Source organism: Pituophis catenifer, unplaced genomic scaffold (assembly GCF_029215685.1).
Source record: "Pituophis catenifer annectens isolate HBS135680 unplaced genomic scaffold, rPitCat1.0.hap2 SCAF_1, whole genome shotgun sequence".
In the NCBI taxonomy this organism is placed as follows: domain Eukaryota; kingdom Metazoa; phylum Chordata; class Lepidosauria; order Squamata; family Colubridae; genus Pituophis; species Pituophis catenifer.
The window spans coordinates 177,548,498-177,692,676 of record NW_027256881.1 but is presented as its reverse complement, the minus strand read 5'-3'; the positions used below and the strand labels follow the sequence as shown (position 1 = coordinate 177,692,676).

General features: G+C 38.8%; 3 protein-coding genes and 2 non-coding genes across 6 annotated transcripts; 3 read left to right on the top strand and 2 right to left on the bottom strand.

Annotated features, from left to right (window-relative positions):
• Positions 1 to 38,527: 38,527 nt before the first annotated feature.
• INO80D (INO80 complex subunit D) lies at positions 38,528 to 75,124 on the bottom strand. The gene is made up of 11 exons (XM_070956799.1): positions 75,054 to 75,124; positions 63,143 to 63,238; positions 62,813 to 63,059; positions 56,118 to 56,869; positions 55,716 to 55,824; positions 50,063 to 50,287; positions 48,071 to 48,174; positions 44,863 to 44,996; positions 43,410 to 43,627; positions 41,817 to 41,974; positions 38,528 to 40,357 (listed from the first exon to the last, which is right to left on the bottom strand). The coding sequence occupies exons 3-11, from the start codon at positions 63,028 to 63,030 to the stop codon at positions 39,186 to 39,188; spliced, it is 3,090 nt and encodes a 1,029-aa protein (XP_070812900.1). The 5' UTR covers positions 63,031 to 63,059; positions 63,143 to 63,238; positions 75,054 to 75,124; the 3' UTR covers positions 38,528 to 39,185.
• A 10,111-nt stretch (positions 75,125 to 85,235) lies between these two features.
• NDUFS1 (NADH:ubiquinone oxidoreductase core subunit S1) lies at positions 85,236 to 131,269 on the bottom strand. Of its 2 annotated transcripts, none has more exons than XM_070933218.1 (19): positions 131,127 to 131,269; positions 120,394 to 120,486; positions 112,211 to 112,302; positions 106,771 to 106,878; positions 105,689 to 105,765; positions 105,331 to 105,412; positions 105,109 to 105,239; positions 103,180 to 103,369; positions 102,441 to 102,571; positions 99,420 to 99,534; positions 98,556 to 98,701; positions 97,827 to 97,955; positions 96,925 to 97,054; positions 96,640 to 96,800; positions 91,764 to 91,918; positions 88,724 to 88,899; positions 86,296 to 86,434; positions 85,870 to 85,938; positions 85,236 to 85,565 (listed from the first exon to the last, which is right to left on the bottom strand). In XM_070933218.1, the coding sequence occupies exons 2-19, from the start codon at positions 120,455 to 120,457 to the stop codon at positions 85,474 to 85,476; spliced, it is 2,187 nt and encodes a 728-aa protein (XP_070789319.1). In that variant the 5' UTR covers positions 120,458 to 120,486; positions 131,127 to 131,269; the 3' UTR covers positions 85,236 to 85,473. The 2 variants fall into 2 exon arrangements, with proteins under 2 accessions (XP_070789319.1, XP_070789318.1); XM_070933217.1 differs by having other exon boundaries at positions 120,394 to 120,461.
• Positions 131,270 to 131,390: 121 nt separating this feature from the next.
• Positions 131,391 to 139,226, top strand: EEF1B2 (eukaryotic translation elongation factor 1 beta 2). Its single transcript, XM_070933216.1, has 6 exons — positions 131,391 to 131,567; positions 132,673 to 132,795; positions 134,260 to 134,383; positions 136,820 to 136,886; positions 137,679 to 137,804; positions 139,033 to 139,226. The coding sequence occupies exons 1-6, from the start codon at positions 131,488 to 131,490 to the stop codon at positions 139,185 to 139,187; spliced, it is 675 nt and encodes a 224-aa protein (XP_070789317.1). The 5' UTR covers positions 131,391 to 131,487; the 3' UTR covers positions 139,188 to 139,226.
• LOC139309211 (small nucleolar RNA SNORD51) lies at positions 136,676 to 136,751 on the top strand. Its single transcript, XR_011599856.1, has one exon. It is a non-coding gene; the product is annotated as a small nucleolar RNA SNORD51 (small nucleolar RNA).
• On the top strand, positions 137,242 to 137,375 carry LOC139309146 (small nucleolar RNA SNORA41). Its single transcript, XR_011599804.1, has one exon. It is a non-coding gene; the product is annotated as a small nucleolar RNA SNORA41 (small nucleolar RNA).
• Positions 139,227 to 144,179: the final 4,953 nt, after the last annotated feature.

Genomic DNA, 144,179 nt, shown 5'->3' with positions numbered 1-144,179 from the left:
TGTTCTTTCTATAAAAATAACTCCTGAAACTTGTTACTTCTGAAAGGAAGAACAAGATGTATTTTGAACTTTCCAAACCTCTGTTATAGAAATCGCCGCATCTAATTTAAACTTCTATCCTCCACCATCCTTGATGTCAGTGTTCCAACAATAAGTTAATTGCCAAGGAGATTATTCTGCCAAAGTTCATACCTATGCTGTATCAATTGGCAAGGAGCATTCTGTGTCAAAGTACTTCATTTGAAACATATCTATCTGGGCTGCTCCCTTGCAGGCTCTGCGAGAGGGTGTTGATTGAGAACAACCTCTCATGCTCATTTCATATCCTCACTTGAGATAGCAGAGGAAAGGAAAGGTTCTGGACAGTTTTATAGGCTTAACTTATAGATGTTTTAAAGAATTCTAAAGTTCAACTTATTGACTTGCTGGAATACTTTTTCTTTGTACTGTAATGCAGAACTAAACAATCTGAGTCTTGAGCTCCAGGGAGATAAGAACATTTCTGAGATTATTACTTTCCTCAAAGCTCTCCTGATCATGTAGAAATCACTCTTGCATTAGAAATTATTTGTCTGCTTCTCTTCATTGAAAAAATGGTTGGCTCAAGTTATTTCAAACACACAATTTTTAGGAGTTACCTAAAAAACTTGAGGAAATATCCAAGGCCTGATTTTATATATTCACCAGCACTGAACAACCAGCTGTCTTACCATGAATCCCTTCAGCCCAGTTCATCTCACTGAAACCAGAAGCTTCACTGGAGAAGTTTACTTGAGCTAGAAGACCTTGTACCTTCAAAGCAACTTGACTGTAAAAATAGAATTCCTTGGTTGAAAGAGATAGATTTAAAATCTCACTTTTAGGTTGTTCTCTATGCAACTCATTCTTGTGATCTATGACTTTTATTAAAGCAAAATCCAGGACCCCAGTAATGGATGTGCATTTCCCATAGTCAGACAGGCAGTTTAATTAAATCATTTTGTTTGTAACTTGGTTTGGTATTTGTATAAAACCTGGGTCTGGGGAAAAATGTGAATTGTTCCTTATTTTCTCCTGAAACCATCTACTCTAAAGCACTCAAGGGCACACACTTGTTTCCAGGTTCCAATCATAAGTTATCAGCATCCACAGAAAGCTTATTTTGATTGTTTGTTTGTTTGCCCCTCTCTGTGAGTGGTATAGTTAAAAATACAAAACAATATAACAAAACCAAAAACTAACAAGAGTCATTAAAAAATTAAACAATAAAAATTATTGGAACCATTAAGAATAATGTGGGGGAGAGTACAATCAGTCTCAATAACAATATAGCTATTTTATAACCTCCATGCCATCACTACCAGATCCCAAGGCCAAGTGACCAAACCATGTTTTCAGACCCTTCTGGAAGGTCATCAAGATTGGGGCCAATCTGACTTCAGGGGAAGTGATGTTCCAAAAGGCAGGTGCCACAGCAGAAAGGACGCTCCTCCTGGGTCCATTAATTCCTTTCTGGATGGGATTCACAACATGTCCATCCTGATGGATTGGTAAATGTGATTGAGAAGAGATGGTCCCTCAAATAGCCTCACCCATGCAATATAGGCTTTATAGGTCATTACCAGCACCTTGAACATCACTTCTGTGTCTTCATATTTCTGCAGGATCCAATCTGGGTCAGTCACTGGGACCAGAGGTTTTGTCTTCTAAGCTTTCAGACTCATGCTGGAGCCCATATTTAGGGAACTTCTCTCTAGCAGAGTGTGTCTTCATATTTCTATACGTACTCTACTCCTTTGGGTAGAATATGTGAAAGGCTGAAGTAAATATTCTAAAGAGGGAACACAAAATAATTATTGCATGGTGTGGTACTCCAATATCTCTGCCCATGTGCCTATAACCTGCAACATCTATTCCAATTATCTTTGTTTCAATTAAAGCAACTCTTGTTTAATCTTTTTTATTCTGCTAGTGCCATCCTTATTCATGTAGCCACCAATACTGTATATGGTCTAGTGCCAAATATATACATATATATATATATATATATATATATATATATATATATATATATTATATATAATCTTTTTCTTGAGGAAAAAAAGTGGCATTTTTAAAAAGTTCAATACTCTTTTCCTCTATTTTCTTTTCCTTTTTTTCTATAGTGGATGGGAAGGCAGAAGACAAGGTGGTTTAGGATTTTTACAAATATTGATTTTAGGTGTCTTCATAAAAAGCACTGGGAATTTATTTTATTTTTTATTTTATTAGATTTATATACCACCCTACTCCTGAAGGACTCAGGGCGGTGAACAGCCAAAAAGTTAAAACACACAGATTATAAAATTTAAAACAGTATAAAGACGTATTAAACAATTTGGCCCGAGATGAATTAAAACATCCCCATATTTAAAAACAGATTTAAAATTACTCATATACCGTTTAAAAGGGAAAGTTAGGCCAAGCCAGCCTGTTGGAATAAAAGGTCTTGAGGGCGCGGCGGAAAGTGCGTAAATCCGGGATCCTCCGTATCTCCGGGGGGAGCTCATTCCAGATAACAGGTGCCCCCACAGAGAAGGCTCTCCCCCTGGGGGCCACCAGCCGACACTGTTTGGCCGACGGCACCTTGAGGAGCCCCTCTCTGTGAGTGCGTACTGGCCGGTGAGCAGCTATTGGTGGCAGCAGGCGGTCCTGTAAGTATCCAGGTCCTAAGCCATGGAGTGCTCTAAAGGTGGTAACCAGAACCTTGAAGCGCACCCGGAAGACCACCGGGAGCCAGTGCAGCTTGCACAGGAGAGGTGTTACATGGGAACGCCACGTCGCTCCCGTAACCACCCGCGCGGCTGCACTCTGCACTAGTTGGAGCCTCCGGGTGCTCCTCAAGGGGAGCCCCATGTAGAGAGCATTGCAGTAGTCCAGGCAGGAAGTGACGAGGGCATGAGTGACCATGCGTAAGGAGTCCCGATCCAGAAAGGGACGCAACTGGCGAATCAGGCGGACCTGATGAAAAATCCTCCCGGTCACAGCTGTCAAGTGATCTTCTAAAGAGAGCCATGAGTCCAGGAGGACAACCAAGTTGCGAGCCCTCTCCGTGGGGGCCAATGACTCGCCCCCAATAGTCAGTGATGGCGCCAACTGACTATATCGAGACGCCGGAAACCACAGCCACTCGGTCTTGGATGGGTTGAGCCTGAGCCTGTTTCTCCCCATCCAGATCCACACGGCCTTCAGGCACCGGGACATCACTTCAAGGGCATTGTTGGGGTGGTCCGGGGTGGAGATGTACAGCTGGGTATCATCAGCATACTGATGGTACTTCACCCCAAAACCACGGATGATCTCGCCCAGCGGCTTCACATAAATGTTGAACAGAAGGGGTGAGAGGACCGACCCCTGTGGCACCCCACATATAAGGTGCCTCGGGGTCGACCTCTGCCCCCCCCACCAACACAGACTATGACCGTCAGAGAGAAAGGAGGAGAACCACTGTAACACGGTGCTCCCCACCCCCAACTCCTCCAACTGGTGCAGCAAGATACCATGGTCGATGGTATAAAAAGCCGCTGAGAGGACCAAAACAGAGGAGCAACCCCTGTCCCAAGCCATCCAGAGATCATCAACCAACGCGACCAATGCCGTTTCCGTGCTGTGCCCAGGCCAATTTAATGCTAAAGTGATTTACCAGTGAGTAAAACTCCACAAATCATTTAATGCCTGCAAAGTTATTCATCAGATTATATAACTATTTTTATTACTTTAGTAGACTTAAGGAGTATTACTTTGGTATAGTGGCTGGAAACCAAGAGATTGTGAGTTCTAGCCCCACCTTAGGCAGGAAGTCAGCTGGGTGACCTTGGACCAATCACTTTCTCTCAGCTCTAGGAAGGAAGAATGGCAAATTAATTCTGAAAAACCTTGCTAAGAAAACTGCAGGTACTTGTTCAGGCACTCCCCAAGAGTCAACATTGACTTGAAGACACAAAACAAAAAAACCCTGAAATACTGAACTGACGGAACTGGATTTACACAGGCATCTCTTCCTGGTGAAGCCAGCCCTTGCTGTAACAATAGGAAAAGCAATCAGCAAAGGGCTGCATTGTCCTGATGCTCTTGGTGCTCCCCTTATTCCTCACTAACAGCATTTTGGAGTATGGAAAAGAGCAGGATAAGGGTGCTTAAATTATGACTTGGGGCCAAGACAAGTCCAGTGTCATGGAGACTTCATTTAGTGTAAAAACAAAAAAACAAAACAAAAAAACCGGAGCATAAATGGATTTCCCCGCGTCCCCCCCCCCCTTCTGTTCAATTATGTCTGATTCTCAGAGACTGCCTGGACAAGTCCCTGCAGTTTTCTTGGCAAGGTTTTTCAGAAATGGTTTGCCCTTGACTGCTTCCCAGTGCTGAGAGAGTGACTCGCCCAAGATCACCTAGCCAGCTTTGTGTTAAAGGCCAAAGCAGAACTTGTGATCTTCCAATTTCTAGTCTGATGCCTTAACCACTACACCAAATTGTCTTTCAAATAAATGAAGTTCATAAAAAAAATTAAAAATGGTTCCCAAGCTATTCAGTGACAGTATCAATAGCTAAGGAAGGCTTATCAAGTTTAGGCATTTATCTAAATATGGGAGACTTTTAACTGGATTGGCAAACAGAGCTTAATGTCCTGTATGTGTCTCCTAGATTTGGTATTTTACCATGTTGAAGCATAGGCTCCAAGGTAGTAAGGACCCACCCACCCCTCCTCCGGGAGTGAAAGGACACAGGGAGAAGACTGTCCCCCCCATCCCCATCCCCATCCCCATCCCCATCCTAAGGTTAGGCTTTGAGAGATTAAAAGGAGTATGAATATATTGTAGCTGTTCTTCTCCATCTGAATTGCATCTCAGTCCCAAGGTGCTAGTTTCAGCCTATAAAGGTTTGCACAAATTGGGAATTTAGTACCTAAAGGATTGCCACCTCATATATAGATCTCCTTGAACTCTGAGATCAATAGAGACTTGGATTTTTTTTTATTGCTCTTCCTTGAAAAAGCTCAGAAGTTGTGTTTTAATATTTGCAGCATTTTAATTCAGTTAGCATATAAAAAGCAGAGACATCACCCTGCCAACAAAAGTGTGTATAGTCAAGGCTATGGTTTTCCCAGTTGCAATGTATGGCTGTGAAAGTTGGACCATAAGGAAGTCTGAGCGCCAAAGAATTGAGGCCTTTGAACTATGGTGCTGGAGAAGACTCTTGCGAGTCTTGGACTGCAAGGCGATCAAACCGGTCAGTCCTAGAGGAGATCAACCCTGACTGCTCTTTAGAAGGCCAGATCCTGAAGATGAAATTCAAATACTTTGGCCACCTAATGAGAAGGAAGGACTTACTGGAGAAGAGCCTAATGCTGGGAAAGATTGAGGGCAAAAGAAGTAGGGGACGACGGAGAATGAGGTGGCTGGATGGAGTCACTGAAGCAGTTGGCGTGAGCTTAAATGGACTCCAGAGGATGGTAGAGGAAAGGAAAGCCTGGAGGAATGTTGTCCATGGGATCGCGATGGTCGGACACGACTTCGCAACTAACGACAATTCAGTTTTTGAAGTGGAGATATTTTAGACTCCCACTGAACTAGGAGCCATATTTTTAATTTTAGGTTTCTGTTCTTGCCCTTTTTTTATTGGTTGATATGATTACAGTGGTTAATGCTAATGCTTGCTTAATTGTATTCTTTATATTTACATTTAGGCATGCCAATGTAACAGACAATAATATCATAGTTGAGAGTTACTTTGTGCTTATTTTCCTTCAGCAACAGAGTAAATATTAATAGAAATGTTAATGTTTTTCATAAGGAGCAATCAAATAGCACAAAGAATAGTCACGTGACAACAGAAGGTAGAAGGTGAAGAGATTATATATGACCATGTATTCATAGGGCACTTCTGAACCAACTCTTCCAGTACTTGTAACTCATAAAAAAGATAATGAGGCTTCTAATGGCTGACCTATTTGCTCATACCAATGAGACTTGAATATAAGATCTAATAACATCCTAAAGAGTTCTTCAAAATTATACGAGGATTGCTAACAACGACTGAATATATCTAATGAGTTCAATAATTTATCATTTGATGATGTGTATGTAGATAACTTGATTACAGGTTTCACTGCAAATCCTGACACTGATTACTAATTAGAGAGTTCACAGATAGAAGCCTTCGAAGAACTCTTGTCTTTTTCTTAATTCATGGATGCAATTAATATAATTATCTATGGAGCATGGGGCTAGAGCCTTTATTACTCTCTACACTGATGATGCAGGGCAAATAATGCCCTTGTACAAGAGAACTGATTCAGAGGGGCAAATGGCAGATGAACCTACTTTTTACAGAGTTGTCTTTCTCCTCCAGTTTCAGCTTTCCTCAACCTGGTGTCCTCCAGATGTTTTAAACTTCACTTGCCAGAATTCCAGGAATTGTCATCCAAGTCATCTGGAAGGAACTGGGAGTGGGTGGGGTGGGGAACTGGCCTGTATTGGGATTGACCAATGGCAGCAAGGCCTTGTGCTAAGTAAGATCTTCTGTACTACTACTACTTAACCTGTATGTTTCCTGGGGGCTGGATCTGGATTGATTGTATACATGCATAGCCAGTGGCAATGATTCTTTATTTTTTTGCAGAGTCCCTCTACAGGTACTACAGGCCCCATATTCCCATGAAACTGATTTGCCTGCAAACATTCAGGCATCAAATCTACGCTAGGTATTAGAAACCAAGTTTGAAAAGCTTTCCATGACTGTGTTAGTGTTAACACAGTGTGGCCGCTAAGAGACAGGATGGTGACTCTCTGCTTACAACTCTTTTCTTTTCTGTACCACTCCCGTAATCAACTTCATGCTGCTTGCCACAGAAGAATGTATGGAGAATTATTCTGATAATGCAGCTGGAGAAAACAGCAGCTGCTAACATAAATTACCTTCTTGTATGTTATTCTAACAGTGAGAATAGTCTTAGTCATACTTGTTTTCCACAGTTAAGATTTAGTATACCAAATACATTTAAAAATATACCAAAGCAGATGCTTTCTTATACTTTTGTTTTCAGAGTTATTCCTCTGATCATCTCTGGAAGAATGCTTCAAATTCTGACCACTAATACAGTCTAGGAAATTATTCTAGAGTTCTGTAAGATTCTGTGCTTTATTATAAATGGTAGTATACCAAATTCATTTTCTTTTTCATTTATGAATGTGTTCAGGTTGGTCAAAGTCATGTCAAGTTCTTCTTGATCTAATACAATACTGCATTCTACAATATAATCAATTGCCCATTTTTTTAAAGGAAGGGGAAAAGATCAGAATGATACAATCTTACTTTACTTTATTGCAAATGAATGATACAATCATCTGACATAAACACAAAGAAGATAAAAATACTGCTGATGGGAAAAGCTTTTTTTTAGAACACAGATAAATGGTTAGTTATCTGCGATAGAGAAGTGCAACTAGGAGTATCACCAAATTCTAGGAGACAGTGTTAAATTCATAAAAAAATTGCCCTAGTCATGCTTAATAATTGCCATATCTGCAATGAAAATCTCCCTACGTTGATAAACATGACAACATTTAAATGGTATGGTAGTTTGATTAATGAGGACTTCATGGGATGTTGATTCTGGATCCCAAAACATCTTAAAGCCAGGTTAAAGCAATTAAAAGCAAGCAAACAAAAATATATAGAGTTGATAGCAAATATGCTATGTTAGCTGCCAATACAGAAGGAATCCATATAAAGATAAACACTTTTGAGTTCCACCGACAGTAATAAAACTAAAATATTTCCTCTAGTTCTCTGCTGACTAGATCATGGCTTGACAGCCAAAGTAACCTTACAGAAGACTTATTAGGGCAGTGTCTAATGATCTAGAGTGACCTTTCATTTCACCATGGGCTATATAATGTAAGTATTTTATTTCTACTCTGCAGCTATTTATTATGCTCTCTATTATGCCTGGTATTTAGTTAACTTTGGACAATTCCCTGTCAGATGTTAGCTATTTGCATATTGTGATTGATATAGCTTGTCTGACATGTTTGTCAGTTTACTGTTTACCCTGTCTATTCTAACATAAATCAGGCAGACATAAACTATCCCATCACTCCCTAAACATTTCTTAGCCCAGTAGTGGACTAGCAGGTTTAGATATAATTGAGACCTATTCAGAAAAGAATTGTAATTATGAATTATGAATTATGAAAAGAATTATGCATGCATAACAAGCAATGTGGAATGATTGGCCCATAAATACTCTAAAATTATCAAGAGGCATCCCCAGTGAGCATAGACAAATTACCTCCGGTTAAACTTGATATTAAGAAGTGTGCCCAGGGATATGAAGTATTACCACCACCATCCCCCCAAAAAAAACCCACATTCAGATCTGACACATCCTTATCCTAGAGAATTTAAAATCCAAAATAAGCATAAGAAACTGGGGGAATAGGTGACTGAAATAGAGTTGTTTGGGAAGAATGTACAATTGTGTTATGCATCTATTAACTGAAATGTAGGGAGACAATGTTATTGTTTAAAAGATTTCTTGGAAGGAAATAAAGTAGACAGAGGAATGATCATATCAACGTACTCTCATAGGCAGTTCCAGGTGTAGAGAGGTGCAGAGGAAAGACTGTGGAATAATTTCAGGAAACAGAAGACCTTTAAGAAGATGAGGGCAATGTCTGAGCAAAGATCACAAGAAGGGAAGTTGCAGTGTTAAGTAAAATAGCATTATGGAGGGTGCTAAAAATAAGAGTGAAAATCTTGCATCTGATCAAAGAATTAAAAGGACACCTAGGATTTAGGGGAAGCATGACATGGTCAGAGTAATGTGATTTCCATAGAATTGTACCGCAGAAGCTTTTTTATAGGCACAAACTCACGTGGTTCAGCTGAAAAGTCTTGTAAATGTCTGCAACTGAAGTATTTGATTATTTGTCATCAAATCATAGTTGATTCTTAGTGACCATATAGATTTTCTCTGTGATGATCTGCCTCTTACTTCTAATCCATTGCTATTGTAACTGAGTCCATCCATCTTGCTGCCTGTGGTCCTTTTCTTCTCTTTCTTTCCATTTTCTCCAATAATAGAGCCTTCTCCAGAGAGCTAGGCCTTTGCATAACTAAAATTAGTGCTGCAAAATTTTTACCCTTTCTTTCATTTCACCTCTATAGTGGATTTTTAATACTACTGGGAAATTGAACCTTCCATCAAAAACACTGACACTGAAATCGCTACAACTTTCCAACCTCCCCCATTTTGCCAGGAAAAAAAAAAAAAGCAGAGGAAGCTAAGGCTGTCTTAGTAAAAGATAAAAAGATAAGGGCATACATAGAATTTATGTCAGTTTAGCATTCAGTCAAGACCTCTAGCACCTATTACTATGGGAAAATGCATTTTAAACTTCTTGTGACTTTGTGGTATAGTCCTAGCTTTCAAAAACAATGAAAGCAATGGGACGAAAAACTATCTCAGATAACTTCTAGATTTCCTTCAGATTAGGGCAAAAGCTTAGAGCAAAAGCACTATTAAAATGAATACAGTCATTTTACCATAACTAATTTGAATCCCATTGATTTGTAAGGATGGCTGCCTCTGGCTTTAACACCATATAAGTGTCTCTCTGATAATTACATTGTTCAGTGGCTCAGCATATGAACCACATGTAAACGATACTGCATCTACCCCCCAAACATCTCCAGGTACAAGATCTCACAGAAATAAAATACATTGGCCTGAAACCTGGGAAATGCATTTATTGTACTAATTTGTATTTCTTCCTCACTTATCTCTTATGTTTCATGGTAAATGACAGAAATATAGTGATCCGAAACAAGGTCACAGTTTTAATTAACGGGTTTCCTTTCCCCTCAGAAGTAAGTTTTGTACGTTCTGAGGGATTTACGCTTATTGGTGTGTAAATTAGAGTGCATCTCAAAAATTATATTTTCCAATGTAACATCCATCCTACCAAATCTTGAGCCAAACTCTGAGCATAACCCTATTGGCTGTGGATTCCAAGGATTGTCATCCAATAGATCAGAAAGACCAGAAAGTGTGGATGGCTGATCTTAGTCACCTTTTATCACACTGTATATGCATTCAATCCAGTGCATGACACCAGCAACATTCCTGCAGATATTGCCTATTTCACTGTACTTCAACACTGGTGATAACTGGAGATTTAAGGGCAAAAAACAGCTACAAATATATAAACACGTTTTGGAAAATATATTTGAAGACTAAATCAAATCTTTTATTCTGTAAATTAAAGCCATCAGATTAGGAGGTTTTGTGGAAATAGAGAAAAGTCTATTTCCTAACAAGATAAGTGGAAAGAAATGTGTGTGTCTGCTTTTGGGAAATTGCAAAGTGTTTTTGCTGGACAGGCATCATTTGAGCAGAGGAAATGCCTGTTCTCCAGGAAAAGGAAGTGTGTGTATGTGTGTGTGTGGTTCAAAATGACAGGTACAAAAACTGGCAAAAGTGCAACAACATATTCAAGTAATGTGGGTATGGAATCTCTAAAGTGATTATGTTCTTAGGGAAACTGACTGTGCTCTTCATCAAATTATGTTTTATGGTTTTACTACTTTCAATGTTTTCAATGCTTTTTATTACTATTTTTAAAAAAATATTTGTTGTGCTGTTCTTTTGTTTGTTTCAAAAGAATCATATATATGAGATGGGTTAGGGTGCAGTGATGAAAAGCAAAAATGCTGCATTTTAAGATATAATTAATTAATTAAAGATATATTTCAGAAAAATATTTCAGTGGATCAGGACAAACACACGTCTTCTTCTCCAAATAAAAGAATGGGAATCCAATGACTTTTCCTCTATTTTCTTAGAAGATTGAAGAAGGGTCAAAAGTAGGTGGCAGCCCAGTGTACAGGGGGGTGGGGTGGGGTTGTCTATCTCACTTACCAACTGTGGATGGGCAATGCTTCAGTGGCTGTACTCAGAGGCTTGAACAATCACTGTCACTCTCAGCTTGCCTCTCTCCCAGTGCAGAGGCAGCCTGCAATCATGCTTTCCTGCTTCAAAATGGGTGCTTTCTAATTTGCATCAGCAGAAGCCAACTGTGCAGTTTTCTGCTTTCCTTTAATTTGATCCAGGCAACATTTGCACTCCTATTGATTACTGTATGGAGCTGACAGCCCTGGTTATAAATTCTGGACCCCTCCTGCCAACTCAGAGGCTGTTGCTGGTCTGATATGATTACAGCATCCTGCATTCAATAGTTAGTATCGTACTGTGTGGAGCTGCTCTCCATAACCATTTTCAAGATGCCTGCATCTGAGAGGAAGATGCTCACATAAAGTATGAACCCTGCTGTTCTTTGCAATGCAGTTCTCAAGCATGATGTGGGCTCCTTCTCTGGCACCAATAAGTGTCACATTGAGGCATTCGTTCATTGATTCATATCTGCGTGTGCGATCAATGGTTTATCAATGGTGTACCAATGGCTAGGACAAGCTCAGAGGACTAGTGTACCCCTGGACCTCCACCACTAGACCAGTGAAACTGGACTTCTGCCTTCTTTTCTTTTCTAAGTGAAACTGCTAGTTTTCCTTTCTAACCCAAAAGAGGAGGGGGGAGAAAAAGAGAGAGAGAGAAACCTCAAAGTCCACTCCATGGGAAGGAAAGGGGCAGGCAATTTCCTTCGGAATGGGAAAATTTGCCACAGTCAGCTCGGCATGGCCAGCTTACCACTGCCAGCTTGCCACCGCCAAGTCACCTCTGCCAATTTGCCACAGGACAACTTCACAGGGCCATGGGCTGCTGGAGGGAAAGCCAGGCGGCGGACAAGTGAGTGGGTAAGCAGAGCACAGAGCAGTGGTGGCGGCCAGGGCTTTGCATTTTCACAGAGCTCCAAGCTGAGGAGGCTGGGGATGGTGGCAGTGGGCAGAGTGGGCAGCTGGGAGGTGGCAGCTGGAGGCATCTCATTTTTACACACCCCGCTGCTGCTGCCACCACTACTGCCACAGCTCCAAAGGCCAGAACAGTGGCAGTGGGGTGTGTGTGTGTGAAAATGAGACACCCTGGGCTGCCACCTTCCCACCACCTGTCCTGCCCATTGCTGCTGCTGCCTTCCCTGGCCTCTTCACTCAGCACTGCTGCTGGTGGCAGCAGTGGCAGGGTGTGTGTGAAAATAGGAAGGCCCCAGCTGCCGCTGTTGAAGTGGTTCGGGAATAATGAGAGGCACAACCAAGCAAGTGACAACAGCTCTTTAATTTACAGTGAGACTTCAGCAAAAACTCAGAGGCTGCAGCCCTCCTTATATACAATCCTGGAGGGACTGTCAGCCAATCAGAAACATAGGCAGGTTTGAAACTCCCACTTAAAAGTATCAATACATAACACCCCTCCCTTCCCAGAAGGCACTAACATTCAAGTATTTACATAAGTACACACAAAATCTCGCAGGTGCCCAGGCCGAGTTCTCGTCCTAGTTGACCTGCGCAGTTCAGTGTTTGGTGGGGCGTCGAGCTGGTCGGAGGGACTTTCTGTCTCTCCCGGCTCCGCCAATGGAACCTCCTGGATTTTGTCCGGGGCGTGGTTATCCCCGGTTGGGAGTGGCGACTCGCTGGGGCAGCGCTGGAACCAGGGCTTGTCAGCTAAGTATTCCCGCGAACCCGGGCTTGAGTTAGCTGTTTTGGGAAAGTTGTTATAGTTAGGCTCGGAGATGTCTAAATTGATGTCTGCTTCACCGACTACCCTTTTTCTCAGTTGGTCTATGTGGCGCTTCCAGAGTCTGTCTACCCCTATGTCTACCGTATAAGATTTCGGGCCTGTTATGCCCACTATGGTTCCTGCAACCCATAGAGGTCCGCTGGCATAGTTGCGAGCGAACACCGGGGACCCAACCTGAAACTGTCTTAGTCCAGAGGTCTCTCCCTTGAAATTCTCGTGCGAGTAGTTAGGGTGAAGCCTATCTAACATGCACCGAAGCTTCCTGCCCATGAGGAGCTCTGCTGGGCTTCTCCCTGTGGCTGTGCATGGTGTGGCATGCTGGACAGCTAAGAATTGGTCTATCCTGGCCTGCCAGTCCCCGTTATCTAGTCTGGATAGGGCCTCTTTGGCCGTTCTTACAAAACGTTCGGCCAATCCGTTAGAAGCCGGATGGAACGGGGCCGATAGGGCATGGCGGATGCCCAGTCCGGCCAAGTAACCCTCGAACAGGGTTGCTGTGAATTGAGGGCCGTTGTCAGATACTAGAGCATCCGGTAGGCCATGTGTGGCAAATAGCTTGCGAAGGGCTTTAATAACTGCCTCGGCTGTGGTAGAGGGCATTAGAATTATTTCGAGCCATTTCGAAAAGGCATCTACTACAATTAAAAATGTTTGACCATGGAAGGGGCCAGCGAAATCAGTATGGATCCTCCCCCATGGCCCTTTTGGTTTCTCCCACTCTCGGATGGGCGCTACCGGGGAATCGGGGCGAGACTCCTGGCAGGGTCTGCACTTCCCCACCCACTCGGAGATAACTTGGTCCATGTTGGGCCACCATACATAACTGCGGGCTAAACTTTTCATTCTGACAATGCCCGGATGCCCTTCGTGCAGCAATTCTAAGACCCTTGTTCGTAGTTTCGTTGGCACTACCACCCTGTCACCCCACAACAAACAACCACCCTGCGTAAACAGTTCGTTTCGTTTGTTTACAAAACCTTGGTAGTCCCCCCCGTCCACCTTGACCGGCCACCCTTTCAGCACCCACCCCATCACAGTGCGAATGATCGGGTCCCTGGCTGAGGCTTTTGCCACTTCGGCAGAGGAAATAGGTCCCAAGGTTAATGTGTCCAGTAGAAGGACGGAGGCCTCTGGTGTTGGATTGGTCAGTAAGTCAGGTAGGGGGCAGCGGCTGAGGGCATCCGCGTGACCCAGGGTCCATCCGGGTCGATGTACAAGCTGATATGAATAGGCCAAAAGAAAAATAGCCCATCTAGTCAAACGTGGGGAAAGAGCAGCGGGGTTGGGCCTGTCGCCTGCCAAAAGTCCTAGCAAGGGCCGGTGATCAGTCACAAGTTCGAATTGCCGGCCATAGAGGTATTCGTGGAACTTTTTAACCCCCGCAATTGCAGCCAGAGCCTCTCTGTCCAATTGACTATAGTTCCGCTCTGCGCTTGACAGAGTGCGAGAGTAAAACGCAATGGGCGCCTCTAGGCCGTTCGGCAGTCTATGGCCTAGGACGGCACCAACTCCTACGGGGGAGGCGTCACAAACCAATACAAGCGGTAGCGCTGCGTTGTATTGGATTAGGAAACTGTCTTCCGATAGAAGTCTCTTTACTGCCTCAAAAGCGGCTGCTTGTGGTTTCCCCCAGACCCATGGTACATTCTTCCCCAATAGCTTGTGTAGGGGATCTGCGACGGTAGCCTTGTCTTTCAGGAACATTGAGTAAAAATTGAGCAGTCCAAGAAAGGCTTGGAGCTCTGCTTTGGTCTTGGGGGCAGGTGCGCTCTTAATAGCTCTCACCTTGCTTTCGGTAGGGTGGATGCCTGTGCCGTCCACCCTGTACCCCAAAAATTCAACGGAGGGGACTGCTATCATATACTTGTTTTTTTTTAATTTGAGTCCCGCTTCCCTGAATCTGAACAGGACGTTTCTAACTCTGTCCCCTAGTTGTTGTTCGTCCTGAGCGCTGACTAGGATGTCATCGAAATATGGCACCACCCCGGGAAGCCCTTGCAACAGGCGCTCCATGGTGCTTTGAAATAGGCCGGGTGCTACGCTCACCCCGAACTGGAGCCTGGTGCATTTAAATGCACCCCTATGGGTTACTATTGTCTGTGCCTCAGCCGTGGCATCGTCGACAGGAAGTTGTTGATAGGCCTGGGCCAGGTCTAGTTTGGCGAAAATTTTTCCGGGCCCCAGGGAGTGTAGTAGATGATGCACGATCGGCACCGGATAGGCGCTCGGCTGCAAAGCCTTGTTGATCGTGCACTTGTAGTCGGCGCAAATTCTAATTGAGCCATCCGACTTAACTGGGGTCACTATAGGGGTTTCCCATTTTGCGTGGTCAATGGGTACCAAGATCCCTTGTTTAATTAATTTGTCCAGTTCCGCATCGATCTTTGGTTTCAATGCAAAGGGCACCCGTCTCGCCTTGAGTCTTATTTGGGCTACGTTGGGGTCTAGATTAAGAGAGATAGGGGTCCCCACATACTTGCCCAACGTGTCCCCGAAAACGTCCTGGAACTCGGTCAGGAGACTGTCTTTTAACGATGACTTGAGCCTCTGGTGGACGCTGGTGAAGCCCATGCCGAGGGCTCGGAACCACCCCATGCCGAGAAGGCTGGGAAGCTGCTTCGTGACGATGGTCAGTGGCAGGTCTCTTTCGTAGTCTCCGTAGGTGACTCGGAACATGCCCACGCCCTCGAGGGGGACTCGGTTCCCCTGGTAGTCTAGGATGCGCAGTCTCTGTTTGGAGAGCTGGTCCTTCCGGAATGATGGCAGGAGGGTCTTTAGGGTCGCCCATGACATTATGGAGAGAGCTGATCCGGTGTCGATCTCCATCGAGCATGGCTTGCCATTGATTTCGACCACCGTGCTGACTTTGTCCTCAATTTCCACGCTGGCCTGGTCTATGTGAATGCTGCGGCCATCTCGAGGTTCAAATTCGCGCCGTTTTTTCGCGCCGCCTTCTCTCGTTGGCTGTTTCTGGCGCGTTGATTCTGGTTGGCTGCGGCGCTCACGTGGTTGGTGTTTTCTGGGCAGAATGGCTCTACAGACTCGCGCCAAGTGCCCTTTTTTCTCGCAACGCCTGCAGATAGCCTCCCTGTATTTGCAGGACAGTCTATCATGGTGCCCTCCACAGCTGGGGCAGCTTCGCCGCGGGCTGCCTGTGTCTTTTCTCTGGTGCTCCGTTCGGAAGACGTCCTCATCTGACTCGGACTCCGAGCTGGATCCAGCGTCTTCTCTGTGCACCGGGGCAGACTTGGGGTTGTCTTTGCTGGTCAGCGGACGCTGCAGCGTTTCTGCGGCTTTTGTGGAGGCTTCATGAGCCCTGGCCTCGTCTAGGGCTCCAGCAAGCGTCAAGTCGGGCTTGGCAAGCAGGCGCCGTTGCAGCCTAATGTCCCGAACACCACAGATAAGTTGCTCAAGCAACGCATCGTCCAAGTCTCTATAGTCGCAATGGGTTGCGGCTTTTCTCAGGCTGGCCATGTATGCGCTGACCGGTTCTCCCTCTTGCTGAACGCGCTGTCTGAGTTGGTATCGCTGCACGAACTTGGAGGGCACGGGAGCATAGTGAGCCCGGAGCGTGGCCATCAGGGTGTCCCAGGAGACGGTCTGGACCGGTGTTGGCTCACACAGTGACTCTGCCATCTCGAACATGTCCGGTCCGCAGTGGCTTAGGAAGAGGGCCCTCTTCCGATTAGCGGAGAGCCCTTGCATGTCGCTGGCTTCGAGCGAGCATTCGAACCTCGTTAGGTACGAGACCCATTTTTCGCGGGTCGGATCAAAAGGCTTGGGCGGAACGTAGGCAGACATATTCGGTATGCCTCCTGTAGTTCGCCTCGTCGCCTAGCTGAAGCTCGTGGTCTCACTGGTTCGCTTCTTGTGACCTCAATCCCACCTTCGTCGCCAATGAAGTGGTTCGGGAATAACGAGAGGCACAACCAAGCAAGTGACAACAGCTCTTTAATTTACAGTGAGACTTCAGCAAAAACTCAGAGACTGCAGCCCTCCTTATATACAATCCTGGAGGGACTGTCAGCCAATCAGAAACATAGGCAGGTTTGAAACTCCCGCTTAAAAGTATCAATACATAACAGCTGTTGCTCTGTTCTCTCTGCCCACCGGCTCGCTCACCTGCCACTCAGTTCTCCCTCTGGCTGCCCATGGCAAGTTGCCCCCACGGTGAGTTGGCCATGTGCAACTTGGCAGCATTGAGTTGGTGACTTGGTAGCAGTGAGTTGGTTGCAGTAAGTTGTTCTAGAGCCAATTGCCTTTTCCCTACTTTTTCTGTGGGCACCCCTACTCCCCCCACCCACCAAATAATCTGATAGGCTTTCCTCTCTTAGACTTCCAGAAGGCCATCTGGCTTTATTATTGTTGCCTCGATATAACAATAGTAGAATAATGCCTTAAAGCACTTTATTATTATTATTTCTTCTGTTTACACATGTCTGATTCTCAGAGACCTCCTGGACAGGTCCTGCAGTTTTCTTGGCAACATTTCAGAAGCGGGTTGTCATTGCCTCCTTCTTAGACTTGACAGAGAGTAGTTGACCCAACATCACCCAGCTGACTTTATGCCTAAAGTGGGACTAGAATTCACGGTGTCCCTGTTTCTAGTCTGGTGCCTTATCCACTAGACTAAACTCGCTCTCAAAAATCACTTTATATCAGTGTGGAATAGCTAGAGACTTACTTTTCTGTTTAAAAATATGAAAGCAAATAGGATGTAAGAAATTAAACATTGTTATAAAGTTTTTTTTGAAATGCCCAAAAATGGATATATGATTAAAGAAGATAGTTTTCACAAAATTTACATATAAGGGAAAAATATGAACTTTTCCTTACTCACTTTTCTAAAATGTATGCCTTCTTCCTTAAGAAAGATAGCTTTTCAAGGCACCTGAAACTTCTGTTTATACCCAGTTAGATTTGTTTAATTCTGCATGTTAGAAAGAAATTGAAAATTATTTCAACAGGTAGCATCTTTATCTAAGAATGACCTTCATTAATATACATGAGAGTTCTCTGTTAATAAAAACTGGAACACATTGCTTCATGCAATAATTGTATATTACTTTATGCCAGCTTCTCTCAGTAATGCCAGCAGCAGAAACTAAACTGAGAAGAGCAGGATTTGACCCCTAGCCAACAGCAAAACACAGTTCCCAGATCTTTCTCAGCCTTTGATAACATTGCCAAGAAAAACACAGTTCAGGCATGTGAATTTGGACTAGTTTGTGTTTTCCTCTGGTTTGAAGCAGAACTAATTTCAGATGGGCTTTGTTTACATGATCAAGGATAGTACGGTTATTTCAGAAAGAGGGGTGGTCTTGTTTGTCTTAGGTCCTTTGGAGGATACTTGTATTCTCTGATGAAATGCTACACTCTGCCTAACCTTACCTGATCCTGGAGCAAATAACCAGTTGAAAACTAAAGGCCAGCTAGTTAACCTAGAAGCATCAATTCCTTGTTTTCCTAAAATGAAAAGATTTAGGCAGGCAACTAATGTGACCAATTGTTAAAACAATTCTAACAACCCAATCAACAATAAAGCTTTTGAAAATCAAGGCATAATTTCCACAAATAACTGAATAAGTAGGACTCCAACAGAAACAAGGTTTTGGTTGGAAGAATTGGGAGCTTCCTGATGAAGAATTCACTTTGGCAGAAGGCAGAAACAAGGAGGAAGATTAGATGGGACAGTGAATACCAGGAGCTGAGATTTTGTGAAGCTAATAAGAAGATAGATAGAGAGTAGCTTGGAGGAAGGGAGCAGTCTTGTAACACTGCCAAAACAAGGGCCAAAATAACAATCTGAGAGAGAGTTGGTTAACCTAGCCTAAAAGGAATTCTTGAGTGATGGAAACAGAGTATTTGCTGAGAGCTGGCAGAACAAAAAAAACCTGTGTAAAAATTGAGACTGAAAGTGAAAGCGAGTTAAAGCAGCTGAAGTGGTTTTAAAAGCACTTAAGGTAGGGAGTAGTCATGAATATTAGAAGAGACTATATAATTCTTTGATTTAGTACACAAAGCCATTAGAAGCTTCCTTAAAGATTCTGTAAACCAGGCAGTAAGTTCAAAAGAAAGATCTGAGTGTAGATAGTAGAGAAGGTTGATACGAGTAGGAAATATTTAGGTTTAAGGCTTTTGTTAGTGAAACTGGTCTTCTTGTGTACCTGTTAACTAATAAATAAAACCCTGCAGTGCTGAAAACTGTTCCTACTTGTCCTGCTTGTATTTGTTCCATACAAAAGCAAATCTGTAACTCTGTGTTTCCTCTCCCCATTCCCCTTCCAGCTTTTTTTCAAGGTCTTGACTGTAGCAAGTGTTCCATCTTTGCAACCCAACCACCAGAACAATGGAGATGTCACCAAGATGATCTGAGATGAGTCAGGATGAATTCCATTACTGGGGTGGTGGGATTGTGGGAATAGAAATGCAAGACAAAAGAATTCAGTTTAGGAAAAACCTAATCAAGATTCAGAAATGAGAAGTTATTATTAAAACCAGTTTGGAATGTAAACAAGCCTATAAACAATTATTCTGGAGTAACCTAGATGCTAGGCCAAAACCAAATAAGTCACATTATACCTTGTGTGCTGGGTGAGGCCTTAAACCATGGCTTATGGATTAGTTTGATGCGTAAATAGCCAACCATTATTCATTGAACAAACTGTGGTGAAATAAGAAAATATGATCACAGAAATGTTTTTTATAAAGCAGATCCAATATAGCTCCTGAAGAAAAAAGGAAACAAGGATGAGCTTTCTAAGTGAACAAGGTTGTAACTCATCCCAGTGCCTCCCTCTCAGTTTACTGGAAAGTCAATAGCTTTCAGCTGATTGAGCTCTGCATCTAATCAGACTGTCAGTGATTGTACTTTGGCTTGATCAGACCACCTATACCTTTATCTTCCATTTTGTCTTTCAACACTCCCAGGTGACTGTCATGCTTTTGGTGGTTAGTGGTGCCACACACATGAAAAATAGCAAATCTTCATTGATTTCCAGAAGGAGACCCTTTTAGTTTACCCATCTAATTGTCTTTCACTGGTCAGTTTAGAAGAAAAGCAGCCCTCTCGCTATTTCAAGTCAAGTGATGCTTCTGATTCATAGCGCTCTGCTGAACTAGCAGGACCCTTTATTAACACACCAACAGCACTGGCATGCAAACATGAACTGAGGAGGCTAGAGTTTAGTTCTCTCAAAAGAGGAACGTGTGAATTTATGAAATGGAAGCGGGCAGACATACACACATACATAGATATAGCCTCACATCATACACCACAGACATCCTAAAAAGCAAATGAAGCATTCATGAAATCTCAGAGTCAGATTTATGAGTTCTTATTGCCACCCTATCATGCATGGTTCCCTGGAATAATTGCCATTTCACTGCTACTTTTATGTCACTGGCATGTTTCAGTTGTTAACTGTATTGATCATCACTAAAAGATCTTCAGCCAGTTAAATGCAGTGTTTAGCTTTTAATTAGAAATGTGGATAAAGATTTAATAAAGAACAAGAAATATCTAGCCTGTGCTTGATTAGTTTCTACAATAATTCCTTGGCTGGAACAAGATGTTCTTTAACTTTGGGGGGGGAGGAGGGAGTATTTATATTTGTGTGTATGTATTTTATTTATTGTATTTATTTATTGGTTTGATTTATATGCCGCCCTTCTCCGGAGACTCAGGGCGGCTTACAATACGTTAAGCAATAGCCTTCAAACTTTTGTATATACCTGCTTAGTAGGGCTTTTGGGCCCCCCCAAGCGGTGTTCTTTATATTTTAATATGCTTATTGATTTGTTGGCTAGCCAGGATTATGTGCAAGATGGGTTATTGTATAAATCTTTGATTTTCTGTATGCTATCCTATCAACAAAAATCGAAAAGCCAAAAATCCCCATGTGTGCTTTACTTGTTTGCTTTCATTCCCTTCCTCGTTTATTTCAATAAAGAGAGCGAGGTTGCCACTCTGAAGAACTTTGGCCCAAAGTTGAATTTTCCTTCCATTTCAACATTGCTGTGTATGTGTATTAGCAGTTCAGGAAACTGAGGCATTTTCTTTCCAAATGCAATAGCCTTTTTTGCATGCAGGGAAACTGCGGCAGAAGTATAATTTATGTATTTTGAGGGTCCTTTGCAAACCCCCATTTGTTTATTTAATACATTGCTTCTTATGCAGATGAATCTTGAAGCAGTCTCTGTACTATAAATGCATAATAACAAATAAACAATTCAACATAAACAATATAAAAACATATTACTAAAATGGAGAGAAAGAACCAAAGAAAAAGCTTATTCATTAAACATTCATTTGGGGAGGAATCTACAAAAATGTAAGTGGAATCATCCTGAATCTGACATAATTAAGGTGACCAGACGTCCCGCTTTTGGCGGGACAGTCCCGCTTTTGAACAATTTGTCCTGCGTCCCGCGGCATTTTAAAAAAGTCCCGATTTTTGGAACAAATGCACGGCGCAGTGGTGGGTTACTCCCAGCTGCCTCCTGAGTCCCAGCTGATGGCTAGAGGGAAAAAAACTGTTTAAACTCTTGCTGTGGGGCTTCAAAGGGCCGCCCTACAGCTGATCAGTGTTAAAAGAAAACAAATGAGTAGACCGATGCCTGCAAAAATAGAAAAAACAGCCCCTTAAAGCTTCAGCATAGGTTAATTAGCACAAGTTGATTGCATCGGCTTCCCGACTCTCAGCTGATTTGCTCTCAGCTGTTTTGCTCAGGGCTCTGTAGTTGCTAGCTGCAGAGTGCTGGAGAATTTTTCCCCCTGGTTATGCTGAAAAAGTGAAAATGAAAGTAAAGCAGGGTCTGCTGCAACATGGCAAAATGAGGCAGAGAGAGATTTCTTTTTCTTTTTCCTCACCAAAAAAGATAGGTGCAAAACTGCAAACAATGGGAAATTTAGGGCAAAAGAGGAGAGTTCAAGTTTTTAAAACACAAAAGAAAAAAAGCTCTATTTAACTAGGGAATTGTAATAATTGAGATACTATTAATTGTATATTGTGTTGAAAGCAGAAATGGTTAAGTTGTGGTTTGGAGGAATGTATGGGAGAAATTATCTGGTTTATTATTATTGGTAAATATAATTAATTGATTTGTAAGAAATTAGATTGTATGGAAATAATTGGAATATTCATGTTCATATTGATTAATATACAAAAAAGATAGTTATATAACTAATTGATTTATATTAAAATGTTGAATTTGTATTAAACAACTGTATTACATAATTACATAATTAACCAATGTGAGGATGGATATAAAAATAGATGACAATGGGAAGGGGTATAATATAGAATAGAAGGGAAAAATTGAATTTGATTAAGATTAGAGATGAGGATGAAGGGTAATATTGGGTTTTTTTAAAAATAGATGAGGAATAAATATGGCAAAAAGGAAATATAGAAATTGTAAATTTAATTGAAATGACTAAACACTGTTTAAATTTGTGAACCAGATAAATATTCTGTTCAAAGAAAATACATTGTATGTTTGTATGTGTGTTTCTAATTATTGCTATTTATTCATATTTGTTCTCTTTTATTCTTTAAAGTTTAACAATTCATTCTTTATCTTAATATCTTTATATTTGTTTGGGGTTGGCTTTCTTCTCTTTCATCTTTTTTTTTGTACAGCAATCTTTCTCCTCAAACCTACCACCTCTCTCTTTTCCTTCCTTCTTACTTTCTCTTCCCCCCCTCTTCTTCTCCTCCCTACTTCCTCTTCCTTTCTCCTTCTCCTCCTCTCTTCCTCCCTCTCTTACCCTCACTCCTACTCTAAATTTCCTTCCCTTCCTTCATCCCTCTCTATTGCTGTATCCTTTTATGCATATGGACTATTCAGAGGGCTGAAAAAGTTATTTTTGACTGGTCCTCGCACTTTTGACCAGTCCTTGAACTTACGACTGTCCTCACATTTTATGTTTTTGCCCTATCTTGTCACCATGGTGAAGAGAAGCAGTTGTGAAATGAGTGACATGGTTGTTAAGAATGCTACAATGGGCATAAATGATGACCAGTCATAAGTGCGAAGACTGGTCAAAAGTGCGAGGACCTGTCAGAAATCACTTTTTTCAGCCCTCTGGGTAGTCCTTTTGTGCATATTGGCTACTCAGAGGGCTGAAAAAGTTATTTTTGACTGGTCCTCGCACTTTTGACAAGTCCTCAAACTTATGACTGTCCTCACATTTTATGTTTTTTGCCCTATCTTATCACCATGGTGAAGAGAAGCAGTTGTGAAATGAGTGACATGGTTGTTAAGAATGCTGCACGGGCATAAATGTGAGGATGGTCATAAGTGTGAGGACCAGTCAAAAGTGCGAGGACCTGTCAGAAATGACTTTTTTCTATACACATAGCCATGGCCACCCAGTCACATGACCAGCTAGCCACACCCACCCAGTCACATGACCTCCAAGCCACGCCCACAAAATGGTGGGTGTCCCGCTTTACCAATGTTAAAATCTGGTCACCTTAGACATAATACTTCTAAAAAAGTTCAACTTTGGGAATTTTAGCTTTTCATATTCTCCATTTTGGGAAGCTATTTGATTAGCAGTCTTTATCCCCTGGATATATGCCATCAAAAGCATAATCACTGTACATGTTTTCAGAACAGAAATTACGTATGCAACCAAACATGAACACCTAAATATAATTGGATAAAATAAACGAATGACTATGTTTTGTCAAAAGGACAAATAAGTCAAGGTGAGCTGAAAGTTCTAATACTTTCAAACACATCTTTACCTCTCCTCAATTAATGGGCAAAAATCTGTCCTAAGCTAATGTATTTAACATTGTTTAAATTTATCATACAGACACATGCTTACTTTTTTAAAAATGCAGAAGCTTGGAAGTAATGAAATTAAAGCTTACAGAGTCTGACTTGCCTGATCATCCTGGGGCATCTGCTTGAAGAGCCTGTATCCGTGATGCAGCATCACGCTTGATTCTCTGGTGTATTTGTGGTGAGCTATTAAAGAAAACTGTGTGGCAGAAAACTGCCTAAACATTAGGAAAACATGTGAAAGAAAGTACTGGGGAAACTGAGGAGTAATAACACACACACACACACACACACACACATATATATATATATATGCCAAGACACTTCCAATTTTACGTGGGAGAAGACCCGAATAACCAAAGACCTACATACAAACACCCGCGAAAACCCCAGAAACTAGTGAATTGTGATTTCACTGAACTAGGGCTGCATAATATCTTGGTTTACGTAGGTAGAATCTGGCTAAAGAGAAATACACATAAAACCTACGAAAAAGAAAGAAAAAGATAGATAGATAGATAGATAGATAGATAAAAACCCTCAGGATAAATCTTGATAAACACAGGATTTTATCTTTTCAAAGTTGTTGAGGTTGAAGTGGTGGCAGCCCTGCATTGTTTCAAGGGACAAAGAGGTGTCAGCTAGCCATGGCAGCAGGAACACTGCTGGAAGGAGGGGAAGTGCAGAAAGTTGCTAAGCTGTAAAGAAAAGCTCACAGCTACTGGCAAGCACATTGCTTGTGTCAATAACTTGAATGTACTGCCATTTAAAATTGGGCAAGGATGCTGGACTCTGGTTTGCTCCCACTCTGGTAACATGAAGAGCCTTGGTGGCGCAGCAGACTAAAGCACTGTTAAGTAACACCAGCTGCCTGCAATTATTGCAAGTTCAAATTTCACCAGGCTCAAGGTTGACTCAGCCTTCCATCCTTTTGAGGTAGGTAAAATGAGGACCCGGTTTGTGGGGACAATAAGCTGACTTTGTATAAAAAAGAACACCGCTTAGGGGGGAGCTGAAAGCCCTACTAAGCAGGTATATACAAAAGTATGAAGGCTATTGCTTAACGCATTGTAAGCCACCCTGAGTCTCTGGAGAAGGGCGGCATATAAATCAGACCAATAAATAAATAAATAAATAAATAAATAAATAAATAAATAAATAAATAAATAAATAAATAAATAAATAAATAAATCTATTGCACAGTTGTTGTTATAACACAGTTTCATGTGTTTCAGTTTCTTTGGATGAAATTTTTTATTTGTGGTTTTATTTTGGCTCCTTCTTTTTCATCATTAAACAATTCCAAAGTGGGAGACCATTTATGGCTCACTGTTACAGTCCGACAGTGTTAATTATAATTAAAACAAGTATTTTTTTTAAAAAACAATTCAAACCTTAAGTAAAACTATTAAAACTTGAAACCATAGTACCAGACCAAACCGGATCAGAACTACATTGTCTGTTTAACTGAAAAGGCCCAGCTGTACGCTGTATTTTAGACCAGTGCTGGAAGGTTAAATGGCTTGGTGCCAGCTACATTGGAAGAGGGATGGATGACTGTATCGAGAGTGGCCTCCTGTGAGTTGCCACACATCAAGTTGCAGGACCTTCAAGACAGCATCTCCACTGTATCTCAATTGATCAACAGGTACATCAGGCAACATGCATTTTCTTTAGGTTTCCAGATCCCACACCTATATAGGATTTTGAACATGTTTACAAGGGTCTAAAACTTTAACCAGTGACAAACCAGCAACAGGTGCCTGCAAAAGAAGTCCATTTCTGGTTACCCACACCTTTTACAACAACAAACCTACAATAGCTACAACTTTAATGACTACCTTCTCCCCACAACACATAGCACAAATGGATCTCTGTCCCCTCTCTACACACAAACCTGGATAGTTACAGAAACAAATGTGTTTTTTAGGGCATTCCTGATCTTCTTGGATTTTTAATGGAACTTTTTTGGCACAGAATCTCTTTTTCTAATCTTGGCCAAAGCCCAAGGGATCTGCTTTTGATTTATTATCAAGAAATCGGGCTGAAATATTACATTATTTTTCCAAACTTCCTGTATTGGTTCAGAACAAAGTGCAGAATTACAATGTATTTGTATACCATAAAGTTACTTTACTATTTCTTATTTTCACAGAATTTGGATTTTGGTGCAAAATAAAAAATAATTTTTCCAGCAAGAATATGTTTGCTGCTTACTGGCAGTCTTGTGTATGGAAGATGATAAATCTCTCCTATTTATTTAATAAATGCTAGTCAAAGCCCAAGGATGTCAATTCAGCATCTTTTCAAAAACTACAAATTCAGCAATAATATTAATAAAACTGGAGATACTTCCTGTCTGGCAAGAAATGGGATGATTACAGGCTAAGAGCTTAAATCACAGAAACAGCATTAGCATCCCTATTCAAGAGATGACAGCTGAAAGTACCATTTTCCTTCTCATGCTGCCAACTCTGCTGCAGTGTGATTTCATTAGAAATTCCTTACTGCAGGACTGTTTTCTCCGCCCTCTCCCATTTTGCAGAGAATGCAGTACCTTCCCATAACCCACCTAATTCATATCACGAAGCTGCTGAAGTTGCATCAGTACATTGCACGTGTACTTATTTAGCCTCAGGAGAATATAGATCTGAATCCAGAATCTCACTGTTCAGACAGCATTAATGTCATTCGATGATCATTTCTGATAATCCAAAATCAGTTTCTTGTATATAACAAGCTCTGTCATGGCTGCCATTCTGCTAAGCTATGCATTGCAAGCTATCAGCCTGACATCAATAACTGGGAGAGGGAGCAGTGGAGATAGGGTGACAGAGAGAGAACTCAAGAGGAAATAAAACCAAGCAGCACCATCCTGTGGGAAATGCCAGCAGTCTCAAGGTAACACCAAAAGAATGCGGAGCTGGTGAACACAGGAAGACAGGGACTGTTTTCCAAATAATTTGTTAACATCTGACTGGACATTGACTGATAACCTGGGGGGCTGGCCAGGAGAAAGGGAAAGTTAATTGTATCTTTTGCAAGCAAGAAACTCAGATCCAGCTTTCCCTCTTCTATAACCACCTTGGCTTTAATAAAGTATACTTTTGGCTAATCATGGGCCAGGAGTCTTTCTTTCCTAACTGACCAGGTTGGGATGGCTGACAAGCTCGGTCTGAAAGCTTTGAAGATAAGAGGTATATTGGAAATGCAGCTGACACCCCCAGGAGTCCAGCTTGACTCAAGGGAATCTTTCACTTCAGTTCTAATCCTGGTAATCATAATAGCAATATATATCCAATATATCACTTCCTGCAAAGAGGAGGTGAGATGACAAAATGATGGGCAGATTGCAAGAAAATATACAGAATAAAGAGGTCACCTTAGCAGTCATTACATTTTTCAGATGGAGGTTCTCCAGATGGCTGGTACAAGCAAAGACCTCTCTTTGGATCCAATTGCTTCTAGACCTGGCTACTAACCATCAGAAGCCTTGCTGTGGATTGATCACAGCCATGCTATGCTGTCTGAGTGAGATGTTGACATTCGGGCTAATCAATAAACAGAATATGTCCATTTATTGAAACAAAGTTATTAAAGTTCTAAATGAAATGGTAAAGATTAATTTCTTTTCACATCACAGAAAATTAATGGGCCAGTTTTTCAGCAAGTCCCAAACGTACAGCAAATGAACAACCTGAAGTCATTATTTTGCATAAATAAGCTTTTAGGAAACGTTTTCAGCTCACTTAGACAAGATGGGCAGTGTAGAGATTTGATAAAATAAAATAAAATAAAATAAAATAAAATAAAATAAAATAAAATAAAATAAATAAAATAAAATAAAATAAAATAAAATAAAATAAAATAAAATAAAATAAAATAAAATAAAATAAAATAATAAAATAAAATAAAATAAAATAAAATAAAATAAAATAAAATAAAATAAAATAAAATAAAATAAAATAAAATAAAATAAAATAAAATAAAATAAAACAAGTTTCCCTTTAGTGATCACACTCTAGAAGTGGTCAGGCTTTGGTTAAAAAAAAGACAGGGCCAAGCATTGCTTTCTATAGTTTATCCATAGTTATTTTCACTTCTCCTAATCCTCCCTTTCTCATAGCTGGATGGAGCATTTCCCTATCGTATCTTCTGCCTTGGATCTTCACACTGCTCTCAGTTGGTGTGACTCCCTCAGGAGTCCAGCTTGACTCAAGGGAGTCTTTCACTTCACTTCTTATCCTGGTAATCATAATGGCAATAGACTTATATACCAGTTTATAGTGTTCCATAACACTCTCTAAGCAGTTTACAGAGTAAGCACATTGTCCCCAACAATCTGGATTCTCATTTTACCAACCTTGGAAGGATGGAAGGCTAAATCAACCTTGAGCCAGTCAGGATTGAACTGGCAGTGGGCAGAGTTAGACTGCAGTTCTGCATTCTAACCACTGAGCCACAAAATTACCTTTAAAGGTAATATTAAAGTAATATGAAAAAGTTAAGGTCAGGCAGGGAAATTCTTCAGTTTTAGAAGATGGTGGTTCCTCTGATCTTACAGCATATCTATTTGGTCATAAAATAAATTTAGAAATAGCCACTCTTCTTTCAAAATAAAGTTGATAATATATAAAAATTAAACTGTTGCTACACTCTCCAAAGTACTTTCTAAGTGATCCCTTTTCCTAGGGTCTTATGTGATGAAGGAGGTAATAAAAAGGGTAGGTGGAAACATTTCAGTTAACTCCGTGTCTGAAATGTTTGAAAGAACCATCTGGAATAAAAAGGTCTCCTACATCCATATAAATCTTTCCAAATTAAGTTCCACAAAAGTGCAAGGTTCATTCCACTTTTGTGTAAATCCAGGTTACCCCTCCCTTAAGATCTAGGCAGAATTTAGTTTGGGAAGGACCAGTTTAAAACTTCAGTTTGGCACTAGGACCAGGAACATGGAAAAAATATGAATCTGCTAAACTAAAAGTTAATAAGATATGATAGAAATGAAACTGCAGTATGCTGTGATATATAAAAAACAGTACTGTTGTACTGTTATTTATTTCTAAATCATATAGAAAAAGAGAATTTAGCCTCATGCTTATTTTTATGCATCAAATTTAAATAATGCCCATCTTATCCACAGCTCATTACTTTATCTCCATCCCCAACTTCTGAAATAGGAATCAACAGAATATATAAATATTTCTATTATTTGTTCATATAGGCTTATTTATCTTGCTAAAAATATATTTAGTATTATCATAGTTTATTACATATGCTTCTTGCTTTGAGTAATCTCTTACGAGCTGTCATAGTTAATCAGTCTTGCATTATGAAATGCTTGTTTAAGTACATAAAATTTACCTATTTGTTGTTAAGATCTTCTCTTGACAGCCAGAAATCTGCCTTTTGAAAGCGACAAAAAATTATGTTCTCAAAATTAGATAAATAGCTTTAGACAATATCATAATTTATGTAGGCTGTTTTGTATGCACAATATGCACACACCATGTGTTGCAATATAGAACAATATACTCCAGATGATCATGTTATCCTAATTAAATAAACCAAAGCTTCTTCACAGCAAGATTTATTAATACATCCAAAAGAAAGGGAAAAATCATTTTCTCACACTATATACAGATAATACATACAGTGTTTTATACACATATTACATTTTTTACACAAGAATATACATAAAAATGTAAACTTCTCTATACAAAAAAACCTTAACCCAATTAAACAAGGACTAGATAACAAAAGGTGACCCCTCTTACAATTTTTGAGTCTTTTTAAAAAAACATAATACAATACATTCATTAAGAATATGAGGAAAATGTGGGCCTTTTGATTTAAAGGGAAACTACAAGTATCACTCTCACCTCCGTGTAAGATGTTGCCTCGAAATTTTCCAGCAGTAAATGTGTGAAAATGTGGTTTTCTCTATGCATGCTGGAACATACTGGGATACAATTAAATGTTCTTGATTGTCCCTACCCATGTTTATCATGAGATTGGATGTCGTAGTGGTTTTCTTGTCTATATCAGCTTTCCTCACATCCCCTTTAAGATTCTAAGTTTTAGTTGTTAAAAAAGATTTCCTTTGTTTTAAGACAATGTACTTGAAAGTAAAATGCAACCAGAGTGCTGAGATGGGAACAACATCTGAATGAAACCTCTGAATTCTTGCCACTGTGCAATTGCTCAGAACGTCACAAATTAACACGAGCAAGTTGTACTTTCCACAATGCCTGATTAAGCTTGGATTTCTCACTGCAGCCTCTTCTGTGTTTTACAAATAATTCTCACAAATTCTGTGTTATGAAGCAGATCTACTTTGCCTTTAAAAGGACACAAAATACCCACTTAGGCTTGAAACAGAATGTACATTATGACTGTTTTTGACTGGCATTCAATCCATTTGATAGTTTCCTCTTTTCCAACTTTGTCTAGTATCTGGATTTGCTCAACCTACACATATTTTAAACTCAGATTCTTAAATCCTCACCTCTCCACATTATGTACCTGAATGCAGTAATTCAGTTCAGACACCAACAAAGAGTTACATAAATGATATGTATTAAAAAATTCTCTTCCCAGCCCCCACCCTCCCCAATAAGTAACAAAAGTTTGAGAAATTATTTTGAAAACAGTAATTCCCAGTGAAGAATTTTCTCAATGAATAAAAAGACGGTTCATTATGATAGAACAATGAGGCAATATTGTTTTTTTCCTGCAGAGGCATCAAAATATGTACCTCCTCCTCCATGACACCAGTGGTATCAAATGCACAGTGATGGAAGCATGGTGATTGTAGGGAAGTGGTTTACAGAAAATGCAAACCTTTACAATTTTAAATTAAAAATAAGATTAAAAGGAAAAGGCAATACATTACAATCATCAGGATCCCACACTTAAGAAGAGGCACCTTCCCTATCTGATATAGGGCACCATTTAATAAACGGATCTCTTTTTGCTAAAAGATAATTTCAAATGGCTTTTGAGTATTATAAATATTTTTCTTTCATTTATGACATATAACTGCAAAGTGCAGCTTAAGTATACCAGAGGGGACAGCAGTTTGCGAAATGTCAAAACTGAACCAAAATTCATATAATGGTCTACACTCTATTTCACATTCATGAATGCAGAGTGGAATGAGAAAATATAATATATATATATATATATATATATATTGCATACATATCTATATCTATATCTATTTACTTATGCCCTGAAATAGTGTGTTATGTACATACACAACCATATACAGAAATATTTAGCCCTACAAATACCAATTCTTGAATTGTTCATGGATATTGAGGATATTATACTTTCCTGTCAGGGAAACAAATTGATTTCATCATTTATTATTATTGTTAAAATGGGGACATTTTGGATTCTGAAGACCAAACAACATACTGAGCTTAACTTTCAACAGAGTTTCTATATTACTGAAGTATCTAATTCTGCTAAGATTCCTAGGCTCAAAATTAACTCAGATCTGAAAGAATAGGGATTATGAGAGAACACACACCAAATATTTCTTCATGTAGCAAGATAACTAGCAGTGCTCTAAAAGTTTTCATTCCTCAAATCTCCTCCCCTATCTATGGAAAATTAACCTATTTCAGCAATCAGATGACACCCTCATTATGTAGCTGATTGTGTGCACTGAAGTCAACCAAGTGCAGGCTTGCCTTTGGGTCATGTAAGCAAACCTTTGGCTGAGTACAGATCCATTCTTCTATGAAAAATGGATCTTTTTCAAAACAATTTTAATAGCAATTAAACTCCATGAAATATCAACTTTTCAGATTTTCTGAGAATCAGAAGTTTGGGAATTTTAAGAACTAGGAATGTAAAGATAAAACACAGATGTCACATGTGGAAATGAACATGATAAAAAACAAATCAAGAGTTTCTGTTTTAGTATAATAAACAAGAAAGGAATTCAGAGTAAGTAACTGTCCACCAAATAATCTGTTTAAAGAAGCTAGGGATGACCATCAAGGAATGGTTAGCTCTGACTGTAGGAGCTCTGCTCCAGCCAAGAAAGGTTTGAACAAACTCTTGCAAATTATTAAGTAACAAAAAAGAGGTCCATTCTGACAAAATAATAAAAGAAAATTACTGTAGTTAAAAGTCCTCAAGTGAGAGAAAATGGGCCAAAATCATACTGTAGAAGACTTTTTTTACTAGAAACAAAAGCCAACATGCTAGAGGAATCTATGTTAACAAAAAAATATAACAAATAGCAAACTAAATCATCGAAACCTCTCAGATGTAATGACAATTTTACCTTCTCACACATATTTTTTCCCCCAAACATGTACTCAATTAATATATTTTGTATGTCTGCCCTAGATGTATACTTAGCATATGGATACAAATAAGCACATATTTTTAGATGGAAAAACTCACATTGTTACGTGTTGTACAAAGGGCAATTCCACATTCAGCAAAGTGCTGCCACGTCTGATATATCTCTCTCTGTACACATATACACATAAGTCTATTCTTTTCCATAAATAAATTTACTGTGGTACTTCCCATTTTCATTACTAATAGGAAGCAAAGACTATTAGCAACCCACAATTTCCCCTTCACACTGCATGCATATGTACAAAGAATGATTTCCCTAAAACATACTTGGGAAAAAAACAGTGAGGAAAATCAGCCAATTCTCTCTGTGTGTATAATATAAAAGTTGATTTATAAAATCTATTTTGAAATGCAAGCTTTTCTTCAAAAACAGTATGATGGAGATATGTGCAACAAAATAAATTAGGGTGGAAAGGTTTAATGTAAATGACATGGTTTTTATAGCAACACAACACAACACAACACACAGCATTGAAGGCAGAGCTCCTTTGAATTTGGGTATTGCCGTTCATATATCATCCACATGAGAAAGGAAATGAAACAAAAATATTTGGGATTGGTCTCTTATCTACTCTGAAAGACTGGCGCAGATGCCCTGCTAACCAAAATAAGCAACACTTGAAAATGCACTGCTTCTCCCAACAACTTTTCCACATTGCAGAGCAAGAAACCCTCTCCAAATTCCTTTGTACTGCCATCCCAATTAGAGGAATCCCCAAAGAAGTAATCGATTGTGGTTGTGAGGTTTACAATCTCCAAATGGAGGTTGGGGACCAAAGAAGTTTGTAACTAGTAGGTCCTGCAGGCAAGAGGTTATGGTGGAGACAGTGATTTGGCTTGACCCACTCTTGAACTTTTAATAACACAAAGGAATGCTTAGCTTCTTTCAGAGTTTTTCTGCTGTGTTCATCTCCCTTCACTTTCTGTTACTACCCTGACTCTTGAGAAGTAAAAACCTTAGACATTTGGTAAAAGCAAATTGCCAACAATAAATTTTGTAAATATGATTTTTAATGTTTTCTGAGGGGTTGCAGACTGAAATGTCTATTCTCCTTCTTCTTTCCTCACAGCTGTCCTTGTCGGGAAGGGAAGGGGTTTGTGCAATGCTATAATTTCACTTGATGCTCTAACTCAGCTGCTACCTGTGGTTATAAGGCTAATGAAAAGTGTCCTTAAATCAGAACCTGAATTGAGGCTTAAAATAAGTTCAGATTTTATTCAGGAGGAAAATCTAGATAAGCTGTAGTTGTGGTCAATATTGGTGCTTAGTCAAAATAAAGGGGGGGGAGGTAGGTAATATTCTAAAGGAAGGAGAGTCAGAATTAAAATTGCACTGAGCCAAGTGAGAACAGAGCCATTCCTTTCAAAATACAAAGTGAACAGTAGCTAAAATAATTATCAGAGTGGCCATCTTTGGGAGTAAAAAGCTGTATTATTTCTATATAAAAGCCACCAAACAAGATTTTCAAGCACCCGATCCCCTTCACAAGTACAGTATATTGATGTGAAAAGCTAATATGAAGATAAGAAGCCACATTGCATATGTAAAGTAACAAACTAAGTATATTGTTCCAAAATCAGAGGCAGAAAATATTAAAACTGTTCTAAATTTTGCGAAGCTGATTCCCACATTCAGTGTTCCTATCATATGTAGAATACCATAAACTCTCCTTAATCAGGATCCCATTAATGTATTATCTGTTTATTTATATTAAAAGGCTATCTTGGAAATACAGCATTTTCTGTCATTTTAACAGGGCTCAGTACAATTGGATTCTGAAAACAGAAAATAAACGAGAAAACATGACAGTAGAGTTAGCCTTGAAACAAGCCAGAAACCCCATATGCTTATTTGCACAATGGAGAGCATAAAATGAACTTCAACCTAGCAATCGTATTTCCACAATACCCTCTATCATCTCCATTAGTGACCATTTTTTTCCTAGAAACAACATAAAATTGGTGACTCCCATACTATAGAAACCTTCATATATCATATGTACAATTCCCTCAATAGGTATTTATACATATGGTTGTGTGTGTTCTGTGTATGTTGTATCATAAATGCACACAAGATATATGGGTTCTATTTATAAGTCACAATGGGGATTCCTTTGAGATGAAGATAAAAAGAAAGACATTCTCAGACAAGACACTGTGGGTTCTTGAACTGATGTGTTTCCATTTGAACATCCAACCTGCAGAGCAAACTGGAATGTATTTCACGATTTTAAGCTGCAAAACGTCTGATTTTTTTTTTACACTGTAACTAAAACAACTTATCATTAGAGTTACAGAGATTATTGCAGAAAAAATCAGAGTGCCAAAGGGACAAGAAGAAGAATGTTTGGCAATACAAGATAACACTTTCACTTCATGTTTTATATTTTTATTTCTATATTTATACCTGTAAGATAGCACAGAATAATTGTACACCTTGTCACAGCAAACATCCAGTGTAAAAAGATGTTTCATTGGAGGGGCGGGGGATGTAGTTTTTTTAATGCATATAATTTTATAGCTAAAACACCTTTGTAGCATAATTCATTACAGTCAATAACTTTTAGTATAAATAATTTATGAGGTGATGTTAAAGCATAAATTAATATACCTTTTACTTTTTAAAAAAAACAACAACCCAAAACCTGCACTAGATATTCTGAATCCCCTTGTCATGACAAAGAGGAAAAGCTTAAGCTGAGCACAGCAGAGGAAAAGATTGTGTATGTTGGACTTCAGCACCATTTCTAGAGAATGATGCACATGCGCACACGCGCACACATACACGCTAACACACAGAGAAACACACACCTCTCTTTATGAGCTGCAAAAATAAACATGGCTTTTTCCTTCTAGTGCTCATACTTGGATGATATTCTGTATTTCTGCAAAATTTACTTGCTTAAAAATACTTTACCTTCTCTTATTTCTGTATGGAGTCCCTGAGACATGCCCCAAACTGGTTAGTAATCAGCATCACCATTCACAGAAACTGGTCCACAATCAACTCCATTCTCTCAAGAGAAACAGATATTTCAGTAGACAACCTAATTGTCCACTTCTTCAAGCTAGATGCATTCCCTGGTTTCTTTCTTTTTGCAAGTCAAGGGTTGTTTCAAGATAACTCAGCCCAGTCTATGGCACAAAGCAGTTGTGCACTTTTCTGGCAAGACAGATTTGGGAATATTACCATCCTATACATTTAATAATGGACACTGGTCCTAGAAGGTAAAGACACACATTAGTTGTTCAAGTTCAACATACAAATCCAGTTCATATGTTTAGAGTGTGAAAAGGTGTATATACATATCGGCTTGCACATTTAATGAGTTACGAGTATAACAGAATTATTTTTTTCATTCTTTTTTTTTTTTTTAAGCCCTGAGTGTTTTTCTCTCTCACACACACACACATTTCAGGTCAAACTGGATACTACATATGGGGTCCATAAATCTCAGATTCCCTACAGTTGGGGGAAAAAATCTTTCTACCTGCTGCCCTCCAGTGGCAATTCTGAGGAGGCTACAATACTTTCTTTTGCTTTTCTAGAAATCCTATCACTTGGAGACAACTTGAAAGCTAAGTGGCACACAACCAGAACAGCAGCGGGAAGAAAGAAGGGAAGAAAGGCACCATTTATACAGATCAATTTGCCACAGAAATAAATTAAGATGTTTTTTAGTCACAAGCCTTGTTTTAGCTTTTTCCAACATCGATGTACAAAAACTGTATGATTTGTTTATCAGATAAGAACTGATTGTTAAGGAGAAAAACATTTTAGAATTTTCTCATGAGCATCATAATTCAGAGAAAGCATTACTTTCAAGCTATTTTCTTAACATGCCAAAAAAAAAAAAAAAAAAGGCAAACTTGGTCCCTTCTCTTCAAGGGCCATTTCTACTTGTCAGGGAAATGCCATTTAAAGAATAGTACTCTGTCATATTATCTGCCTTGACCACACATGAAATATATTCTGATTATGACACATATCATATAACTGGATGCTAGTTCAGGCCCCTTAACAGAAAAACAAAAGGAATTCACGAAAACATGAAATGTACAAAATAAAACAAAACCTGTGAATGAAACTTCCCAAGAAGTTTCAATTGGGAACTGCAGTCTACAGTGCAACATGAAAAAATTATATTTGGTTGAAATACATTTGAAGACTTTGACTGTCCTGAACTGTAGGGTTTTTTTGGCTGGAGGGAAGGGAGTTTCAAAAGGCAATAAACAACAGCAAGGATTAAGAATAACAAACAGTGATAAGGAGAAACAAAAGCTGTTGCTGAATCCATTGTTATCAACAATGATAATTTCTTCAGGAATCAGAAACCCTAGTTTGAATTTCTGTTTTTAATTTACACTAAGACAGCCTTGCTTATAACCTGCCCAAATATTCAGACTTCTCCCCTTATTGGGTTTAATCTTCCCATTAGACCATGGCTGATCATGGGTGGGGTGAGGTGGAGTGGGGTGGGGGAGATAAGCCTCCTCCCTTGTTCCCACCTCCCACTTGCAGGTTCCCAAGACACCTTGGGAAACTTCCTTTTCCCCTTTGGGTCTATTGTACTTTTATTTATTTATTTTAACTCTGCTTAATAGAAGCAGGTTCACCATCAACAAGTAACCTTTGTTGCGGAAGAAGTTGTGGATATTCAAAAATGGAAACAAAACGGACTGGATTCATCCTTGCCCATAAACTAGAAAATAATAGAAACACAAACCTTGTGTGTGTGAGGAAAGGTGGGATCATTCATTTCTAACATAATAGGTAATACAATTGACCCAGCACAGCCCCTCGGTTATATTCAGAACAGTGACATCAGGGTCCCAGAACAGTGTTAGTTAGCTTTGTTTATTAAAGGCAGTGAGGATGGTAAGGAAAGACTTCAATGGGCCAATTTCCACTGACCACATTATGGCCTTGGATGCTGCTCTCCCTTGACTTTGAAAAGCAGCTTTTCAGAAGATGATGTGGGAGGAAAGGTGTGCTGGATACCCCCTTCATTGGATCCTGGCAATCTTGCTACATTTTCAGATATGGGGAAGAAGGCAACCAACCGGCATTGATCAGCATTTTATCATACCCCCAAATAAGAGGAAATAATTTCAGTTCTTCAGATTTTGTGAAAAGTAGGTAAGAAGGGGAAATAAACTTTGTTCACAAAAAGACAAGGCTTGGAGGGGAGAGATTGCATTCTGACAACTGTGCCTTATGTCCCAATGCACTATGCACTAACATAAGGAAGAGGTAAGGGGGTTTACTTCAGCTCCTTCATAGGACTTAAAAGATTTACATTACAAATATATTTTTATCACACTTAGATGTTTATTATACAAGTCAATTTCAATGCAGGGAAAGAGGGAAGAGTTCACAAAGTTCAAAGCACAAATGTGTTTTCAGCTACGTACTTTTTTTTTCAAGGGCAAACTCCTAACTCCCTGATCTTTTCAGAATAATAAGCAGCACAGCTTTTTTTTTGTTGTTGTTGTTGAAGAAGGCAATAATTCTAATTATCAACAGGCAATTCCTGGAAAACTCTTTCCTCAAAAAGTTTGAGAGCAAAAGGACCTGTGTCAGATTTTGCACATGAGCACCAGTGAAAGTGGATTCCAAATCTGTTGTAGGAAATAGCTGATTCACTCTCAAAGAAAAATCAGAGCTTCTGTTCCTAATCTAAAACCAACATACTAAAGTGTGCTTTCTTTTCAATTTTTTAAAAATATATTATAAAATTAGATGCAATTATGTACAGTTTAAACCTTCGGCCAGAACATATAACAAAAGCTGTTCTTAAGAATGGCATGCCATGTTTCCATGTCCCCCCAATGAAGGTGGGAGGAAACTCCAGATAGAAAGGATTAATTTCCACTGAAAAGAATCTGACTTCATAACGAGTAAAATGCATAATCTAATTTCATGTTTTGAAGAACCAAAATCACAAATAAAAAGTGTTGATGGGGGTGGGGTAGAAGTAGGTATAATGATGAATGTGACTGATAAATAACATTTTATGGAGAAGGCAGCTTTACGCTGATAAACTTCTAACAGTTGGATAGTTGCATGTCTTCAGCATTAAGAGCATGAAACACACAAACAGAATTACCTGACCTTAAAAACAATCCAACATTAGTGGAAAGCAATGATAAAAAGCAAAAGAATGCCTTGTGTAATTTTTTTTAAAAAAAACTTTAGCAGTGTAGAATGTTGGTTCTTTCCCATGCCTGATTTCCCAAAATATACCTACTTGTTTCTAAAATATTATGAAGTACATTAAAGGTCCTCTACTGCTGTAGAAAAATTTTAAGGGAATTTAAATATCCACCATTTCTAATTTATATAGATTTGATGGAAACAAAACAAAACAGAACAAAACAGATCCTGAATATTTGAGTTGGATTATGAAAAGATTGGGGGAAATTATGATGATGTAATACTAGAAAAGTACAATTTTCCTTCTATTTAATAGACTCGAACGAATGAATGAATGAATGAATGAATGAATGAATGAATATATATATATATATATATATATATATATATATATATATATATATATATATATATATATATATATATATATATATATATATTCAATCTTATTAGGAACAGTCACTAGTTTGAGGAGCTTCTTCAAGACAAGAAAGAAAAGAATTGCCATTTATCCATCTATATACTTACACACACAAACACACCTCTAAACTCACAGAAGAGGTCAAGAGCCCACTTGTTAAGATGACAGAATTAACAACTGGATTATGGTCTTGGCTTAATTCTATAGTGCCCAGTTATCAAATTAAAAAGGCTGACTTTCAATCCACCCACACTTTCAAAAATAAAGCAACTTCCTTCTCTTCCCTAGATGCCAATGGGACTGAAAGTCCAATCTGAACCTTAGGAACTTGCATTTGTTTTATTTGAGGTATCATCTCATTTCTGATTCTAAGGTCAATTACATACATCTTCATCTTTCTTTGACTAAAATCAATTGCATCCAGTATCTGTGCTGTATTCCCTAACTGAGTATTAACTGGATAAGTACAGCAACCTGCCAGAAATAAATGAGCACCAATACATAAACAGCACATAGGATAATTAGAGCAGAGCTTAACAGGAAAACCCTGGTCTGTACTGAATCAGGACATTTGCCTCTCTTTTTTGTTTTAAATTTAAAAAAAAAGTCTTTAAAAAGAAGGGGGTGACAAAAACCAGGAAGAGAAAAGTTGGTGGTGGATGCAATGATGGTTACATAAAGTACCCAAGCTGCCTGTCATTCACAGGCAGACAAACTCAGCTGGAGGTGGTGAAGGGAGCTGATGCATTATTGGTACTTGTAGCTGTGGCACCTGTTACTGCAAAGCCAGTTGGAGGAGCTATGGAACTGTGGCTGGGTTGCAGGTCCTTGGGAATGCCACTGTGGGAGCTTAGTTGGTGGCCAAAGGCTGCACTGAACTGTGGGAGCTGCTGCTTAGGAGAAGTGGAGGCCATGAGCTCAGAAGATGCAGCACCCATGCCACTGAAACTGGTCTGTGGTAACCCCGGAAGCACGCTGGAGCTGTTGGGGGTCACGGTGGCGAAGGCAGGCTGGGTGGTCTCTGAGTGCGATGTAGTAGGCGGTGTAGACAGGGAAGTGGAAAGGAGGTGTCCATCTGCACCAAGCAGGTTACTAAATGGAGAAGGGTCACCAAGGTTTACAGGGAGACTCCCCCAGTGAGTTCTGGGATTCACCACCCCACTAAGTGGCACCTCCAGTTGCGATGGGAGCAGATGCTGTGCTATGATGGGCATCTCAGTAGAGAAAGTAGCTGCCAAATTATCGCTAGAATAAGAGGTGGAACTGGGGGACCTTATATGGTCACTGTAAGGTGATGGCACATGCTCACTGTCATAATGGCTTCCATGGGGTGAGGAGTGTGAATGGTCACTGCTGTATTGCTGTCGTGAGGTGATTAGGTCATCTGCCTTGCTTAGCAGCTGGGCAGGGTGTGGCCTCTGGGAGGCATGGCTGCCATCGTGAAGTCCTTGAAACTGTCCCGGGAAGGCTCTCTCCCCAAGCGTACTCTGGCTTATCAGAGTAGCCGAAGTAAGGCCAACGTTGGCTGGGGCAGAGAATTGCCCCTGAATCTGCCCTGCCAGGGGCGTAGATGGGTTGGATAAGGTAGCAGAACGGAGCAAGTTCTCATCAAGATCCAGGCTAGAGAAATTGTCATCATGTACTATGCGCCCATTCAGCAGCTCACCTAGATCTGCATTGACTTCTCGGCTCAAAGATTGAATTCCTGAAGTTTCAGCACCTGGGGAAAACACCCCTATTCCTCTGTCCGATAGTTCCTGAACTGGTACACCGTCTGTTTGAGTGAGCACACCAATAGTACTCAGGCACTCAAGAGAAGTTACGGCCTGCAAGGCCCGTTCCAGTTCCTCTGCCTCTTCAGTGGTAGGGAGGAGGTCTCCATTTTTACCTTCATCAAAACAAAACAAAACAAAACAAAACAAATACAAAATTAGCCTCTCTCTTACATATACCTTGAAACAAGCTGTTAAGATATTTAATGTAGCAGAGATGTCAACCAATTATAGCAGGCAACTCCAAAATCTGTGGTTTGCAAAAGAAGAACCTCCATGATTTACCGAATGAAAATATTCTTTTTGTGTAAATAGGAAGCCAATCCAGATCACAGCGTTGGTAGACAATTTTTTTCCCCAATTCTCCAGTGTATAGCTGAGAGAGAGTGACTGTCCCAAAGCCACCCAGTTGATTTCCATGCCTAGGGGAAGACTAGAACCTGGGTCTTCCAGAGCCTTAACCAGAATATCATACTGTCTTTCACTGTTAACAATAAGGATAGTTAATTTTCAGGATGCAGTATACACAAAACAGTTTTGCCAGATCTACTTAGACTAACATTTTGACATATAAAAGGATAAAAGAGAAAAAACACTTGATTCTCAGTTATTTCAAAAACCATGCAATATCTATACTAATCTCTGATTTACTTATACTATTTATTATCTTTCACTTTTTTCAATAATTATGCATGCAGCTAATATTAAATAAAAATGTATGAAGTCCTTGAATAAAAATTAAGTAAGACAGCAGAACAAAATATATGTAACATTACATTCAATGACATTTTAAAAGAAAATCCAGATTCCAATGTGACACTAAAGTAATAGTTAAGTGAAAATTGTGATGTTGGTGCAAACCTCCTTGGGGAAGTAAGCCATGATTGAAAAAGCCTTTTCACCTACTGGTGCTTGTCACCTTTCTGAAATGGGGGAGATAAAAAGAAGAACTTGGAGAAAGTTCTTATTACCATGGAAAGTACACAGGAGGGGGAAATGTGCTTCAAGGAAGACAGTTTTCTGTAATAGCAAACTTGTAAGATTCACAGAGGACGGTTGCAATTAATTTTTATTCAAAGCTGCATTTTGTTTGTAAGCCTTTTTTAAAACTTAGCCTTCTTTACATTCATAAACTTCAACATTCTTTTGTAAATAACAAAATCAGGAACTGAATCTCAAACCTGGAAACAAATGTAAAAATAAAAAGCCGCATAACATTAATATTGTCAAAATCCCTTTACATATAGTACCTTATTAAAATTCTACATTTTAAAATGGGAAGAAAATATAATATGGTTTTGTGAGGCAGAAAAGACCAGTGTAGTAAAATCGCATCACTTCAAAGCTGATTTCTTTCAGGTAGGGAACAAAACATGTATCTGACATGCAACTTTAGAACAAACCTTGAACCATTTACTTATTCCAATCCCATCTTTCAGCAGTTTCTCCAATATATTTGATTTTGAAATCATGCAACTAGTTCCAAAATGTCAGGTCACCCTTTTATCTTACAACTCAGCTTTGGGTGGCACCTACTGTTAACACTGAAAGTTATGTAAAAACAAAAGAAGATACCTTCAAAGAAATCAAAATCTTGCAAGTCATCAGGCAGTCGTGGTAGGACGTCAGAGAAGTCCTCCTGATTCAATTCCAGGTCATGTGGAATGTCTGTGATTTCATTGGCAATATCATCTGGCAGCTCATCTGTACTCAGCTCAGGTGTGGAGGGACTCCTAAGATACAGGGAAGGTAGTCAAATGGTTTGGTGGAGAACCAGATCCAGTGCTGATCACCCTGCTATGGTGAAACAGTCTATTTCTCTTTTCAAATGTTTTAAACAGTTCCCCCAATACAGTTTAAATCCATGAAGAAAAAAAAGGAACTTATATGGCTACACCAGAATCCTACCATTAGAAATTGCTTTTGACAGGTAAAAAGCCATATCTCTCTTCTTTTTCCCAATAGCGTGCACACTGGGCTGACATCAGAGCTGAAAGCCTGCTAAACTAAAGATTGACACAAAAAAGACCACTGCCTACATTTGTGTCAGAGATTGTAACACTGTCAGCCATTCATATCATTAGACAAGAGGAATTTAAATATAGCCTTAAGAAGCAGCTAGAAATATAGTACGTCTTTAAAAAACAGGGACATGGGACACACCTAACACTCATACCATTTGCAGCATGGGTCCAAATAGCTTTCTTTGATAGACATGGGACCTCTAGTGATCATGTACTGGGATTCTAACTCAGCACATTGTCAGGAGAAGAGAAATTAATACCACTTTTTAAATATCAGCTCCATTCCTGAGATGTAATGCAGTTTGAAGTGCTAGTAGGCAGTATTATTTTAACATCTCCAAGTTAAATGAGGAGGAGAAATCCATAGGAACTGATGAAAAAATAATTATCGTTGAATTTAAGACTATAAGATAAATAGTAGTTTCTATCCAGAAGAAATGTAGAGCATCAAAAATCTCTAGAACAATTGCTTTCAGGACTAGTACATGTCAGTGAACATACTTATTGATTTTGTAACATTTAGGAGTTTGTTATATTATATAGGTTGCAATATTACATCTCAATAAACTGAAGCACTATCAATGTTATTAAGAACCCATAATCAATAACCACATAAACATATGAATGTGTCTTGCTCATATATAATAGCTGCATAACTACAGTTCTGCCTTTTCTAGTACAGAGGATCCTCATTTAACAACTGCAATACGAACCAGCAACTCCAGGACTAAGGGGCACGATCATTAAGTACAATGTCACATGTCTATGCCAACTTAAGACATCAGTTCTATCTGCAGTTGTTAAGCAAACCACCGTGAGTCATTAAGTGTGATGTCATATGACTCTAAGTTGCAACTTCCTGTCAGCTTCCTTATTGACATAGCTTATCAGAAGCCAACTGCGAAGATTGCAAATGGAAACTGTTGTAAATGCGAGCCAGCTGCCAAGTGCCCGAATTGCAATCATGAGACTACAGGCAGGATGCAATGGATGCAGTTTCAAGAACCACTCATAAATCCCATTTTTCAGTACTGTCAAACGATCACTAAACAAGTGGTCAGTAAGTGAGGCCTATCTGTATTCTTAAACAAATAATGTACAGTAAATAAATGTTCTGTATATTTTTTCAGAGCTGGGCACTGACCGTATATGAGCTATCTCCATTGGCAGTGAGATGCTGGTGGGCATAATAAGGTTTCCTTGGGGTACAGCAGGAGGAATTGGCTTTTGGGGGCGCCGTGGCCCTCGTCTTCTCTTTTTCTTGTGTTTTTTGGTAAGCGCCGGGGGCTTTGTTTTTTTCCTGGGTTTCTTCTGCTGCTGGTGTTGAACTTTACGACAGCTGTCTCCTCTCAAGAAGTTATCCTTTCAGAGTGGGAAAGAAGACATTAACAAATATTTTTCTTTTTTCTTTTCCTTGAGATTCCAAGACTATAGTTACATCACAAAATTCAGACAGACTATCTGACAATGTGAAAAACAGCCATGAACCTCATTTTCACCAATAGCAAGGGCAAGAGAACTAACAATACTTAGAGGCCAAAATATTTCCGAATGTAATCATAACAGCATAAATGTTAATTTAAAATAAGTTCTGCAGGTATTTGAAGGCTAGAAAAATAATGATTTTGAAATCATTAGAATGACTCAGAGAGGCTAAAGTTGCAAATAATCAAATTATTTTTCTGTCAAGTGGATTAGTCAGTTTAGCATATCACACTGTTATCGGAATGGTCCTGCTTATCAGAACAAATGGAAAATACCATAAATATGCTATGTAATAGGATGCATAACATTTTTTATCTGAATGTCGATTTTTAATTCAAAATGTCCCATTCAAGTTAAAAACAGTTGTAGCAGGCAGTTTCAATCATTTGGGAAATGTTTCTGGCCCCAAACACAGTATTTCAAACTCATCACCATTTTTAATTCAAAGTTATCAAAACAGACTAGGAAATAACCATTTTGAACTCAGAACAATTTATACATCACTACTTCGTAACAGTTAATGAGAAATAACTTTAGGATAATATTCAGAATTTATCCCAAAGGTGCTTTTTCAAGAGGCAACTGGACTTTCTGTTTTTTTCCTTGAAGACGTTTCGCTTCTCATCCAAGAAGCTTCTTCAGCTTTGAAGAAGCTTCTTGGATGAGAAGCGAAACATCTTCAAGGAAAAAACCAAAAAGTCCAGTTGCCTCTTGAAAAAGCACCTTTGGGACAACCATGACCTGGATGATTGAGAAGCTGGGTAGACATTCAGAATTTATGTGTCTTTGTCTATATTAGTTTTGCAAACATTTAAGGGACTGTAATAAAGAAAGAAGTTTTGAAATCTAGGAAAGCTGAGTAAGTGGAGCCCGCATCAAACTATGACAGGAAGCTTAAATACCTTCCCATAATCCTTTTGGTTAACTCAGTAAGATAGTTGATATCCTATTATTTTAAATCATAATTGGCAAACCATTTTACAACCTTCCGAAAAGAACTGTAAAAATGGAAAATTCTGCACTTAGAGCTTATTGGTTTGCTACAACTTTTGTTGCTCTGAATGTGTATGGTTTTTTTTTTTTTTTTTTGCTTGATTATCAAATGTACTTACCATTTTTTTGGCATGTTCTTCACATAAGGGGGTCTGATGTGTAATGTCAAAAACGGGCACAGAGCATTGCTGTCCATCAGCAAACTTAGCTGTACAACTTGAAAAAAGCTGCTGCGATCGATTCAAGAGGATATCTATATATACCAATTTAAAGAATAATATGCAATACTGTTTAGATTTGGGTACAAGTTTATTGTCAAAGAGTTTTAAAACCCCACAACTTTAAATGTAATTTATTTCTGTATTTCAAAATTTGGAAGATTTGATAGCAGACTGCCTTCCAGCAGAACTGCCAATGATTTTCTATTGCCTTAAGATGGGTTTACTGAATTAGGTATTTTGCTAATGAGCCAGTGTTCATTTCCTAAAAATTCTTAATCAGAATTGTCAGAAGAAAACAGAATATAATCAGTAGATTATTTGCTAATGAACTAATGGAAAACTAGATAATATATTAAAAGGAAGATTTCTATCATCTTTAGAAGATATAACAACTGAAAAACTCCTGCCTTTCTGAAAGATGAGGAAATCAATAAATAGGATTCTGAATTTGAATTTAGATTGCTCATAAAAGGTATATAACTAGGAGTCTCTTTAGTCTTTCTCTAGCTATGTTTCCTTGCTCAATTTGTAGCAGATATATTGCTTCAAAATTATGTTTTCATGCAATACTGCTTCACTTCCATGGTCATAAAAATATGTTCAATATTTAACATGTCTTTCTCTACTTAATAAATACTAAAATCAGCAATGCTATGTCTGTACAGCAAGACAATGAGTAAGAATATGTAACTAATGCCTAAGGATTGTTTATAACCATAAGCTTGGGGAGACAAGTTAGATGATAAAATCTATGATGTGTGAAAGAAAGGTTGATTTGCTGATATAAATACTGTATTTTTCGGACTATAAGATGCACCGGTGTATAAGATGCACCAAGATTTCAAAGAATTAAGTAAGAAAAAAAAGGGATTTGTTCTCCCCAGCCCCCAGAAGCACTCTGCAGGCCTCCCAAACCTTCTGTGTGCCCCGTTTTTCGCAAAACAGGCGAAAAATGTGGCACGCAGAGGGTTTGGGAGGCCTGCAGAGGGCTCCTGTGGGTGGGGAAGGGCAAAAACACCATTTTTGCAAAAAAACAGGGTGCACAGAGGGTTTGGAATGCCTGCAGAGTGCTCCTGGGGGCTGGGGGAGGGCAAAAACGCCCCCATTTTTGGAAAAAATGGGCTCGTTTTTCACAAAAATGGGACGAGCGGGGTGGGGCTTCGGGAGGCCAAAAATGGCTGTATTCGGTGTATAAGCCGCACCAATATTTCCACCCTCTTTTAGGGGGGGGAAATTGCACCTTATACTCCGAAAAATATGGTAATCGCACAAATAAATATAGTTCATGGGATTGATTACTTGTATAGACAATACTTTAGATAATGGCTGCCAGATAAGTAAAGTAATTTAATGCATATAAGCATGAAGGATGGAATGAAAATCTCTGAATTATCTGCAGGGTATCTGGAAGGATTACTAACTTCTTTAATATCAACAGCAAGTGACTCTCTCCCATTCTACAATCTGTTGAAATGAAGAAGGCAAGACAAACAGAAGGTCCTAATGAGGAGCAGTGCCATAAGCTCCATTTATTACTGGTATTGAAAACAGATCTTGGGGCTCAGAACACATACTTAAAAGTATAAGTATACTAAGTATATTTTTTCCATACCATCTTCTATTGATCTTTAGGTTTCTAATGAAAACAAAGTACAATCCGTAAATCTGTAGATTGTGCTAACGTGTATAATTGTTCAACTCTAATCTAGAAGTAGCTTACATGACCAGATTTTTTAAAAAATTCAGTATGATTATGTATAGTATGTTATTTTCTTTCAGATATTTTATTCCTATTTCATTTACAAGCTTATTTCTGTTGTCATTCCTGCCTACATTCCTGACTTTATAATTGTCAGTTTTTTCATGCCTAGAAAGAATATAAATTAAGGATAAACCTGTGTTTAAAAAAAAAAAAGGAAGAAAATGCTGGAAGAGATTTAAGTGAATGTATAAAGTATGAAGATCAGGGTAAAAGGAAGACATTAAAATCCTGAGCTCATTTAATCTAATTTGGAATGTTTACTTTTTATTTCATTACTTCTGCAATTCATATATTCCGGGACTCACAGCTTTTGCTAGATGGATAGGTAGACCATGTCCAGGAGGCCTTTGCAGTTTTATCAGCTGTAAAGTTGAAACCTTACTTGGAGTGGGAGGACCTTGCAACAGTGACTCATGCCCTTATCGTCCCTTGGTTAGATTGCTGCAATTCATTTTATTTTGGTGGCTTTGAAGACCATTCAGAATGGTCTTCAGCATGAAGTAGCTCATTTGTTGGCTGGCATGAACCATGATGAACATATTGCACCTATTTTATAGACTTACATTGGTCGCCAATAGTTTTCCAAGCACTAGTTTAGATTAATAATGCTCTTTATAGCTTGGCATCTGGATGCTTATAGAACTATCTATCTAACTGTATTCAACCCAACTGATAAATTCCCCTCAGGAGATTTGCAATAACCCTTCTCCTGGGAGGAATTCCACATCACAATACCTACATTATGAAACAAGCTCTTTCTAGAAATTACCACAGAGTCCTTGCTGATAACTTTCCAGAAGCTTAAAAATGAAGCTTCTCTGAGTTATCTTTAAGAAAGAATTATTTGCTACTATATAGATGTCTGTTGTTATTATTACATATTATCTTTTAATATTTTATTATTCTTTGGATTTTTGCTACATTTTAGTATAGTTTAAATCACTGAGAGTCCTGAAAAATTTGATACGATACAGTAAATAAAATAATTAGCAGAACTTATCTACTCCTACAGCTAATGCATTCACCATTTTATCATTATTTTTTATCTATTAAAAAGACACTGAAATTTTAACCAATAACTAATCATTAAAATCATACAAAATTATGCTATACTCACTATTTCTAAGTATGGAGTTGCAGGCTTAATTTTCCAACTAGGCTTTCTTGCCTTATAAATCAATTATACTGGCCTACTTTTGGAAGTCAATCTGCTCTCTTAATGCAAAGTGCAAAAGACGTACAACCAAATACAGATGTCATGTGCTATTTACTGAAAACAAAAATATACCAAAATTCATCCCTTTCATCCCCCACAAATAAACAGAGGAATAATGAAAAGGATACGTTGAAAACAATGTTTAGTGAATGGAAGAGCCTTGTTAGTGCATGGTTCACCCTTTGTGGTTCCACCGCATGGTGATGCATCCCTCTGCTTCACTTGGCTTGAGCTGAAATAGATGTACACACACACACATAGAGAAATAAATTTTTATTGACAGAGTCTTATCAAAAATCTTAAAATTTAATTATTGTTCATGTCTACTTTCACATTACAGAAGTATTTTATCCATCCTGCAAAACATTGACAAACAGGAGGAGGTGTCAGTATTTATTTCTAGTTAGTAGATGTTACCATGTGTAATAGACAAGTACACTGCATAACACAGAGATTGCACTCTTTGTAATATCCAATGTATCTATTCTCTATATAATACATAATTAAAATAATTAATAGATACCTTTCTGTTCTTATTGAGTACAAATAAGCTTGTATACACAAAATACAAGTTCCCAAGAAGCTGTTTTTCTATTAAAACGCACACATACAAATATAAAGCAAGCATTACAGGAAGACAGATTGAGTAAAATTTTCAATAGTTAGGGATCAGGGTTTCAATATTTTTATCTGTCTCTTTACAAATAAAATGAGACTAAATTATTTAAAATATCAAACAATTCTGTGTATAATGTGCAAAACAGTGCTAAATTGCACATATTATTTACATGATTTTGAACTAGATTTGTGACCATAAGGCTTTTGTCAGCCTAATATATCAGACTATACTCCTATTCCCAGATCTCTTAGGTGGATTTGATATCAATAGTGAGATTAATTCCACTACAGAAGGTGGAAGTGAAAAACTTCTGTTTGGCATTTGCAGTATTAGGGTCACAAGTGTCTGGTATATTTTAATAACTGTATGTAATTGTTGATTTTGAAATGAAAAAAAAACCAGTACACTTGCAGTGAAAATCAACTTGTACCTTCTACATCTAACTTAATGGAAGATCTCTCAAAGTGGTGAGCTGGTACCTAATAATGATAATGGATAAACTAATGACCAATAAACTGAACACAATCTAGACAAGTTAGATACACTGTCAGTTGGCTTTTTAGGGTTGAACAAATAAAATAGGGTTTAAACAATTTTGGACTGAAATTTTGGATTGAAATGCACTCTCCTTGAAAAACTAAGTAAGGGGATATTATTTGTTTGTTCAAAATTCATTCAATTTCAGAAGCCACCTGAAGTCAATAATTCCAATTAGGTTTCTCTCTCTCTTTTCCTCTCTCCTTCTTGTTTATTGATGGGACCCCAAAGCATGTCCACTTTGCCTGATCTCACCAGATGAATAAAAAACGAGGACTCACAAGCAGCCAAGTCCTATGCTATGAAGAACTTTATAGATGATAACCAGTTCCTTGAATTGCACTCAGAAGTCAATAGAAAATTAGTGCAACTTGGATGCCCAAATATGAGCATACAACAACAGATAATCCTACAAAACCCTACCTCGGGCATCTCAACTGAACCTGTCCAATCAAACTCCAATTCTGAAATCCAGGACTGAGCTGGAACCCCAAATTGTAGCCTTAAGTGTCTTCTATTTCCTGATGTGAGTCATCTCTCTTGACCAGAAATATTTTGGTAACTGTTACCCATGCTTCAGGGACATAATGAAATAAGAGGGATAGCATCAGCATTAGAGTCCATTAACCCATTCCAAGGTCATTTATGGAAAAAAGCCCCCTGCGCCCATAATACTCTATTCTGGCATTTAGACTTTATTAGTAAGAGCTGGACTCAATCTGAATTTAAAACTAAAACCTATTACCAATGTTGGCAATTAGCCAATAATATTCTGTCACTCTTAATTTGGAATGAATTTGCTATGTGGGATTATTCTCAGGTAGAAAAATCATAGATGCAAATTAATAATATTAGAAGATTCAATTCTTGTATTTTGTTGCTGAAATTTTCCAAGTTCCATTAAAACACTATTTTGCATTTCCCAAGAATTAGCTTGCTGCAGTTGTATGGGAAAGTCCCTCACCTGGTCCGAGGACATGAAGCTCTACGGAGTTCTCGAATCAGCTGCCCAGCATATTCCGGTTCTCTGTGTGCTGCCCGCAGCAATGCTTTCCGGAATGTATGTTGGCATTTCCTTTGTTGAGATTCTGCCCGCTCCAGGCGGCAGAGGTGCTTGTATTTCTGCTGAAAGTAAGTGCAAAGTTGGGAAATGCGGGTTCTCCTGCCACTGGCATAATCATCATCAGGCCTGTAAGATTAGAGAAAGGGGGAAAGCTGATAAAATAGCCTGCGTCCTGTTCCTGTGCCAGCAATTAAGTGTATTAGCTGCAACTGTACAAAAGCCCTCTGGTCATGCCCTATCTGCTTTTTGAGCAGAAGACCCCACATTTGCGAGCCCAGTCTTTCTGCAGTAGTACAGCTCCAAAAAAGTCAAAGATAGAGCAATCTTTTGAATCAATAGCCACATCATCTTGTTTGGGTTGAGTTCTAGCTAGTTTTTCTCCATCCAGACCAACAGTCTCTAGACATTAGGCCATGACTTCCACAGCATCTCCCTATGAGCCTGGAGATATTATCTGCATATTGATGAGATAAATAACCTCTCCGAGTGGTTCCATGTAGATATTAAGCAGGATAATGAAAAGGATTGAAAACTGAGGCACTATGTAATGAACTGCATATGGGTCTAACATTCCTCGCTGCAACCACCATTTGAACCTACCTACTTTGGTAAGAGGCAAATCATTATAATATCATGCCCCCCTCCAACTCCCAATAGATAGTTCAAAGGTCAACATTACTGCAAATTGCTAAAAGATCTAGGAGGACTTTCTCCTTTAAATTTCATCACCGGTCATTCTTAAAAGTCATTTATCTCCCATGCTGAGGTGTAAAATCTGACCTCCATGATTCTAAACAATCTGTATTCCCTATAAAGTGCAATTGCAACCTCACCATCTTCTCAATAATCTTCCTCACAAAGCTACGATTAGATAGGATGGTGGTTATTTAATTTCATTAGATCTAGGCCTGCCCTCTCAAGGAATGAGTGAACCACTGAGCTTCTAAGGAATTAATTTCCCTTTCCCTGAGAAGATCATTGACTATAACTTAGATCCGTGATGGTGAACCTATGGCACGCGTGCCACAGGTGGCACACGGAGCCATGTCACCTGGCATGCCAGCTCAGCCTTTCTAGGAGTCTCTGGAGGCTGGGGACAACAAAAAATGTCACTTCCTGTCCAATCGGAAGTTGGGAAACAGGCCGTTTTGGGCCTCCGAGAGGGTGGGGAAGGCTGTTTTTGCCCTCCCCAGATGCATAGAGAGGATCTGGAGCCAGGTGAGAAAGAAAAACAGGCCTACTGGGCCATTGTGTGCCAGGAGCAGGGGGCAGGGAGGGGGGTCATGCATGCATGCGCAAGGTGGGGCGCATAGAATTATGGGTGTGGGCACGTGCACGTTCGTGAACCTCCCCCACCCCCCCTTCCTGGCACACAATGGCAAAAAGGCTAGCCATCACTGACCTAGATCCAACCCCCATCCCTTTCTTAGTCACTTTTATTAGTCATATGGAACAGGGGTCCAACATACAAGTGGCTGAGCTAAGACAGTAGAGGTTCTGTCCACTTTTGAGGGAACTACAGGTACAAAAACTTCCAACATGACATGACATCATCTCTGTATTTGGTTAAAATCTGTCCATCTGGCTTCCAACTTGGAGTAAATACAAGCGATGTTAGCAATGAAATATTCAACCAAATGATTACCACCAACACTGACTAGATCTTCTGATCCATCCTTTCCCCAAAGGATTAAAGAGACTTTTCCAGGTGCAAGAAGGGTACAGTGGCTTGCATCCTTCTGTTCATTATACTTTGCCACCTTTGCCACTTCTTGCATCTGAACAATGTTCTTGTTTTTATAGCAGTGTGACTCCAGGCATCTCTTTACCTGCTCCATTTCCCACTCAGTGGGACAACTCAATGAACTCAATGAAAGGAGCAGCAAAGGATCAACGGATAGCAAGAGGTCAATCAATGGTAATTCTGTTGAGTCCTTCTATGTTCCAGAAATCAACAAGGTGTTCAACAGACTTACAAGGAAATTATCCAATTATCCAACTATTCCTGTTGGAAATTTGCTGTCTGGAGGGGCTATTTTAATGAGTCCCTCTTCCCAGAAGAAGCTGGTGGTTCTAGTTAACCCCATCTTCATGAGGCAGTAAAGGAGGAAACCCCATTACAGTGCGCAGAAAAATCCTCCAGAACCAGCTTATTGTACAATGGATCTGAGGTATATACCAGATCTAAAATGTACCCAGCTGTTTGGGGTCAGGCAGTAAGGATCTAGTCAAATCCATGTTTGTTATGATAGCCATGAATTCCTGAGGTCCCCCAGGGAAAGGAGACTGAAATCACCCAATACTAATACTCTGGCTGAATCCACACACTCTATAATGAAATCCAGCTACTTGATTAGGCATGCTGTCATGCTGCTAGGAGCATAGTTCCATTGCAGCATTCCCATAATCCCCTAAATCATGAGCAAGACCTCATATACAGCCATTTGGGAACATCATTTGCTAACATTCACAACAGCTAGTATCTCTGAGTAAACAATCGTTGCATTACTTTCCTGTCCCAGGCCTGATGACAAATGTGAAATTTGGCTGGACCAATCTCATGAAATGGATGTCCAGTCCAGTCCATACTCTTGTTCACAATTAAATCATATAAATGGCAATGCACTATATTGTTTTTAGAAATTCCTATCTTGTAAGTGAGGTAGCAACCAATGAGAGAGTTTGTTATATTCTATTTATGAAATCTGTTCTTCTAAAAGGATCAGTTGGTGCTTTTATTAAAACTCTTTCAGCTTTTACCATCTGAGAAATTTTACCACCTGCGTCTATTGTTATTTTTACTTTGCTGCTTTAAATGTTAGCTGAGATATCAGGACTGCTTTTTTGTAAAAGTAAGAGCTACTTTTCCTGCCAGTGGAAGCAATAATTGATTCTCTTTTCCTCATGCAACCTCCCAGTACCACTTCCTCTGTCAGTCTTCCTCAATCTAGTGCATCTATCTACCAGGAAAAATATTGGTTTGGATGGGCAATATAAGAGCCTCCTTTATAATGTTCCCATATGTGATTTCCCTACTTCAATGTGATCGACAAAGTTACTTTTTTCTACAAAAGTCTTCTGTGGATTCAGTGGATTTTATCCGATTAAATATTTCAGAATTTTTTTGACAGCCTTAATCATTAAAGCCCCAGGCTTCAAACCAGGTGACTCTGAGTTCTAGTACTACTTTAGGCATGAAAGCCAGCTGAATGACTTTAGACTAGTTACTCACTCTAGCCTACAATGTCATGCTAAGCTGACCAGGCAGCCAACCAATTTCTGTAACAATCAATGGATCAACACTAGGCTGATCATCATCAACAACAAAAATCAGACAATGTATTTGCAGGAAAATGGTAGGGAGAATCAAAATTTTGATATCATCTGGACCATCTGTGATAACTGGAACTTATGGGGATATTCCTACCTATAAAGACAGTTTGTAATAATGGGGGATTAGCAAATGAGCCCTTAGCCACTCCTGTACAGGCATCACAGTACTCAGTTCTCTCTCCCATGTTACTCAAGTTATCCATCATTCAGTAGTATATCTCCACATGACCAGACAGGAGATATAGTGGAGTCCTTATCTGATGTCTGAAGACTGAAAGGGATTGAGTTAGGTGGGACAAAACAAGCTGACATAGAATCCTGTTGGTGTGGTTATTGTCCCAGCACTGGCTCTAGACAGAAGTGAATGTCACATGAAAGAGCAGATCTTCAAAGAGCTCTTCTTAGAACAATGGAGTTTGATGGCTAGGGGAGACTTTGCTTGACTTTAGTTTATTTTCTAGCCATTACATTTTTTTTAAATAAGTGGCTCTACACTGTACTTGGGGCTGCCTTTTAAACCTACCAAGAATTTTCAATTAGGACAGCCGTCCTCATGACTAAGACTTATGATACCTTTATGACAGACACTACATTGGTTGACAATGTATTTCTGACTATAATTCAAATTGTTGGTTCTATTTATTTGGCTGTCATCTCAGCCAAAGAGATATGTTATAAGTACACTCTGTGAGAAGCTGATGGATGGGAATGGGAATATGGAATACACTTCTGGAAGGGTAGTTCTGGCCTCTGGAGCAACTTCTGTTTATAATCTGAATACCTCTCAAGCCTCACCCATACCCCTTTTAATCTTTTGAAAAGCAGTGAAGACCTGGTTTTCCTAGAGAACATCTGTGGGTGCAATGTATTAGGTGGATACATTACTCTTTATCTCTGGGTAATTATTTTTAATCAAAGAAATTTAATTATTTTAATTATATTTGAAATTTTATATGAGCTATCGCAGAATATGTTGGAAGAGCAGACAGAAGACAAATTGTTGTAAATAAATGTCCCCCCCCAAAAAAATCATATACAGTTTTATCTCCCACCCTTTTGATAATCTTCTTTCCAACAGCAAATCCAACACAACAATCTATTAGCAATGGTTTTTACAAATATCTGTCCTTATGTAACAGCTTTACTCATTTGTAATAGCATGCAACTCAGTTATTCATATGAATGATTTTCAAATCAATACTCCTAAAAAAGGAACAGACCAGAACCACAAGCAATTATAAAAACTACATTAAGAAGAACATTATGTTTTGTTATTTTGATTAAATGTTGAATGTCAGGAAAGCAGTAAAAACTGGGCCTTTTCACAAGGCCTTTGGAGATAGACTCTCTAGAACCTCATATGGGTTAGTTATTTAATTACCAATCTGATTTTACTTAAATTGTTATGCTATTTTGTACTTTTTGACAATATGGCACCTAAAATTGTGGGAGTATGCAGCATGCTATACTTGTAAAAAATAAAAGTGAATTTAAAAAATTCTGTGAACCAATTTGACAGTGGAATCAATTACCCAAACAACTGGTAGACTTCCCTTCACTGAAGGTATCCAAGCAGAGTTTGGACTTCCATCTAGCAGGGAAGTTTTAGTTTTGATTTTGCACTGATCAGAGTTGGACACAAAAACCTCAAAAGCCACTTTCAATTCTAGGAATCCGTGATTCTGATCACAAGTTTCAGCATTATTCGAATCATGTTTTGCAAATTTTGCTCAGTAAATTATATTGTTAAAAGATTCATTTCAATCAAAGTACAAGAAATGTAGAAACAATATTTTTGTGCTTTTGGCTGAACAAAGATAATCTTTTAGTAGCAAAACATTTAATAGCCTCAATGAACAAACTATGAATACAATAGAGGACATTTTTCATTTAAATTTCATTCAATGCCCACTAAAAGGAGAGTTTTATTGTAAATGATACCATCAATTATGTAATTATACAAATTATGTAAATTCAGAATTAAGGGACAATGAGTTTAACATTCAACACCGATCTTTCTGAATGGTCAGTTATATCTGACCATTTACATCTTAAATATATAAGCATCAAATAGAATCAGAACTGATGTGAGTGCTGTGCTTAGGTCTTTCAAAAATCAGTTTAACCATCTTCTTTATTACTGTCTATGTTTTACATAAGAATGTGCAACTAAAAACCGTATTTTATTTTGTATTATTTTTGCCCTTCTTCGTGTACTCACTCATTCCTTTCATATCTGAGGGCTTCCCGGATAGACCATGCAACTTGGTATGGAGAAGTTTTATCTAATTCTTCCAGTTCTTCTCCACTATCTTCAGACCAGTCCAACCCTGAAAAGGAAAAAAGAAGATGAGCTTCTTCAGCCACATTCAAGTGCCCCTGAATTTCTTTTTCCAGGACAGAAGATATATATTTCTGACTTTATGATGAAATAGTAATGAGTAAATAGTAAACAGTAATGAGTACTTGTATATTCTGAGGAAGCATATGGAGACATTATGGATTATCTTGTTATTTCCAATAAACAAATGAAAAGACCCAATATTCCTCCAATTAGTTTGCTCGCATACAATTACCGATCTGTTTACACCCAACAGAAATGCAGATATACTTCTGTACTTACCTAAATGTGGAAAGAGATCAGCATCCAGCTGATGTTTTTGAGTGCACAGTTTCATCAGTCTCTGTAACCGGCTCCTACAGAATGAGTATGGGGAGAAGGCTGTGGCTTTCATTAGGATCCTGTCAGCCCTGGGTGGGTCTGGGGCATGAACTTTAGTAGGGTGCAAGAGAGGCAGAGGTCTTTTGTTGGCCGACTGCCTGGCTTGTGCTATAGCATGTGTGGTGGGTGCCACTCCCTGCATTGGTAGGCTGGTATTCTGAGGTTGAGGTGACTTGCAGACTAAGTCCTGTGGGAGCACTGCTGGCTTTAACGACGTTGGTATAGGTGAGAGATGGGCATGTTGCTGTGGTTGCAAAGGCTGCTGCTGCAAAGGTGCAGGAACGGGGCTAAAGTGCTCTTGGCGAACTTTCAGAATCTCAGTTTCTTTCTGGCGTTGACGGTTTTGGGCTAATTTGCTCTGCAACTTTTTCTTCACAGCTGTCCCTTTCTTGAGCTCTTCATCTTCCTCATTGAAAGCAAAGGGGTCTTCCAATTCTGCTTCCAAGTAGTGGAGAGGAAGCCGGGCCCCTGGTGGAGAGAGGGACATCCCATCCAGGCCATTGGGCATCTTCAAAGCCAGGGGAGGAACTGTCAGGCTGAAGGCTATTGAATCCATCTGGTGCCGAACTTTTACCTCTTCTGTTGGATCGTTCTTTTTCTTCCTCTCCTTTTTCGGTAAAAAGCCAAGAACTTGTAGGTGACTGTTGCAATACCTTTGAAAATCAAAAGCAAAAAATATGTATTTTTCTCACAATATTTATGTCTGAAAAGAATCAGGAAGAAAGAGCTAATCATCAACACTTTGTCAGTCAAGCCAAAACTGAGGGGAAAAAATCTATTTATATTCAGGGGAAGATTCAGTGAAGGACATATAAACTGTCATGCTCAACTCTTCAAAAATGGAAGCAAAACTTGAATTACAGTAAACATTTTATGGGAACAGTTACCATATCCAGAGCTCTGAACATTTGCAGTTACAGCCTGCATATTTAAATGATGCCCATTTGTAAGGGAGGATGGGACTGATTATTTAAGTGTAACAGAAATCTTTCAAGACAATCTTTTTCATATCCTAATAAAAATAGCTGTGTTAGAATTAACACATTGTGGAAACTTAATTCTCTAACACTTCAGGCTTATGCTTGAAATGAAGAAAAGTGTAAAAATTGTCTAATTTAATAGCCTGTCACAGAAAATTGTTTAAGAACGGAAAAATCTATCATTTCAACTTTACCAATTCCAAAAGAAAATTAATACAGTATACTGATGTCTGAAAACTAGGAGCGGGGTCAGCTCAGCCCCTTATTCACAATGAAATTTATCAGGTAATCTTATACTTCTCATTTGTATAAATTAACCATCCTTACAGGATTGTTGTGATGATATAGATATATAAGACCTGAAAGAATTATGTATGATGCCTTAAACTCCTTAGATGGTGAGAGGCCAGAGTACCAGATTCCCATCATTTTCAGTTTTCAGCCATGACTTTAAAATCCTGTCCTCAAGAGGCCTGTTATCAGTATTCTATGAACAAATAAACAGCCACTTGCAGCACTGTCAGTCAGTCAGTCAAGCAGGAAGTATAAAGCCTAACATCATTTTTGTACTCCATTGAAAGTTTCCTTCTACACTATTCTGCAAGTAGAGCTAAATGAATCACAATAACCCAGGTCTCAAGATACTATAACTACAGATAGTGTCACACACACACACAAATCCTCCCCCTCCCCCAACATGCTGTAATTTTTTGGTTGGACTTTGTCTTGCAAGGTTTAACTTTAGAAATAGATTCAATGATTCTTCTACTACATTTTGGCAATTACAATCACAGAATTATAATTTCCCTGCTCTTACTGGTTTTCAGGAACACCATGATGAAAATACAACTTGTCTGGAACATATAGTTTAAGACTTCTTGGAGGAAAAATGTTTTACATTTGAACATACTGTCCCTTGAAACAGCATATTTTCATTAGGATATACTCTTGGATGATCAAATGGCAAAGGTGGCCAGGAACCTCTTTTTCCAGATAAGATAGCTGGAATAAGATTTACTGGAGGCTCATTCATTCATGTTAAAATTATTCCAGTTATATGATTATAATTCATTTTACACATAGTTTAAAAACATCAGCAAGTTCCAAAGCAGCTCATGCAAAATGTAACTGGAATCTTCCCCTGGTAACTTGAACTATATTATTTCCAATAATCATTAATTTGTTTCTATAACTAATCCAACGTGCTGGTTTTTGTTTCATTCATTATTTTGTTAAATTTATAGGTTGCCCATCTCAATTATGTGATTCTGGATGGCTACCAAAGTTTTAAAACAAGATAAAAGATTATAACAAACTAATAAATAACATAACGGACAAGATAAAAACCAACCAACGCAACAAATAACACAACCATGATATCAGCTCAATGTTCCTAGGCTCTCTAATATCACATACAAAGTGATAACCAATTTGAATAGGATCAGCATGCTGTGTTCCAAGCTATCAGCTTCAGCCACTATCATAACAGCTGATTTTTTTATCAACCGCAATTCCCTAACTGAACTCAAAAATAGGTTCAAACCTTCAGCTGGTATGCTAAAGAATAGATAATAAGTGATTAAAAGAGCATCAAACAAAAATGAAAAAACTATACTGAAATCCCATACAGTAGAGATGTCAACATCAAAGATATCTAAGAAGGTATTCCCTATTTACAAGAACCTCTAATGATAGAAGATGGAGTTAGACCAGCATTCTGGTCTAACTGAAAAGCTGAAAAGCTACAGGAACTGATGTAACACCCACAGAAACAGGGCTAGCCACAGAAGAATCAATAAAGGTTCTAACCAAGCTATCCCGGGAAATCTGGAGAATGACACAGTTGATTACAGATTCGAAGAATCAATCAACTCTCCAATATCAAAAAAGGAAACTTAACAGAAAGTACAAAAACTGTACAATATCTTTAATTTCACATGCTAGCAAAACAATACTCATCCAACACAGATTAAGGCCTACATGGAAGGGAGATGCCAAAATTTCAAGCTGGCTTTAGGAAAGACTGAGGAATATGAGACATTATTGCCAATGCATACAGGAAACTTGAGAAAACCCAAGACATCCGTATGCGCTTCTATGTACTGCATATGTTGAATATATAGTGAGGGAAACTAGATTAGAAGATAAGCCTGGACTTTAAAAACTGGATGAAGAAGTATGAATAGCTTGCACTAGCTGATGACACTACTGTTAGCTGAAAGTACAAAGGATGTGCAACCTTACAATGAAAATCAAATGAAAAAAATCCATAAAATTAAATATAAACAAGGAAATAAGGGACAATAGGTACAGAAATCATCCTCAGAACTGAAAGTGTAAATACTAAAGTGGTGGATAGATTCTCTTTTTAGGAATAATTACTAATAGTCCAGGAATATATTGCATAATAGCATTTGGTGTTATTGAAGGCCATGAAGGCCTTGGAAAAGACAGTCAGCTGCCAGAATGTGTCTGTATCAACACATGGCCCATGGGCCGCAGGCAACCTGCTAGGCAGTTTTCTGAAGTTTGGGAGCATTTTTTTATCCATTCACCATTTCCAGACATTGCTGCCTGCTACAAAAGAAGTACTGCCAAGTGCCTCCAACATCTCAAGCCTCATCAAGGCCATAAGCTCCACTGCTGTTGCCAGAAAATATTTGTAATGCAAGTATATACAAATATGTATAAATCTCAGATTATTTACACAGAATTAAAGAAACATATTATTTTGAATAACGTTAACAGAATGGCTGGGCTGTTTAGAAATACACACACACAATAACAACATCAAAATTAAAGTTTAGTGGCACTGGTGCAAAATTATCTTTGTGGTTCACACTTCTCCCACTTGCAGTAATTGTCACTGTCTGTTAAAACGTCAGAGCAAAATTTTGTTGTTTGAGGAGAAACAGATCTGAACAAAAACCTATCTTACATATATACTTGGAATAGGACTGATAAACAAGTTAAAGCATTTGATTTTAACTTCTTTGACCCCTCTTTATTTTTATCCTTTTAGAGACACCTTATTAAGGCTTGCAGGCCACAAAAAAAGCAAAATACAAGAACTTAAGAGAAGAGATAAGAGGATCAGAGCAGTTGCACTATCCGTTTTAAGATCTAACCTATCTGCACTGCACTAAAGAACTAGAATGAGACAATGTTATTCAGTGCTATCCATTTACAGGTGGTCCTTGTTTAGTGACCACAACTGGAATTGGCAAGTTTTTAAAGGGAATCAGGAATTAAGTGAAACTGCAATTGTGCTTATGATCTTACTTCAACTTTCTTTTGCTTTACAGACTAGCAAAGGTTGTATATGCAAGGACTGCTCACAAAGTTACTTTGTCATCACGTTCATATCAACAGTGAACAATCACTAAGCAAGACAACCATTAGAGTACTGTGTGTATCTTGAAAAGGAGACCATTGTAAGTGGCTCATGTTGTAGCAGGGAACAAATCAAGTTGTCCATCATTAATTTACTGATCAATTAATCTTTTTATTCCACTGTTCATTGCTGTATATGTACATACAGTATGTCAAATACTATTGAGCTAGAATTTAAGGTGCACCTTCCCTTTGAGGGAATTCAAGAAATGTTTATATTTTTGGAAAATATGCATTATTTAAAGTCATACTTGAAAGGAGAACTAACAACTAACAGGCCACTAGATAAGCAAATAACTTTTAAAACAGGAAAAATGAATGGTTCAGAAAAACATAACAGAAGCAATTATGGTCCAAGAGGCCATATAGCACATTGTATTTATATTCATAAAATGACAGTCATAGGAAACTTGCCTATTCAGAAAAAGGCTGCAAAAGTAAAATACTGGGTTACAGCCTCCCACCATTTTAAATTTCCTAACCAGCCTTTATGGCATCTGGAGGTCTTATTGGAAATAAAAAGGTGTTTTATATTGATGGTGCTTTAGGCTGTAGCATGCCTGTTTCTTAATTTTTCTTTCTGCAGTTTTTTAAGCACAGCAGGTTGTGTACATGGGTACTCAACTTTCATGAAATACACTAGATTTCATGATTATATGCATACATTCAAAAATATTGTTTGTATGTTTACTGACCCACCTTTGAAAATGGGGGGGAGGGGCAATACGAAAAAATTGGGTGGAAGTAAGGATATTGACTTTTGACTAGATGATGAAGACGATTTTAACATATTCTGTGTTAAAAGATAAATGTCATCTCTCAAATATAACCCAATGGCAATATTTACAAAAATACAATATTTGTTAACACATTTTTTTGGACCAGCAGCACTTTCAATTTCTGAGCCATTTTGAATACTAGAAGAACTTGTTAAATTCTTTATAGCTAACTCCATTATTAGTTTTTAATAGTTATTTATTAATATAAATCAATTTGATATGCAGATGTTAAGAAATGAGTGGAATAAAGAATTAAAGGATCCTGTAGTGTCTTAATTTCTATAGCAAGAGTATCAATGGACCTCAAATTATGATTTATACAACAACCAAAAAATTAGAACTGAACAGACTCCATTATATTTGTATAGAAAAGGACTGTCAAAAACAGCATTTTGTTGGAGATATAAGGATAATACTTCTTTAAAACATATGTTTTTACAATGTCCTATACTTACCAAGTTTAGGGAGAAAGTAGTGGAGTATATAAATATGATTGTGCAACAAAAGCTAAAAAAACTCAGGGGATACTATTCTCTTGAACTATGTACCTAATACATGGAATTTGACAATCAGGGAAAATAAATGGGTTCTTTATGCCCTTATTAGGGCCCAAAGACTGAAATTACAGCATTGGAAAGAGAAATTCATGGCCCATTTCTCTTTATAATTGAAGACCTGATTGTATTTACCACCTATTAGCAGACTATCTACACATAGACTATGTATCAACAAGTATAACGAAATATGGGACTGATTTGTACAAAATACAATAGGTTAAAAAAGTTGTATAAATGTATCAGAATTGTATACTGAAAAATATCTGCATTAGACAAATATATGTAGAATTCTAAAAGTTTATTATAATGACATATTATTTTTGTCATATTTTTTCACTTTTGTTATAGCACTTTTTATATGTTCTTTTTTCCTTCTTATTGACAACCTATCACCATTAGTTTTGTGTTTTTCTCTATTTTTATTAAAAAGCAGAGAAATGTGTATTTTAAAAGGTTGCATGTTTAGCGACAAGACTTTTCTGATGACCCATTGTCTAATCTTGTGATATTCAACTATTTTCCCAACAGATTCCCCTTATTCTACTCCTCCAGCCAAAATGGAAGCTGTTATAATCAGCTCTTCTAGCAAGCTTTGGGCTAGGAAGGTGGGGGGTGGGTTCAGCTGGGGCAATGTTTGGTCTGGCCCTTGGGAGGAAGGACACCTTTGATTTTTTTTCACTATATTTTATAGATTATTGTACATTACCTATAGAGTCTCTTTACGAGATAGGCGGTCATATATGACCTGTAAGTAAATAAATACATTCATCAATTTCACAAGTGGCCTCTCATTAATATCACCCATCATTCACGGATTTATATAGCTTCCATTATTTACTTTACTTATCTTGTTGATACTCTGTTTTAGTGTTGCTGCTGTCACTTACCTACGGTCCTCAGATTTAGGGATGGGGTTGGTGCAGCGTTGGCTATTGTACTTCGCCACATATTCACATTGCTTGAAAGGGGCGGTCTTATCCTCCAGAACATGCCTGATACAGAAGGCGTAGCCATTTAATCGCCTCTGCTTACACAGTTTGGGGCTGTAGGAGCACAACGGCTTATTGTCAACCTCAGAAAAGTGTATATGTTTGCCTTCATACATCACGTGATTCTTTTTCTTGTGAACATCAGCTGAAAGAAAACACCAACAAAAACATTAAAGGAGAAGCTGCTGACACATGTTGATGTTAATCTATATGAACATCAGGACTTACCTAATTTTAAATCTTCTGTACCATATTAACATTAGCAGAGAGCCCCAGAGATGCCACTATCTTGGAATGATGATGAGTCAAGATGAAATAGATTGTCTAAGAAAAAAAATCACAGGAAAAGTATATCAAAGAATACATTTGAGAGAGCTACATTGCTTATGGCATAAAACCTAATTGTACTCAGATGTAGGTACCTTGATACTTGCCAAAATGTTTTGGTCTCTAATTCCCAAGATGCAACTAGTCTGGCCAATAATCAGAGAATAGTTATCTAAATCTTTGCATGCAAAATATATTGCAGATAAAATGAACCTCCCAAGGACAGCTTGTTCCACTGAATTCCTCCATTTAATTATGGGCAAATGTATTTGGGTCCTTAGTTCCATCTGCAACACAACTTTCAGATTCCTTGAACTTCAGCCCTTTAACCACAGATCCGCAACTTAAAGATTGCATCATATGCAAATTAGTGTACAGTATATAGATTTCCAGAAATGTTTCTTTAAATAATTTCATTGGATAATAAATGTAACAAGGGGCAATGGCTCAACTGTTTTATTAAGTACCTCTTCTTAGCTCTAAATGATTTTCATTTCCTCTATTGGGGATCAATATATGTATTTCTGCTTGAAATCAAATATAAAATACCCAACTAAATTTACTAGTGAATTTTGAAACACAGGACAGAGGTTAATCATATATTTTACCTCTAAAAAGTTTGCTTTAAAAAGAAAAGTGTGCAGCTAGTTTTTGAATAATTATCCATGCTCTTGGGCTGCCTAAGTTGTTCCAGGTTTAAAATGTTTCCTAACAAGCATATTTGCTTAGCATTTTAAACCAGGACCTTTGATTTACGAAACAATAATGTCAATAAACACGTGTTAGTATAGATCAGCTATTTGTTCATCTGAGCAAATAAATAAACCAGACATGGATAGTTTGGTGAGATGTATACTGTACCCACATCCAAGATTATGATTTATTGTGCTTAAAAGAACAGGCATCCACAAGCCAACAAATTCCAGTTTAAACCTAGAATACAACTCTGATTTGAGTACCATAAAGCATGTATTTTGGTTCAAATATCAAATTAAATTATCTATGCATAACTTCTTTTCACAATCATGTAAGCAAAGGGGGTGGGGGAACTAGGAGAAACAAAAGGAAAACATTAGTGTTTAAAAAAAACAGGACCCTTTGCTTAAAACATTTAAACAACATTAGAAGCATTCTACCATTATATTTTGAGGTACTGACAGCTAGGCAGAAAGTCATTAGCATGGAACAACTGTATATCATATTACATCATGCTGCTCCTTCACTGTTATACTACCAACATTTTGCAGATAGCAATCAAATGTATATCTGCAAAACTAACCATAGGTAATAGAAATATGTACATGATTTGAATGGATTCTAAGTTGACAAAGCTAATTCAAATAAATCTGGAAGAATCTTTCTTCAAAGGTTTTCTTCAAAATGGTACAAGGCTTTATATATCTCTATTACTAAATTCCAAATTGCCAGAAAAGCAAGGAACTCAACTGAACAAATGACAGGTCTAGTTATAATTACAGTGAGCAATTTGTCACCAAATCTCTAGTTTCTACTTTTTTAAAGGGTCAGATTCCCAATGAAAGTGTTAGAAACTATCTTGGTAGTGTGGAGATTATTATTCATTCATTTATTTGTTTATTTAATCTTCAATTCAATTCAATTGGTAAAAATGTAATGGTTCAAGTCCTAACCAAGGACCTAAGAGCTGTCAAGGTAATGTTTGAGTATATAGCAGTGGTGAAATCCAAATTTTCTTACTACTGGTTCTGTGGACATGGCTTGGTGGGTGTGGTGTGGCTTGGTAGGCATGGCAGGGCAAAATCTCCATTCCCACCCCACTCCAAGGGAAGGATATTGCAAAATCCCCATTCCCTCCCTACTCCTGGGACCAGCCAGAGGTGGCATTTGCCGGTTCTACTCAAAATTTCCACTACCGGTTCTCCAGAACCTGTCAGAACCTGCTGGATTTCACCCCTGGTACATAGGCAGTTCCGAATAAGGTGGTTTTGTGCAAAGTCACAATACTCAGATCTGATAAGTTCAAAATGTCCATGTATCTAGGCAACCCTTTGGGTATTGCTCCAAGGGCTCCTATTACTATTGGTACAATCATTGAATTCTTCCTTCATAATCGCTCAACTTCAATTTGCAGATTGCTATATTTCGTTGTGTTTTCTAGTTGTTTCTCTTCAATCAGTGCATCACATGGTATTGCAATATCAATGAACCAGACTTTTTTCTTTTCCACAATAGTGATGTCAGGCATGCTGTGGGCCAGATGTCTGTCTTTTTGGATTCAAAAGTCCCACAAGATCTTGACCTGTTCATTTTCAAGAACTTTGTCAATTTGGTGCTCCCAGTCATTTTTGCTGCATTCAAACCCAAACTTCTGGCAAGGCTTTCAATGTATGATTTTGGCAACTCAATCATGACGTTGTAGATTATTATTATTATAATCTCTTTTATTCATTAAACATGAAACTCAGTCAACTGAACATTTAAAAATGTATCACATTATTATTATCATTATTAGTCAGTCAGATATTCAGACTGGATTTGGCATTTTTGTCTACCTATCAAGTCCTTACCATAGATAGGGAGGATATGATATGATATATATTATATTTCATATTTATTATATATTTATTATCTCTTTTATTCATTAAACATGAAACTCAGTCAACTGAACATTTAAAAATGTGTCACAAATACAATTGAGTGGTGCTAATGGTTGATACGGGTTGCTGCCAGTGTCCTAGGTATCAACCAAGTACCTTCTTAAAATATATGATGTTCCGAGTAGTGCTTTTTTGCAGTTCCGCTGGTGTTATTGCAGGAAGCTGCAATTTCTTGATGTTTTGTAAAATTCTTGGACATGGTACCAAGTGCCCTGATGACAATGGGTATCACTGTTACATCCATAACTGTGTAGTTTAAATGGCCAAGTCGCGATATTGCGTGATTTTTTCCAGTTCTTTTTTTTTTCGACCTTGGCATCTCCTGGTATAGCAATATCAATAAATTGTATGCTTCGGCCCTCAACAACCGTGATATCTGGCATGTTATGTTCCAAATGATGATCCGTCTGTATTTGAAAGTCCCACAAGATCTTCACTGCCTCATTTTCGATAATTTTTTCCACTTTGTGCTCCCATGACTTTTCTGATACAGGTATGTCATATTATTATTATTATTAGTCAGCCAGATGTTTAGACTGGATTTGGCATTTTTATCTACCTACTGAGTCCTTTCCAAGGGATAGGGATAAGCAGATCTGGATGTTTCATAGTGTTTCTTCTTGTTGTTATCTTAGCTATTTCAGCCCCTTGTTCCAAGTTTACACTAAATCTTTCTTGTCTATATTCTTCATTCATAGTGGAATAATTTTTACTAAGGTTTTCTTTAGCTAATTTTCCAATCTTATTTTTAAATTAAATAAATCCCCAATCTTTCAATTTTTTTTATTTTTTCCAATCCTATTTCCATTCTAATTTGGTCTGTTAAACATGCACATTTATTTATCTTCATAGTTCCTCTAGTAGTTCATGTTATATCCTATATGGAACCTGAAGACTGAGTCAGAGTTGATGCTGTAACCACTTACGCCCAGTTAAGTCCTGCATCCATATTATATGCCCAGGAGGAACTATTACACTTGCATAGCTCTGAGGGTTGTTTTGCAGAAGAGGGAACAATTGGGCTAGTACAGCTGCTTGGTGATACTGGCCTTAGTGATGCAAGAAAGAAAGGAGAGAAACAACACTGCTCTTCTGATATGATGAAGCCATGGATACAGAAGAGGGATTTATTTCACATTGCTGCAATTCCCTGGGGAAATTAGCAACAATCTTTTTATAGTGAGCATTGTGAAGGTAGGAATAAAGGCATCAGTGTAATTTAGCACTTTCTTATTGGTGGAGTTTTGAAAACTATTAGGGATTGTAGAAAAGAGGCAGAGTGTTGAATGAAATATTTTTATGGGGACAGCAGATCCCAGCCCAAGTTGCCTCTTGAAACTGCAAAACAAACAAACAAATAAACAAAAATCTTCAACGGGGAAAACCAAGAATGTTGCACAAATAGAAAGGTACCTCCAGTTTGTTCTAATATGGACAGAGAAAGCAAAACTGGTATGAGCACAAAATATGAGAAATTTCCCAAGCCTCTTATGCATAAGCAGCAGAAGCTTGGGCAGACCCTTATGGAGGACATGAGTTGTAAGAGTAGGAGTGTAAGCATGGGGCTCCAAGACAATGCTTTCCAATATCACCCTTTATTAATCATTTAATAATGAGACTTCAGGTGAGAAAAACCAGTCCTTTACTCAGATGGAGCTCTCAGAAGGTTGTCCTGTACTGACATTTTATAACACCTTCAGCAGGTCTGCCTGCAAAGAGAGTTTTCAGAAGAGTTGGTAAACAAAGAGGCAATATATTCTCTCAATATACTGCACTGCCAAGATGCCATTTAGACCCTGCTAATGGATTGACTGGTGCAGTGCATCCCCAAGAGCATGGAGACAGCCCATAACAAAGGACATCAGGGCTGAGCAAGAATTGCTGGACACATCTACCTTGATCTCAACAGTCAAAGGACATTTTTAAAATTGTTAGAGCTTCTTTTTTCTAATTTTTTCTAAAGGAAAAAAAAAAGATTTGGGAAACTAAAGCAGTTGTACACCAAGGAATGTAGCATCTCTTCATTTTTGCCTATTTAGGAGAAGCAGGTAACTAGTAAATTAATATTGAACAGAAAGAACACCACAAATATTGCACTAATTTAAAAAAACTTATTCTGAGATTTTTGGAACACACACACAGAGAGAGGGGGGGGGGATAAACTAAAAAAGAAATGATGAGAATCAAATCTTTTCTATTTAATCTCATTTTCTGATTCCAAAGTATAATTAGAAATTTTTTGCTTCAAGGAGCTCAGTTTCTTGCCTTTTTATATACTGTACATTTCCCTGAGTGTCGATTCTGTCCATTTTTATTACTTTGACTATTTTTAATTTTCAGTTTCTTCTACATAGTCAAGTTATGGGTGAAATCTTTCTTCATGTGTTTCTTCATTAAAGCACAGAAACAACTTCTGTAAACACTGAAGCACTGTGTTATTTATTTATTTACTTATTTACTTATTCAATTTGTATAGTCACCCATCTCACGTAAGTGACTCTTTTCCACTGGTACTGACAATTGTGCCTACCTGGTAAGGATCACATCTTCCTTATTTCAATTAGCCACTCATCCACTAAAACAACTGCAAAGACAATACTTGTTCAATAAGTATAAGCTTCTTTGCTATCCTTTAGACCAATCTTCTTCAAATAAGGGTGTATACCCATCTATGTCTTCCAGAAGCTTTTTTGGGGCTGAATAAGAACTGCTGTCTATTCAAAAATGCTAATCCATCCCCCATCTTCTCTGTACTACTGACATCTCCAATATCAGATATCTCAGAAAGGACAGAGAAAGTTTTTATTTTCAGTCCCTAATTCATTATTTCTTTGGTTTGGGGTGGGGTGGTTGTATGTATGTTTTATAAATTGTTAATTGTTCCTTTGGTTTTAATTTCTGTACACTTCTTAAAATCACCTTGATGAGATGACAGCTAGATAAATCACATAAACAATAAATAAATAAAATGTTAAGAGGCTCCAAACTATGCTCTCATTTCCTCACTCTTAGAAAGGCATTTTCCCAATCCTCTCATATCTCCACCATTGTTCATACAGCTACAATGTGATTTTGGGTGATGTAAATCCTTCCTTTCTGCACAAAATCCTGAGATTACAAACTTATTTCATTTGGAATAGACTGAGCATGTCTGCTGTTTACATAGACATCACACATCAAAAATTTATAATACTATGGGAATTAATGACTCTTTAGTTTTATTATTCTGCATTTATAATTATTCCATTTATACAATCAGCTCTATATCAATACAAAATTGGCACAGGGTATCTTACAAAAGGTTCAATTATACCTAATACTACCTAATTCTGTCTAAGAAGAATTGCACTGTAAAGGATGTAAAAGAATGTAAAGGATACTTTTTTCAAATCTCCTATTCTGAATGTGAATACTCTCAGAAGGATCAAGTATATTACAAATGTCTTCCTATTCTACTGAAAACAGCCTGATTTCAAAATGTATCATTTACTTTCTTTTGAAATACATATATTTCAAAATAATACATTTAACACAATATTTGAAACATAGTATACTCTCATTTTCTGACCCATATGTAAGGTTACAATTCTTACACTAAAAACTGTTACAAAATTATCTTCTGTCAGCTGTTTTCTAAAATGCTCACAACTCTAACAGAATCTTTATAGTACAAACAAGTAAAGAGGTGATTTGGAGATCCTTTTGAAAAAGGATTATTTTTAGAGGTTATCTTTGCTGTAAATCAGAGCCTTTTTTTCAACTGTGGTTTACACTTTTTTTAAAAAAAAAAAAAAAGAACTACACACTAAACTTTATTTTTAGGCCTCCAAAGTCCAATTGTGACACAACACTTGATACAGGTGAGCAACTTTTCAGAATTTAGGGCAAGTTAAAGGACTTGTACGGCTGTGGTGCTTTATAAAAAAATAGTCCCAAAAAATTGTCTCTGAAGAATTTGGAACTTGTGGGGGCTTACAAAATAACGACTGGGGTCTGGTTCTGGTCTGAGGTCTGCAGGCTGCTCTCCCCTTGGACAAATCTATGAAGCATGCCATTATTCTTGATTTAATGTTGCAGTATTCCTTTATGCGGAGTTTAGGGGGGTTTATTAATATTACTTTTTTCCTATTTTTAACTTTCTGTTTCTTCATTAACTATTTCAAGCTGCTCAGAACCTTCAGAAATAGAATGGCACACAAACAAACTTTAGTGTGCAGAGACTACCCAGAAATTCAGAATCAATCTGTCTGAGCCCAAGTACTGTAATTCCAAAAGTAGGCTGAGAAAGATCAAAGCCTACATCCAGAGGAAGATTCAGAAAAATAGACATTTACCCTTTAGCAGAGGAAAACTTCAGTGGTTATAAACATTTGCCCTTTGTTAAGGCAAGAGAACACACTGGAATAAAATTTCCAAACAAAACGTTGTAAGAAAAAACTGAGATTTTACATAATTTGATGCATAGAGCTTTGAGTGATATTCTTCTAAAATAAGTTTAATAAACTGCCTGAAAGTGTAAATACTGAACTTTTATTTATTTTGGTGAAGCTGCCATGGCATTTGAAGTGCCACAAAAGTACAGAAGAACAAACTAAGACCAGAACCTTGTTAAGGCTTGAGAGCATGATAGGATCTCAGGACATTGCTCTGAATTACCTCATTTTGCCTCTGAATCTGGAAAGTGGTTGAATCTACTGTTTGCCACCTTCACAAATATCAATTATTCTAGGACATTTATTTGAATACAACTAGCACAACTAGCAGAGTGACAGGTCACATGTAATTGGGTTGCTTATAAGCTAACAAATTGAGATATAGTAAAATCCAATCCAGTTTTCCCACTGGAAAGACAATGCTTCTGCCAGCACTAGAATTTGTTGTTTTTTTAGGGAAATGTGATGAATACAAGAAGTAAGAAAATGTTTTAGCTTTTCCTTATATGATGTTAGATTTTATCATATGACAACAAATGATACAATATGTTTCTAGCAAATTGATTCTAACCATATTTACTAAGAATCAAATTTCACTGAAATCAATAATCCTCACTGTCTAATAAATATGCATAGGATGGCAACCAGACATTTTACATCAATAAAGTTACAGTACTAAGATAAAAGTCTTATTATATGTTGCATCACAAAGATTAATATTAAAAATCACATAGTACCAATGATTATTAATTTAATGACTATTAATTTAATGAAGATTTTATCATATCATTGCCATGGACCTCTGCATAGCAGTTATAATGTTAATCTCCCATATAAAAGTTTTCTTTATATAATTTATAACAAAAGCTCATGCATATGAATTGGAAATTGCTTTACCTTAGTTTTTGGGCTCATAGGAGAGAGCTTCAAAAACATCTACTTAGACAATACCATCATTAAAACTCTCTCTTCTACATAGATATTAGATCACTTATAAATTTGTTTTATATGCAAGTTTGCAACTCAACCCCATGTAAGTTTACTCAGGATGTTTAATGTGGTTCAGTCCCAGCTTTGGATGTGCAGCTAGAATAGGTTCCACTGAAACCTGTACAAATTATTTTCACATGAATTTAGGATCAGAATGAAAATGACTCATATCGTCTTGCTCTTAATACTAACTCCCACTCAGAAAGATGTTAATTTAGTCCAGGCAAGATTTTTTTCATTATCATCTGTAATTCTATATTTGAACATTGCAAGGTATTAAAAAAATAAAATACATAATTTAGATTGCCACAATTCCATATTTCTAAAAATGATAGTTTTAGTACCAAAATATTCAGACTCCACCCACATAATGAAGTATATACTAGATTTTTTATCCGTGTTATCAGAATGATGTTTTATCAATGAAACATATTCCTTCTTCTAAAATAGTCCTATTAATGAAAAAAGCATTTTGTCTTAAAATTCTTGTACTGCAATTTTAATGCATGGATTTCTGTGCTTTAGGAGAATAATAATCTACCAATTCAGAATACCCCCCACCCTTCATCCACATATGCCAAGTGCAGGACCAGTCGCAATCATGGGAATATTAAATCATATTCACCTGAGCTCACAAATATATAAAGTAATCATGAGAATGTTCATAATTGATCTTAATTCTCTTGAAATCAGATGGACTAGCAGAGCAATATTACCAAAAACTCAATTTAAGAAAAAATATTGTCATTAGGTACCTAGGTTTTAGTTAATGAACTTTACTTAACAATTTTGTATAAGGACAGAGTCTTGACAATGATACTAGGATAATATTTAGCATTGTTACTTGGTTGCCTTGTTTCAAGGAACTGCTCAATTACAATTACATGAGTTGCTAAATCTGGGTTACATTCTGAGCATTTTCAGTTTTGTGAACCCAAAAACTTCATCTACATATGACTCTGAATACCTCACCATGCAGGTCACTGGTACATCTGCATGATTACATACCATTCTCACAACTGACCAGGAGAGCCAATTAATTCCTGGCTCTGATGCCAATACTGTCTTGCAACTGTAGTGCTGAAGCCTGGTAGCAGGGAAGACTTCTTGCTTCATCCCACTCTATACTTAGCTATTCCCCTCTGCCATCTCCCTATGCCACTTTATGAGTCTCACACTACAGCAAAAGAGCTTTCTTTGCAACTGACCTTTAGGTGGTCTGAGAAATTAGTTAAAGTGCAGCAAAAACTGAAGATGGGGTTAAGGTGTTAGCTGAGGCCAAGTTTTGCATTCTCCTATTGATCAGATACATTGCTACTAATTCCACATGGAGGCTGAGAAAAGAATTGCAACAGTATAAAAACAATTCTGAGGGGTCAGAGGAATAAAACAGTTGTTTTATTCAATGCATTTTCTTTTATTTGAAAAAAATATATAAACACATCTTAATATGTACTGGAAAGTAGAAATGGGGAAAACTGATAATACATAAATTGTTATTCTGTAATACACACTAAATATTTTAATATTTAAGCTTAAGTAATGGAACAGGTAGAAAGACTGTTAAATCCTTGGACCAGAAATCTTTTCTGAAAAGAACATGTCAATCATCATAAATGACCAAAATTGTAACAAAATAATACTTCTTGTCAGTTAAAAGTGTTGCTTTAAATAAACTTAATTTTCGGAAAGTATAAATTAGATTTTGACTTCAGCTCACTTTTCTGCAGTTCAAGAATTTTTAATAAAATCTTCCCATCATGAAATAGGCTCAAAAGATCTAAGCTACAATTTCAGTCTACCATTTTAAGACGTGACAAAATTGCTGCTATTCTACTTAATAAAAAATATTTTAAATGTTGGCATCCCATGCTGAGATACAACTCTGTACATGTTTAATAAAAGAATATTTATATGAGTGGTTTGCAATTGAATTTAGATTTCTGCCCCAAAAGAAATATCCTGCATTCATCTAGGAATCATGCAAATTTGACCATAATATATTAATAAACTGTAAGCACTTGCTTAATAAAGTTAATAAAAAACTTTTTTTCAAGAAATAACGGATTCAAATTCAACTCAATTTCATAAATTGTTTCATACGTGGTTTGAAAAGCTAGAGTTTGAGAAACAGAAGCCCAAAATTCTCTTGGATTGACAGAGCTGTATCAACAATTATTTGTATCTTCACCAAGACCTCACCTAAATTAGTTTAGATTAGATGAACTAATTTAAGGCTCTTTTCCTAAAACTGGTCCAGAAACATGGTCATTATTTCTGTAGGGATACAGTCCAACCTCAACGACTGAATTTTGTCCACGTGATCTCACTCAGCTCAACTATCCAGACACAATGGCAGGTTCACTTTCAGAACTAATCTGAATGATGTGCCTTCCAACTTTCTCTTGAAGACTTTTTTTTTCCCAAATCCACCGGCCAAACAACTAATTCAACACTCCTTTCCACGTGTCTCATGGAAGAAATTTTGGACCCAATGCCTTGGCATAACAGTTATTGGCCAACCTTCTTAAGACCAGGGGACAGATCATGAGCTGCCCTACAATTCATTCACAAAACTAGGTGCCTTCAATGAACACGACGGGGCTCTGCGTGACAGCACCTACGAACTCCCGAAATGGGAAGATCGAGTAATCCTGCACAGAATCCCAGCGTAGGAGGCTGGGTGGGCAGCAGTCCTGTCCACCCCCTCCCCACCCAGGCTCCAATGCCCTAAAACAAACACTCCAAGAGTATTTCTGGAGGGACCTTGCAACAACCATGTAGCAAAAATCCCTTCCTCCCGTTTCCCAGGACCTTAAATCGGCTCACGGGCGCCGGGGGGCATTTCGGAAAGTTTCCACGAGCCGAAGTTTAAATGAGAATTAACCTTAAGACTTCCGAAGGAGAGGCGACGGAGTGGGCTACAGGGCGTGGAGAAGGCGGAGAAGACCACTCTCTGCAATTTAGCAAGGGACGCAGAGTATTCCTGCACTCCTTTCAGAATGGGGTTGAATTTAAAACTCGGGAGGAAAAGGGACGGGGATTTCGAAGAGTATCGAAGGCTCCGATGCCTCAAATTAAACTTTAAAGGCCGGCGGCGGGGGCCCAAGAAGCCGCGCTCCCAGAATCATACCGGGGCGCACCCACCCGTGGTAGAAGCTGGACGAGGGGGACGCGGCCAAAATAAAGTGTCCAGCGTGATATTTTATCCCAAAAATCGCCGGCGAAACCCCCTTCCTCGCCTTCCTTGCCCCGGGCTCTCCGCTGCCACACCACCACCCCCCCCGGCCCACCCGCTCGTCCGCCCGTCCGTCCGTCCGTCAACGGCCGGCTCCGGGCCTTGGCCGGCACTCCCGGGCTTAAGCGCCACCCTCGAACCCCAAAGCAACGTGGAGTCGGGAGGATTTCGATTGAACCCGCATTAATCTTGGCGGTTTTGGCCCGCCGGGCGCCGGAGCGGGACCCTGCGGGGGCGGGGAACTCAGAGGCCTGCCCTGGGTTCAGCACCCCCGCTCCCCCTAAGACGGCCCGACCCGGAGCCTCTTCCCCACCATTACGAGTAAGAGGCCGCCTCGCCCCCCTTTTCCTTTCGCGGCACCCCGCGGCTTCCAAAATCCCACCAGTCCCCCTCGAGGCCTAGAGCGCCCCTTCGAATCCCCGGCCTCGCGTATCCCGCTCGGCCGCCCGCCCTGCGGACATAGCGCCGCCTGCTGCTCTACGTGAGCCCGGGGATGGAGGCCGGGCCTGGCTTACCTTTCCAGCTGCTTTTTTTTCTCTCCTCTCTCCTCTCCCCCCTTTCCCTCTGTTGGGCTGACAGACCAGAGTTTCCTCCCCAGCAGAGGGACCGGGGAATGGGCTCGGAGCTGCTTCAGTGCTGAGGAGCTGCTGCTGTTGCTGCCCCCCTGGCTCTGAGGAGAAAGATTCCTGCTTTTAGAAGAGACGAAAGCTTTGAACGGGAGCTCTTTATTATTTTAAAACTACAAAGTGCTCAGAGGGTAGGTGATTATTAAGGGGAATCCCTGAATATATTCTCCAGCAAAGAAGGCAGGGCTGTTGGGGCTGCTCAAGAAGAGAGCTGAGCAGCCTCCTACAGCACCACTACAGGCACTGAGAGGACATAACACCAGAGAGCGGCTTCTCTGCCCTCCAAAACAACAACTTTCCTACCATCTTGGAGGTAGCATAGAGAGAAAGAAGAAGGTGGAGGAGGAAGAAGAGGAAAAAGGGAGAAAAGTACAGCGCGTTTTTATGAAGTGTGATGTATCAAAAATACTTCTTTAGAGAGATACAGGGCGGAGGGGGTATGACTTGGGGAGCAATTTTCATTTGAAGCTGAAGTGCAACTTAGAATGAAATAATTTCATTCTAAAATTTTCAAGAAGTTTTTGTTCATGTATTATTTTAAAATAAAAACAGGGCTATGTGTGATATTTCTGGGATGAAGTCGAATGTGTGAGTAAAAACTATGTGAGATATAATTCTGAAAATTTGAAATCTCATGGAATGATTAATACATAACATAGCTAAAATTGATATTGGATTATTTTGACAGAACTGGATCTTTTTTACTCAAGGTAAGCTAAAGGAATTAAACTTTTGGTGGTGAAAATAGGTTTTTAGGAAACCAATAATAACCAACCAAAAAATTGAAATATTAGTAAATGCAATATCTATGTTTTTTCCCAGGCTACTGTATTTCTAAGTAGTGTAAGGAGTAAATCAAATTGATTTTAAAAACTTTTAAGGATGGAGTTGGACATTTAATAGACTGTTTATCAGAGTGTTAACCCCTGTATAAATGTCTATTTGGACTGTGTTTTGACTGAAGTACAAAATAGGGTGTTTTTCAAAGTTGAGAAAGTTATTAAGTTTCTATTTTTGAGAGGAAAAAACTTGACCCAATAGGAAGTTGGCTCTGTAATAAATGATGAGTTTGTAAAAGATACTGTAAAGGCTAAATTGAACAAGGGAACAGAAAAATTATAATCATATATAGTATGAAGAACCTAGAAAATGGCTCATTTAATTTTATATAATTGTATAGTTAAGAATTCTTTTATCTTTGTAATGTTTAACTAAATGTATGTTTTAACTTATGTTAGATCAGTCCTGAATTTATGTTTCAGAATGTCTCGGTTTCTTTGATTTGGGCCCTGCAATCATAATCTATAATTCATTTAATTTCTGTTAATTTCTATAAACCATTGTGCATGTACTATACACATACTTTCAGATTACTATCCTGTAAACATAGCAGAGTGAATCTAGAATTAAATATTTTTTCCCTCAGTATGTTATCTTTGATCTTTAGAAGGGCCAGTCTACTTCATAAATAAATAACTTAGAATTGCAGAATGGTCAGATTGAAGCTAAAATGGACCATTCTGGTTATCTTTGTATTATACATAACTGAAACATTTTACAGGAGGGAACCTAGAATCTGTAAATTTATTTTTTTTTCTATTACAGTTTATTATATTCTACATTTAACTGAACCTTCAATGCGTTGTTTATTCTCTTTCATTTAAAAATTTGGCAACCTTACCATGTTGGATAACTGAATGTTTTTCACCATTGTTAAGCTACTGTGGTTTAACAATGGACAAAGTAAAGGGCAGTACCTGTACTGTACTGTACTATACAGTATAAATACAGGTACTGTACAGTGGTAATACATACCCTATCATCTATATCATGATATTTTATCAAAAAATGCTAAAATTAGCTATATTGCTGATGCCTCAGTGATTACTACACAAGAGTGCAGGTTTTCCATGTGAGCTTCTCATATAAAGCCTCCATATATTTTAATTTGGCAAAGCTAGCATGTAGTTGAAAGGAGAGGCTCAGTTTTTGCTTGGCCAAGAAAAAGAATTTATTTGGACAAAACAGGAAGTATGTTTTGCTTCAAGTCTGCCCTATTCAGATTTCGATTGGCTATATTCTGAGAGAATAAAACTCAAAAAAGGGGATTAAATTCTCAGAAAACTCTAGATTGTCTTTCTTTTATTCCACAGTCATAAGAATGGATGGTGTAGAAGCCCATACTAACTGCTACCAGCTATTCAATTTGGTCAAGAGTATTTAAATGTTTCTTTAAACATTAAAACAAATCCATGGATGCAATTGCAGAAGGTCAAACCTAATAGTTGTTGCTCTTTGCTGAGTTTGTGAGCAAAAAAAAATCATGCAGCTTCATCAATCTAGTATGGATAGCATTAACATTACAATAGCAAAGTCAAAATTATTTGCAAAATGCAGAACTATTCTCAATTGTTAGGGTCTAGAAACCTACAATGTTTGTATTAAATGCATCTGAAAATTCAGCATCGAGAACCCAATAGCACATATACATAAAACTCAACATATCAATCTACTCAATAATGGAGTCTGTTGAAAATGTATCTATATATTACCTGATTTCTTTTTGTAGACAACAGAATGAATAACGTATCATGGCAAAGAATCTTTTTGGAAGAGGGGAAGAGCAATTGCTTATTTAATAGCCAGTTTCAAAGAATCATACACTTCTTTCTAGGGTGTTGTTTGTTCTTTAGAGAATTCCCCACATGTAAATGACATAGCATGGGCTATAGCTAACGGAGTATATGGTATATGTGGATGGAGTTGGTAGCAGCTACCTGTTTGACAGGATGAAAACAGAACAGTGACAGGATGGAGGATGTACAAAATCCCATTTAATTGAGGTTGTATGAAGAGTACATGATGGGAAGCTATGGTGCAGTAACTAGAAGTTTTACTCTGATACACTCAAGTGATCATGTCACTAGAAAATCCAGTGTGCATCATTCAGATAATATAGGCTGTATCATTAAGATAAGCAGTTCTCTGGGTCACTATCTAATGTGCTTAGTTCAGGAGGCATTTACCATACTCTTCCCAGTATGACTCACTCAGAGAAAAGAGACTGAATATGATCCAACTGATGAGCGTTGCTCATCAGCCATTTGTGAGTGATGGCCGAGTCTTCCATGTTGGTTATGGCTAAATGTATTCTGATATTTGTAGAAATGATTTTAGCGATGAGCTTCCACTTCGAAGGATAGAGGATGAACATACTAGCTTTTGAATCAAAATAGGTACATTTTCAGCTTCTTTGGTGTGTATCACAATAAAAAAAAGGTTTTAAAATGACTCAGAATGCCTTTTCAATGTAGCATAAAATGTTTTACACATTTTTAAAGGCAAGGCACTCAGTTTTTGAAAATACATAGAAACAGTCATCAAGAAACATCCTGATTTTAACCTTCGTATTTAAGTCAGGAGAACCAGTTTGGTGTAGCGGTTGGCATCAGGCTACAAATTGGCAGACTGTAAATTTTAGTCCAGCCTTGGGAATGAAGTTAGCTGTTTGACTTTGGACCAGTCACCTTCTCTTAGCCCTAGGAAGGAGGCAATGGCAAACACTTCTGAAGAAATCTGGCCCAGAAAACTGTGGTGACTTGTTCAGGTGGTCTCTGAGAATTGGATATGATTGAACAGAAGGACAAAAAAAGTCAAAAAGAAAAAAATGGTTAAAATTCCACATTTGTATATATATTTAAATATATAGATTTTAATTTTTATTATATAAATTTACAATATACTAAATATACTTTGTAATTATATGTTTCATATTTTTCTTACTATATATTTGCTATGTTAAATTTCAATTGAACAGAAAAGGAAAAGTCAAGTCTTGGGACCAATAATTGTAAAGTTTAGGTCAATCTTGTATTTTATTGATATTGCCCAATATGGACACCTCAGTAAAAGCTTTTGCTTAGTTAATCACATTAAAACGTAAATTATCTAATTTACAAATTGTGTATTGTGAAAGGCTGAATATTTGTTGCTGAAGAAACTTTTTATTTTTTTCTATCTTGTTAACAAGCTCTTCCCCTCCTTTTTTTTTTTTTTTTTTTTTGGTGGCACCTTGCAATTATTTTCGAAATCAAGTAGGCAGTCCTGGAGTGTGTTTTGTTTTATTCCAAATGCCATCAGTATTAAGTTATTTTAGTTCCAGGATTTTAAGCAGATTTTTAATTCAAAAGGAACTTTTGTGTTTTCCGCCAGTAGATTTTAAGAAAGAACATTCAAACCAATCAATACAGGTAGTCCTCAATTTACAACCACAATTGATCCCAAAATTTATGTTGCTAAATGAGACATTTAAGTGAGTTTTACCCCATTTTACAAATTTTCTTGCCAGAAAAGTAGGTAAGTGAATCATTGCAGCTATTAAGTTAGTAACCCAGTTAAGTGAATCTGGCTTCCCCATTGACTTTGCTTGGGTTGAGGACTATCTGTACAATGAATGATCATATTAGGTCAATATCTATTTAATATACAACTTAATCAGATTATTCATCCTGCGTGAACCTATATTACTGGTAATCCTCAATTTATGACCATAATTGAGCCCAAAATTTCTGTTGCTAAATTATACATTTGTTAAGTGAATTTTGTCCCATTTTACCTCCTTTCTTGACACGTGAATCACTGCAGTTGTTAAGTTAGTAAAATGCTTGTTAAATGAAACTGGCTTCCCCATTGACTTTGCTTGTCAGAAGGTTGCAGAAGGTGATCACAACATCAGGGCACTGCAACTGTCATAACTGTCATAAATATGAACCAGTTGCCAAGCATCTGAATTTTGAACATGTGACTGTTGGGATGCCGCAATGGTTGTAAGTGTGAAATGTGATCATAAGTCACTTTTTTCAGTGCTGTTATAACTTCAAATGGTCACTAAATGATAAGTCAAGGACGCCCTGTATTTCATTGGGTTTGGCTTGTTCTAGCAATATGATTTGTGGTGTGTGAATTGTGGAGATGCAGCCAGTTGGGATTAAACCATGGTTTAATGTGCAAACGTTAGGGAAAGAGGAACATGATACCAGTTTGGAACCATAGTAATAGTGCAAACTTTTGGAAGAAATGTGGAATATAGCTGGAGGGGAAAGTTGAGATATCTATCCCTCCTTACTTACCATTTCACCCTTTTATAGCCTTAGCTCTTCTAAGAAGTCCTTGGTTCTCTCTGAATTTGGTTGTTTGATTGTAGATGTTTCATTAACCAACTAGGTAACATCATATTAGTGGGTGTGAGGTTTATTGTATATACAGTAGCTTGCCCTGCTAGTTGATAGGGATGTGGTTTTCTCTTTGGTAGTTCCTTCATTTAGGGCAGTGATGGCTAACCTTTTCCGGACCAAGTGCCTAAGCGCGCACGTGTGGGCACGAATCTGCATATACGCAGCCAACCCCCCAAAATGCAATGCGTGCGGCCCCCCGCATGCGCCCCTCCCCCAGTGCATGCATGTGAGCCCCCTGCAAGTGCCCCACCCCCAATGCATGCACACGTGGCTCCCCGCACACATCCTGCCCAGTGCATGCACGGCAGAGACCCGAAGACCAGCTGGCCGGCGGGAGGTAGGCGCGCATGAGCAGCTTGGGTGATGGCTTACGTGCCCATAGAGAGGGTGCTGCGTGCCACAGGTTCGCCATCACAGATTTAGGGTATTGTTTTCTGCTTGCTTGGGATTAATCCCTCCTTACCAAGGTGTTGGCTATTGGAGAGAATATGTTCTGGTCTGTTTTCTTCTTAGTTTTTTTATTGTTTCTTTTCAGTTGTGTGTAAATGTAGTTTATCTCTATGATCTATTGATTTCTGATTTGTCAGTGCCAAGTTTAAGTGGTCTTTTATTGTAGTCTTGAAATCAGGACTATTTGAGATATTTAGCATCAAAGAGCCTGCCCAGGGATTATTTTAGGAGTCTCTCCATACCTATAACACTATTATCTGATCATTACTATAAGAGTTGAAAGTAACATATATGTCCCCTCATTATGGTTTCCCCATAGATTAGGACAATTGCTTCTTTTGGATAGGAATGCATTTCCACTGAACGATCAAGTATGTTACCTTGTAACACTAAATATTAAATACTATAACCACCCCCATTGTATGTACAAGTGGTATCTGGCATGGAAAACATAATCACAACCTTACTATTGCAATGCATTGTATATATGGCTAAAACTGATGTTGGCTTGAGAGCTGAAGTTACTGCAAAAAACTGCAACCATGTTCATTTGAGCACCTAGCAAAACTTGACTATCTTGAAAATCTGGTTAATACTTTGGTGGGAGACTACCAGGGAACTCCAGTGCTATGAACTAAACTAGAAAGTTGAAAAAAGCATCCTGGGAAATATTTTTTGTTCGTTTCCAAGACAACTATACAGATGTATCCATGAAGTCAATGGTAATCAAGCTTAATTCAGACTTTATGCTGCAATGAAGAGAATAGTCTAATATGTTATATCTGTCCTGAAGGTACATTGGTTATGACTTTATTATAGAACATGGTACTTGTAAAGACATTCAAAGTCTTCTCTGGCTTGCGATATTGAGTATGTTATAGAATGCATGTCTGTTATATACCCCATCCATTAGCGAAGCATAATTCTTGAAGATTATCATTATTATTGGTTCATCAGTCAGCCAGATATTCAGACTGGATTTGGCATTTTTATTCTTACCAAATTTATTTGCTGTCCATCTCACAGTTCAAGGCGACTCTGAGAGACTTGATGGATACCGCATCTGCCAATAATTACTATGTGACAAACTTTAAAGATCACAGTTCATATTTTATTTATTTATTTTATTGGATTTCTATACCGCCCTACTCCTGAAGGACTCAGGGCGGTGAACAGCCACAGAATAAAACACATAAATACAAAAATTTAAAATAGAATAAAAACAAATTAAATAATTTGGCTGAGACAAATTTAAAATATCCAATAATTTAAAAACAAATTAAAATTTACATTTAAAAGGGGAGAAGATTTAGGCCAGGCCAGCTTGATAAAATAAAGTCTTGAGTGCGTGACGGAAGGTGCGCAGATCCGGGATCCTCCATATCTCCGGGGGGAGCTCGTTCCAGATCGTAGGTGCCCCTACAGAGAAGGCTTACTGGCCGGTGGGAGGCTATTGATGGTAGCAGGCAGTCCCGTAGATAACCAGGTCCTAAGCCATGGAGCGCTCTAAAGGTGATAACCAAAACCTTGAAGCGCACCCGGAAGACCATCGGGAGACAGTGCAGCTCGCGCAGGAGAGGTGTTACATGGGAACGCCATGTCGCTCCCATAACCACCTGCGCGGCCGCACTCTGTGCCAGTTGGAGCCTCCGAGTGCACCTCAAGGGGAGCCCCATGTAGAGAGCATTACAATAGTCCAGACGAGAGGTGACAAGGGCATGAGTGACTGTGCGTAGGGAGTCCCGATCTAGAAAGGGACGTAACTGGCGGATCAGGCGGACCTGATGAAAAATCCTCCCGGTCACAGCCATCAAGTGCTCTTCTAAAGACAGCCGTGAATCCAGGAGGACCCCCAAGTTGCGAGCCCTTTCCGTGGGGGCCAATGATTCGCCCCCAATAGTCAGTGATGGCACCAACTGACTATATCGGGACGTCGGAAACCACAGCCACTCGGTCTTGGATGGGTTGAGCCTGAGCCTGTTTCTCCCTATCCAGATCCGTACGGCCTCCAGGCACTGGGACATCACTTCAAGGGCATCGTTGGGGTGGTCCGGGGTGGAGATGTACAGCTGGGTGTCATCAGCGTACTGATGGTACTTCACCCTGAAACCACGGATGATCTCGCCCAGCGGCTTTACATAAATGTTGAACAAAAGGGGCGAGAGGACCGATCTTTGTGGCACCCCACATATAAGGGGCCTCGGGGTCGACCTCTGCCCCCATCAACACAGACTGTGACCGGTCGGAGAGAAAGGAGAAGAACCACTGTAGTACGGTGCCTCCCATCCCCAACTCTTCCAACCGGTGCAGCATGATACCATGGTCATACATACATCCCTAAGATTTGGTTGTCACCATATTTGGCACTTGTCCATCCTGATGATCAGTTATTCTGGTACTACTGTGAACTGCAAACTGGTTTGTTATTATCCTCTATCTTAGTTGAAATCTTTATATTATTTTAGACATTATTGGTTTGAGCCTTTATAGCATACACTGCTTTTGGTTGTTTCCTGCTTTGGAAATCTGGAAAGTTTTTAAACCCTCTAAATCAGGGGTGTCAAACTCAATTTCATTGAGGGCCACAACAGGGTTGTGTTTGACCTTGGGAGGCCGGGGTAGGCATGGCTGGGGTGGGCATGACCAGCTTGACATCACTTGTGTCAGGGGCTCCTGTGATGGCCTGAGAGCTCTGCCAGTTAAAACAGGGTCCTGAGCTCTGTCTTCAGCTGCGACTGCCTCCTGCAACCCTCTGCCAGTGAAAACTGAGCTTGCGAGGGCCATACATAGCCCTCCCAAGTTCTGGTTTCGCTGGCAGAGGCCCTGTGAGCCAGTCCTTTGCTGTTTCCAGGGTGGCCCCATAGGCCAGATCTAAGCTCCCTGCAGGCAGGATCCAGCCCTGGGCCTTGAGTTTGACACCCCTGCTCTAAATAAAGGACAAATCTCCCAGAGCTGTATAAACAAAAGCAGATCTGAAATAGGGGTATCCTGGGACCAGTTGAACATTGGTCTATTGATTTCAGTCTAAGCTCTTTTGTATTTTTCAGATCACAAAGATGATGAATGTAATCAAGAGTTCATAGCAAAATGCTTGTATAGAAAGTTAGCTATGCTGTAGTTTATTGAATAAACTTAATCCAAAATTAAACACAAGAGATTAGGTTAAATGGGTAATAGTGATGGAGTAACAAAATAATATTCTTTTAATGTATTCTGAACAAGGTTATCAGTGAGACAGTTTTAATCTCCTTCCCAACAGCTTGAGGGAACTGAAAATCTTCCAAAATCTGAAATAAGATTTCAGAAATCAGTTCTATTGGGTAGCATAAAAAGATATAAATTAAAATTTACAAAGCAACAGAACATCGGTAGAGATTTTGAATTAATGTTTCTTAAATATAAAATAATCTTTAAGGTACCACTTCTGATTGTATTTGATAAGCAGGGTATTCTATGTAAGTTATTTTTGTCTATTATAAATTACTTCAAAATAACTGATGATGAAAAAAATGCCATAACTGTGAAAATTGGATAGGAATATTTGGACAAATAGGGTTTTTTGTTGTTGCATGTTCTTACATTTGTTTTAAGAACTATTTATACTACTGCTGTTTTTTGAGCATGGAGATTATTTGGAACTCTCAGGAATACCCATCTGTCTGCAGTTCCTTAAACCAAACTCATCTTTTCCTGGGAGCATAAAGCAAAGGAAGAGGACAGAAGTGTTCTCCTGGAAAAAGAGGTGGTTGCTTTCAGAAATTGCAGGCAGATGCTAACTTTTAAGCTCGAGAATTTTTTGCTTCAAAATCCATATATTACATAATCATACCATTCTGGTTTGGGTTTCTGGAAGGATCTAAGTACAGTAATTGTATCACTTTTCAATGCATTTAGAATTCCAGATGAATCCATTCAAAGGAGAGAGTAATGTTGTATTGATGAAGGCATCAGGCTAGAAGCCAGAAGACTGAGTTCTAGTCTTGCCTTAAGCACAAAGCCAGCTGGGTGATCTTGGAACAACCACACTCTCTCGGCCCTAGAAAGAAGGCAGTGGCAAAGTACTTCTAAAATTGATGCCAAGAATACTGCAGGGATTAGTCCAGGCTAGTTGAGTGACTTGAAGCACCTCCCCTAAAATCAGCAGGATTTAGACAAAATTTATTTCTTTGAATAAATGTTATATGTAATTATAAAATACTCTCAAGTATGCTGAGTAACACATTGTCACAAGCTAATAATTTAACTTAAAAATTAAGAATACACTGAAATGCAAGATGGTTATCTTGAATTTCACTGTTGAAAATTTGCTATCTACTTGGGAATGTGTGTGTGTGTTGTGCGTGTGTGTGTGTTGGTTACTGAAGAGTCACACTGCTTTTTAATAATCTTGGTTAAATAATACTTTTAATGTTACACCCAACTTGTACACATTCAGAATACATAATGTCTTATATATGATAAATGGTGCTGAACATAATTACTCAATGCATCCTAGAGAATTGGTTGTAATAACTTTCACTTGTTTCCATAAAGAAAATAATAACAAAAAGAGACCACAAAACAGTTGCTTATTTAAAAATATTAGTCGATCATAACAGTGCCTGGTGGACTCTGGATTTCATTCTTTAGCAGATGGAGGGTTCTTCAATTGCTTTGGCGCCCTCTGTAACTGCTTTCACGCATTTAGCCATTGTCTGCGAAGCTCTACTTATTGGATCTGAAAAGATGAACATTGGTGTTACCATTCGAAAAGTCTGACTTGGTGGATAGGTTATACATTAACTGAAATAATTTGGTTTTGAATTAATACGCTCTGTAAAATCCAGCCACCAAAGCTTATAAACCATGCTATATGGCTTAGTATGTCTGATGTTATTAACAAATTGTGGCTTAATAGAATGTGTTAACTCAGTGATCAATGAACTAATGTTTTTAGTAGTCAAATATTCCAAGTATAAGCAAAGCACATTTTGTTTGCTACTTAATTATACAAGGAATTCTGCATGCATGAAGATTATTACCTGTCATATAAAAGTCTTTAACTGTAAGCTGAGGAGGAACAAGAGGATCAGCAAGAATTTTCTGATTCGCTACCTATAATTTAAACAAAGAATGGCAAATATTAGCAAACTTCACGTAATAGATATCTGTATGCTGGTTCACATAAAAACACCCAAATAATTCCTTATATACTGGAATGTTTCATAAGATAGTCAAAAGGAAAAAAAACATTTTTTTTAAAAAGATATAAGGAAGATCCAGGTGAAAGTGATGGAAAGAGTACTTACATAATATATTACAAACCACCTAACCTAACATGTTATTGTACAATAGTGAGACATTATTTTACATAAGCTTAAGGCAGAAAGATCAATGATAATTTTTATAATAGTTTATATGAAAAGTAACTATCTTGAGGTTTTTACATCCAAATGGTATAATGGAACATAACTTGGACAATTCATTTGCTTGAATAAAATAGTTGGCTTCTTCCACATCATCGTATCGAACCAAATTAGGAGACACTTCTTCTAATCTCCTCCTCACTTGATCAAGATTGTCATAAGGGAGAGTCACACCAGTTAGCTAAAAGACGAAGAGAGAGAGAGAAAGAAATTCAAGATCCAATGTGGATATATTTCTTTTTGTTGATATCCATATTTGCACCATACATTCCCCAAAATTATATACAGTGCATTCAGAAAGTATTCATACCCCCTTCACTTTAATTATGCTACAGCTTGATTCTACAGTTGTTAAACTTTATTTTTTTTTCTCATTAATCTACACTCAGTACCCCATAATGACTAAGTGAAAACAGAATTTTAGAAATGTCTATAAATTTATTAAAAAGAAAAAATTGAAATATCGCATTGGCATAACTATTCAGACCCTTCACTCGGTACTTTGTTGAAACACCTTTGGCAACAATTACAGCGTTGGTTTTTTTGGGGTATGATGTGACAAACTTTGTAACCTGGATGGGGGATTTTCTGCCATTCTTCCTTGCAAATCCTATCAAGCTCAGTCAGGTTGGATGGCAACTGTTGGTGGACAGCCACTTTCAGGTCCCTCCAGAGATGTTCAATAGGGTTCAAGTCCAAATTCTGGCTAGGCCACTCTAGGACATTCACAGAGTTGTCCCTAAGCCACTCCTGTGTTGTTGTCTTGCCTGTGTGCTTAGGATCATTGTCATGTTGAAAAGTGAATCTTCAGCCGAGCCTGAGGTCTGTGGAACAGGTTTTCAAAGTACAGAAGATATCCCTGTACTTTGCTCCATTCAGCTTTCCTCAATCCTTATCAGTTTCCCAGTCGCTGCTGCTGAAAAGCACCTCCACAGCATGATGCTGCCAACCACCATGCTTCACTTTTGGGATGATATTGGGCAGGTGATGAGCGGTGCCTGGTTTCCTCCAGACAATGTTTAGAATTGAGACCAGACAGTTCAATCTTGGTTTCATCAGACCAGAGAATCTTGTTCCTCACAGTCTGAGAGTCCTTTAGGTGTTTTTTTGCAAACTCCAAGCAGGCTCTCATATGTTTTGCACTGAGGAGAGGCTTCTGTCTAGCTACTCTACCATAAAGCCCAGATCACTGGATGGCTGCAGTGATGGTTGTCCTTCTGGAACTCTGTCCCATCTCCACACAAGATCTCTGGAGCTCAGTCAGAGTGACCATCGGGTTCTTGGTAACCTCTCTTACTAAGGTCCTTCTCCTCAATTGTTCAGTTTGATCGGGCAACAAGTTCTTGGAACAGTCCTGGTTGTGCCAAACTTCTTCCATTTGAGAATTATGAAGGTCACTGTGCTCTGAGGAACCTTCAGTGCAACATAAATTTTATTGTAGCCTTCTCCAGATCTGTGCCTTGTGATAATCCTGTCTCTGAGCTTTGCAGGCAGTTCCTTTGACCTCATGGCTTTTGCTCTGCTATAGTATGCATTGGCAGCTGTGAGGCCTTCTATAGAGAGGTGTGTGCCTTTCCAAATCATGTCCAATCAATTTAATTTATCACAGGTCAATTTCAATCAAGATGTAGAAACATGTCAACAAGGATCAAGAGAAATGGGTGGCACCTGAGTTAAATTCCAAGTGTTGTTGCAAAGGATCTGAATACTTATGCCAATGTAGTATTTCAGGTTTTCCTTTTTAGTAAATTTACAGACATTTCTAAACTTCTGTCTTTACTTTGCCATTATGGGGGACTGAGTGTAGATTAATGAGAAAAAAATGAATTTCAACAATTGTAGAATCAGGCTGCAGCATAACAAAATTGACAAAAGTGAAGGAGGTTTGAATATTTTCTGCATGTATTGTAATTTCAGAAGTTGCAGTTGTAGCCATTCCATGTGGATTAACAATTTAAGATTACTGTATTTTACAATTTAACAAGGTAGCAAAATATATTTCTTATGAATGGCACAAGAGATGTAAAAAAGCAAACTTGCTATCTTTGCTATTGGTAGTGTCAGAAAAATATTTTTTAGAACATTTGGCCTAAAAATATAATAGTACCCATTCAGCATGAAACAACTGTAACGCAATACAGTAAAGCAAAACAAAACACATAGATTATACCCATCTTTTTCTATAGAATCCTATGTCAAAATGCACATTCAGTTTTCCAATCTCCACAAGTTTTTAAATGCAAGTCAGTAATTTTCACATTCAAATCTCTCAGTTCCAGAAAATACAGTTACTACATACATATAGTTTATATTACTATGATCTTTTTGTGCATTTTGTGATCAATTACTTTTCAAAGATTGGATAAATTAGAAAGTTCATGATTTCAACTCCTAAATATAACCAACTCATTTTCTCAAGTGTTAATTCAATCTCTTGGGAAATATGCAGTGATTAGGACATTTACAGTACCTCAGAGAGTGCCCTAATAATTTTCCAGTCCTCTCTTGCCATGCCAGGTGGTGTCACTGCTACTCTGGTTTGTTGAGCTCTGCCTTCGGTATTTACATAGGTTGCAGTCTTTTCAGTATAAGCTGCTCCTGGAAGAATTACATCAGCCATAGAAGCTCCAGTATCACCATGGTGACCTGAAAAAGATTGCAGCAGCCGTGGGGTTACTTTTTAATTTCTCACTGAACTTTATATTAGGCTTTGTAATTTTGCAACTCATTTCTTTAGCTACAACCTCTCTGTTAATATAAATGTTGCAACATTTGAGTGATTCTTTTCAAGACACCGCTTTTGAAATAGAAGTCTTTAATATTTAATTCTGACTTAATAGTACATGTACATTATGCGTCCACATAAAAATGAATTCAAATAATTCATGCAACAAATCTCCAGTTTCACCGATTTCCAACAGATCCATTTATTCTAAATTCATGCTATACAGTATACTATTATTTATACACATGCTTTGGATAGCAGCTTTTCAACTAACCAATTTTATTAAGGCTTAAGCTTTTGGGAGTTTCAGGACAGTCCATCAGTTGCATTAGAATGGCTACACTGATATAGGGTTTAAATAGGAGTGAGAAAGTAGGAAAGGAAGTACAGATTGGCTACGTAGATTATATGTGAGACAGCTGCCTTTCAATAAATTTGTAAACCAAAAAGGTGCTACCAGACTCCAGTTTTTTCATCACCACAGATTAACACAGCTGTTCCCCAGATTATATATGCTATTGGCTATAAACCTCATACTTATAGATTAGATCTACATGATTTATTGATATTATATAGTATGGGTCTTTTAGTTTCTAATTACAATTAATTTTAGTATGTTTATATTTATATTAACCCTACTTCCGAAGTAGCAACAAAACTATGGATCCCAAGAGGAAAAAATGCCTGTTCACTTTCGATTGTGAGTTCACTCTTCCATATACCACACAATGAACAAAATCTGCAATTGCAATGCATATTTATGCTGGACATAATTGTGCATGCCCGAAGGAGAAAGATTACAATTAAAGGGAAGAGCACTTGATTTACTAATCTGATATGACTTGATTTAATACAAAATAAAGCAAAATATTTTAACACTGGACATACTGAAAGATATTTTAAACAATGGACCCAGAAGTTAATTTTAAGAGTGTTTGCTTTATAGATATACTGTGTTTCAAAAATTTTATGAAAGAGGAACAAGTTTTACCTGACAAGATTGAGGGTGATTGTAAGTGGATTTAAAAATGACAGGCTACAAGAATGGTATGAAAAAAAGATGCTACATTGGACATACAAAGAAACAAGCTGATGTCTTAATAATTAGAAGGGATATACAAATAATAAACCAAGAGAGTAACTTAGATAATTCCTATATTGGATTTACAAAAAAGTTTTGTTAAGTTTTTGAAGAAATTTGTGAGAAGGGACAAAGAAAAAAACCAAGTTCTATGACATTGCCTGAAGGCACTAAAAATCAAGATTATTAAAAGTAAAAGGAAAGCATATAAAACTGGTTTATTTGATCAAGAATAAAATAGATATGTTATCTCTGGTAATCTTCCATGAACTTTTGCTGATCAGTACTGAAGAGGTTTTAAAGATTGTTTATCGATAAGACATAGGATATGGGAAGATATCATTTACTGATTTTTAAAAGGTGATAAATTACTAAAATTGTGTATAGTTGTGATGAAGGGGAAAGTCATTTCCTGATATGTTTCTTTTACTGTATATTTTTTTATTCTATCTTTTCTGTACTATTTTTTCTTTTTATTCTAAATATGTATTAGTTTTTCTTTGTAATTCTAACATTTAATAAAATTACTATAAGAATAATAATAAAAGTGGATTACTTTCAGTAATAATTTAGTTTACCTTTAGCAGCTACTTGGCTTAAACTTTATTAGTTCAGAACAAAATTTCAGAGGTGTGCATGAAGCAATAAAAATGTTTTGTTTTGATCTCAGAACAAAACAGCCTTGCTTTCATTGGGATATTTTGAACTGGATGGATTCCAACAGAACAACATTTAAACAGCACAAGTATTCTGACCATAGTAAACAAAAGGAACTCAGGACCACCTGCCATTCCTATTTTTCATATTAGGGCCATGGGAGTAGGTGGGTCCATACTTAGTATCACTTATTACCCAGACTAGGAAAAAAAATTGGTTGAATGGATGATTTTAAAAACAGTTTTGAAATCATTAAAATAAAATCAGAATAAAATAAGTATAAACAATAAGGTATCTACAGTAGTGAAAAATCTGTTATCTCTGATCAAAAATGTTCTCTCCTCAATGAAGAGTTCAGGCAAAAGTAATCACATAAATAGCAAATCTCAACAAATTAGTCCAGATTAACATAGAATCTTTGCATTTACACTGAAGCTCAATATCCCATCAAAACCTAACAAGCCAACCACATCAACACTTTATTAGTGGTTTTTGTGTTACACATTTATTCAACTTCAGTAGTATCTCTACACAGCAGTAGTGCATACATAAACTTTGCGTTATCTGTCTAGAAACTTACCATAATAAAGATGCATCCTTCCTAGCTATTATTGTACAGGAATTATAAATTCCCATAGCAGGGTATTAAACAAAACAAGGGATAAAACAAAATCAAAATCAGCAGCAACTTACCTGCCTCAAACAGATGTCTTTTTCTTACCCATCGATTTTAAATCAAAAACAGAAGTGACATGACTGGTCTCAACTGCTGTACTAGTATAATTGTTTTCTTTAAAAAAAATATCCCAGTTCTTTTTTAAAAAGCGGAACTATCAATCAAAATCCAATTACCATATTTGTAATAGAACCCTCAAAATTATGTCACAGAAACAAGTTTTTAAAACAACTTTTGAAATATACATTATTTCATTCAAAACAATTTATATGTATCTATCATCCATAGTAGTTTTGGAATGTGCATCAGACACAGATTTAGTTTATTGCTAAGTCAAATGCAAAGCAAAGTACTGCAGTGATGTTACTTACCCTGATAAATGATAAGGCAATTCTTAGGCAAATCTTGTCGGGTAATACAACCTGCATCAGCCCCTAAGAGATACAGCACTTTAGGAGGGTTCTTTCTGATACCATCAACTCCTGGTTTGTAACCTAGGTCAAGAGCAGCTACTTGGCTTGCCACTCTGTAGAGGAAGATATTATTGTTTCAGCCAGCATTCTCAAACTTAATAAACCCTAAACCCTTTGACACTTGACCATAAAGTGCACATATTTTTGAACAATTTCCTATTTTGCAGAACCGTGTCTTACTGAAAGAATAAAGCTTCCTATATCTGGTTTGTTTTACTATCTTTGGTAAAAGCATTTTGGAAAAGGAACCAGCAAAATGAGTTAATGGAAATTTTAACATTCCCTTTCAATCAGGTATAACTTCTATCAATATAGATTTTTGTATCTCAAAAATTTTGAAAGGTATGGATTACCGTATTTTCCGGCGTATAAGACGACTGGGCGTATAAGACGACCCCCGACTTTTCCTGTTAAAATATAGGGTTTGGGCTATACTCACCGTATAAGACTACCCCTCTTCCAATGCACACCAAATAAAAATTAAAAAAACATCAACTGGCTCACCCACAATGTAAAAGCAGCTGTGCTATACCCAAAATGGCCCCTGAAACAAGCAGGAACCTCACACAGCCACAAAAAGCCCAAAAAAAAACAACTTTCACACTTTACACACACACAACACAACACAACACAACTGGCTCACCCACAATGTAAAAGCAGCTGTGCTAGACCCAAAATGGCCCCTGAAACAAGCAGGAACCTCACACAGCCACAAAAAGCCCAAAAACCCAACTTTCACACACACAAAATTCCACATACAGCTTTGTGAGATTTTGTGTGTTTGTGTAGTTAGAGTGAAACACTACAAAAACACACTAAATCTCACAAAGCTGCACAAATATTATTTTATTTTATTTTTATATGAAAGCTAAATTTAAAACTTCCTAAACTTTAAATGGCTAGGTCTAAAAAAGAACAACTAAAAAAAAAACCCAATTAACTATTTTTTTTTAAAGATCCCAAAGGGGGAAAAAACTTACCCAATAGAACAGGGGTCTCCAACCTTGGCAACTTTAAGACTTGTAGACTTCAACTCCCAGAATTCCTCAGCCAGCTTTGTTTTGCTGGCTGAGGAATTCTGGGAGTTGAAGTCCACAACTCCCTGCCTGCTTGATTGCAGGCAGGGAGTGCTTGCTGATGGAATGGATTCAGGCAAGCGAAGCAAAGCAGTGGTTCTCAACCTTCCTAATGCCGCGACCCTTTAATACAGTTCCTCATGTTGTGGTGACCCCCAACGATAAAATTATTCCTAAAACCATCAAAAATATGTGTTTTCCGATGGTCTTAGGCCAGGAGTCCCCAACCTTTTGGACCTCAGGGACCACCAACTTCATAATTTTAAATTTCGCGATTCAGACAATAATGATTTTACCCAGCCAACAAAGCACAGTGTACTTATATCCTTCCTCATCCATTTTCTTAAAAAAGAGGGGGAAAAAACACTTTTAAGGTTTTACTAAAAACAGTTTCCAATTACACAGTATTGGCATAAAGCCTGGTTAAAGCAAACATGCTTAGTCATAAAGACTTGAGGCAAGCCATTCTGCTTAAGGTTTAAATTGAACTTAAGTGCATTATCCGGTATAATGCAGATTACTTCTGGCTGAAATACCATAAATTGGGCATCTTAACCATAAACCAGGGATATGAATTTTTTTTTGTATGGGTGCTGAAGGCTATAGTAAGTACAACATGTTGGAGCCTGCACTGCAATAGGGGATGGAAACATATAAAAGCTTTAAAAATACAGGAAGATTAAATATTGTTACTGTTAATGTAATCATCTGGACTCCCAGTACAGGATGGGGTCCTTCAGGCACTCTCCTCTCTGTCTCTCTGTCTCCCACTCTTTCTCTCTCATTTTTGCTTTCTCTCTCACTCTCACTCACTTTCTTTCTCTCCCATTCTTTCTCATTCTCTCTCTCTCTCCCCCCCTCTCTCTCCCCCACTCTCATTCTCTTTCTCTCTCCCACTTTCTCTCATTCTTTCTCCACCCTCTTTCTCTTTCTCCCACTCTTTCTTTCTCTCCCCTTCTCTCTCTCCCCCCCCCTCTCTCATTCTCTTTCTCTGTCCCCCTCTCTCTCTCCCCCCACTTTCTCTCTCTCATTCTGATTCTCTTTCATTTTGTCTCTCTCTCTCTTTGATTCTTTGATTCTCTTTCATTCTGTCTCTTTCTCTCTCACTCTCTCTGATTCTCTGTCTCTTTCTCTCATTCTCTTTCATTCTGTCTTTCTCTTTCATTCTTTGTCTCTTTCTCTGTCTCATTCTGATTCTCTCTCATTCTCTTTCATTCTTTGTCTCTCTCTCTCTCTGTCTCATTCTGATTCTCTCTCTCTCATTCTCTCTTTCATTCTTTGTCTCTTTCTCTCTCTGTCTCATTCTGATTCTCTTTCTTTCTCTCTCATTCTCTCTCTCTCTCATCTCGATGGCCAGCCAGTGTCTTGGGGCTGAGAGGAAGTCAAGCATCTCCCTGAGAGACTGAGGGCCGGAAGAAGTGTGGGAGCGAAGCACTACTTGAAATTGTGCGGCATGAGCATTCGCCTTGGTATATTTGCGCCAGCCGATGGCCAAGGCAGTCCTCATCTCTCTGCTGAAAGTGCAGCATCAGGATTCTGCCTTGGTATATTTGTGGCGCGAGGCAGCCTTCGTTTCCTGATGCTTGGGACTCAGAGCGGTAAATGGTGACTGGTCCGGGGAACAGTCCGGGGAGCAGCTGGATTTGCTTTCCATTGCGGACGCCAGATCAGCCCCCTGCAAGATCTCATCTTTTGAGGAGTGCTCCCTGAAGTGGCACTGGAAACTTTGGTCGGGCTCCTCCAGAGACGAGAGCTTGCAGGGGGCCGATCTGGTGTCTGCAATGGAAAGCAAAATCCAGCTTCTTCTCTCTGCTGTGAAACTCCGCGCAGAAACCAGCTGGGTCCAGCATTGAGCGGCATGCAGCCTTGACGAGATCGGTACAGCTTCCCGAATCTGAGTTGCTGGCGCTGACTGATGATGCTACGGGAGCGCCGACAACATTGAGGGGAAGCAGTGCCGATCTCGTCAAGCCTGCATGCCACTCAATGCTGGAACCAGCTGTTTTCTGTGCAGAGCTTCCCCCAGGCATCCAGGGGGATATTACTGATGCTCCGACTTCCCCAGCTGACCCCCAGTGATGGCGAGCCCCACCTGTCTGGGGAAGTCGGAGCGTCGGTAATATCCCCCTGGATGCCTGGGGGAAGCTCCGCTCAGCAACCAGCTGGTTCCAGCATTGAGCGGCATGCAGCCTTGACGAGATCAGCACAGCTTCCTGTCAATGTTGTCGGCGCTCCCGTAGCATCATCAGTCAGCACCAGCAACTCAGATTCGGGAAGCTGTGCCGATCTCGTCAAGGCTGCATGCCACTCAATGCTGGAACCAGCTGGTTGCTGAGCGGAGCTTCCCCCAGGCATCCAGGGGGATATTACCGACGCTCCGACTTCCCCAGACAGGTGGGGCTCGCCATCACTGGGGGTCAGCTGGGGAAGTCGGAGCATTGGTAATATCCCCCTGGATGCCTGGGACGGCGGGGGAAGCTCCGCGTAGCAACCAGCTGGTTCCAGCATTCAGCGGCATGCAGCCTTGACGAGATCGGCACAGCTTCCCCTCAATGTTGTCGACGCTCCCGTAGCATCATCGGTCAGCACCAGCAACTCAGATTCGGGTACCCGGCGTATAAGACGACCCCCGACTTTTGAGATGATTTTCCTGTGTTAAAAAGTCGTCTTATACGCCGGAAAATACGGTACTTGTTCAGATCCATAGCCATGAAATATCCTAAAAGCCTCAGACAAAGCTTATTCTAATTACATTGTCTACTTTCTAGACTCGAGCTTAATACATTAAAGTGTATGTCAAACATGTAATTTAGAAGTATAAGGAGAGGAAGTTTTAATAGAAAAAAAATCCTTATACGTAGAGTTAAATCATCTTCAGTTCTAAAAATAAATGTTCAGGTCATTCTAAATGTATTCAAAGTGTATTATTAGGCATTTGAGCTAAGCCCATTTCTAAATATCAATTTACTGTAATTTATTCAAACCAGTGGGAAATCAGTAATTTTAATAATCTGTTCATTTTTTAAAATTCTGTTTTATAATTCAGCCAGATGGCTGTAGTTAACAAAAAAGTCCTAACCCAGTACCTAGTGACTCAAGAGTACAGCTGAAACAGAATAGACTCAAAAAGAACCCTACAAAACAGAGCTACCGTATTATATGTTTAGAAGCCATTTGGCTCCAGGGTACTTGTCAGCCTTTTTGTCCAGAGAAGAAGCAAACCCAGAAATACCAGTTTTACCTTTACTGAAAGGTTCCCTTTACAAAATCTTTCAAGTCTGAAAATACATCATAGTGACATTAGTATTATAGGAATTGTGTTACTTGCTGGTTTGCTTCCAGGCTGAAGACTGGGTCTTTGTTCCTTTGAGAACATATCCAGGATGAGCTTGGTCACAGTCTCCTGCTACCATCCTATTATCTTTTAGGAAAGCAGTTGCAATCATGTCTTTTCACAGAGCTTTCAAAGAAAGCACTATAAGAGATTATCAGTATTTTAATGAGGAGTTTAGCCATATAAACTTTATGGTTTTTATTGGCAACTCCTTTTATTGCAATTTTCATTGTTTTAGAGTTGTAAATCACTTGGATAAGCAGTGTAAAAATAATTGTACATAAACAAACAACTTTATGGTAGAAATTTTTATGACTCTAGTATAAGAGATAGAAATCAAACTAGAAAATGTGCTTGGACAAACCTATGAAGAATGTTCATAATTTTCCAGTCAATTTCTACTCCACTTTTTGTCCTAATATTCTGTGCAATATTTGAAATGGCTGAATGAATGGCTGCTCCATCATCACGTTGCAGTGCTGCACTGCCCACCACCACTATTGGCTTTTTTGCCTGGTTCAGGACCTTTTATGAATAATGAGACATGAGAGTGAAAAATCATTCCATAGTTAAGAAATTATAACTTTGTAATTTTGTAACAAAACTTACAAAATTTTGTAATAAAACCAGAGTTTATTATTTAAAATACCTTGCTGAATGGATGCTTCTCAGAAGCAATGTCTAATAGTATCTGTGGGGAATCTCCCAGATGCTCATAAGTGTAGGTCAAATCAACTGGGCTGCCCACGAGAGCCACTTTTAGCTCATTATGTAGCCAGCTGAAAGAGGAGTAAGCACAAAAATATGTAAAGACTTCTAATATATAGGCAAGCTGTATGGGATGAGTTTATTTTTGTACTTTTCTCCTGAGCTCTATCTACAGAAGTTTCTGAATTCCTTCTAAGCAGCAGGGAATCTGGGGACTCAGGGAGCACATTCCATAGTTTAGCATTATTCCTCTCCCAAAAGAAAAACTACGTACAATGTACATGCAGAAACAAGTAGACCTTCAGACAGGGGTCCATTCCTTTTGCAACAGGTGATTATTGTACCGGTAATAGCATTTTATCTTTGAAATGTGCCTATATGCATCCTTCTGTATTAAAAAAAAAACCCTTAGTATTACAGGTTGAAGAGATACTGATCATCAGCCCAGCTGCCTCCAATGTAGCCACCTTTGAGATTTATCTTAGAATTTTCTGGCTATATGGCCATGGTTAAGACTTCTAGAAGCCAAAACATCTGGAAGGCAGTTAGTTTGGAGAAACTGCATTAAAGAATATAAAAGAATTATACAATCCCCATCATATGTCAAAATCTTATGTCAGCCACTGACATACTGGCAAACACAATTACCTTCCATACTAGATGCTCTAGTAGAGTTTGAATGGTCTTAAGCAGGAGGTTGGACTAGAAACTTATAGAATTATTTTCAGCTCTGATACTATGTTTATGTTAAAGATAAAAATGATAAAAAAAGAATGTCTGGCCTCTTACAATGTACCTCCTAATTCACAGAAAGAAAATCAATTTAACTACATGTTAACAAACCTTTTTCTAATTCTTGCATTGAATAATGGTGCTTCAAAGCGTGGATTGGTGCCAACCAGAAGTAGGAAATCTGCCTCTTCTATTCCTGCAATCTTGGTATTAAGTAAGTAATTAGATCGCAGGTCTGTTCTATAATAGAATGCACAAACAATCATAACCAATATAATTGTGATATAGCGCTTCAGTAGGAATAGCAATAGCAATAAGACTTCCATCCTCCATAGTGCTTTACAGATGTTTACAAATATCAGCATATTGCCTACAACAATGTGGGTCCTCATTTTAGCACAGAAGGATGGAAGGCTGAGTCAACCTTGAACCCCGTCAGGATTAAACTCCAGGCTGTGAGCAGAATTAGCCGGCAATACTAACCACTGTTACCAGGACTCAAATACGGCTTTGACACTTAAAAGTAACACTTATGAACTACTATATCTGCACAGTACCAATCTTAATTTCTTCTTTATTTTATCAGCCAATAAACAACAAGAAACATGTTTACCTTTTTCTAGAAAAAAGGATGGATTTTTTCAATTTTTATAATATGCTTCCAATTATGAACTATGGATTTAATGCTTGATGTAGACTATTTAGAAGCCTTTAAGGATAAGGGCTGGAGGAACCTACATGAATTTCATTTACTGTCCAAATTTCTAATCTTGCCAAGTTCTCTCAACATATTCCATTGCCATTTCTTTTACTGGGATCACTCTAGTTACAATCTCTTACCCAGCTCCTGCAGTAGGGAAAACCTCTTCAGTACACATATTATCAGAGTTAATTCTATTCAGCAAGTCTTTGAGTGATACTAGTGCTTCTGCATCCACTAATCCTCCTGCAATTGCAGCTACTTCATTACCTTGACTCCCCTGAAGCTGCAGCAGGAAACAAAATTCCACAAAATAATCATTAGGTCACCACTGTATTTTTTTTTTTAAAGAATCTTTTTAAAAAGTTATTTTTCCTAAAATAACTCAGGGAAACAAAATAATTTTCATAAAACAGAGATATCATACAGCTGCAAAGCTACACCTGTCCAGTTTTAAATCTATGATGCATAAATACTTTTATATTACCCATTTAACCACAAGATATAATACAAAATGGCTTTTAAAACCCTACATGGCATCGGGCCAGGTTGTTTGAGGGACTGCCTCTCCTCAATTTCATCTATCTGTCCTATTAGTTTCAGCAGAAGGAGCATGTTGCTGGTCCCATTGGCCCAGGAGCTTCACTTGATGGGATCAAGAAAAAGAGCCTTTTCTCTGCCATGGCACGTATCTTCTGGAACATTAGTTCCCCACCACCACCACACACACACACATAGTGAGATTGGCCCCAACCGTGCTGGTCTTTATGTAGACATTGTTTATTATTGTGTTTTTTAATGTAGATTTTAATTGTTATGAATGGTAGAAGACTATGATTGTTACTTGTGTTTTAAAACTGCATATGCCACTCAAAACATGCAAATAGTCATATAAATTAAATAAACAAGCTCCTTGTTTTGAAGTGTAAAAAGTAGCATTCATAAGTAAATGTGTATCAAATTTAGAAGTAGTGTTAAATAGTCTGTCAAGTCCATATGCTTACCGCAGTTGCTACATAGCTCAAGGCTTCTTCCCAAGGTACATAAGTGAACAGCCCTTCTTTATTTTTTATCATCGGCTCAATAAGTCGCTGACGTTTCAGGCCATCATAAGCAAATCTGAAAAGCAAAGATAAAACTGATTATAGAAGCAACTGAAGCTGAAATATATATCTACCAATACCACTGCTATCTTCGTAAACTTTTTCAGCACAGAATTTACTTCTCCATAGAATCAATAAATGACCACGTTCTGGAGCAGTTGGTCATAATGAGAGAGGGGGCAATACTATACCTACTGTTACGTAGTGCTCAGAAATCAATGAGAGAAATATATGTACTCAAACTGAGAGTGCAATAAATAAATAAATAAGGCAATAAAATCCAACATTCAAAGAGGCGATATAATGTTAAGTTCTACAGATTTATGTGGGATTTCAAAAAGAGGAATTAAAAGATTGAGACAACTTTTCTCTTCCAAATATCACATAGAGCAAGCTGTGTGTTGGGGTTAGCAGAATGGATTAAATCCCTGAATAGCAGAATGTCAATATGGGAAGAAGCTGGCCCAGTTAATCAGCTCCACAGATACTTATGATACAGGGGCACAAATGAGGATATAAACTTGAAAGAACAGATAAGATGAAGCTTGATGAAAGTATGGAACTCTATTAAAAAAATAATCAGCCCATCAGTTTCAACCCTACAACAATAACTGCTGGAAATGCCATGATACATGGTGAATTTATAAGTATTGGAAAGATATACATATCCTTTAGAGACCAAATTCAAAATGAAATCACATTTTTTATTTTTTATTAGGTACAATGTAAGAATACATTAAAAATACCATAATTTATTAAAGCACATCTTTACAGCTGCAAGAATATTGTTCGCACAACTCTGGAAAAAAGACATACCAGAATTTCAGCAATATTTGAGTATTTAAACTTGAAGAATACACAGCAATGGAGAAACTGACACTATAGACATAATAGAAGTTTAAGTTTAAACAGGGATAGCTTCCATATACAGCAAGGTATAAAGAAACATTTAAAATATGGTTTTTATACCTTATGCCAAAAAGTACAGCAAATTCATTGGGAGCACAAAGGGGGAAGTCAGAAATTAGTCTATATTTTGGGGAGGGTCTTCTTTTTCTTTTTTAATATTTATAATAAAAGTAGTAGGGATAATTTTAAAATTATACTTGTTATATCGTATCAAAACAATTTAATATACTTAATACCTTTTATCAATAGTAATAAGTATAGTAATAAATACTGAACTTCAGTAATTACTTGTTCATCCATAGGTAATATCTGTTTTTAAATACATCTTTCTTTTACATAAAATAAAGGGATTAAACTAAGTTTAATGCATAACAATAGAGGTATTCCTCAATTTACAAGCATTTGTTTAGTGTTCAAAGTCACAAATGGCACTGAAAAAGTGACTTACAACCATTTTTTACACTTATGACCATTGCAGTATCTCCGTAGTTACATAATCAAATTTCAGATGCTTAACAACTGGCATGTATCGGATACACTGCAACTTACATGGTTGCAATGTCCCAAGATCATGTAATTACCTTTTATGAACTTCTAACAAGCAAAATCAATGGAGAAGCCAGATTCACTGAACAACTGTGTTACTAACTTAAGCATTGCAGTGATACATTTAAAAATGTGACAAGAAAGGTTATAAAATGGGGGGAAACCTCACTTACCAATGGAAAATTTGGGTTTAATTGTGGTCATAAGTTGAGGACTACTTATACAACAAGCAGAGTACTGTTGATTTACTTTTCAAAAGACGAAAATAAACACATATTTCTATCTATTCTCATATCTATATCTGTATTAATAAATAAAGCTTAGTTTTAAAAAACTGGCTCCAAAATCCAAGAGAGGCCTATAAAGTTAACTGGCATTGTAAAGAAAGCTTTCAATTAGAAAGTGGAAGACTTGCCTTAAAAATAAAAAGAAAATAAAAAGGAATATAAACTCGGCAAAAGAAATGCAAAGTGACAATAAGGGAGGCCAAATAATAATAATGAGGATTTTTTACCAAAATTCTGAATACAGGTAATAAAAAGATTCTTGAAATATATCAGAAGCAGGAATCTAGCCAGGGAAGCTATTGGCCACATGGATGAAAAAGGAATCTTTTGCTAAGAGGAGAACAGGAAATTGCAGAGAATCTGAAATAATTCTTTGCTTCTGCCTTCATAGGAGAAAAATAGGGGAAGATCCCTAATCATGATCTCCTGTTTTCAGGGAAGAAATCAGCTGAACTGAGCTCAATAGGGATGAATAGAGAAGTGCTAAAAGCTTGAATATCAACCGATTACCAGGGCCTTATGGCATCTAAGGCCATTAAGGGTTATTAAGGAACTTAAAAGTTGAGACTGGGGAATCATCTAACTAAAATATGCAACATGTCTCCTATGATCAGCCTCAGTTATAGATATTTTATACTTTATCCTCTCTTTCTAATGTTACATCGTAATTTCCTTCTTTCCATAAACTATCCTTTCTAATCATTAAACCCATAAATCACAAGTTCATTTTCCTCTTTTTACAGCAAAAATCTATAAGGGGTTTCCATTCACTAATATATATAGTTATTGATCTCTCTCTCTCTAATAAATAATTTTGCCATCTCTCCTATTTTGTTATCTTTACTAATGGTTTTTATTCATCTCTAGTCAAAATGCCAGTATCAGTGTAAAGCACCACAAAAAGATAATCTTAAAATTTTTCCAACTTAAAAATTGTTTTAAATATTTTACAAACAACCCTGTTGACCACAGTCAACTTCAAATAATTTCAATAAAACAGTAATGCATTATCTTTGATTAATAATACCTTTATGATCTGGATTATAGAAACCGATTTCCATGCACCCCAAAAAGTGTCATTTTAGAAATAATTCTAAAACCCATTCAAACTTCCAGCACATATTATAAAAAATAAATATATATACATTTTTATGAGATGATAGTGAATTATAAAATATACCTTGTTTTATCAGAGATCCATTCCTCATTGATATCTTCATGTAATCTTGGCAAAATTCTCATTACTTCTCCAGTTCGTGTGCTTATCACAATATTGCTTCCTACTGCATCAAGAACATCAATAGACTCTGTCTTCCTAAAAGAAAGCACACAAACTAGTTGAGTAATTGCATTATTAATTTTTAATAATAGATCTTAAGTCATATGCTACTATGTTTGCAATAACCATGGTCACAGATCAGCAATATTGCCCGTGCCTGCCCTTGTTTTTCCACTGAAACTAACAGCCAGAAATGGGAACTATTCAAGGCATAGCTTTGCACAAGGCTGCCCTTTGTTTCACTACTGTCTCAATTCTCCTTTCTTTCTCCTCCCTCTTTCTTCTGGGCTGTATCCTAAGGAAATGGATACATCCTAACGAAATATTAAGTGATGAGTGTTTTACTTCCAAGAGGGTTCATGTGTAATATAACAGTAATATTATTAATGTCATCACATAGCATTAAGTATATATTGTTCTCAAAGAACTAATATTTAACCGCTTTTCTCAGTTTAAAAAAAAACCTCCCTATATAATCCCTACTCAGTAAGAAATTGTTCTGTATTAGCTCATTTTTATTGGGATTTTTGCAATATTCAAAGAGGCTACAAGATTCAAAAATTAATCTTCTTATCTGGCATTTAATAAAAGATAGACACTATAAAATGTAACATAATCTTTCAAATATCAGCAAAGCTACATGCCTTGTTTCCCAGGGTCGAGCAGTAAAAGCATAAGGCTTGGAGGTAAGGGCACCCACTGGACAAATATCAATCACATTGCCTGATAATTCAGACATAAACATTTTTTCAATGTAAGTGCCAACTTGCATCTCATTTCCTCTTCCTGTGGTTCCTAAATCATCAACTCCTGCAATTTCACTTGCAAATCTGGTAAAGACAAGCATAAATATATAAGGCACCGAAGGTTACCACAGATTGTATCAGTACCAGCTAATTTGATAGCTAGAAAAAGTTCACATTTCTACAGTCATTCATACTCTGCTTACAGCCAATCAAAGCCACTATAATGTGTTCTTTGTGATAATGCTTTTAAAAAATGTTCAGAAGTTTCAACTGGTATGAAACTTATGAATTTTACTGCTTTCCAAAAACTAAGCAATCAACATAACATCATTTCTATACTAGCTGTATTGATAATACTGGGTGTCTAGGCCTAGTTCAGAGTGCTGGTTGTGCATAGGTAGCCTATCCACACAAGTAGGAACTCTCCAGACTTTATAGCAAATCTATTATGCAGAAGCAGATTATCAATCAGGCTCCTCATATATAAATGAAGAACAAAGCTTATGAGGAAAATGAAGGAAAACTTCAATAATGGGATTCTTCCTCTTCTGTCAAATTCTCTGCACACTATTCAACATAAATCTGTTCTTGGGATCTGAAATGTAAAATAGAAAACAGACTTTTTTGTATAATGAAACAATCTTCCCATTGTTTTCTATGGCTATAACATTTGAAGTTCTTCAAATTTTATTTTGACAAACATGTAACATCAAAATGGAACTTATATGAAGTATAGATGGGAAGTTCCAGATGAGAGTTTGGTTTCAACACTGCATTTCACTGTGAAGGTCATACATGTGGGGATTGGTCACAAAGTTACTTTTTCATCACTGTGGTAACTGCGAACCATCACTAATCTAAGCAGTTGCTAAATGAGGACTTCTGTATTTGATGATCATCACATATCTTTTTTTAGCTGAGGAACCCACTAATTTTTGAGTAGCATGCTAGGAGACAAGCTGCAAAATGTGTAAAAAATTGAAGTATATTCATCCAATACCATTAATATGATTAACACTTTATGTATTTAATTATTTCTCTTCTGCCATGGTAAAAATTACTGCATTGGGTAGCAACCTCTGCAGACGCTCCAAAACTGCTTCCAAAGTCTTTCGCTATAGTAGCAGTTTGCAGCATTCCATTCACAGCTACTAGTACTAGCTACTAGTACCAGAGCCTTCCCTGGAAATGAGCAGAGCTAAACTTTTAAAAAATGTTATTTGCATTTTGGCATGTTTTAAAAATATGTGTATTTTAAGCCTAGCATCCCTTTAAAATCCTGCAAATTCCCTAAGCATGGAAGCATTTTTTTTTTCTTATTTGGTGAGGAATTAAGGGTTAGGAAGGGAGGATTAAGTCAGGAAGTTTAAACTCACACATTTAAAAAAATCCCTTGACTTTCAGAGCTGTTCCTAGCCCAGGGCCTGCTATATACAACTCTTTTTTTCTTCTCTACAAGTGGCATTTGATTAATAGCTATCCAATCAATAGGTAGCAATGCAACATGATGTTATAAAGACATATGAGTTAATAAACTTTGCAAGTGCTACTTGCACTTAATGTTATATCATTGTCAGCCAATGGTTCTAATAAGAATCATAACTGAATATAAAAAAGGATCAGAAACGTCACTATTCATCTGAACAAATGATCTTTCTTTCTTCATCTTCTTAGTCTGATCCGACTTTCCTGAAAACAAGTCTACTTATGCATTTGAATGTCTATGCCTGGTAAAACAATTTAATAATGTTATTACATACTGATATATGGGTTTTCCCTGATCACAAAGCATATTATAGTCTGTTGGTGTATCCAGCAGTTACCTGATGCAGCGAGTACATTGTATACACCGGGTCATGATAGTTTTTACAAGAGGACCAATATTCTTGTCTTCAACTGCACGTTTGCTTTCCAGAAATCTGCTCCTATCACTGCCAAACATCATTGACTGATCCTAAAGATAATTAACAAAAGCAAACCAACTCATGTGGCTGAGAAACAGTTTTCTTCAAATAGTATTTTAAAAATATCCTAGGGAATAATACCTGAAGGTCGCATTCCCCTCCTTGATCACAAATGGGACAGTCCAATGGATGGTTAGCCAACAAGAACTCCATTACACCTTCCCTGTTGTAGATCCATGTTTAAAAACAAAAAGGATTTCAATAAGATAGTTAATACTAAAATATTGGAAAATTATATGAAATACAAATAAATTTATTTACTATTGCTAACAACAGTATACCCCCTTCCTCTTAAAAACTGAATTTTCTTTTTTTAATGGAGAATGAAAAAATGGGAGAAATCCAATTCTCTGAAATTATTCTAATATATTAAGAATATACAAGGACAGCCCTTTCATGTAAGCAAGCAGAGAACTGCTTGCAGTAAGAGGTAGCTTACCTTGCTTTCCTGGACTTCTCAGAATTTGTCAGAATGTTCCAACCCTTCATGACTGGCATGGCACAAGCAGCAACCGGCTGCAACCATTACAAGGATATTTCACTAATGTATCTGTGAACATACTGTATATGCTTACACAATGTCAATAATTTAACATACTGGTGCTTTACAGCCAATATTCTGTATAACTCCACTGTGCTATTAGATTTGAATATTATTGAACATTCTGGTCATCCGCTCTTCAAAGAAACTTTGTAAAGTCTCAAGAGCTTTAAAAATAAAGTATTGAAGGAATCTGGTATATTTCCTTTCTGACCAAATTTTTTTAAAAAATGCAGCACAAAAAGATTTTTAGTTGAACTAAGTATACCAGAATAAAGTAGGAAGGACTATTGTCGAGAAACTGGATAGTCTCATTCCCATAACATTAAAACTGAAGATTGCCTGTGTAATGGATAGCTATAAATAAAAAACAAAATGCACAATTAAACAAAGTCTGCTGACAAAAAAGGCTTTACAATCCGATATTAAAGTCAAATATATATGAGAGCAGGTCTATCAGTGGTTATACAATGATTAACCAAAACTGTCACATCAAAAAGCAAAATGCAGGAAAAGTGGGAACAACAAAAGCAGTGATAGCAATGGCTTTTTTGCTTTGTTTATGGCCTTTCTAAAATCATCTGATTTTGGTCAGTAAGAAGCAATGCCAGGGAAACCTACAACAGCCTGATGTTTTGCAAGTAAGGAAAGAGAGGATTTGGAACTTTGCTACTGGCTGTTAATTCTAATCATACACTACACAAATTTTTTTTTGTATTCTGTACATCTCATAATTCTCTTGAGAGTCTTTCTTTACATGGGAACTGGGTTTTCTCAATCATAATAATAAATTAAAGACCCATTACAACTTTAGAAGTAATTTAAGCAAACATGTATGGTTAAATTTTTGTGAATACATTCCAGGAAAACTCAACATTTAACATATCAGAAAGCAACTGCTAGTGACAGATGTATCAAAAATTCTATACCTCAAACTTTTTGAACACATCAATTTCAAGAAAATATGTTAATATAAATACCTTGGGGGCTTTCTCTATCTCCACAAGACACATCCTGCAATTTCCAGCCACAGACAATCTGTCATGATAGCAAAAGCGAGGAATTTGCATTCCAACCTTTTCACAGGCCTAGAGATGAAACAAAATGAGAGAATGTCAAGATGTAAGTGGTATTTGTATGTTTTTCTACAAAAAAGAACATTCCTAAATGTAGTTTTTTTTCTTTGCTTTCATTTTTGCAGTTGGCTTGCATAAATTCAATCTTCTATCAAAAATACAACTATAACAGAAAAAGTTACAGTAGACACTAGTCTAAACTTTAGAATGTACCTTCCAGACCAGAGTAGGCTTTTATACTGCTGTCCTCACAATAGATATTAATATCGAATAATTGTCAAATGATTCAAAGGGCAGATTGTGCAAAAAGACAGAAGAAATAGTACATCATATATTTAGTTTGTGCAAAATCGCAAACTTACTACAAACAATAATACAGTTGCCAAATGATTCACTGGAACATCTGTCAAAATTATCATGTGCCAATAACGAAAAATTGGGAACAGGGAGTTGAAAGGTAGTTGAAAGTGAGCAAGTTAAAATACTGAGGGACTTCTGAATATAAACTAATAAAGTCTCAGTTTATATCCCACCAGTTTTCACTGTGGTTGAAAAGAAGAAAGTGTGGATAATTCATGTAGCAATACCAGGAGATAGTAGAATAAAATCAAACAATTGGAGAAGATCACAAAGTATCAAAATCAGAAAATTTAAGTTGAAATATTACAGCAAAACTGACCATGATGGTCCCAGTTGTTATCTGTATACTGGGTAGCATATCAAAAAATATTGGTCAGCACTTTAAAAATCTGCACTTTAACAAAATTTCCATCGCCTTTTGTCAACTGTCATATTATTTTTTCAATACTAAGAGTTCTATACAATACACAGAAACAAAAATGTTTAAGATGATAGCATTGTATGAACATCTGGGTTCATTCAAAATGTCAGACTATAGAAATAAATGTTCAATCAGGATTTATATGAAATCTGCATTCTCTCTCTCTCTCTCTCTCTCTCTCTCTCTCTCTCTCTCTCTCTCTCTCTCTGTGTGTGTGTGTGTGTGTGTGTGTGTGTAAAGAAATTTGCTGCTTGGCATTATTGTCAAGAAAACTACATGACAGTATAGATGTTGTGGTCTGCCAGAAGCCTACGGAGCTGGCAGCGGAGTTGGACAGAGAGGAGGCTGGGGAGGAACATGGGCCAGTCCGGGAGTCTGGGGAAGGCTCGGACGAGGGCTCTGCATCAGAGGCAGAAATGGGGCCAGGGCCATCTGGGAGTTACGCGCGGACTCTGGAGCCTCCAGAGTTGGACATCAGAGAGGCAGGGGAACAGGAGGAGCCTGTTCCTAGTGCGCACATGCGCAGAGCTACCAGAAGGCAAGAACAGTTAAAACTAAAGGGACTTGGGAGTAAGGCCTGGAGATGACTGGCCCCTCCCATAAGCCTTAAAGGCTTAAAAGAGGAGCATAAGGCTTAAAAGAGGAGCAAAGACATGTGGGCCCTTTGCAGGAAAGCAACATTGTTAATTCTGTTCCCAGTCGGCATCTCTGTCTGATTCTGGATTCTGGACTTCTTGGCTTTGCCAAGTAGGTCTTTGGCAGCATGTTAAGGGAGATAAAGGTGGGTGATTATCCCGAAGGATTTCTCCCGAAGGATTTTTTGCAACTAATTGGGATTCAGCTGTGAATGAATGTAATTCACAACTGTTGCAATAAAAGAGGTTTTTGGGACTACTCGTGTGTTTTAATGATTCAGGAAGCCTAGATCACAACAATAGATGAAGTCACCAGATTGCTTGGCTTGACTGAAAGGGAAGTTTATTTTTTGTTGTTCTCTTCCCTCGATTCTCACCTAAGTTCAGAGAAGAGATGCAATTGTAGATGGCACTGTATAATATTCCCCTCCTGCAGATCAGCCATGGATGAAGCTGCTTTATCTCTGTTGCTGTATTAAAGCAATTGTGCTTTCTCCTTATTTGTAGAAGTGACAAAACAAAAATAAAAACTACAAATAAAGAATAATTGAAAATAAAATTTGCAAAAAGTTTAAAGGAAGAATATGAGACAAAGAAAAAGAGAAACTAGTATGTTAAAAATAAAATAGCAACTCAGCTCATGAATGTTGCTGAATGTTTAAATGCAACAGGTTTATTTTTGAACATCAAAAACTCCTCAAAATATATGCAGAAAAGAGTCGTTACTACTTCCCTTCATAGATACATACATGAAAAATGTTGAAGTCAAAGTTAATTTACAAACATTTTTAACTTCTAATAATTCTCTATATCAAGAAATACATTTTTTGCAGAATATGCCTATCCATTTAAAAATTACAAAACATTTTTTCACTATAAAATTCATTTTATTCTCTCATACAAGTTAAAGTTTAAAATGATGTGCCAATTCACATGCATATTAAATCATAATTTATAATTCACTCAACATGGTAAAACAGAACCAAGAATTCACTTATGTTAGCACAATGTGTAAATCCAGCAACATCAAACTATTGTTTGAATCACAAGGACCAAGTTTTAAAACAATAGATATTCTTTCCTATGTGTCTTCCGATAATTATACCATATATTATGTTTCATTAATATTAAAGCTACATATTGGTTTGGAATAATTAAATGGCATAAATAAAAACCTGTTTGAAATATGCTTTAGAAATACTGGCTGATGATCTAAAGGTATTATAAACAAGCATATTTACTTTGTACTAAATTAACTATCTAATTAACATAAGTTTATTGAAAGACCAGAGGGTAGCACAATAATTGTGCAGTATCAAGTAATTTTTCCCACTAGATTAATACAGATTAATCGCTTATGCAGAGATACTCCTAAATGATGCTAAGAGGAAATAAGTAAATAAAAACTACCAATTTCAGATTTATAGTACCATCTGTTAGGATGTTAGGAGCCCCACACCTTTCTTTAAAAAGCCTATAGTTTTTCAAGGTAATTATAGTAAAATAACACTTAACATTTGCCTCCTTTACAATAAAAATGAACGGTGAGAGTCACAGTTGCCTAGGCATAGTTATTTCCTGAAAATGGAACAATTTAAAGAGAAAAAAGTATTCCTTGATATCATTTACTTACTGTTTTCATTTAAAAATAATTTTAGTTTTCTCTTAGTAACCTTATCTAAAACTTTTTAAAGTTATGGAATATTTGACAGGCAGATCACTTAAGAGCAAAAGGCAAGAACTGTCAATGTTGAAAGTTAAGCAGGGGCAGACCAACTAGATGGGGACTACAGAAAATATCTAATTGGAAAGTTGGGAAATATCCCCAAAAAGGCAACTCTTCTGTATTGTTGGCAAAATACCATTTCCATACTGTGCTATTAACAACAAAAGAATGAAATAAATGAAGATGTCCATGACATCATCAAGAACCAAGCTCAGCTTGAAGTTTTAATTTTAATCTACTTTAATAAAATGGACCACTATAAAAGAATATTAATTTTAACTGAATCAGTAACTTTCATCTTACACTAACTTGAAACAAGACAATTCTATGGACAATGCAAAATAACTTACTAATGACTACATAAACACAATTTGTACTTGAAACAAACTGATTGCTACAAGTAATCTTGTCATATAGGCTAATCCTTTCAACCTGGAAGAGCCTTGGTGCCTCCGACACAAATGCAAAAAAAAAATTTTTTTTTTAATAAACACATTCTATAACAAAGGATTTTAGTTGGGTGTGTCAGAAACTGAAACAGGATCTCAACAGAGCAAAAGTAAATGATACTATTTAAAAGAAATAGTGGGACATTTTCACTTCTCTAGTACATTTTATCAGCAATCTGAAGCTGGTGATCCTTGAGCAAAAAAATAACAGGTTCTGATATAATGATGAAATATCTGAGCTGAAATTTATTTGGAGGTTCAACAATATTTTTACCACTAATGTCTTGTGGGTCAATCGATCCCTGAATGGAAAAAGGCCGAGACCCCTATAGAACTTTGGTCACTCAGTCTCTTCCCTTTGCCCACTTCTCACCAGGCCATTTTTCATTAATTCTCCCTTGGGAAAGTTCCTGTAAATTTGTTTTTTAAAAAATATATATTGCACTTCTTTTAAATTGTTTCAATTGCTTGTAAACTGTTTTGGAAGGACTGTTATCCTAAAAATATATATTTGTAATAAATAATATTGTAATATAAATAATTGTAATTAAAAATTATATTCTATTTCTATATTCTATTATATATCTATTTCATAGAGACAAAAGGTTCTTATCATGTTACATGTGTTAAATCAATTGAGTAATTCAAAAGTCTTTATTATGCTCAACTGTTGTAAAACAGAACAATCTGTAAGTAATTATCTCCTTAACTTTAATTTATTTAATTTTCTCTCTCACTTTTTACTATCTTCTCTCCTCACTCTTCCTTCTCACCCAATTATAAGACTGAGAGCCAGTTTGGTGTAGGGTTTAAGGTATTGGCCTACAAACCAGGAGACGGAGTTCTAGTTCCACCTGAGACAAGAAAACTGGTGGGTGACTTTGAACTAATTACTCTCTTTCAGTCCAATTCATCTCAGGGAGTGTTTATGGGGAAAAAAGGAGGAGGGTGGAGTATTGGTATGTTTGCCATCCAACCCTATAATCGGGGATAATATTTCATCGCTGCTAGCCAGCTGATGCAAAGCTAGTTTGCCCACTATGGTGATAAAAAATAGATTTTTAGATAGATTTTTACTCCAAAAGCATTTTATTAAAATAAATCTGATAAAAATAAAAAAAATCTGATTTAAATTTTAAAAATCCGATTTAAATTTTAAAAATCCTTTCCTTTTTTTTTTAAAAAAAATATTGATTTTTATCTACCCTGATTGTATACTTCCCTAGCTATGTATATCAAACGCAAAAAAAAAAAAAAAAAAAAAACCCAAGAACAACCCAAGAGCCTTGGTAGTACAGTGGTCTAAGGCACCCTGTTATTAAGCTGGTTATTAAGACCAGCTGCCTGCAATTACTGCAGGTTCGAATCTCGCCAAGGCTCAAGGTTGACTCAGCCTTCCATCCTTTCTAAGGTAGGTAAATTGAGGACCCAGTTGTGGGGGCAATAAACTGACTTTGTATAAATATACAAAAGGATGAAGGCTATTCTGAGCACATTGTAAGCCGCCCTGAGTCTCCGGAGAAGGGCGGCATATAAATCAAAATTTAAAAAAAACCAAAAAACAAGTATTTATTTCATCAATCCGGAGAGGTGAACTGTAATACACCAAAGCGTGGTATCATAAATCTTGATAAGGGTTGTGTGTGTGTGTGTGTGTGTGTGTGTGTGTGTGTGTGTGCAACATTTAAAAGAATGGAAAATAAAACAATACAAATATTTACATGGGGTTATGCAAAGCATAAATTCATTCTACCTGAAGTACTGTGGTTCCTGGAGGCACCAAAACAGAATGGCCATCAACAAAAACTTCTATCAGGTTGCTAGCTGCTGTAGAAGTGGTGCGTACTTGAATAAAACAGAATTAGATAATTATTTAATGCAATAATTAATAATCAATTACATCTTTTAAGTATGCATTATTATGTATCATTTATTTTATTTCAATACATTTGTATGGCCATCCATTTCAAAAGCAGCAATTCTAAGTGACTAACCATTTTAAAGTCACAATAAAAACCATAACCATAGCAGCCATCTAATTGTCACCCATTCCAACCTCCTGAGTTTCATATCTGAGACAACAGCCATGTTTTTAAGACTTTAAAACTCTGAACTACTAGCACAGTTAGTGCCAGCTACATCTTAGTGTGAGGGGAATGGTGTACCAGAGGACAGCTACTGTAATAGAAGAAGCCTACGTTAAGAGCTTCTCTAGACAACAGTCTCTGATCGATGGAACTCAGAGTATGCCCCTCCTACCTGATTTAATGGGATGAGTAGAGATGATGGTTGTAAGATATCTCAGATATCTCATCCCAACCTACCTGGGCTTTATAGATAAAAATCAGTACTCTTAATTGCACCCAGAATCAAATTGAGACCCAGTGCAGTTCACAAAGATGTGACATGGACATAATGAGATAATTGCCTGTACTGCCACATTCTAGACCAATTGAAGTTTCCAGATGATTTTCAAAATCATTCCTGTGTAGTGTTAAGTAATCCTCTCAGTAGGCTACCAAGTTATAAGTGATTGTGAGCACTGCCTCCTGATTTAGGAAAAATAGGCATACAACTTGTAACTACAAAAACGGATGTTGTCTTACCTGAACGTCCATTTTCGGAGCGCTGCAGTTACACTCCATAGCTGGGTAAGATCCTCTTCTCTGACAGCAACTGAGAGAACTTTTTTTAAATCCATTACTCCTGCTCTGTGCCCTAGCCACACCTCCCTTTACCCATACAACCCCAGTCTTGAACAAAGGAGCAGCACAGGTAACTGGTCAACACAACTTTATTAAACAACAACACCAACCACAAGCAACCAAGCAACCCAGCAGGAAGCCCAACAATGGGAGGGAATGGAGTATATCTGCAGCGCTCCGAAAATGGACGTTCAGGTAAGACAACGTCCATTTTCCAGAGCGCTGCGTCTCCACTCCATAGCTGGGACATACCCAAGCCTAAACCCCCAGGGCGGGGGGGCTGCCTGCATCCAGAAGGCTCAGACACCACACTCTGTAACACTCGTCTGCCAAAAGACGCCTCAGCCGAGGCGTAAGCGTCAATTTTGTAATGTCTAATAAATGGTGACAAGGAAGTCCAAGAAGCCGCTCGACATATGTCCAAAACAGTGGCTTGAGTCGCCCATGCCGCAGACGTAGCTGCACTCCTTGTGGAGTGAGGAAGAATTAGCGCCGGAGGCGGGCGTGCTTGACATTCATATGCAGTCGAAATGCAGGCCTTGTTCCAGCGACCCACCGTAGTCGATGACACCTTCTGACCCATGGACGCCGGATGAAAGGAAACCAAAAGAGCTTCCGTCTTACGAAAAGACGCCATCCGCCGGATATAACGTCGCAGAGCCCTGCGCACGTCCAGGGTGTGCCAGAGGACTTCCCGGTGATGTCTAGGCGATGGGCAGAAATCAGGCAAAACAATCTCCTGCGACCGATGAAACCAGCAGTTCACTTTCGGCGTGAAGGCCGGATCCAGTCTAAGCACAACAGTGTTAGGATGGAAGATACACAGGTCCTTCCTGACGGAAAGAGCCGCCAACTCCGAAATCTTCCTGGCCGAAGTGATAGCCAGAAGAAAGGCAACCTTAAAGGAAAGAAACTTTAATGAGATGGAGCCAATGGGTTCAAACGGGGAAACCGTGAGGGCCTGCAAAACAAGAGGCAGGTCCCAGGAAGGGTACCGATGCACTACAGGCGGCCTCAAATTCGTAGCACCATGGAGAAACCCCCACACCCAAGGATGGTGAGACAGCGACTGGTAGGGGGGACAAGATAGAACCGTGGAGAGCGCAGCGACCTGCCTCTTCAATGTAGCCAGAGCCAAACCTCTGTCCAACCCCAACTGGAGAAAATCAAGGACGTCCTGGACCGCTGCCGAAGTCGGGTCCACATGACGCCCCGAACACCATCTGCAGAACGCCTTCCAAGACGCCTCATAGATCCGAGTCGTGGATGGCCGCTGAGCTGCCTGAATGGTCCTGATCACGTCATCCAACAGTCTTCCTTTCCTTAGGATGACCCTTTCAAATGCCACACGGCCAACTGGGGCCATTGAGGCTCTGGATGGATGATGGCCCCTTGACAGAGGGAAATCCGGTGAGGTGGAATCAGCCAAGGACTGCTCACTGAGAACCCCACCAGATCGGCGAACCAGGGTCTGCGAGGCCAGTTGGGGGCCACCAACAAAAGTTCTGCCCCTTCCGCCACCATCTTCCGGATAAGTCGAGGGATCAAACTGACTGGGGGAAAGGCATACAACAGTCCTGTCGGCCACCAACACCGTAGGGCGTCTGTGTCCTCCGCTTGTGGCGTCGGGTACCTGGACATAAACCGAGGAAGTTGAGGTTGGCGGGGCTGGCGAACAGATCGATCACCGGATCCCCGAACTGGAGCGACAATTCCCGAAATAGCCGTGGGTGCAGCTGCCATTCTGCCGGGTCTATTCGCTCCCTGCTCAGCCAGTCCGCCCGAACATTTTCCGAGCCGGATATGTGATCCGCCCTCACCAATAACAGGTGGCGTTCCGCCCAGCGGAATAGTTTCTCCAACTCGAGCATCAGAGTGCGAGACTTCGTGCCCCCTTCTCGATTTACGTGCGCCTTGGCGGATGTGTTGTCCGTGAGGACCAGGAGATGCCGCCCGTGAACTGTCGCCGAGAAATGAAGAAGGGCCAGGCGAATCGCCCACAGTTTGAGGATATTGATGCTGTGTAGTCTCTCCAACTGTGACCACCTCCCTTGAGCAACCTGGTCGCCCAGATGGGCCCCCCAACCATGAAGGCTGGCGTCGGTAGACAACACGATCCTGTCCTGATCCAGAAAGTGACAGCCTTTCTTGAGTGCTGGCGACTTCCACCAACGAAGGGACAGCCTCACCTGGGGAGGAACGAACACCAGCCTGGCCGAACTGGAGTCCCCCCCGCCCTGGAAAGGCAGAAGAAACTATTGAAGCGGGCGAGAGTGTCTCCGCGCCCAAGGAATAATGTGGAAACAGGAGACCAGCTTCCCCAGCAGCTAAGAAAGCGTCCTTAGCGGAACCGACCTCTGGGCCAGAACCTGGTCGAGCAAACTTCTGATGTTCCGCACCCTCTCGGGAGACAGAAAGACTTGTCCCTTGGCCGAGTCTATCACAGACCCCAGATGTAGAATGGAAGTGTCCGGAACAAACCAACTCTTGTCCAGATTTATGGTGAACCCGTGTGCCCGGAAGGCTGATAGTACGAGTTCCATGTCACGTGCTGCCTGCTCCCGGGACGGCGAGAGAACCAGGATATCATCCAAGTAGCATAAGAGTCTCACCGGGATCGGCCTGAGGGTAACGGCCACCGCAGCTACCAGCTTGGTGAAAGTTCTGGGCGCTGAGGAGAGTCCAAATGGCATGGCACAGTATTGATAATGCTTGCCCGCATACTCAAACCGTAGAAATCTGCGATGGGAGGGATGAACCGGCACATGAAGGTAAGCCTCCCGCAAATCCACTGACTGCATGAGGTCCCCTTGCCGAATGGAGGAGAGAATTGAACGAAGCGAGTGCATTTTGAACTGGCGGTAGCAGACGCCCCCTGAACTTTTGGGGACCAGGAACAGAATCGAGTAAAACCCCATCCGCAACCGGTCCACAGGAACTGACTCAATCGCCCTGATATCCAACAAATGACTTATCTCCGCCGTCATGAGGGAACGAAGTTCAACCAAGTGCGGTACGGGACACCTGACGAAACGACTTGGGGGAAGATCTACAAATTCGATCAAAAGTCCTTCGGACACTGTGCGTTGCACCCACGCGTCCGATGTTGACGCTGCCCATTGATGATGAAAAGCCTGCAGACGACCGCCAATGGGACCGGGCGGCGGTGAGTCATTTGCCTCGGCGATAGGGCTTGGCGCCCGAGCCACGAAAGGGATGCTTCGAAGAGGATTGCTGTCTGCCACGATCTCTGAACCTTTGTCTGTCCGAGGGATGATCGGAAACGTGAAACGGTTGACAATAGGAAGAGGACCCGCCGGCCCCCGAATAAGGCCGAAAGGGCTGTCGTTGAGAATAAGGGGCATAGTGTCTCTCCTGCCTACGAAAGGCCGAAGGAAGAACCTTTCGCTTATCTTTGTCTTCAACCAGAATAGGGTCCAAGGCAGCACCGAAGAGGTTGGGTGACTTGTATGGCGCTGCAGCAAGTTTCCATTTCGTCTTTACATCCACTTTCCAAGGACGCAGCCAAAAGTCACCGAGCTGTGATGGAAGAAGCCAAGGCCCGCGAGGCGAACTTAACTGAGTTAAGAGATGCGTCAGCCGAGTATTCCGTGGCTGCAATAATTTTGTTAATGTCCTGGTGCAGACGCATTTCCTCAGGAGGAAGGCGTTCCTGCAGCTGGCGCAGCCAAATCAGTGAGGCGCGATTGAAGAAAGACATGGCCGTCGCGGTTCTGATGGCCCAAGAAATTGCTTGGTGTGCTTTTCGAAGGCCGAGTTCCGTGCGCCTATCTTCCACTTTCAGATCTTCCAGGGAGTCCGAGGACATCACCGACTGGGAAGTGAGACCCGCCACAGGGCCATCCACTGATGGTAAGTCCAAAAGCGCTTCCAACTCAGGAGCAGGACAGTAAAGTTTCTTGTCCTGGTTGTTGGGTGTAGTGGAAGACCCTGGTTGACCCCAAGGCGCCTGAAGGACATCCAAGAAAAGTTGGGGACAGGGAATAAAGTCCTTCTCCTGTTTAGTTTGCTTAAACAAGGCATCATGGGGTCCAGCCTCGGAAACGGAAGTCGAGGTCTGAGCACCCACTGAATCTAAATTCGTTGTCAAGCGCGCCTTGTGAAGTAGAGACTTGAATAGCGCAGACCTAAAAAGTCCCGTAAAGGCCGGGGAATCTGGCAATAACCCCTCGTTCTCCGAAAATTCGAGATCTTCAGGACAGTCTTCTTCCTGGCCTGAGACATCAGAGGAATCTGAGTCCCGCTGGGGAAGGGAATGGGCCCGGCGCCCAGAAGAAGTTGAAGCTGAGGCGTGAGCAGGCGGAGAAGGAGCCCTTTGAGCCATCTGCTGCGCACCAGCAGCCATGATCGAAGCCAACGCCGTGGAGAACATGGCTTGAAAGTCCATGTGGGCGCCAGGAACAGGCTGGTCCAGCGGCCGGAGCCCTGCTGCCGTGGGCGTAAAGGTTGCAGAAGGAGCTTGTCTTCGAGGCGGCGGAGCAGAGGCCGAGCTCACGGCCGACACATCAGGCAATGATTGCGATACCCTCCTTGACAAAGCCAGAGGGACAGGAGAGGATGCTCTCGTATGTGGTTCCGGGACAGTGCGGGCCAGCGAAGAGTCCGCAGCTCTCCTTGCCTTCTCGTACTGATGCTCAAAGGCCTTATGGCGTCTGAGGGTGTCCTTGTCAGCCGCAGCAGACGACTTAAATCGGTGGGACGAGTGGCTGGCGGAAGCAGACCGCTTGCCACCCTTGGACTTGTGGGATCTGGAGGACCTAGGAGGGCTGGTCTCCTGATCCATGTCAGATGACAGTGAGGAGTCAGCCATCACTGTTTCCAACAGGTACCCGACTCAGAATTATTATTATTATTTTTTTTGGTACGTTGTACACGGGTGCATATGCAAATGCAAAAAAAATATAGTAAATTAATTAAGTAATTTACTTTTTTTTTTTTAAAACAATATATACACCAACTGGAACTATTTACAATAAGTACTGATGACTAGATCTGTCCAAACTGCCTCCCAGTAAGTCCTGGAAGAACAGGAAAGGGGCCAAACAAACTTGATGAGGCCAATAACCAGGACTGTAGCCCAGCGAGGCTAGCAGGTCCCTATAGGTCCGGTTACCCTTTGGCCTGTTTGGGATTACCTACAGCTGCCCCCTTTTTTTTTTTGCAACAGGGGAGGCCAGAGGCTGCCATTGCGCTCCGCCCTATGTACAATCCAAAATGGCAGGTGGAATCACCGAGAAGGGCTCCAAGATGGCGGCCGCCCTCCCCAAAGCTCCAAATTGGCGGGCGCACCACCAGCAGCCCCAAAATGGCGGCGTAGGCATGGAGCTCAGTTTGCACCAAACGCCCAGCAATTACCTCCAGCCACCCAGGGGAAAATGAGGAGGCCAGCGGCCCAGCGACGGCCGCGCAGACTCTCCAGCACACCCCCACTCGCAGCCTCGACTCACAAATGAGCTGTAAAGGGTGACGCCGCCCGCAGAGACCTAACGGGACTGGCGGTGCTTCACAATAATCTTCAGCCTGAATCAGTCGGGCGCCCACGCTGCCGCTTCTAATCACAGAGAGCCGGCTAGAAATAACTTACTGGTGGAGGGGATGCAACGGTGGAGGGGATGCGACGGCGAACCGCCCAGCGCCCGCTCCACCGGCGGCAATCGCCCCACACGCTGAGCACTGAGGGGCCTGGGATTCCCAGGCACGCAACCGGCTATGCAGCTGACTCGTGGGCAGAAATTCTCCACTTCAGCTCTCCACTCACGAAAAAGAATAAATAAAGAGCCTACTCGCAATAACTATCCCAGGCACAGAGCGCAAAAAAACACCTCAGTCTGTCAGCAATAATACTGGAGAAATACTGGGGTTGTATGGGTAAAGGGAGGCGTGGCTAGGGCACAGAGCAGGAGTAATGAATTTTTAAAAAGTTCTCTCAGTTGCTGTCAGAGAAGAGGATCTTACCCAGCTATGGAGTGGAGACGCAGCGCTCTGGAAAATTCCTGGACATACCACTGTTCCAAAATTAAAGCTGAAAAATCACTGGATCCAGGAGAGCCTAAAACCTAGAGCTACTCAGACTTTCTAGGGTTGAATTAAAACGTGTTCCTCTGCATCCTGGCTTTATAGCTTTGAGAAATTGAGGTCCTATAATTTCCATACACTCCAGCATTATCACTTGGTTGACCCAGGGCAGAGATGTATAGCTGGGTATTATCATTATCACATCTGGTTACCTCTGAGCAATGCCCCTGAAAGCCATCTGTAGAGAGTAAGGCAGACAACCTTCATGATGATTTGTGAGCTCAAAGTGACAACGGGGAAAAAATTCTGAAGGCCACAACAGACAGATAGCATTTGTAAGCTACTCAGACAGACACCTAATTCACGGGATTGTAAGAAAGGAGAGTAGGTACAGCATAGATAGATTTGCAAGATTCTGTCAATCTTAATAAAAATAGTTTTAATCTTGTTATGGAAATGATTTCTGTGTCTGGTCTACATGGGACCAACACCAACAAGTATCCTGGATAACCATAGCTACTCCATCACACTTGCCCTGGGATCTTGGCTGATGCTGCACTCAAAATCCAAATATGCATGTTTCCAAGAGACTCCTCCCTCTGCATTCTCAAACTCTCTGTTAATACATGCCAAGTCAGACCTCTCATCAACCTATTGTATAAAAGTTATACAAAATGAAAGAGGAAAATATCACTACCCTTAATTATGATAAATAGTAGCTTGGAAACCATTGCAACAATTTCAGCTCTCTGGAACTGGTTTCAATATTCTTAATGTTTCAAAAATAGGTATAAGCTCGTAGTAGTCCAAATTTTCATGCAACAAAGGACTGGATCTAACATCTTGAACAAATAAATAAGCACGAGTGTCCAGACCAAGAATGAATCAAGTAGTATGTTCAAATTGAGAAACTGAATGTATGTCTACAAACTAGTATACACTAAGCCAGGCTTTGAGAATGCACATCATCAGTTATTTCAAGGAGCAACATTTTGTAATTGAATCCTAACACTAGATAGGTGCTGCGGTGGGCTGAGGGTTGCCAAATCCAAGAAAGGAAGTGACAATTACTTTTTGGAATCAGTGATTCTATCAATAACAGAACCCATGAAAAAATATGACATTAGCAAGCTCAATAATGAAAATTAACATGGAGAATCATCATATAGAGGATCTGAATAGAAAGTCAACTTACCGCATCCTGTAGTAGTCCGGGTAACACCAACAAGAGTCTTGTGGATAGCAGGGAGTCGCAGCATAGTGCTGAAAATAAATTTTAGGAAAAGCCCTATAAGAGGAAGTTCAAGCAATAGCTTTATAATTTAAAATTGTGAGAACCTAAGATTAATTCAGACTTTATAATGGCAATTTGAATACCATGAAACAGATATGAGGATATATCTGAGGTACATGTACATATATGAGGTACAGGTAGTACTCAGTTTACGATCTTTCTTGGCACACTTGTTAAATAAATCACTGCAGTTGATAAGTTAGTAACACGCTTGTTAAGTGAATCTGGCTTCCCCATTGACTTTGCTTGTCAGAAGGTTGAAAAAGGTGATCACATGATCCTGGAACACTGCAACTATCATAAATAGGAGTCAGTGCGAAGTGTTTGAATTTTGAATCAGCTGCCACTTATGCCACCACAGTCATAAGTGTGAAAAACAGTCATCTGGAGTTCATAGGACATGGTGTGTCATTTCTGACACTTGCCACAAGTTTATACAGTCTTCTCTCTGAATCCCATGGGGATGCTCACCAAGACAATCCAATAATGGAGAGAAAGACCATACCATAATTTATTGTCATAGCTCTTACAACCCAGAAACTCCCTGGACTATTACCTATAAACAAATCATTCAATGGAGAGAATCTGGTGCAACAGCAGAGTAATATTTGAGACAAATCATTAAAGGGAGGAATAAAGAAGCTGTCTTTACCACTGCTTATTCTGTTTACTCTAAAGAAGAATAAAATGCAAAGTTCTCAAAAGGGTGCATGTATACAAAGGTTTCTTAACCTGCTTTAAGTACGCTGCAATTTTTGAGCCAACGAACAATGCAATAATTCAAACTCCTTAACAGAACTGAGTACAGGCCCCAGTTCTTAAATTAGTAGAAAAAAGATCAGTCTTTTTTGAAAACATGAGAAAATAAAAACCGTCTCTTACCCAAAAATTACTTCAAGCCTTATGTAGAGGATGGGGAGGGGTGCACAAATTTGCCCTTTGATTTCACTATAAATAAAGCATGTATGTATATATGTATGTATGTATGTGTGGAGAGAGGGGAGGAAGGAAGGGAGGGAAGGAGGAAGAGAGGAGAGAGAGAGAGAGAGAGAGAGAGAGAGAGAGAGAGAGAGAGAGAGAGAGAAAGAAAGAAAAAGAAAGAAAGAAAGAAAGAAAGAAAGAAAGAAAGAAAGAAAGAAAGAAAGAAAGAAAGAAAGAAAGAAAGAAATCATTATCACAGGAAGCCTTTCATAGTGACTTCACTAATCAATAAATCTACTTATTAGCCTTTATTAGCCTATATAGATTGGGATGTCCGCTTATCCATTTCCAATCCAGTTTACAAATAAAAATCTAATAATAAAAGCTTTTCAGCAACCTGATAGTCGTCTAATGAATTAAGCTGTAAGCATCACCTATTCTTCAATTTTGCCAGTCATTATATTTACAATGAAAATCATTATAGATGAGAGTTTCAAAAAAAAAATTACCATGAAAATCTGAAACTCTCCCAGGTCATATTTAAATTAACCCCAATATTTTTGCATTTTTCCCACTTCACATTGGGTATTGACTTTGACCTAAAATGAAAGTTGAGGTCTTCAATTACACCAATATAGAGAATAAAAATGGTTAAACAGAATGCAGAAGAGGAAGAATGCAAAAAACTAAATATAAATGTAAATCAAATCAATTTAAATATAATCTTCACTAGCCAGGAAAGTTCATTTATTTAAATCACAATGTATTTACTTATCAAGAATTCTATAATCACTGTTTTAGTTATTTGATACAATTTGAAGTTTCTTTAGAATTAAGAAATAAAATATGAAAATAGTGTAGATTTCATTTTTACAACATAAAATCTTAAGAATATCCCTGCTACCTCAAGCTGAGGCCAATCTTAGTCCAGGAGTTTATTTTTCACAATGGCCAACTTCAATCTACTATACTGACCTTCTTACAATTTATGTATGACTAAATTAGGAATTTAAAAAAAATCCAAGCAAACTACTTTTGTAACATTGCCAATATAACTGCCCATATCCCATTTCATAGCCTGTCTTGTGTTATATGTATAACAAATATATATATTTCATATCTCACTCTTTCTTTGAGAATCTTTTTATTATCTTCCAACAGAACTTTCTGTCTTTCCCGGAACGTCAGCCTAAGGTCCCTGCAAGTTTTAAGATTTTTGGGAACTGGTTTGTCATTGCCTTCTAACACTGAGAAAAAAACACTGGCCAAAGGCACCCATCTAGCTTTGTGCCTGAAGTAGGAGTAGAATTCCCAGTCTGCTGGTTCCTAACATAGTGCCTTAACCAGTACTCAACTGGTTCTCCATATATGCATGTATATACAAACACATACAAACTCAGTCCTGAGCATTCCTACATAAACCTCATAGTTAGTGGGACATGGGCAACAGTACACTGGCTTGCAAAATATTCTTTAGAATAGACATCCTAGCTTGCATATTATTAATGTAAGCATGTTGGGATAAAACTGAATTTTGGTTGTTTTATGGCAAATAGGCCAAAATGAATGGTAAGGACACAATACCAATCTAATGGCATTGTGTTCTTACCATTAGCAAAGAATGCTGTATAACGTATGTCTAGAGCAGAGGTCTTCAAACTTGGCAGCTTTAAGACTTGTGTACTTCAACTCCTAGAATTCTCCAGCCAGCTAGAATTCTGGGAGTTGAAGTCCACAAGTCTTAAAGCTGCCAAGTTTGAAGACCTCTGGGCTAGGGGAAAGGATACAAATTACGACAATTCCTAGACTTATGACCATTCATTCAGTGTGTTTGAAGTTACAACAAGCACTGAATGGAGGTTATGATCAGTCCTCAGAATTCCAGACACCCTAGCTCCCTGCTGCCACATGATTTTGACAATGGTTCACACGATCAGTTACCAAGTGCAACACAATTACCATTTGCAAAACATCCATGCTGGCTTCTTCAGAAAGTGAAGTCACTGAGGTAAATCAGTCACACACACACACACACACACTCTCTCTCCTCCAGCCCCTCTATGCTCATGCCATACATGCCACACCTCCTAACCTGCATGGTGCTTCTCACATAACACCTCATGACCTCCCTGACCCACCTAGTAGCCTCTTGCACATCCTTCCCAACCAATTCCTTCTTGCACACCCCACCTCATTTCCTCTCCAACCCCTCATGGCACCCCTCATGCTCCCCTTGACTTACATGGTGCATCTTATGCACCCCTGTATACCCTCCAACCCACACTACATTTTCAAGATTAAGATAATTTCACAGCAAATTTTATGTTTTTTGCTGCAATATTTGATTTTACATTCTTGCCTATCTTAAATGATATCAGAACATACACTACAAAAGCATATTATTCAATCTCTTAAGGTCATACTTTAATCAATCTAAGAAGCAAAAATGGATTCTTTACACATACATCCAGGTTCTTTCTCCTTGCTTAGATATATCACAGAATTGACTTCCCTTCTGCACTTTTAGAGAAAACAATTGTCAATTTTTTTCAGTTCCATATTAATAAGCAGATAAAAATGAAAAGCTCCCAAGTCAGACTGAACTCCTGATGCACATATCTGTGTTGCTTTCTTGGCAGTGGTTGCTGCTGCCTTAGTGCCTGTTCACTACTATGGTATTCAAAAACAAAGCTATCTCTTTGATAAACATATTTTAAAATAAAATATCCCTTTCCAATCATGTGAAGAAATCTGGATGAATACAACAGTCCAGGCTGAGAGAATACAATATACAAATAATGTTGTATATAATGTTAGCTGTAATCTTTTTTATTATTTATTTATTTATTTATTTATTTATTTATTTATTTATTTATTTATTTATTTATTTAATTTATATACCGCCCTTCTCCCAAAGGGACTCAGGGCGGTGTACAGCCAGTATAAAACCCACAAATATAAAATTTAAAAAACAGTTTAAAAATATTAAATAGTTTGGCCCATAATTAAAATAAACAACCCAATTTAAATAATTTAAAAAAGAATAAAATTTTAAAAATTAGGCCAGCCCGGCTTGTTGAAATAAAAGCGTCTTGAGGGCCCGGCGGAAGGTGCGCAAGTTGGGAATCCTCCACATCTCGGGGGGCAATTCGTTCCAGAGGGCAGGAGCCCCCACAGAGAAGGCTCTCCCCCTGGGGGTCACCAGCTGACATTGCTTGGTCGACGGTACCCGGAGGAGTCCCTCTCTGTGGGAGCGAGTTGGCCGGTGGGAGGCTATTGGTAGCAGCAGGCGGTCTTGTAAATACCCAGGTCCTAAGCCATGGAGCGCTCTAAAGGTGGTAACCAATACCTTGAATCGCACCCGAAGGACCACTGGAAGCCAGTGCAGCTCGCGCAGGAGAGGTGTTACATGGGAGCGCCATGACACTCCCATAACCACTCGCGCGGCCGCATTCTGCACCAGTTGGAGCCTCTGGGTGCTCTTCAGGGGGAGCACCATGTAGAGAGCATTACAATAGTCCAGGCGGGACTATTATACAGCTTATAGCATCCACTTCTGGCAAGGGATGGGTTGCACCTCACAAAGACTGGGAAAAATGTTTTCGGAAAATGACTGGCTCGATTTATCAGGAGGGCTTTAAACTAAAATTGAGGGGGGAGGGTGACCAATCTTTAGATTCTCCAGGACCTAATTCCAAGCAACAACCCCTAGAAAGCAACTCAAATAATGAAGTAAGTAGGGATGGGAAGGAAAACAAACTCAAACCTCAAATAGGAGACATAGGAAGCATACCCAGAGTCAGACATAAAGATCTCAAGTGCCTATATACAAATGCACGAAGTCTGGGAAACAAACAGGGTGAACTTGAACTATTAATACATGAAGGTAGATATGATAATAGTTGGAACAAAAGAAACTTGGTGGGATGAAACCCATGACTGGAACATACTGATAGAAAGATATAAACTTCAAAAAATCCAGACCCCATAAAGAAGAGATGGAGTTGCACTGTATGTAAAGGACCACTATATTGCTACAGAAATGGACAAAACCAAAGACAAAAACTTCCTAGAATGCATATGGGTCAATGATGCCCTCGAGGTGATGTCCCGGTGCCTGGAGGCCGTACGGATCTGGATGGGGAGGAACAAACTCAGACTCAACCCATCCAAGACCGAGTGGCTGTGGTTTCCGTCGTCCCGATATAGTCAGTTGGCGCCATCTCTGACTATTGGGGGCGAGTCGTTGGCCCCCACAGATGGGGTTCGCAACTTGGGCACCCTCCTGGACTCACGGCTGTCTTTTGAAGAGCATATGACGGCCGTAGCCAGGAGGACTTTTTATCAGGTTCGCCTGATTCGCCAGTTGCATCCCTTTCTGGATCGGGACTCGTTACGCACGGTCACTCACGCCCTTGTCACCTCATGCCTGGATTATTGTAATGCTCTCTACATGGGGCTCCCCTTGAGAAGCACCTGAAGGCTCCAACTGGTCCAGAATGCGGCCGCGCGGGTGGTAATGGGAGCAATGTGGCGCTCTCATGTAACCCCCCTCCTGTGCGAGCTGCACTGGCTCCCAGTGGTCTTCCGGGTGCGCTTCAAGGTTTTGGTTACTATCTTTAGAGCGCTCCATGGCTCAGGACCAGGGTACTTACGAGACCGCCTCCTGCCACCAATAGCCTCTCACCGACCAGTTCGCTCCCATAGAGAGGGACTCCTCAGGGTGCCGTCGGCCAAACAATGTCGACTGACGGCCCCCAGGGGGAGAGCCTTTTCTGTGGGGGCACCTACCATCTGGAACGGGCTTCCCCCGGAGTTACGAAACATCCAAGACTTACGCATATTCCGCCGTGCCCTGAAAACATTTCTATTCCAACAAGCTGGTCTGGCCTAACTCTCTCTTTTTAATTGGCTTTTAAACTGGCTTTTAAATTGGGTTTTAAACCTCTTTAGATAAATTTGGATGTTTTTAATCTTTGAGCCTAAATTACTTAATCTGTTTCTTAATAGTTTTTAACTTCTATATGTATTTGTATTTATTATGGCTGTTCACCGCCCTGAGTCCTTCGGGAGTAGGGCGGTATACAAATATGAAAAATAAATAAATAAATAAATAAATAAATAAATAAATATAAAAGAAAAAAAGAATGACATGGCCATAGATGTATACTATAGGCCAATCAAGCAGAAAAAATAGATGTCCTTTTTGCCAACCAACACACACATGTAGGAAACACACTACAATAGTAATGGGGGACTTAAATTACCCTGATATCAATTGGAAAACTAATTCTGCACCAAGTAAGAAATCAAATAGGTTCCTAACCAACCTAGCTGACAACTTTTTGTCCAAAAGGTAGAGGAGGGAACGCCTCTAGAGGGACAGCCATACTGGACTTAATTCTTACAAACAGAGAAGAAGTGATAGAGAGAGTTGAAACTGCAGGAACCTTGGGTGAAAGTTACCATGTCATACTAGAATTCAACATAACACAAACACAAGCAATAGAACATAATGATATCAAAGTCTTAGATTTTTTTTAAAAAAACTGATTTTAATAAACTCAGAGAGAACTTAGGAAATATTCTTTGGATGAAAATCCTAAAGGGAAAAACAAGAATCTTGGGAAACTCTGAAAAGTATGATCATAAAAGTCCAGACCAGCACAATACCACTGAGAAAGAAAAATAAGAAATCCAAGAAGAAACCAGCATGGCTGCACAAAGATCTCTCTGACAAATTGAAAGACAAAAAGGACAAGTACAAAAAATGGAAAGAGGGACACGCAACTAAGGCAGAATATTAGCAGATAGCCAGAATCTGCAAAGGCTTAGAATGAACAAAGACTTGCAACGAAAGTCAAAGATAATAAAAAAAAAGTTTCTTCCAACAAGAAAAAAATCAAGGAAACAAGAAGATGGCAAGGAAGTAACAGGCAAGAGAGAGAAAGCATAGCTGCTTAACTCATTCTTTACATCAGTCTTCAAGCAAAAAGAAATTATAGCCCAACCTACCAAAAACGTAACTGTAAAAGACAGACTAGAAATAAAAGTTAAAGTAAGCAAAAAAATAGTAAGAGAACACCTGTCTGATCTTGATGAATACAAATCACCAGGACCTGATGGATTACATCCCAGAGTTCTAAAGAAGCTGGCAGATGTCATCTCACAACCACTGCACCACATCTTTCAAAAATCCTGGAGCATCAGGGAACTACCAGAGGACTGGAAAAGAGCTGTTGTGGTTCCCATCTTCAAAAAAGGGAAAAAACAGACCCAGGAAACTACAGACCAATCAGCCTAACATCAATACCCGGAAAGATACTGGAAAAGATAATAAAAAAAATCTGCCAACACCCTAGAAACAAGAAAAGTAATAATTAGCAGTCAGCATGGGTTTGTTAAAAACAGATCATGCCAAACCAATCTTATTTCCTTCTTCAACATACTGACTAGATTAGTAGACCAGCAAATACTGCGGACGTAATATACTTAGACTTCAGCAAGGCATTCAACAAAGTAGACCACAACCTACTTCTTCTTAAAACTGGAAAAAAGTGGGATAGATAGCATCAGCACCAGATGGATTCGCAACTGGCTGACAAACCATACTCAACAAGTAGTCCTTAATGGGTCTAAGTCTACATGGAAGGAAGGAAGCAGTGGGTACCACAAGGTTCCGTCTTAGGCCCAGTACTCTTCAATATCTTCATAAACCACGGGTCTCCAACCTTGGCAACTTTAAGACTTGTGGACTTCAATTCTCAGAAGCTTTGCTGGCTGAGGAACTCTGGGAGTTGAAGTCCACAAGTCTTAAAGTTGCCAAGGTTGGAGACCCCTGTCATAAATGACTTAGATGAGGGAATAGAAGGGGAACTTACCAAATTTGCAGATGATATTAAACTGGCGGGAATAGCTAATACCCTAGAAGATAGGCTCAAGATCCACATGGATTTTGACAGGCTTGAACACTGGGCCCTATTTAACAAAATGAAATTCAATATAGACAAAAGTAAAGTTCTACACTTAGGCAAGAAAAACCAAAAGTACATATCGACTGGGTGAAACCAGGCTTAATAGCAGTAACTGTGAGAGGGATCTTGGAGTCTTAGTGGACAACCAGCTAAATATGAGCCAGCAGTGTGCAGTGACAGCCAAAAAAGCCAATGAAATCCTAAATTGCATTAACAGAGGGATACAATCAAGATCAAGTGAAGTACTAACTTATAAAGTACTAACAATAAAGCCTTAGTAAGACCACACCTAAAGTACTGCATCCAGTTTTGGTCACCACACTATAAAAAAGATATTGAGACGCTAAGAAAAAGTGCAGAGAAGAGCAACCAGGATGATTAGGGGACTGGAGACTAAAACATATGAAGAACAGTTACAGGAACTGGACATGGCTAGTCTAGTGAAGAAAAGGACCGGGAAGACATGATAGCACTGTTCCAATATTTGAGGGGCTGCCACAGAGAGGAAGGGGTCAAACTATTTTCCAAAGCACCTGAAGGCCAGACAAGGAATAATGGATGGAAACTGATCAAGGAGAGATTCAACCTGGAAATAAAAAGGAATTTTCTGACAGTAAGAACAATCAACCAATGGAACAGCTTGCCTTTGGAAGTTGTGGGAGCTTCATCACTAGAGGCTTTCAGAAAGAGATTGGACTGCCATTTGTCAGAAATGGTGTAGGGCAGTGATGGCTAACCTTTTTGCTGTTGTGTGCCAAAAGCGGAGGGAGAGCGGGGGGATCGTGCGTGTGTGCCCACCCCCATAATTCAATGCCCATCCGTGCCCTGCCCTCCCACGCACATGCTCCCCCCACACTCTCCCCACTTTTGGCACGTGATGGCACAGTGGGCCCATTTTTCACTCTCCCCAGGCTCCAGAGACTTTCTAGGAGCCTGGGGAGGGCAAAAACAGCCTTCCTCAACCCCCCTGGATGCCCTCCGTAGGCCGGAAACAGCCCATTTCCTGACTTCCGGTCGGTCCGGAAGGCCCAAAAATCAGCTGGCCGGCGGGCACGTGTACTGGAGCTGAGCTAGGGCAACGCTCATGTGCCCTCAGATATGGCTCCGCGTGCCACCTGTGCCATAGGTTCACCATCACAGGTGTAGGGTCTCCTGCTTGGGCAGGGGGTTGGATTAGATGATTTACAAGGTCCCTTCCAACTCTGTTAATCTGTTTTCCACTGTACTTTACACATCACAAGTGTCTTTTTAATAATAGCAAGGCATTGTGTGAGCATATGTAGTTAAAATAAACTACAAGCCAAACAATGATTTTAAGATTGTCCCATGAAGAATAGCTAACACTTTCATAGTGATATCCTCTAGATCACAATCAATTTATAGATTTCAGCTCAACCTTTTATATAGATTTGATGGTTTGAAATCTTCAGCTGTTCTGAAACTAAGTCAAAAATCTTAAATCCAAATTTCTATTCAGAGATATATTTTTCGTCTACAACCATATCCTATGAATACATTTTAAGAATCAGGAATTTGTGAGCAAGAGAAGGCATCCAGATTTTTAACAAGTGGGTGGAACTGAGTATTTACAGCAATTGATTTTGTTTGCAACTTTTATAAAATACAAGGAACTTTAAACGTGTTATGTTTATTAACATAAGCAATATCTCTGGTTTCAATTCAAACAGCATTAGATGCAGTTTAATTAAATGGCGCCCCTTTCATACATCTGTTCTGCTACTGAAAAAACGTTAAGAAAGGCTTTGTAATTGTTACTTAATAAAAATAATAGGACCTGTTGCTCGATGACAATTATTCCTAACATCCCCAGGTAAATCTGAGTCCTGAGCAAATCACATAAGCACTTCCAATAAACATTTCTAATGGAAAGAAAAAGGGGGCTGAGCCTGGTTGTCAACAGACTGCAGCAAACTTTCGGGGGCAACAAGGCAACCCTGCAATCTTAGGTAGCTACATATGGTAAACAGTCCAGCAACCGCTGTGCAAAATGAAATCAACCCTGGTTTTAAAAGCTGCAGCCTTCATGAGCCAGGGGGATAACATTTGCTATTGTAATACTGAACACGCTAAATCCCAAATCTAATTAAACATATGCACAAACGTTACCAAGATCGCACGGTGACTCTTGCACGGGCTGGTTCAAAGAGCTAAAAAACAGTACGGTAACATTCCGGGGGTGGGGTGGGGGGTGGGGGGTTTCAATGGAAGCCTTAAAGCTAGATTGCTGAATATGTATGTTTTTAAAAAAAAAATCAAGGTATTAAACTGATTCTTGGTCTTGCCCTACACCACGCGTGCTGAATTAACACGGAATCAGACGGAGCTCCTATGAGCTGAACTGCACTTGCACATCCCCGCGACCTCTCCGTCCTTTCTAACCCTCCGGTTCCTGCGCGCTTCTTGCCACGTGATGATAACACTTCATTCGCGCTTAGGAACCCGGTTTGCACCGAAAACTCCCTAAAGGGGCCGTTGCGTTTGCAGACCAATGAAGGAGGAGACTCGCGCAGGTGAGAGGGAGGACGGAGTTCTCCACTGGCAGCAGGTGGGGCGGCAAAAAGAAAACAAAGCAAGCCCACAAAGGTGGTCGACCTCGGTCAAGGGCGTCCCCGTCAAGCCCCTCCCGCTTCCTCCTCCTCAGCGCCAGGAAGAAGCCCTCCTTAAGGGACCGCCTTCTCGCTCGACCAGCCGCCCGCCACCTTTTTTTCCCCTTTTTACCTCCGCGGCAGGGGAGGCTCCTCGACCTCAAAACAGAACTCCCCTCTAACGCTCTCTCCAGTAAAATAATGGCGGCGCCGTCGGCAATTTCCGCGAGATGCTCGCTAATTTCCGGCCTCCTGGAAAGACCGGCCGGAAAACGCGCGCGACTTTCTCTGGAGGGCAGAGAGGAAAAACGAGGGGCGTGCGCGGCGGAAGGATATTATCTCTAAGGAAGTAGGTGCGGAAGGATCCGTTGTGGCCTATATAAGCACCGCAGAGAAGAGACGCGTTCTCTTTGGGACGGCGGTGTGCTGGCGGGTGGTTGCCGGCTGGAGGTTTTCCTTCTTCTCCCATTGCAACTGACAACTTCGGCGCCATCATGGGATTTGGGGACCTGAAATCTGCCTCCGGCCTGCAGCTCCTGAACTCCTTCTTGGCAGATAAAAGTTACATCGAGGGGTGAGGGGCCCGGTCAGCAGCTTTCTCGCGTCTTGTCTTGCTGTGCGGGGGAACCTTTGAGAAAAGCGTTTCTTTCTCCGCTCGCTCTCGGCGTTGTAGGCCCTTCGTCGACATGCTTTCCCAAGTAAAGTTGGGGGAGGGTCGTGCGGTGAGGCCTGGCTGGGAGCTTTAATAGCCACCGTGTGATCAGATAAGAGTGAAAGAGCGGGCGTTTCCTTTTTACGCTCCTTTATAGCAATAGCGAAGGCAAGGGCCGTAATTGCATTATACCGAATTCGGCATCATTCTCATCGTCGTCATCCATGGAACGTTCAACTTTGTTTTTTATCTACGTTACCTTGGTTTTGTTGTTCCGAAACCGTATGTGGTCCTTATTTTATTGGCGGAGAACGTGCTGTAGGAGGGGAATGAGTTGGCTAACGAAAGGCCGCCCAGCGGGGATTTCAGTCGAAACCTTCTGCAGCTCAAAAGGTCCTACAGCAGTTGTCAGGTCTATTTTTATAAATGAGCTTGTGTTGGAAATGAACTTTGCAATTAACTGTTTTTATTATAAAAACAGTTTATGGAAACATTATGGAATGAAGTGGGGGGGGGAATTGAAACTGGTCTGTGATCCTGAGTTGCCAATGGCATGGAACAATTTTTATTTGGGGTTAATTGGTAGATTTAATACACACACACACCTAGGTATGTCAGATATAAATGAAGCAGCAACTTTATTGCTTTTGACAAGGATTTTCCACTCCTCTTTTCTTGTAAATCCATCTACTTCAGTATGAAGATATGTTATGGCTGTGGTCAATCCATCCTACTAAAGAACCAGATCTGAAGGTCACAATTTAACCCCGGGACAGGGTTGCTCTATTCAAACCTTAGTGGACTGGATATGAAAGGGAAAGGTCTGCTAGTTCCCATCAGACAGTTGCATCTGAAGAGCCACCTAGTGTCAACTGTTAACAAGTTCAGCCACTCTGTAATTTTCCCAAAGGTGAAAGTTGCAAAGCTACTATAGAATCCATACTATTGGTGTTTAATTTATAGTAATTATGATACGTCTTTGGTAAGTTAAGATGGCTTTGCTAATTAAAATTCATGATTCCTGCAGGTATGTTCCATCACAGGCAGATGTTGCTGTATTTGAAGCAGTTGGTTCATCCCCTCCTCCTGAGTTATACCATGCCCTCCGGTGGTACAACCACATTAAATCTTATGAGAAACAAAAAGCAAGGTGAGGCTTATTTCTGCTATTTGCATTTCTGTTTCTGGTCTGCCTACAGTTTGTGTTTCAGATGAAGCTCAAAGAAATATAAAATATTCTTTTTTCAGAAATCTAGAGTTTGGGATATTTTTCCAATGGGGATATGGAAAATATTCTTTGCATAGGAAGCTGCCAAGGATGGCCCATGTTTCCAAAAATGTCGATGTTGGACTGTTCTGGTCTAACTCAGAATACCAGGGCTATTTTAAGCCAGGCAGAAGTAGTTTGGGAGAGGAATGGGAAAAGACCAGGGATGTTGGTGGCTAAGGGGAGAGAGAGAAGGGAAGAGTTGGGAAGATGGGGATTCCTTGGAGTGTATCATACTGAGATTGTGACAAGGGAGAAAAGGCATTGGAAGATAGGGGATAGGCTATAGGCTATATGTTGCCCATCTCACTATCAAAAATGATTCTGGGTGGAAGAAGGCACTGGAAAGATGGAGAGTTCCAAAGAAAAAGACGGCAACTTGCATGAACCTTGCTTGCTCACCTGAATATGTTTTACTCTGAACAAAATGAAACTTAAACATTTCCCACTTTTGTACAGTAGCCATTAATATAAAATTCACCATTCTGTATTTCTAAGAAAGTAAGCTCTCTATATTAGTATTTGTATAACTGGGTAGTTTTAAATTTGTAATTCACTTTTCCTGATGAATGTCATTGAACAAATTGCATTATAAACTTGCAGGGAGTCCTTAGTTGGGATCAGAATTTCTGTTGTAAGTTGTTGCAGTCATAAGTCATCACATGACTCAGTTTTACAACTATTTTTTCAGTGGTCATAAATTGAATCACTAGTTGCAAGTATGAATCCAACTTAACCAATGTCATTTTTTGCCAAAACCCAGCAAAAAACATAATTGCAAACTAGCTGTCAATGCCTGAATTGTAATCACATAATTACAGGAGTAGGGTGACAGTTGTAACTTCAAATTTAGATAAGTGACTTTCTTGGAGGCTGTTGTTAATCAAATGGTTACAAGTCAAGGACTACCTATACGAGAGATGGAGTGTTTACACTTTAAAATGAGCTTTCATAATCCACATAATCTAAATCTTATCCAAGTAGATTTAGAAAATTCCCAATTTCAGAAAATGTTATTTAATCTGATTTTATATTTAGTAATAAATAAAAACCTCTGAAGACACTTATTGGCATTGTTAGCTGAATCAGTAACAGCAAGTCTCCCTTATTGATGCTCAGACCTGTGCTGGAGATACATTATAAGTAACATTTAAATTGCAATTTGCCTGCAGGGCATCAGGTGCCTATGAAGTTGGCATCTAGTATCTTACCTTTGAAATTTCAATATGTTTAAGGACAGCTGTTAATTGGTTGGCAAAGGGAGGCTGCACTTCTACAGCTTTATTCTGGACAACACTGAGGTAACAGGAATGTACAGTCAACAATTAAATGCTGTCTGTTTTCTAGTCTGCCTGGTGTGAAGAAAGCTTTGGGAAAATATGGCCCTGCAGATGTTGAAGACAGTACAGGCACAGGTGGAGATAACAAAGATGACGATGACATTGACCTTTTTGGTTCTGATGAAGATGAGGTATCCCAAACTTCTTCCTGTTAATTTTGTGTGGCGCTTACATAAAAAGCAGCATGAAATTAATTGAATTATGTAATAGAATATAATGCAGTTCAGATTAAACAGTTAAAACACTGTGTGAGACACTATCTACAATACTGCCCAATTGGGCTAGCTTGCACATCACAGTATTGTAATGGAATATATTTAGCTTCTTGGTTGAAGGATTTCAGTGTTCCTTCAGAGGTTACCCAGCTTATTATTTTCTGTTTGCCATTACAATCACATCTAATCCTAATTCATATCAGCCCCATGTGTGAAGCAAGGTACACAGTTGATTTGGAATTCTTTTCAACTGGTTGGTGGTCTGAAGGAGGAACAGTTGTGTGTAAAATCTATTGCATGAAAGATCATTTTAAATGAGAGCAAACCCTATTTCCTATTAGCAATGATGATGCTAGTAGTGTAGTGATACCTTTGCAAGAAAACAGACAAGCTCAGAGAGCACAAAGGATCACATAGTTACAAATGCTCTCTTCTATAGAAGGATCATTCTCTTGATAGCCTTAGATTGGCTGCCAACATGAAATTCTGCAGAGATGATGTGTGAGGAAAAACGTTTCACTTCAAGAGCCAAATGGCTCCTAATAACTATCTCAGTTATTTAGGAAAAAATGTAACTTTTTCATCTTGCGATCGAAGCCATGACCAATATAAATTATCTCACATAACCGAGGCTTGCTTTTTCTAAGCATCATGAACCCCCAATAGAGCCAGGTCATTCCTTCATTTAACTGAGAGTGAGAGCACTGGAGCAAATGGACACATGGTTTCTTTAAAAACTGACAAACTAAATCACTTAGTTTAGAGACAAACACACTACAGAGTCCGCTTGGAGCTGGAGATGAGGGTAGCAGAGAAGACTTAATAACTTGGTTATTATCTGGCAAATTTGGCCTACAGTTTTGAACCAAGTCTGTTTATATTATTGAGATTCTTTTCAGATCCTGTATCTTGCAAAGGGATATGAGATTTGGAAAGAAGTTAGTGTTGCTAGTTTTTTAATCATTCCTAACACTAAACATTGAACTGGCCCTGTTATTTATTTATTATTAATTTATTAATAAAATTTATATGCCACTCTATATCCAAGGACTCAGGGCGGCTCACAACAATAAAAAACCAGTTAAAATTATAAAATACATAATGTACGTATAAAATTTATATTAAAACCCCCAAAATCTAAAAACCCTCTCAGTCCAGGCTGGGTCCTGAGAGGTCCAGCCTCTCGGTTATTGTTTTATGGTCATTAAAAAAAATTAATTATATGCTAAATATAAATACTGTATACTTTGGTCCAATACAACCAAGAAGGTAACTTTGCAGTTGTATCTCAGATATACTTGAGTGTTTAAACCAATATCATTTGGGATTTAAACAAGGATGTGAAATTAAAATTTGTTTAGTGAATGAAAAGGGAAAGTTGGAATGTGGTTTTATTTTTTTGGAACTTTCTGTGGCCTTCAATGCAATTTGACCATCGTGTCTTTTGGGGTTACCTGATAAATCTAGGTCTTTAGTAATCGTTGTAGTTGTTAGAATTTTGTTTTATCCAGAATAGAGACTATTGTTTCTTATATCTCAATAAAAGGATAATGCTCACGTTGAGAATTATTTTAGATTCTAAGCTGTTCCTTCACTACAAAATAGTGGCAGAGATGAGTGCATTTGAACAATAATTTGTGGTAATAGCTGGTTCCAAGTGATCATATTGGGCAACAGTTTTTCCCTAATAGGTGATTTCAGGCGATGAAAAATAATCCCTTGAACTTTGCAAAATAATTCAATCTTTTATTTAGCCATTTAATTGATGGGTTGTGTCGTAATTTAAGATTTGCAATTATGTTAATTTTACCTTATTTTTGAATTTATTGTATCTTAATGTTAGCCTTTTTTGTGTGTGTGCTATATTTTAGTGGAAACACTTGGTATAAACCTAAGAAATCATTCGATAATGCTTTACTCTGTAAAACCATGGTACATAGCACAATCTATCCAACCTTCACTGACTTTGAAAAAAGCAAGTAGGCTTAAATCACAGTAAATTTTGAATGGATGACTTCTGGGAAAGCTCAGGGCAGTAGTCTAGACTGGGAAAACAAATAATGTTCTAGAAGATAGCAGTCACAAAGCACTTTTGTGTTTTTGTCAGACACTTTAGGGGAAGCTTTACCTTATATTCTGTAATGCATATTAAAGTCGTCTGTAGATGGTGTTTTAAAATTAAAATCTCATGTTTTTCAAAGCTTTGAATTGGTGACATGATGAATAAAACCAAATCACCATCTTTCGTCTGAAATTATGATGATTTGTTTTTCTGAAAGATCCAGTTGAGTTTGAGCTTGATAAGGAAATAATTGCTTTATTTTATTTAACTTCATTTTTTCATTTCTTAAGGAAAGTGAAGAAGCAAAAAAGTTAAGGGAGGAACGGCTTGCTCAGTATGAATCAAAGAAGTCCAAAAGTAAGTTATTAGTCCTGCAGCACTCCTTAAATTTACTCAGTCTGAATTATTTCCTAGATTAACCGTAATCTGTCTAAACTCACTCGTATAAGTATTACAGATATATTTCTTATTATATTTCTTATTATATTTCTTATTATTTCTTATTATTTCTTTATCTTCACCTGTATTCAGACATTTGAACTGTAATGACACTTTAAATCAAAGCAATACTTTGATTTAAAGTGTCATTACAGTTCAAATGTCTGAATACAGGTGAAGATAAATTCACAGGACTAGAAGTAGTATAACATCCTGCTTAAATTATGTGTTTTTCTGTCAATGGTGAAATACTGATTTCATAGCAAATATGTGATTCCACAGGTACTGGCCTGAAACTGTTCTGTACTGTAGCAGTTGCAGTATTCCGACTGTGGGAAAATAGCTGTTACGCTTGCAGAATGCTCCTTTCCCAACCAGGAGAAGAGAGTTTTGGTGTAACAAACAATATCATATCTTGTATTCTTCTCCTATGCTGATTAAATTTAATCTTATTTTGCAGTTTACAAGTTTTAAACATTTAGTGTGTGATACTTTTAGCTTTTTTCTAAGTAGAAACAACATTTGTGAGGAAATTTGTTACAATAGAGTGCTATGATGATGTTATCCATTCAGTCATGTCTGACTCTTGGCAATTCTCTGGACCAGGTCTCTCCACATCTTCCAATCTTGCACTACTTTGGCAATTGCTATAACTTCTTGAAATTATGTAAAACAACCTGCTTTTATTGAGTTATTCTTTGGTTTCTCTAGAACCAGCACTGGTTGCCAAGTCATCCCTTTTATTAGATGTAAAACCTTGGGACGATGAGACAGATATGTCCAAATTGGAGGAGTGTGTCCGAAGCATTCAGGCTGATGGCTTAGTGTGGGGATCTTGTAAGTAACTGGTTGGAGATAGAAAAATTATGACTTACTACTTTTAGAGTACACTTCACGTGCATAAAATCTATGTATAGTTGAATTGCTTCTTAAATCATGTTCCCCAAAGTTCATAGAGTTTATTGTTTCCATTTCCCAAAATCATGGGCTTTTTGTTGAAAATTTCCAACTAGTGTAGTAGGGCCAGTCAAATTCCTTACTGAGTACCCCAAAATGGAATTTTGGCCGTGTTGTGGACTAATAGTATTTAGACTTATATACCACCCATAGTGCTTCACAGCACTCACTGGGTGGTTTATAATGTCAGCATTATTTGCATATTGCCCCTAACAATCTGGGTCTTCATTTTATTGACCTCAGAAGGATGGAAGTCCTTGAGTCTTGTCAAAATCGAACTCAGGCTGTGGGGAAAGTTTGCCTGCAATATTGCATTCTAACCACTGCGCCACCAGGGCTCCTAGACTAGGTCATTGAATTATTATGGCCCCTGTAATTTACAGTACCTTATCACATCCTCTATTTGAGAGTCTTGAGATGCATATAGAGGTGAATTATTTTTCCCTATAGAACCTCTTAAGTAAAAGTTCTCTTTGCACCTGATAGGCGGATGTATGTGGACTAACATTTTCTTCATCACTCCGTTGTTTTTGCACAACATATATATCCACTGACATGGAAACAGCTTTTAAATTTACCAAACTTTCTTACCTTCTTGCAAACAACAATGTCATTAGCACATTACCTTAAACTGGGTTTATTACTTATTGCTGCTCCTGCATATGATAGTCTTCAATGCACTTACGTTTATTGAAAGGTTCCAATAAGGAAAATTACCTAGGTTTACTACAGCATATGAAACTTAAATGATGAATGTTGTGGGACAAAGGTTATGTCTCTGCAACATTCATCATTTATAGCAATAAAGTATTGCCATAAATCAGTTTGGTGTCACTTGTCCAGACTGACACATTTTATTAAAGACATAACTAAATAGAGTGCTACTAGAATCCTCCTATAAAATGAATGGCAGGGACTATCTAATTTTCCCCCTTTTAAATTCACTTCTTGGTTGCTATACTTGAGAGGGAGTCCCTATATGAGGGGAGCTGTAATTCAAGTTCCTAAATGCTTGCTTCTACACATTATCCACACTGAATAGCTATTATAGGGGATAAACATATAGAGTAGATTATCCGTTTTAACAGTTTTTTTATTATCTTTCTAGCCAAACTAGTTCCAGTTGGTTATGGAATAAAGAAACTTCAAATTCAGTGTGTAGTTGAAGATGATAAAGTTGGAACTGATATGTTGGAAGAGAAGATCACTGCATTCGAAGATTATGTACAATCAATGGATGTGGCAGCGTTCAACAAAATTTAAGTTGTGGTAGCTTCTGGAATAAAAATATTGCAGCAGAAATGTTGTGATTTATTGTCTTCAGCTATTTGACTTTTTAAAAATGGAGTTTTCAATTGACGTTTGTAGGCTAAAAGGAAATACTGTAATTTGAATTCTTCGCTTCAGAGATAGAAGGTGGTTCTACTATAGACCCCCTCTTATCTTGGGAGGAATTCCAAGTTGTGATTTTACACTGGTGAACCAAATCCCCTCTAATTAATTAAATAGTTCTTTACCTGATATAGTGGGTTGCTCTGACATTGAAAGCACTGAAATGGAGGAGTTTAAAAAGTTAGATGGGTAAACCAGAGGATGGCTTATTTTATAAGACTCTCCTCAAATTTAATGGTGTGTATAAACTATCTAAGGAGAATTCACTTAAACCCACCATACACGTAAACAAATGGATCATCAGATTAATCAAGGCAAAAATACTTTTAGTTCATAGATAAAGGTTGGATAAGATGCCCAAAAGATGCCCTTAGTAGTATAAGATTGGTCTATCTGACTTGCTAAAAATGTCAAATGCCTTCATTGAGTGATCTTGGATCACATGAGATCTCAAATGCCTTTATGTAGTAAATGTGTTGTCATCTTCATCATGATTCTGAAAGCTCAATAATTATCAGGACACAGGACACATGAACACCTCAGCCCCACAAGCTATCATAAGTGTAGTTATCGTCTTCTATTCTGTTGATAGGTACCTTTAGAGTTTTTGACTTGGAATGCATTTGAAAAACTGATGGAAGGCTGGTTGGTTGGCTGCTTCTGCTTTTATAATGGTGCTTTTTCATCTTTGTCTTTTGAGCATTGCATCCATTTATGTGTCTGTCCATGGAACCTTTGAGGGTTTTTTTAAAATGCTTTACTAGTTGGCTTCCTAATCTTAGGGTTGTATGCTCTTTTGGATCTTGCTGAAGCAGTTTGTGGTATGCTTTGGTGCAAAGGTATGTTTGAAAGTATTGCTTTGAGATCTGTTTACTGCATTACTTCAGTCTATCCCTTTGGCACTGAAAGTGCAAAAAAGATTGTTTTCTGAGCAAGGATGCAAATATGACTCAAGATTACTTCTTTGTTCTGTTAATGTACTTTACTTTTAAGATGTAAATGTTGGCATCCAGACAGGCAAGGATTGATTTGAATTTGGTCCTTGTGTGGGCCTCACTCCTGAGCAACTTCTCTCTCTCTTGCCCCCCTTCCCCAATGCAGAAAATCTCCACTGCAGATGAATCTTGTAGTGAAGGAGAAATCCATATTTCTTATTCTTTTGGGGTAAAGTTGGGCATAGGCAAAATATTCTAAAACAGTTTTAAAAGCAATTTAATGGACTGACTGGAATTGAATACTTTCTGCCTGGATGTCTTAGTCTCTAGAGGATGCAACTGACTGGAAAGGACTTTTCTCTCTTTTGAAAAAGACTCAAAACCCAGACATTCTACTAGTAATCTATGTTCCCTTCATTTAGCATAAAGTAAACACAGAGCAAATAATATTGTACTACTGAGTTCAAGGAAAGCTAGAGCTAGAAAATGTGGGCAACAAAGCTCCAGATAAGTGCTAGGTGATGGCAACTTATAGAGCTTTCTATATCTTTCCTGCTGATACTGGCTGCCTGGATTTGTGTGCAAGCCCCCAGGGCCGGGGTCTGCAACCTTAAACACTCAAAAGAGCCATTTGGACCTGTTTCCCACAGAAAAGAATATACGGGGAGCCACAAAACCTGGTGTGGCAAGCTTGATGTCACTCCCACCCAGTCACATGACCACCCCTCTAGTCACGCTTACCCAGCCATTAAAAAACACTGGGAACCACAAAACCCTTTTGACATCTCTCTCCCTCTCCCCACCCTCTCCCCACTCGCCCTCTCTGTCCCTCCCTCTCTTCCCATCTGTATCTCTATCCCCCTTCTCTATGTCTCTATCTCTGTCTGTCCCCCCTCTCTCTGTATCTCTCTCCCTCTCTATGCCTCTGTCTCTCCCACTTCTCTCTCTCTCTGCCTATGTGTGTCTCTCCCCTTCTCTTTCTTCCCCCGCTCTCCGGGGTTAGCCCGCTTTTCCCACTCCCCTGAGCTTTACTCCTCTAGCGGAGTGGTGCTGCAAGCCAGTGTCTGCGGGTAGAGAGCAGACTGCGTATCTCTCCAAGCAACAGGCACACCCAACACCAACAAGGGCCAGAAGAAGCTCCAGCAAGAGTGAGGCGCTGGAAAATCAGCCCTGACTGCTTCTCCATCTCCCACCGTCGCCCTTACCTTCTCAGGCTAGGCAAGGAGTGACTGGGAGGGGAGAGCGAATGGCAGGGCCAGCCAGTGGTGGGATCACCCGATGGAGCCACAGTAGAGGGCCCAAAGAGCCAACACCTGCGCCAGGGCAAAACACAAATCCTGTTTCAAGTTTTGTTTTGATGAAACTCAGAACACACATAATTGGCTCACATTTTTTTCTGCCAAGCCAATCTGAATCATTTTGCTGGAACACTTAGGAAGAAGTGCTTTGCAGTCAAAAAAACATTTTCTGTTTTATGCAGCCCTGCATTCCATTTTACAGTTTGGGCTTTAAAATAACTTGCTGTATAATTTTCCCCACACACAAGTCTACATGGTTACTTAGCTGTCCCTTCTATTTCAGGATAGGTAGAAATTATATTAAATTACCTACTTCTGGACATTTAGCAAGAAATTCAAAGATGTAGAACTCTACAGCTAAATAGACAAAACAGTATTGGCAGATTCATCTTGATTGGTGAGAGCAGAGGTGAAATCCAGCAGGTTCTGACAGGTTCTGGAGAACCAGTAGCGCAAATTCTGAGCAGTTCAGAGAACCGGTAGCGGAAATTTTGAGTAGTTTGGACAACTGGCAAATACCACCTCTGGCTGGCCCCAGAGTGGGGTGGGAATGGACTTTTGGCAATATCCTTTCCCTAGGAGTGGGGAGGGAATGAGGATTTTGCAGTATCCTTCCCCTGCCATGCCCACCAAGCCATGCCCACAGAACCGGTAGTAAAAAACTTTGGATTTCACCACTGGGTGACAGTCAATATTAAATATCTTATTGGGGAATTCTTGGGGATCTGCTAGTTAAGCTTGTATTCCCCACCCCGATCCCCAGTGTTGTTGAACTAATTATATAATTAATGTCACATCTGATTAGATATATTAGAAATGTTTGGTTGCAGATCGTTTCCTGGACCCAAATCTTACACTGGATAGCTGAACTTCAAATGTTGTGATTAGACTGGGTGATGTCAGCCCTATAGATACACCAAGAAATCAACTTCATAGAGAGGCTAAAATTACTTTTATTGAAATTGGCTATAATAACAGAATCTTGCAAGTCTGAGCTCTTCTCTTCCTTATACTCCAGTGAATTAGAGTGGTGTTTGCCCGAGATACTTCTGAATACTACCTCAATAATTCTGGAATTATACTTCAGACTGTTTAACTTTCTGCTCATCTCTACCAAAGTCATCATCTTTACTCTCTGCGGGTAAAGATTATGATTCCACTGCTTCTCTTACACCTAGGTGGTTCCAAATACATTATAATTGAGCACATTCTTTTGGTAAAGGTTCTCTGTACTGCAAGTGCATTTTTATTGGAACATTTCAAATCCAATAAAGTTAAAATCGCTGTATAAAGTTTCTCAATGACTCTGAAAGCAAAACAAGTGATTGAAATTAAAGGCACAAATGTTCCAATGGACAGTGGTGCATCATTTGGCTTGAAAAAATTTCCAGCCTTTTCTGTTCTATCAACATAAGTTGCCCTGAGGAGGAAACAGGTTTTAATTCATTATTAGCCATCTAAATCTTATTCATACCTTAGTATCTAAGAGAACTTGAAATCTTAAATAACAAGTCTTTGTTTGAAAAAGAAAAGACAGTATCATTTGACTGCAGACCTTGTCCTAGTGGGATGGATTAATCGTCCTGTTAGTTTACAGGCAATACCAATTAGTGTGCAGCCTTTTCCTTCTAGCCTTCAGCTATTTTAAAATTCCATACTTGTTCGTGGCTTATTAGGGTAGGTATCTGTTCTCCAGACCTCAATGATTGTCTACATGGAGCAAACACTATCTACTTCTTGCCTCAGCCACCTAAATCAAAATCAACCCAGTGTTTCAACAATTTGTATTCAATCAAGGAAGCCAGACTTGAATTTGCATGTCTATTCAATCATTAAATCATTTAGATGGCTGTAGAGAAAGGAAGGCATAGATGGTAAACTATTCCGATATTCCCTAATGGGTGATCAATTAAGCATTATAGTTTGTCGCATAATCGGCCAGATGTTTAGACAGGATTTGGCATTTTTATCCACCTATCAAGTCCTTCCCTGGGATAGGAGATGTTGTTATTTCATGGGTTTAAGATATCACAGGAAGTGAGTTGTTCCAAAAGCTGCTTTTTGCAATTGTCAGTGATTTTGTCAATGGTGTTCAATTGGTGCTCCAATTGTTTTGTGATTGCACCCAAGGGGCCTATTAGTATTGGTACTATCTTTGCTTTCTTTTGGCCTAGTTGTTTTCTTTGCAGGTCTTTGTATTTTGTGATTTTCTCCAATTCTTTCTCTTCTATTCTGCAGTATTGTTGTTACTATTATAGATGGGGAACTGCCACTTTGAAATGGTTGTAAGTAAACATCCTATGTAAAAGACCAATTCTAGTCCAAGCTTATGTCTGCTTCATGGTGTTGTGACAGGTTAGCTCTCTTCTATTTGTGCAGTGAGATGGTCAGTGCTGTCTCCAAAACTACTCACAGGGTTGTTTGGATGTTCTTAAAGCTGGTGGGTTTTTTTTTTCTTCTACCATTAGGTTTGGCAACTTGAACCTTGGCAAAATCAAAATGAAAGTAAACTTTGTTCTTTCGGAATTGGGGAATGTAGTCATTCATTCACTTACTTGTATGGTTTATAGACCATATAACCATACTGACTCTGAGCAGTGTAGAACTGCCCAAATCTATAATTTGGAATT

Coding starts and splice junctions, on each gene's coding strand:
- EEF1B2 (XM_070933216.1), top strand. CDS start 131,488: ATGGGATTTGGGGACCTGAAATCTGCCTCCGGCCTGCAGCTCCTGAAC. Junction 131,568..132,672: donor GATAAAAGTTACATCGAGGG/GTGAGGGGCCCG, acceptor TGATTCCTGCAG/GTATGTTCCATCACAGGCAG. Junction 134,384..136,819: donor TTGGTTCTGATGAAGATGAG/GTATCCCAAACT, acceptor TCATTTCTTAAG/GAAAGTGAAGAAGCAAAAAA.
- NDUFS1 (XM_070933218.1), bottom strand. CDS start 120,457: ATGCTGCGACTCCCTGCTATCCACAAGACTCTTGTTGGTGTTACCCGG. Junction 99,535..102,440: donor TGGATCTCTGATAAAACAAG/GTATATTTTATA, acceptor TTTGCTTTTCAG/ATTTGCTTATGATGGCCTGA. Junction 88,900..91,763: donor TTGCCTTATCATTTATCAGG/GTAAGTAACATC, acceptor AATCTTTTTCAG/GTCACCATGGTGATACTGGA.
- INO80D (XM_070956799.1), bottom strand. CDS start 63,030: ATGTATGAAGGCAAACATATACACTTTTCTGAGGTTGACAATAAGCCG. Junction 44,997..48,070: donor CACTAAACATTGTTTTCAAC/GTATCCTTTTCA, acceptor TGGTATATATAG/ATATCCTCTTGAATCGATCG. Junction 43,628..44,862: donor AAGAACATGCCAAAAAAATG/GTAAGTACATTT, acceptor CCACTCTGAAAG/GATAACTTCTTGAGAGGAGA.